Here is a 144,179-nt window from a genome sequence, read left to right as displayed (position 1 = left end):
TCTACTAATAATACTAATTATATTATGTTATTAAATCATATGACATAAAAATATATAAATTACCCACTCTTATATCAGTTAAAAATTTTAGAAATATTCAATATTTTATTGATAAAATAAAATAAAATAAATTATTATTTCTTGCCTTTCGTTAATTCAACAGAACATATTTCTTATATAAATTATTTTATGGTATTAATTATTTATTACATATATATAAAATTATTATCATACAAATTAAAATTTATAAAATGACAATTAAATATTATAAATAAAATATTAAAAAGTTTTCAAAGTACAAAAATAATTCTCACTATTAAACGTTTAAAAAAATAAAAATAAAAATATACATCTGCAATTATTTAAACATTTCGTGATATTATCATGACCGTGCTAGTTCATTGGTTAACATCACAGCAGTTACTTGTATAAATAGGCCAGAAAACTCATTACTTATCTGGATAAATCGGAATCATATCATTATATATTGTTTGAACAAGCTAACCGATTGGCAAGACGACAAAATATTTCGGGTAGAGGGAACTTTACACGAGAAGTAGATGACTGTTTTGGGCAGGCCACTTGGTTGGGTGTGTTGTAATTTAAAATTTAATGACCATGAATTATTGCGTTAATAATAAGTCAACCATATTTTGTACTAAAAATAAATTGTGTTTTAAAATAAAAAAAACTTAATAATAGAATAGAACATTAAATATATATTTATATGATCATTAGGTACTAGAATTTTAAATTACCTAATATAATCCATCTGCTTTAAAATAAAATATTTAATGTTTCGCAACAAAAATTAATTTCACAACATTTCATATTTTTATTTTTACTTCCATAAAATCTTCCTTATTTAAATACATTAATACAAAAGTAGAAAATATAAACTTTGTGTTCTCAAGCTAAATTATCTAACTAACTACGTAACTGTAAGTAACAATATACATAAATAGAAATAAAATATTAATAGCATTTAATTCTAAGTATTTAATAAATGAGTAAATGCAATTATTTTGAAATGATAAGTCTTCAAAACATAAAATTATCTAATGCAGTTAATTAAATTAGAACTTAAAATATCATCTACTAATAGTTAATATCAACCGTAGAATACATCATTAAAAAAAAAAATTTATTAATAACAAAAAGTGTATAATTGTTTCATGAATCACAAAAATATTTTTCTGCTATATTGACTGATTTGTTACCTTATACTATATATATGTCGTAGGCCATATGGATAATTAATTTTTTTGCGAAAAGACTAGGCTCTTTGCAATGCGGTAGCCTGTTTTCGAACAACGTATTATTTTTCAAAACAGCCTGCTATTTTTCAGGCTCATTGTATACAGACTAACAGCAGTTAGGCCTTTAAAAAATTACAATAATTTTTGGTAATAATTATTTGACTGTTGTATTACTAATTTTATTTTATATTACTAATCATATTATGTAAAATGTAAATTGAACTATTATATTATTGTATTATAGGTACATTATTTTCTTTTTGTTTATAACTTTGCCAATATTATATTTTGAGTGTCTAATAGTCTACAATCTACTTTTGGAATATTGAATAAAATATAACTAACAACTTCAATTATAACTAATTTCTTATCGCTATTTCTGTATCATTTTTTCTGCCATCAATATTCCAAAATTCGATCATGGACTATTAGACATTCAAAATATAATATTGGCAAAATTATAAACAAAAAGAAAATAATGTACTTATAATATAATAATATAATAGTTCAGTTTACATTTTACACATAGTTAGTAATATAAAATAAAGTTAGTAATACAATAGTCAAATGGTCATTACCATAAAATTATTGTAATTTTTAAAAGGTCTAACTGCTGTTAGTCTGTATGCAATGAGCCTAAAAAACAGCAGGCTGTTTGGAAAAATAATAAGTAGTCCGTAAACGGGCTACCCTATTGCAAAGAGCCTAGTCTTTTCGCAAAAAAACTAATTATTCATATGGCCTACGACATATATATATATATATATATATATATCACAAGCAACTATGTCGCATAAATATAATAATTTTTAGAATTTAAAACTAAGTTAAGAAAATATTTTTTACGATACATAATCACGTATTTAAAATTTAATATATGAGAAGACGGAAAGGAGTTTAAGAACAGCAATTATATTTTGATTCGGTGTTTAAAAAAAAAACAATTTTTACAAGTGAACTGTGTATGTACATTAGCATATGATATACGTTGGAAGTTATCATTATATTACAATATTGTAATTAAGTTTAAATATGACTAGACTACGACTCGTATTTCAATTATTTTTATCACACGCGAGGTAGTGTGTGTTTGTGTGTGTATGTGTTAACACGTTTACAAGTATTATTGTTAGTATACGTTACAGCTTACAAGGAAAGTAATGTATCTATCGTATACACAAAAAAGTATAACGTGTTGAACGTTTGTGCATGTATTTTAATAGAAACAAAGGTACGAATTTATTACTTTATGACACTGAAAACTATACATAACGGAAAGTCACAAAACTATAAAAAGTATCCCTTTTACAGACTTCTGCCTATTTAATGAAAATAGTATACATATTTTCGTCATATAGACGCAAAATTTTATTTTTATTGTTAAAAATTTCGGTCACTTGTATTTACTCGATACAAAATTGTTCAGTGTATTTACAAATGTGGAAGGATGCTAGAGTTTTTACACCGAATAATTTCAACTCAAATAACAGTTTATGCGAAACAGATGGTACAATTGCGAAAAAACTCAGATCATGACCGATTTTTAATAAGAACGATGAAAGATTGATTTGTATATTTTTAACGTAGATAATGCTGACAGTTTATTTCTGATTATAATGTTTCCTCAATTAAAAATTAACCTTGTAACTGACCATGTCATCGCTCGTCGCGTTGTGTCAACCGGCAACGTTTTTATAATAAATACGTCTATTTGAGTTTGAACTAAGATTTTTGTCCGTTATCAATTTGTTGGAATGACATATTACTGTCTTCATTTGTAATATAACGAGTCCATTATAGAAATATCAAAACATCCATCATTATGATCGTATTGTCCATTCGAGAAAATGTGTATCCAGTATATACAGGTGCGTCCATTAAGACAGGTTTCACTGTGATACCGAATTATTTTTAAATTGTTGATACTGCTTTATTTTAATATTTAGGTTGTTTTTTTTTTAACTGAGAACAAATTATTAAAATTGTTATTATCTTCTGAAACAATTACCTATTATTCATATATTATCAAGTACATACGCAATTATTCATATTTTTCTTTTCCATCATGTTCTAATATACGATATGAAAAATAAATTAACATATAAATATACTTAAATACAATGTTCTAATAATGAAGTTTTTTTTTTTTTTAATGATACAATTAATCTATTCACTATAACAATTCGTAAAATGGATTATGAATGAAAATAACCTATCAGATCATACAGTATTTAAACAAACAAACATTTATTTTTTTTCAAAAAAACTTTTTCTATTTTCTGTTTTTGTTTTCGATATACGTATACCTATACATATAAATACTATTTGTTTATATTTTAACATATGTGCTACAATTTTGGAATAACTATAGTCCTAACACTCAGAAAAAACTTTGTTACTATTATTGAAAAACGGCTATAAGTTTATTGAAAAACTAATACAATTTTGAACTTGCAAAGTCTTGTAATACATATGATTTTTTTATTTAATGGAATCATTGCAATTAATATTTTTAAATATGAATACAATAATAATTTGAATTTATTTAATATTTCCTAACAATTGTATATTTTAATAAAATTAATTTATGCTTTTTTTAATTAAATAATAAATGACATAGTATAACTCAATCAAGCCGATTACTTTTTATTGAAGCAATACACATTTTATAAATGTATTAATAAAATATAGGAATATGTCTTTACTATATTAAATTATTATAATACGTAGTGTATGTTGTAATCAGATTTCATTAGTATATGAAAACTCGTCGGTTGGTCGGTCGATGTATTTGGCCCAAAGGACTTCGTCGATCGAACGGACATGATTTGAATACGCAGGGCTCATATGCATTTAGCGAATATCGTCGGACAATAATATCCGCGCGTCTGTGTGCAGTGTATACTATATTATACATAAATGTGTATTTTGCTTTTTTTTCGTTTTTGGTACGTGAACGTAAACCGATATGGAATTTGTAATGAATCCTACTCCACATGTATCCATATAGTGTGTCGGCTGGTGATGATGGTGGTGGTAGTGGTGGAGTAGTGCAAAAGAAGTGCAAAATTGGAATGTTAAGTGACTGAAAAAAAATGAACAAAATAAAAACGGTCTAAATAATAACAAAGCAATAAAAGGAGAACACGAACTAGAAGTTGTTTTTTTCCCGCTTTATACTTTTCCTACGGTTGTTATTATTATTATTATTATTATTATTATTATTATTATTGTTATTATTACAAGGGCATATCGTTCCCGCAGAGAGAAAATTTAATTTTCTTATACTATATGGGTTACCGTGTGCGTACGGTTTATGAATAACAAAACGAAACACAAACTGAAAATCACAGAATTATAATACATCATGGTTTTCTTTACGGTTCATCATTAGCGTAATATTGTTATCGGATCTGGGGCTTGATTTTCTTCCACTGACGACGCGACAACATTACCACTGCCACCACCGAAACCGGAACTGTTTCAAGTGCCGATTATTGTAATGACGTGTGCGTAATATTACACCTGTTAGTTGTTTCGAATAACGTATATATAGGTATCTAAGTGTATAATTTACGACGCTTAGTTAAGTCGATAATTGAATCGATTGAAAATAAATGAAACTTGTTCTTTACTTTTATCAATTAAGTCATTTTTATTCAATAATTATAATTTTCAAAATATAATAACACACTCAACAAGAAATATAATATTTTGACGGTTAAAAATATTGTTTAACTGTATTGTTGTTCAAATTTACAATTTAGCTACAAAGTTTAATATTTGTTTATTCATGAGACATTTAAGAGTACTTAGCGATTTACTTAAAATCAAATAACTGATAGTAAATAATTCGAGTCTAGAATATGAAGGAAAAAGCGTCATCGTTTGATATTATATAAAATGAGACAATTTGTTTAGTCTACGATAATCGTCCCTGATATTGTTTCCCACGCATGTTTGCTATAGACGCTTATTACTATTGGATCGTAAATAACACGGCAAAATCATGATGGTACACGAAACGAGCATACTTATTATTTTCTAGATAAGAATAATTTTTTTTTTCTATCATTATACATTATTTACAACAAATGTGTTAATAACATAATACAATGTTAGATTCAAGTATAATAATACGTACATCCGAATGAAAAATAAAAATTACTTAAATGGGATAGTATCTTTGAGTCGAACTAACCGTATTTTTATGTCAATCAATATGCTAGTCGTGACTCGCAGCACATAAATAATCGAATGGGCGATTACGGTTCAGTAAGATTTGTTTGTTTTTTGGTTATGCGCATAACATAAGCAGGTACGTAGAACGGAATGTTTTAAGTGATCAAAGGGCGTGTGATATGTATACAGCCGCTGTGGCAAAACGAGTAATCCATCCATTTAAAAGTCGTTCGAGTTTCTTACTGTGTAAGATTTCAATTTGTTTTTCATCCAATGTCAAAACATCGTCAAACGTTCGAAATTCTGCAACGGATGACAAGACGATTGCGGTTCATTTAATTGACAAACAACTAATTAACATTGGTTTTTATACGATTCTGTATTGGCATATAAAAACTTTAACTTAAGAGGTAAATAATTCAAGAGAAACAATTTATCATAAATAATTATGAAAAAAAAATACACTAAGCAGTATAAAAATTTAAATATATCAAATTATCAAGAAATACCTTATATATTTAGAAAATAGTAGGAAGTAAGCTGATGTAAAATATACAAAATATATATTTTAGAATATAATTCAAAACAACGTGATGTTTTTTTTTTTTAATTATTATTATTAATTATTCAAAATATGTACCAATATTGATAAAACAAAAATTAAATTAAATTAAATATGCAAAATATTATACAAAATTACAAAAAAACTAAACGCTATGATCTTAGTACGATTAGTAAGTACCTACGTATGTATTACGTATGGTAGTTATAGATTATAATTAAAAATAAATAAATTTTTATACGCTCTAAATTTTAACGAGTATTTAATATTTATATCATCCTTTATAATAGTATAAGTCAGTATTCCAACACAATTTTTAAACTAAAAGTACCAATATGAAGATAAGAGAGTTTTATTTGATTTTTTTTTGATTTTTCTTTCATACGCCATTTTCTTATTATACATTATAGAAAATGGTTTTGACGATGAATTAAAGATTTATATGACTTTAATTCAAAACCAATGTTTGAACAAGGATTGTAAAGGAAAAAAATCTCTATTTATCTAATATGTACGTATATAATATGTACATATTTTATTATATAAGTATTAAATCAAATAGTCACAACTAACTTAAGAAGACATCTAAAAAACTCGTTATTATATTTTTTTTTTTATGATTTAACTATAGATTACTGTTGAAATAATTAAATAATTATATTTTAAAAATACTTATCATATTTTAAATGATTTATAATAATATAGTTAATTTTAGTCAAACACAAAACTAAGATAAATACAATAAACATATAACAAGTCTATAAATAATGAACATTCGTCGATTATAGAAAATGTTGAACAAATTATAGTTCACCATTTTTTTAAACATATGTTTCAATAATGATGACGTACATAGACGATTTTATGTATTCATTCGTTATGTTTAAATTAAATATGTTTTCGTCCAATATAATAACTGTTCTTACTGTTTACAACACTTGGGAATATATTTACTATTGTAATATACTACACCATCACTTGTACAATTGTTTTAAACTAGGCAACGTCATTCAACTTCCCCAGACATGAAAAAATAAATAAAAATCATTGTTCAAAATTGTATGTTATGCTAATATATAAATCGATGTCATTCGTATATTTAAAATCATTGGTACTTAGACAACATAACAAGTTTTTTTTTACCACAAGTACGTTTATATTGTTATTTTTAAATAGTAAAATAAATCTTAAACTTTTTTTTAAATCTAAAAGCTATATAAATTTCATTATTTCTTTGTGTACCATTATTATTATTATTATTATTTGTTTATATATTAAGTAAGCATTAATTAGAAAGCCTGCAGTAGTATAGTACATTAAATTACATTAATAATACATATTAAATTATAAAAACAGTTACATATATAATTATAATATTATGTATTTATGTCTCTTGCATTTGTAAGTCTTGATGATCAATTTAGTTTAAATGAAGACAAAATGTATTGTAATAGTTAATTTTTATATATTATTTATGTTATTTATTTGCTTTTACACGGTTTTTTTTTTTATATATTTATATTCAAATTTTAATTTTTCTTTCTGTCTTTTGTGTAATGATTTTATAACTTGATATATAAATGAAGAATAAATATACTTATGGTATAAATATTCGTTTATATTCACTTATGAAAATATTAAATTTATTATATTTTAGCCGACATAAAATTAGTATAATAACTATTTTTTGAATATAAAACAATTATGCATATCAAAGGGTTTTTTAAGATAAAAATAAGTTGTTAATGTGTTTAAATACTTAGTTTCAATAATTTCAAATGAGCAATGTTTATGGATATACAGGTATAATGGCTTTAAAATAAAATATCACTTAAATTGTAGTTCTAATACATAACTTAACACAATATTATTTTGTAATAAATTAACTTTTATTGTTTTCCATTAATCACCTATTCAAATTTCGATCTATCTACAATATATCTTACTTTCTTTATTTTTTATCAAATATTCAATTTATATTACTTCTGTATATTCTTTTTTTTTTTCATTTAAAACTTGAATACATTATAAGATTCAAAAGCTGAAAAAGGTTAATGCATAATGATTTGAACATAAAAAAGATATTGAACTTAAATTAATTAACTGTTCACAAACCATTTTCGTAGTATAAATTCTGCAGAGATATTCAATTTCAGATGCAATTCCAAATTAAGAACGTGGTACTGAAGAATCGATTGTCATTTGTGGTAAACCCAAAATCGTCAAGCATTTTATTCTGCCTGATTACTATTTGTGGTGACATTCTCTTCATCGTAACAGTTATACATGATATACTATAAGCGTTAATGAAACTTCAACTGAAAATCCGACTATGATACTTGTCAATTAAAATTTATAAACCTGACACTTATAATATTTATTACTTATTTCGTATATAATGTTCAAATAAATAAGTTATTGTAGCATAAGTCTTAATTTAAAACCCTTATTATTTTAAACACTGTTCAAGTCTAAAGTATTTGTATAAATGTATACACTTTTTGATTTCAGTCATTGCAATAATATTATGTAGAATAACATTACAAATAATTATAATATAATAGATATTGATATATATTTAAAATAATAAATTCATCATATTTTCTACCAGTATTGTAGTATTTATTTAATAATATAAATTAGAGCAATAGTCGATGGTTAATAAATCCAGAACTTTAACAATAATTGATGTAATAATATATTAATACAATTATTTAATAATTAATTTTAATAGTATCTTATACGTCAGATTAATAAAATAATATATGTGTATAAAATTAAACGTAATAAAAATGTATTTATTTTAGTTGCCAATTTAATTTGAATCATAAAATAAAACACAACTTTTTTTTTTAGAATTATAATGACACAAGCCTTCAAGTTCTATTCTGTAATTTCTATATTACTTGTAAGTATTATTTACTTTTTTTTCTTATCATATTAATTAATAACCAAACAAAAACTTATAGTTTTTGCAGTTGACAGATTCTACTACTCAAAACTATCCTGATAAAAGTGGTGAGAATTATTATTTTTAACATTTAAATAGATAAATTAATATTTTATTATTTTAAGAGCTCTATTTGAAACTTTTCATGAAACAAACATTTATAATTAGCAAAATTAACTAAATTACATTTGAATATTGTTTAAGTAATAATTAATAACTATTAGTATTAAGATATTTAAATTTAATAGAATATTAAGTATATAAATCAATTGTTAAAATGAATGCCTAAACTATTATTATGATAATGGCTTACAACTGGTGAAATCCAACTATTTACCGTTAAATTCGAACACTAATAGTAGTTCACGGAAAATGACCGTAGTACTTCAAATGTAGGTATTTCGACTATTACCATATTATACACCAAGGGTATACATTCATACAAGTGTATAATTTAAATTTCAAACCCAGTGAATTTTATCAATAAATATGTGAAATGTTCGATCGATATTTGTTTATGTTTGATGTAGGGCGATTGGATTAAATATTTTCCATGGCAGAAAAAGTCAATATTTGTTTGCGATGTAACTGAATTGATACGAAACAGCGTAAGAAAATTTAATTTCCCTATTTCATAAACGAGGCCGTGATACAGTCTGTAAATGACGTGTAATCCTATACTGAGTCGAATTACTCCGCGAAAAGGTTCAAAACTACATAATTATAGTTGAATAAGTAAACTTTGTTTTATATTATACGTTTTTTTTTAATTTCTATAAATTATCGTTATTACTATTATATACCTGTATATCATAGATGTTAAAATACGTACATTGATTTCCATGGAACTAATCCATGTATCACTCTTTCCGATTCATTCTCTGCAGTGAGTATTTGAGGTAGTCACAATTTAAAAAAGTTATATACTCGTAGTTTATTGAAAGTAAGTAAAAGAGGAAACTGACTATAACATTTAAGTATCTCTTACACACTCAACAAAAAAGTCTTCTACGATTTTGTACAGAGGATAATAAAAAATATTATTACATTCATTTTTAATTCCAGTTGATACAGTAATAGCTTTTTATATTTTATCAAAATTAATATCGTACTATATAAGTAAACACAGAAACTTATTAAAAATTCAAAGAAAAAAGTAAATGGAATGTGGCCAAGGCATCGTTAATAAGTAATTACTAATGATAGTTTTAATATGATTTTCCAAATTTATATGCAATAATTATATGTACTTTTCGTTTTGAAAAAATCTCTATGATTTAAAACTCAAAATTATTAAAAATACAAAATATTTTAATTATATATGATTTGAATTATAAAATATATAATAAAAATATTTAGTGACAGTTTAAATAAATTTGTTTTTATTTTAAATAATCCAATGTTAAGCTTATTGTGATATCAGACTTCAATAAATTATTTTAATATAAATTGTAAACTATATTATGTTAAATTATCATATTTATGAGAATAATTGTATGATACTAGTTCATGTTTTTAAAGATACAAATTCAAAAGATCAAAGCGGAGGTGAAGAAAAAGCAACTCTTTTCAAAAATATAGATAAAGTGATAGAAAGTAGGCCTATACAAATGGTAAAAAAGCTATCAAATATTGCAAGTGAACAATTCAATTCATTTTCAAAGGAATTCCATAATACATTAAATAAAGATTCAAAAAAACAAGTAAACGGTAAAAACCATGAGTAAAACCTATAATTTTTATTATATTATACTATTTTAATTTATTTTTTATTAATAATATAAATGTATACTTATGATCCTAAAAAAACAGACTGCTTCTAATAATTTTTTATATAATATATCAATTTCGCAAATCTAAAATTAATTTTATAAAATATGTGATTTAAAATATTTAATAATAACGCCTTGAGAAAATAAAATATTTATTCAATATTATTTAATGTTTTTCAAAAATTAGATGAAAATTCTATTATTCCAAATGCAGTTGGAAATAATTTGATTTTACCTGCTAAGGCCATAGCCCAAACTAGCTTCAAAACAATTGGAAAACCTATTGAAGAAATGTTTTCGAATATAAAAAAAACGTATGATGATGAATTAGCAAAATCAAATCGTGAGTATACTTACATTTACAACGCATAATATAAACATTTTTCGTTCAGATTGCACTCATTAAATTTTCGAGGAAATTAATTGGTTGTAACGTAATCTTCAAAATGCTTAATACTTAAATTATCCAAAAAAATTCAATATTTATAAAAACACAGAATGCATCGTTATTTTTGATTTATTATGCTTTTTATTAAAATATTAAAATGTAATATAATATTATAATATTTCAGATATTGACAAAATTAGCTTTTTATCAAAAAAATATTTTCACTTTTAATAAAAAATCAAAGTTCTTATTAAACGTCAATTTAAGTATATTAAAATATAAAATTAAACGATATTTTAGAAGATGAAGGTTATGTTCCAATAATTGGAGCTTTTACTAAAAATGCGAACAAACCAGTTGCTATCATTAAGGCCTCGAAAGTTGTTGTAGAAAATGCAATTGGAGGCATATTTAGAAGTGTATCATCGATTTGGAATTTCGGTAAAAAAAACACAGGTATTAAAAATATACAAAAATAATATAAAGTAACGAATTATAAGTATATTTCAACTATTTTAAGAAATATAATTTACTTATATTTAAATATCTGAAAAACATAAATAAATATTAAATTTTTATGTATATATAATAACTATATTATTTGAAAAAATAGACACAAATAATATAATCAAGATCATTATTACAATTTTAATGTATAACTCATACTTAATATTCTTTAAAATTATATTTTATTTATATATAGTATTCAATTTAAATGAAACGTCTAAATACATTTTAGTGAATAATATAATCAAAATACAAATCACTAATTATCAATTAAATGATTTAGTACTTATTGAATATATTAAATCAAATATAATAATTTTTTCAAAAATATCTAATTCGGTTTATTAAGAAAAGATATATTTACAAACTGCTCTTTTTTCAATGCATTATTTATTTATACATATCAATATATTTAATAATATTTTAGAGAAATCTGTATTTTTTTCATGTATGGTCAAAACGCTAGCTGAGGAATCTATAAAGACCACTAATGAAGATATAAAAATTAAGTAAATTATTATTGTTAATTTAATTAAAATAAATCGATATAGTTATGATTTGAATATTTTAATGAATAATATAACTCAATAACTATTAAAACATTAAAAAGTGCGGAACATAGATTAATAAAAACACACACACACGCACACAAAATATATTATGTTAAAATAATATTATTATTTTATATTTTTTAATACAAATTATACTATTAAGTTACTATACTCACAGTCTGATTTCTTTTTATTTGTCAATGAACAAGATTTGTATTAAATAAGTAACCCTAATAATTGTATTGTTGCCAATAAATAATTATTAAATTTACAACGCTAAATTATTTGTTTTTATATAAATTATATCAGAAATTAATCTTTTATTCCATTTCCTATATTATAATATTATATTTTCATTTTTTAAAAATCAATAAAATTGTTGATTGCTTTTATTCGTGAAAACAATATGACTATGTCATTTCAATCAAAACATAAAACAGTATTCCCTTAGAAACTAACTTTATTTTTATCATAATATTATAAATGATACATATAATTCGAATATTTTGTCTTCATTAACATCGTATGAAGATTTATTTTACCTCTAATTACTGAGAAAAAAGTATCTATCCAGATCGTTAAAAACAAGGCGTGTTTTCAAAATGTATTGAAAAAATTCAAAAAGTGAACATTTAGAATCTTATTTAGCTAAAAAAAAAAAATAAAAAAAATTGAAAATGTACTTACTTAATATCAAATAAAATACTTGCTATGGAATTAAAAACTTTCTGTTAAATTGATTTTGTATTTCAATGGATTGACATCTTATTTTTACAAGTATCATTATTCACAATATTAAGTTTATTTATATATTTACCAAATAATTCTAAATTATATTGATTACATTAATCATGTTTTAAGACTATGTTGTAATTAGTTTTTATAATGATATAATATGCATAAAAAGATAAATAATAATTGATAATTTTTTAATATTTATATATATATATATATGTGTGTGTGTGTGTGCATATGTGTGATGTACGCGTGTGCACGTGTTTTATAAGTATATTTCATAGTTTAGAGAAAATCATTTTACAAAATAAGATTGGTTTTAATTCTCAATTAATTAAATGTCAAGGTTATTATAGAGAGGTAAATTAAAGGCTGAGTGTGAAGCATTTGTTATTTTACCGAGTGTTATATTCGAAAATACTTGAATTTTAAAAATATTTTATTTTCAGTCAATCCCAATACTTGTATGATCTGTATGACTTCACTGGTTTTAATAGTGTATTATAGACAATCAATTTAATTTGTAGGCTAAAAAATATATTTTTGCGAGTAATATTATTGATGCACGTGGCAAGCGTTAAGGATTAATGGTTTTAACTTAGTGGTTTTACTCCCGGTCAATCTGTTATTAAAGTAAAAACTGAAATACTTAACCAAATCAAGTGAAGGAATAGTTAAATTATTATTTAATATCATATTTCGACAGAATCATGTTTTAAAATCAAAGTCGTAAAGATAAATTTAAAATGGTTTAATTAGATTTTCCAAAATTGTATCGTTCAGGTAATTAATATTAATAGGGTTTAAAATAATAATCTGAGATAATTAAACTGAAACATCACGTATTTATAACAAGATTTTATACTATAAATAAAGGTATTTTGTGTTAAATACTGATAATTAAATATAGAACTGTACAAACAAAAGTATACGCCTTTGAAGTACTACAGTATTAATTATAGTTATGACTGAGGTTGATGATTCAAACGAATTAAAAATTATTGATCTGTAAGATATGACTTAATTTAGGATCCAGGATTTTCCAAAAATTGTCTAAGCATTAATTTTAGATTGAGCTGTAAAATAATTGGTGGTGGCCGATTGGTGACATTTGTAAGAAGACTGTAGAATATTGTACAATGAACATTATTAAAACTAGTACTAACAGATATATAGTAATTATTTAAGTTAAGGTTATTAAAAGCTTTATATAAAAATTATATAGAACTTTAAAATGTTTGTATATAATTGTAGTTAACAAGATAGTTTCTAAATCAGAAGGCACATATTATTAAAGGGTATTCGCGTGCATTTGAGCAGACAGGCGAGTGGTGATCATCGCTGTACCAGATACTCAGTAGATGCATATAACAAAAATAAGATTTAAAATGACCATCCTTATAAAAGTTATAATACCAACTAACGATTTTAGGTTTATAAGGTTCCTGTATTTTGTTTTAGTATGTTATAATGATTTTAGTAGAACAAATTCTTCCAAATATCGATTACTCTAAGTCAAAGAAAAAAGGGAAATGACTCACGTGACTCGTCTTCTATAATAAGCAGTATGTCAAGTTAGTTTTAAGTTCACATTTAATTAAAGTTATTGGTAAAGATGGAGTAAGTGATAAATAACTAAACAAGTTGATTTATCCACTCTTAATTTTAAAAATAAAAAAATTAGTAAAATTACATGGAATTTAACACATTCTCTCTTAATATTAAACAAAAAATCTGTATAGTTTAGTGCTCGAGGTTTGAATTTCAGATAGTTAGAAATTGACTGACCATAGAAATCATCGGTACCAATCTAATTAACTAATTATAAACATATAGCAGTGAAGTATTTCATGCCACAAACAGTGATAGTTGGAGATTGTTTTAAAGGTTATGTGAGCTGGTGGTCTGTATCAGTTCTTAAAATAAATTAAATATATTTTCATTAAAAATAAAAATATCTAAGCATAGATGTAATAGTTATCCACGCGTTTAAACATTAAAATGTGTTAAAATTAAAAACTCCACATAATATGCATATGAAATATTAAAATATACTATATACACTATACAGTAAATTATTAAAAACATTTGCTATGTAATATTTTACACTAATAGAATAAAAATATGAAATACTTAAAGTTCTATAAAAATATTAAATATAAGATCTATTTTAAGATATTCTTCGAAATGTAAAACATTTTAATAATTATACGTTTCAAAAATTGCATGACAGGTGCATTAATAACTATAATGTAAAAACTTTATTTATATAATTGATCCATTTTTTTTTTTGCAATAATATTAAACTTTAAAAATTCACTGTTCAAAATTCAAAACTAAAATAAATAATGCTAATTTTTAAAATAATAATATTAGGTATGTAAAATTCAACAAGTATACATTTTAAAATAGTTAAATGTTAAAAAAAAAAGAAAATATTTTAGATTCATTAAATTTAACAATATAGGTAACCTATATTAGATGGGCGTAGAAATATATTTATTGACATTAACTGTAAAAATAATATTTTAATTAACATAATACAACAAATAACAATACAAATATACCTATTTTACCATTTTAATTTTTATTATCGTAATTTTACTCTTAGCCTAAAAGTTTTCTTGAATTCAATAAATACTAATTTATCTTAATTAGAAAAAAAATTTAATATTTATTATCGTTATGAACATTCTATTTAAATATTAACGCATTCATATGTATTTTCATTGAACACAATTCCGTAGAATATTAGTTATTCGATTAAATTGAATAATATATTATATTATTTTCACTACAAAATTTATTGCATAATATTACCAATTTTACTTGAAAATAAAATAAAAGCATTTGTACGCTATTATTGATTGAATATTTGAGCATGTTATATCAATTATTGTTAACTGATTGATTACATTGTATTTGATTGATTAATAGCAATTGCTTATTGTTTCAGATATAAAAGTTAATATTTTCACACTGTTGAACTTATTGCCTTATGTATTCTTTTAAGTATTATTAGATTTAAATAAAAATGTACACAAATAATAAATAACTATCCAATTTAGATGCCACGAAAAACGACCACAGAAGCTATTATTGCTAAAAATATATACTTAATAATCATAAATTAAATGTAAATAATACAGCTGTAAATATATGTGATATATTTTATGTAAAATATTGATTGAATTATTATATAATAATTTTAAAGTTAACTTAAAAATATTTATTATATTTACAATACAAATAAAAATCTTAAGCAATTATTTATTTTTATAAATAATAGATTTAATACAATGTGTATATTTAAGCAAGCAAGCTAAGAGACAGCAAATTATGTTTTAAATACATTGTTTAAAAACCTGTAAATAGCTAAAAATTATAATGCTATTAAATTAATATTGCAATATGTTAAGTTTTACTTTTAAATCTTGGCAATCATTACTTTATACTGACAAAAATACTTGTAATCAACCTGAAATATGTATTTTAAATACAAATAATATTACAACAAATTATATATTTATCAATCTATATGTTTTATAAAGATGAAATTAATCAATCCACTACCGCAATTGATCATTTAAGTAGGAGTAACCATAAAACACTAACAAAAACAATTATTACCGTCTTTAAAATAATCTTAAAAGGGAATCAACTCAAAAATCATAATAGTTTTATAAAACTAAAATAAGCATTCATGATACTACAAGATAATAATGTAATATAAAAATAATTCATAGCACTAAAAATGTATTATTTTTATTTTAGTAGATACTTTTACTATTTTCTAACACTATATTATACTATACGCTATTTTAATATTACTTCATAATAAATGTGTGTGTATGTATAATATACATTGTATATGTATTTTATCTTTTTATGCTATTGGTTTGTCTGAATATATTTGAATATTATAAAAATAAAATAATATTAATTAATTAAAAAAATAATAATAAATAACTGCAATCAAGACATTGCAATAAGGAAACGCATCTCTAGTGCACAAGATAAAGTTTTATTTAAACCGAATTTTATATTGTGCACCATCAATAAAATAAAATCGATTAAAATCATATTTAATACTAATAATGTAGGGAAATTTCAGTTTATTATAATATTCCGTAAACTAAATTAAAATACTTCTCAAATCAAATCATTTTAAGCTCTCTACACTATAGTTAAATATTAATATGTATTATATTATTCTATTTATTTAATTTATGTTCTCTCCATCTTGAATACCTTTAAACTTTTTTTTATATACATCAAAAAGTTGAAATTGAAGTTGAGTTATAGAATAAACTCAAAAATAATAGAAAATTAAAATAAACTTCAATACAAAAATATTTAAGTTAATAAGATAAAATTAAGTTAAATATATTTTACTCGTGTTAATTCACTTTGTTAAATTTTTTTCAAAAAAAAAAAAATAATTTAATAAAGTATTAAAATCAATATTTATATTTACGTATACATTAACAGTTTTAACTACTTGTAAAATTTTAGAATGTTTTAATAATTACTCTTTATTATTTAGCTTTAAAATATATCTAATAAACATTAAAAAAATAACGTCTAATAGAATCAATTTTATTAGGTTATTATTTTATTATACTAAAAATTTTGGTTATTTACCCATTTTTATCAATTTATTTTAATTTACAACTCCAATTTCTCAACTATAGCCTGAAATAATATTTATATTTAAATTCTCGAAAAAATATACTATATAATATTGGTTATAATAAGAACATAAATTAAGTCGACTTAGTTTTGAAATTAGAAATTCGTATTATAATACAAACAATAAAGAATATTTGCATAAGTGAATATGAAATTAGTCATTTTAAATAACAATATTTAGATTTAAGTTTAATTTACAACATAACTTATATTAAACTTATTTATAGTATACACAATACATTTTTGAAAAATAAAATATTCAAAAATATAATACATACTCGTACATTTCACCGATGGTAAACAAATACATTTATTCACATCAATCAATATTATATAGAAAATCATGTCAATTTATAAAATATATTATGCATGTAATGTAATATGTGAATTTTTAACAGAATTTCAAAATGCCAGAGTAAAACATCAACAATAATATTTGAACAAGTTCAGAGATACGTTTCCTCGCCTTACGCTTCCACCTCTATAACTTGGAATTCCGGAATAAAAGTACGAGTCCATTGTTTGTGATATTTTTTATACTATTTCGACGTTTGTACTGCTAACTGAGCATTTTAATATAAAATAAACATTTTTAAAACGACGGCTAATAAAATAAATTCTTTAATTACGTTAGAATTTGAGTCATGGAAACATCTGGACTATTTCGATAGCTCAGAAAAAGTGTGAACTTTCTACAAAACCGTTCATACAATTGCTGATAAATTAGCTTAAATTACGTAATTAAAAATTTCATCAAAATCCAATGAAATATTATAATGATTAATGGGAAAAATAAATTCAATACATAGATGAGCTGCATTCGAGTTGAATTTTTATAAAATAATAAAATTCCTGCATTAATTGTATCTCAAATTTATCAATTATTAAAATTTAATAAAATGAGATATTATACGAATGGAAAAATATTTAAAATGTTAAAAATAAATTATCATAGATAGTTCTAAATCTGTTTAAAATGGGAAAGAAAATGTTAGTGTAGTAATTACCAATAAAATCCAAAATCTAATATTATACTCTCTGTAATCAACTTTTTATGTTTGGGTTTTCATATTTTGATTATTCTCGTACATATAACTCAGATATAAAACTAAAATTTAAAAAGCTTAAGAAATTTTAAAACATAAATAATATAATTTATCATTATTATTTATCACCTCAAATTAAAATATAATAAATCTAACGTATATTTTTTTCTAGTTTACAATCAAACAGGAAAGCAACAATTAGATTTTTAAATTAAAAAACAATCTTTAAATCCTGAACTATTAAAAAAAAAAAATCGAAAAAATAAACTATAGATTTAGTAACTTTTAACGGTTCATAAAGCTAGTGATTTCATAGATAATCAATGGACGAAATAAAGAATCATGAAACCGATAATAAGAATATATTTTATACATACTCGTAACTGTAAATTATTTTGAAACTGCAATTCTTTTATAAATTATAATATCAAATTGAATATACATTTATTGAAAACAATAATAACTTGGTATTTATATTATATTATAGTTGTGCATAAAATGCGCAATTAGTTTCTAGGATGTTTTGTGTAATTTTTTTTACTGATTCTTAAAACATTCCTTATTTTAGTGAAAAATAGCAAGATTAAGATTATTGGTCAACACCTTGTTGCTATTTTTAAAAAATTTAAAATTTTCAAAAAGTTATTTCAGACAGACTCACTTAAAATTATTTGAAGTTTGAATTACATGAACTCTTATATAAATTATTTTTTAAGTAAAAATATTAAAAATATAAAATATGAAGTATAAATTAAAATACATAACACAACAAAATAGTAAAAATATATTAATTATTCAACAATATACAATTAATTCAATGGAATGATAAATCGTGATATATAACTATTCTAAATGTATTTTTGAATGACTATAAAAGAATTTTATTTTTCACATGAACTCATATAATAGGACATACTCGTATATAAACAATATACTTGACTTCGAAAAACCATCAGTACAGAAGAAAGATTAGGCTTATTGGCTAAGGTAAGTACTGATAAATAACTATAACGACAATATTAAAATTACGAATATTTTATTTAACAGTATGTCATATAGTTTTTTTATATGACAAATTAACTTTTGATTAATTATAATTAAAAGAGAAAAATACTTAGTTCGTTGATATTGTGATTGTGGAAGAGATATCATTTCAAATACGGTCAATCTGCTGTTCTCTGCGGAATAAACAGTTGCACTCGTACATTCACTAAGTATTGGAATATTCTTGGCTTACGGCTAACGATGGAGATGAGACATATGATTGTTGCTGTTGTATAGAAGATTTTGGTTGGATAGAACAGAGACAAGGAGTTTTAGAAAACGATTGTTGGTTACGTCTTATTTTTACAGATAAAACCAAATTACTTAGTGCAAGTTTTATTTGGGATTGCTCCAATTTGGGCAACTGATTCGTAATTTTTGACATGCTTAAAAAAGACAATTCAGTATCATCAAGATTTTCTAAAACACTAGTTGGCTTCAATACGGTTTGGTGTGCTTTCTTATACTCGTATTGACGTTTTCTTAAACCAAACTTTCTTTTAATATTTCAACCAATAATTGTCCTGCTAGAATGTGTGAACTTTCAGAAATAAAAACCATCCCCCCACGTGTGAGATTAATAACGTGACCTGATATGTGTAACGTGACTTTTTTGTGGTCCTAACACATTTTAATGCACTATCCACACTTTTTCCGTGAACCGTGAGGTACCATGGTAGCACGTAACGTAACGTGACGATAGTATGTAAGCAACTTTAATAATTATCTAATGATATTGATTTAAATTTACCAATAATCAAAATTATTTTAAATTATCACCTGCTAATATACTGATAATCGTAGCTAGAAATATTAAAGAAGTAAATTTTTGTTGATTATAAATCACAGTTATATAATTTTGTTTACCATGCGTTTAAAATTATATTTATATTTATATAATTTGTATTAGCTATTTAATGATTAATGTTATCTTTAAATAAAACACTACATTTTCGAATATAAATTATTTGGTAAATAGAGTTTTCCCGTCAACAAAAAATAGCAATAATTAGTTTTTAAGTACTTAGTGAACCCAAATCTAATAATAGGTATTTTATTCGTTGCATCAAAAACATTTACCAGTGATATTTTTAATGAAAACAAAAAAATTTTCATAATGTTAATTTTAAAAGTATATATTATCTTTTTAATTTAGCTGAAAACATGGAAAATAACGATTCTGTTACCTCAGGTTAATTTATAAAAATAATTATAAATAATTCACCAAATATAGTTTTAAAAATATTTACTGTGTGAAGCGTAATCATGAATAGATATGATCATCTAATTTCATAATTGTTATTGTATTTTTTGTCAATCAATAAAACATTATATTTTAATTTTGAATTATTAATTATTTTATTTTACGCATAAGAAATATCTAATGTACAGCCAGTCAACCCTAATGAGAAGTGTATGTGGCTATAGTTTTTTCAGTATAATATAATATCATATCACGTTCTATTTTATCAACATAATTATTTTTTTGGATTTTCTAATATATTATGTAATTTGTAATGTTCATTAAACGTTACATTTTAATTTTTACCAATTCCATATTTCAAAATAACATACATTTTTCGAATTATCGATTTTATACTACAGATAAATAGGTATAATTAAAATTTATTAATGTATACTGGGCCTTTTTGATTCAACAAATAATAGTTAACGATTATAAGAAAATGTCAATGGGTTTTTCGTTTTCACTTTCTAACTGCTTCACACGCAACATATTAAATTATTTGTGTCAAACAGGTCAAATTTTGTGTTTTAATCTATAATATTATGGTAAATCGACCGACTATCAAACTTAAGGCTAAATATTATTGTCTAGGACACATTTTAGACTTGTATAGATGTTTTGAGCATTTTAATTTATGATATTTCATAATTATAACTTATAAGTTATAATTAATTTATAAATTAAAACATCTATAAAAGCTTATGGGTTTCCCAAGATAAATTCTTACATTTATGTTTGATAATAGGTCAATTTGCACTAAAACTAGACTCACTGCGACGTCATATTTTATGTCGTATCCAAAAATTGAACTCAACGGAGCTTTAAAAAATTCCTGGAAGAACAGTTAATAAATGATACCATGATAACAAAGACCTGTCAGAATACGATAAAAGGCACAAGCGTCACGACTGACAACGTAGCTATAAACCGGGCACAATAGTAAAATCAACAACACAAAATTGAATTTACTGAACACAAATTCAGAAAAAAAAAAAACGAATAGTGCATTGACATATTTTTATCCGATACTTATAGATATTCTTACCATTTTCAGTATATCGTCTATCAACTCAATAGCTTATCTATTTTGAATGTTGATATTAACCTAGAATGACCATACGCCCTGTTTTATATAGGATTGTCCTTTATTTCAACTCTGTATCCTATTATCCTGACAATCTTCTTTCAGGACATTTTTTGTCCCATATTTTCAAGTCTGTCCTGTATTAATCACGTGTTTTTGCCTTACTGTCATAATTTATAACTTTTGAAATTGAATTTATAAAAAAAATCGTTTTTTTTACGGTATTTTTATATCACATTATTGAATAGAATAATATATAAGATTCTATACTTTTCAGTAGTATTTTTGGATTCTTGTTTTTACCATAATTATTGCTGAATCACATTGTTGTCGACGACGTACATCGTACATATAATTTATTATAATTACCAACCAGCGCGATCAGCCGCAACCTACTCTTTATAAAATATTTATTATTATAATTAATATTTTATTATTTATAAATAAATATTTTATTACTTTAAGTATAGCCCAATAATAATAGCTCCGTGACGAGCATAAGCGTCGTCTTATCACACATAGGTATTTTGAAATATTTGAATTATATTAGTACCGTTTATACAATATACATTTTTTTTTTTTTTTAAGTAAAATACATGATTGAAGGAAATTTTTAAAAGTATTAGTTTAATTTAATCATTTTATTTTATGTTTTTCAAAATAATGTTTTTATATGTATAAATTTTAATTTTTAATAATTTAAAATATTGTGATTATTATTTTTGTCCTGTTTTTTATTTTTTTAAATATGATAACTCTATATTAACCTCTTGTAATTTAAGATCCTATCATTTTCGTTTAACTACATACTATAGTTGATATAGGTACTCTCAAGTATCAGTACCTATTTATAAAAACTACAAGTTCAACCAAAATATTCGTTGAACAAATATAAATATTCTACACGAAATTATAGTTTTTGGAGTTTGATCAATAATAATTCTATTTTGGTAAAAGTGTAGACTTAGGTGTATTTTTAAGCAACAAATAATATATTTCTTGAAAAAAATATTGCAGAAATTTAATGTTGAATACAATTGCAACTGTAAGCAAAATCTGATTACAATTTATTGGTATGCACTATGTGTACGTTTTACACATAGACAAGTAGACATTTTAAAATCTTGATTTTATGAAGAAATATCAACTTAGAACACTAAAAAAATGGTTTGAATTCGGATCGTTTTAAAAACTGTTATAATAACCAGACGACTATGTGCCATTCTAAAATCTGAAATATTCTCTAAGGGCCGATCGAGTTAGAAACTGTTTTGTCTGGTATTGGCTTACTAACAGTAGTTATTTTATACCGAACAATACTAGCAAATTCCAGAAAATGCACGTATACAGATATTTATGGGCTAATTTTGAGAAAATATTTTCGGATTGATACAAACAATTTACAATAGTAAGTTCAGACAACGATAACAATAATATTATTATGACCATAACATGACAATATACATGGTCGGTAAAGGTACTACCTTTACTAAATAGACTAAAGATCAATGTGTAAAATTTGTCAGTATATTTAACATTTTAAATATTTCATACCAATAATAACTATTTTCACTGTAACAAATTACATTTAACCGTTGAATTAATCGTGTAATACATCAATATAAAAAAAGGTTCATAATTTTTATACATTATTCCATTATTGTATATTATTTGGGTAATTTTCAAAAAAAAATTGAAAAATAAAAATCAATGCGAAAAAAAAACTATACCAGTAAAATTATTTTTAAAGTAAACATTATATACATCAAAGAAATGTAAAATTATTTACATAATACATAATTATACCTAATTAAATTAAAAACTTCAAAATTCAAATTAATATAATTGATTGTATTTTTGTTGTAAACCAAATTAAGTTTTTCTTAGGTTACTCACTGGAAGCTGTGAAATTCATGTGTTTAGTAATTAATATTATGTTACCAAGTATATGATTATATACACTCATATTATAACTACTTTTTGTAATCTATCTATCTAAATCAAATCTAATTGAATACAATAATATTACGTGGGTACATGAATAATTATTTATTGATTATTAGATGGTAAAAAGAAAACATTCCAAGATCAGTAATAAATGTTATAAATAATATTTTTAATTTAGTGTACTAATAGTTTAAGCTATAAAATTTGAAACTAAGCCATTCTACAAACGTAATTAAAAATATTAAATAACAATACATATATTTCGCAGACAATAAGTCTGTTACTACTAGATAAACATTTGACTAACGTAAATCAAAATCAAACCAATATCATTATATATACCAATATATACAATATATTAGTAAACATAAATAATAAATTTAAAATAACTAATAAGAGCAAAAAAAAACAAGCATTATTTTAAAACAATAAGCTTTACTTAAAAATTGCAGCTACATAAATTACGTAAAGTGTATCCAAATTTAATAATTTTTGAAACAATGTCTGAAATCCTAAACGAAAATAATATTGTTTGTTTTTCCATACAAAACTTTAAAATTAAATCATATTAAACACATTTCGGTATAAAATTATAGCGATTTAATGCCCTCTTTCTATCAAAAGGATTGAATCTGTTTCAAGTACGTCGACAAATAATGATCATTTTCTGAAGTTTTTAATCCAAAATACGTCTTGAAACGAAATTCATTAACAAATATTGGCTAGTTTCGAAGAAGTTATCAAGTATAGCAATGCACACTTGATATACACAATGCGTGATTTCAGTCGTGTTTAAAAATGGAAGAACTTTTGTAAAGACTTATGGTAGAAAATCGAACCATCTGACGTAATTATTTTATTCTGTCAGATGTACAAATCATCGTGAAGTTTTCAATTACATTCGTCTCACGGGCTGGATGATTTCAATTTGGTCGAATTTTGAATCAACAATCACAAAATACCTTGTGAGATAACTCTTCGATGAATCTACAAAAAACCAGGATAAGAACGAATTTTTAACAGTTCAACGATTACAATGAAATCGAAAATTCTAACTATACATTAAATGTATTAATTTTAAAGTTATCACTGGGATCACAAACAATATAAACAATTATAATTCATTATTTGTTTCATTTAAATTAAAATGTATCCCATTACACAAAACATGCAAACTGATCGATATAATAGCAATATTTTAAAAGTTAGTGCTTAAAATATTCACATATCTAAGACGGTATTAAAAAATGAATAATATATTAGCTATTAGATTTACTGTGTTTACTTTTAGAAAAAGACAACGTTTATGTGCCAAGATTAAATACTAAAATAATAATTAACATACACATAACAATACAACGATAACAAAAATATTTCTACTTGATAATCATTCAAATTTTAAAAAAGAAATGTTAAAAATTTTACGTAGTTAAGAAGTCACTGTAATAAAAAATCTCGTCGTTTAACTAAAAAAAAAATAAAAACAATAAGTAAGTACTATTTAAAATTATTATATTGATTAAATTCTATCACTTAGCATAATTATGTACACTCGTCTACTAATTAATTATATAATAATAATTATAATTTAATAAGTAATAAATTAGAACACATTTTTATATCCAATAAGAGATGTATATATTTTTTTAGTAGTTGAAAACATTTCTAAGTGATAAACTTGTGTTTTTTTTTATTACAATACGAGTTTATTTAAAATGTTATTTTTCATACATTTTATTGGCTTTTTAAATTCTGTCACTTATAAGTGCTTACCTGTTTAGTTTTCAGATATGCGTGTATAATATGTCACATACACGTGTTTTCTTTAATAACTATCTGCTAATACAATTATTTTCCAATAATATTAATGCCAATTTATTTTTTAGTGAAATAATTTCAGGTAAAACAAGAAATATTTTTTGTAAAAAAAATTATAAAATTATCGTTAATAATCAATCAAAATAACTCAAATAAGTATACTCTATTTATTAAAATAAATAAGTAAAATAATGAATAATTAAATGTATTACATACTAAATAACTTTTTATAAATTATCGATTAAAGATAAAATTTTCTCGCCAAAATAATTAGTAAAAAATAAATAATAAAGGCAGTTATTTAAAATAAAATAAAATATTTTTGATAATATATTTCATTAATTTTTATTGCATTTGAAGTGCATTTGTGTGTATGTGAATAAAAATAATATGTGATTAGTAAGATAACTCTATGAAATCAACGTTATTTACATTATCTATTTTTCATATCTGACCTAAACGAAAATTTAACTATTTGCTATAGTATATAAATACCAACATATGCACAACTTATATATCTTCCATTTAAAATACAAATTTTCTTAGAAAGAAAATGGAAAGTATCAATAAATATATCGAAAGGGAAGCTAATCAAGTGATGAAAGAGCTTGGTCCGTTCGATAGGAAGTATAACCGTTAAATCTAAATCTATAAATTCCATTTGAGTAAAAATGTTACACATTCAGCAGTGATTGATGAACAATAACATTAGCACTTCACAAAATTTAAATATTATACGCTGTTTATGTTTTTTTTACTGTAGTCATCGAATTAAAATATTCATCATAGGAAAAACGATAAAAATATAATAGCTTTTTTTCGCAGAAATCGAAAGTACTACTACAGGAATATTTAAAAACGACATAACTATGTCATCCAAATCAAATACATACGGCCTAACTAGCCTAAATATTGAATAGTTTCTTTAGGAAGACAAACGTTAATGTACTAAATAACAATAATTACCAAAAAAAAAATATATATATTTATATAAAACTGTTAGTTTATTATACTATGATTATTACGATGAATGTGACTCGACAAATCGATTTATCTTATAGCTAAAACGTAATTTTTTGACCAATCATTTACATAAAGGTTATTATTGTAAAATCATGAAAGACCCCCATAAGTATAGTTTTGAATACTGTTGTACTAAGTTTAATTTTTTTTTGATTGAACTTTTTCAATCTTGCTCAACACTTGTGACTTTTTTAAGTGTCATCACTGGGTGGCTGCTTTTATCAAGCCTATTCATGTATTATATTATCTTAGCTAATACTCTTATTGTACCCATGAGGTACAGATTGTGTATATAATAAAAAAAAAAAAAAAATTGTGACTAGTATAAAAAAATCATAGAATGATAAATTGTATAACACACTTATATTCTATGTATTAAAATTTTAAATTTAGAATAAAAATTAAAATATGTATGTTCAAATGAATAATCATTAACTTAAAGTTATAAACTATAAGTTTGTTATCATCAAAAATTTCAATGTACATATGTTATATTCTTATATATCTGATGGTTTATTAATAAAAACATAATATTTACACATTATATGCTTTTTGTATTTAAGCAAAGTGATTGTTACACCAGAAAATTGAAAATGTCATAGAAATGGATTTTTAAAAGTGTTTTTAAGTACGTCATTTACACAGATAACATTTGTGACATTTTTCTTATTAAATTAAAGACATCAACATTTAACTTCATTTTTATTAATTTATCCATTTTCATCAACTAATTGTATTTTAAATTATACTTTTAATTAAATCAAAAATGTTTTTATCATATTTAATGAATGTAATTTATAACTACTATATGCGTATAATAATAAACAAACCAAGAACTATTTAAATAAAACAAAAATAATGATTTAAAAAAAAAATAATAGAATTTAATAAAATTAAAATTGAATCCTTGATATAAAATTTTGAATTTGATTTATGTCATAACAAAATAGAACCGAATCTAAACCATAGAAAATATATTAAACACAAAAAAATAATTTTTCAGAAATAAAAATCAGAAACACATAAAACGCATCGAAATGTAATTTACAATCGAATGATTCATAATAAAAGATTATGCAATACTATACCTTTAATACAGTATGATATATACGTCATAATAAAACTATTCAATTTCTTTTTTAATTTAATAATATGAGCATAATACTTTCTATTGTGTGGTTTTAAATAATTTAAGGTAAATAAATAATCAAGAAGCCATAAAAATGAATTTCAATTATAATAAGAAACAACATTAATGCGTCCAAAGCAATACTAAAAAAATTTGAAATATATTTTTAAAAGCCAGCCAACTTACTAATGACAAAATCGTTATTAAAAACAACATTAGTTTTGCAAAATATATTTTATTACTAAGCTTTGCTACAACACGCGTAGGATTAATAATAACGAAAAATAAATGATGAATTTTAAGTAAGTAAGTATATGAGATCCTACTATAGTACGAAACACATAAAACAGATATTACATATCTCAAAAATTATCATATTGAAGACTATTAATTATAATATAACAATATTGATAGATAATATTATATTAGAAACCATTTTTAATTAAATGACAAATCATGTATTGGTTTTTTTTATACCTATAACATAAAAACATATTACAAAATATTCTATACACGTTTTATTTTGCATGAACTGATCATCGTCACGAATTTACCTGCGAGACTACAACAACAATATAGAAGATGTAATCTGAGTAAATTCATAAGCCCTTCTATAGTTCAATCCTACTCTCGTAACCCAAAACATGGTTTTGACCCGATGACCGGTTATATTCGTAAACCAGAAATTTCCAAACAAACTTTACCTGTAACTATAATATAACTTTCTTCCACTTAAAATCATCACTAGCTTTTCAAACCCAAAAATCATCTTTCTAAAAAATCTATTCTACAATGTCGCCGCATATTTTAAAAATAACTTTTACATCGCATTTTCATGTAGACTGAAATTTGATGGTATGTCTTGATCAATTAACAATACAATAACACGCTACTTAGAACATATCCAACGAATAAATTCATTAAAACTAACTACTCGCTTTTAAACTCTTATCTTATATATAATATATATTCTATATATACTACTTGCTGTCTTAATAATAATATGTTTAAATTGACCTCCGTGAAAAATTAAAAAAAAAAAACCCTTACTTACTCTTGACCGACAGTAACGTAATTAATTTTTGAACTTGACAATATCATTCCAACACAGAACCAATGAAAAAAATAATGATAGAATCACGACTAACTTAACAATCTTCAAGACTTTAAACAAAACCTGCAAATCTCTTACATGGCCAGCCATGGATACAAATTAAATGAGTGGACTAGAGACAGTAAATCATTTTTAATACTACAGTATAATATTATAACATTAAAAATATATTACATTTTAATGTTATATTAAATTATCGATAAATATTATTGTAATGATGAACCTCCAAAAAATATATATCGTATTTTAATTGTTCGCATAAATATACTGGTTATAATTCAAATATCCCTAAGTTTAGATATACAATATTACGGCACTTACGAAATTTAACAGATTTTACTTAAGTTATGATTCCTGTGCGGGTAGGTTCTATAAGAATGAAATAGGTACAGATTAAGAACTCACGTCCTGTTTCTGTCGCTTATTATAACATGTGACATTTTATGAATTTTTTTTTTATCTGTATATAATGTAGGTTACCGTTACATACTGCAGATGAATTATATAAAACACAATTTTTAGAATAAATTTAAATATATTATCTCATAAATTAACATATTAATCCCTATAGCTATAAAAACAAATACATGCTATACAAATATCCGGTAAAATGGCGTTTTAACTTTCACTCCGACCAAGCCTAAAAGTCATGCCCTCTTACAGGATATTCAAAAGCTTGTATATTATTCTATAGTTTATAGATTTTCTATAAGACTTTCGAAGCGTCCAATGACATTTGTACTTATTTTCACTAATAAACGTTATAAAAATGTTTTTAAAGTAAAAATAAATGTCTATCACATAAATTTTCTTCCGTAATATTATACATCCCACAAAACGATTTATATTAATACGATAAAATATTAGATATTTGCGTAACCGTTTGTTTATCAAAATTACCATTACTTTTAAATTTAAAATTTTTTAAATGATTAATTCGTAACAAATTAAGTTCTCAGATGTCTCAAGTGTATTCTAATATAGTCTCTTTACATAAAAATATTAAATATTAATAGGAATGTCATATCTGCTGTCAGGAGTCAGTGCTTCAAGATTCATCGCCGTGACACCCGCAATGGACACGCTATTATGATTTTCAGATGGAAATAAATTATTAACATTAATTTAAACATAAAGCAAATAATAATTTCACCAACAAAAATCGTATTTAACATCATAAAAGTCATATTATTACAAATTATATAATATAATACAATATAATATCAAAATAAACCTCGTGGTTCAATTCCTAGCACAGCAGTTCTTGGATGTACACGTGTAAGACCACGTTGTTTGTGAAAGTTGTTGTGTCAATTTGCTATTAATAGCTTTATATAAGTAATATAATATCCGTCTGAATGAAATATTAATGTAATACACGAGTCCATAAAATATTCCATGAACGCGTCGAATCTTAATCAAATTTGTTGCGACAGTAATAGTTAACAAAATAATAGCCACGTAAAAAATAAACAAAAATCAACATCATAGGAATTGTCACGGAGCGTGTAAAAAATCCTCTCTCCTTTCCCCCTTTTGGTAAACACGATTTGGTATGTGCACAAGAGTAATGAAAATTAAATTACCATAATGTAACCAACCACCTATTTAATAACCAGTGTTTTTCCACGGTGAACAAAATAATATATTATATTGTATTTACGGTTACGACCGAACAATATTATTATGATAATATTATTTGTTGTATAAAACATCAAATGAATCACAAAATAAAAATTAATCAGATTTTGTTTTTGGCCTCGTGCAGTTGTACCTAATTTTTTTTTAAATTTTTAATGTTTGCACGCTCTATTAACAAATAATTAATTGAATATGAATGTTTCATAAATATGATTTGACCGTTTGATAAGATAAAAAAATTGTGGTTATGTCATTATTTATGATATTAAATTATGGTAAAATATCAACAATATAATCTAATGTCTACAGGTGTATCAAATAAAAGCATCAATATAATATGACATTGTCTTTAGTATAATACACAATCTTTGTCGGAAGAGATATGAATCACGTCGATAAGAAATGTATTTATTCAGTCGTATATAATACCGTATTTTTCGCATGAATATCATATTATTATTATAATAACGTGAAATCCAATCACGGACACAAATAACTCAGTTTCCTTCTATCGTCATCGTCGTCGCCCACACATTAAAACGAAACGAAAAAGTTTTACCTGAATACACGTGTCTTTTATGACTTTATAGGTAGACCGCAAAAGTCACAAGAGGAATCAAAAATAACATCGAATTATAATCAATAAAATACGCATACACCGACGCAATCATTTTTAGCTGAAAAACGGAAGCTTTTTAAAAATCATTAAAAAACATCATCGTACTTTTCGCGTTCAAAATTATAATATTACGACATATAACATTATTATACATCATATATAAATATACAATGATACATATTATATACGACGAGAGAATACATAAATATATGAGTATATATGTATGTATGTACCTACATGTACATGTGTGCACACTTGACAAAGTGCTTGAAGATATTGGCAGCGTAATATTTATTTAGCCCGTACGAACAGAAACACCATTATAAATTATTACAATTTCCAAGTTATTCGCGCAGTTAATTATACAACTATTACAATATTATGATCGTAAGCGCCAGCTGTGTTTAGATGCCGCTTCAATTTTATTCCACATCGGTCTACGTGTAAAGATACCTGTTTAATATTGTTGTGCGAGATATTTGTAGCTCAGGTCCGTTTTGAACAATACGAGGTACCTTATATGTACATAGAAAACACACTACAGTGCGCCGATTTAAATTTTGAAACAACAATGTACAGGCAGAACGACAAAATAATAATAGTAATATTTTTTGTCTTAATATAAATTATACACTTATATCTTAAGCACTATTTTTAAGTAGGTGCATACCTTCTTCACTTACTCTCAACCACCCCCGTTCAATCCCAAATCGCTCACACAAACACGACACTGAGATAATTAATAAACAAACATTTTGAAACGTATATACACCTTAAGTCTATGTTTATTATGTGAACTTGTAACAAATTTACAGATTTGTATTTGTGTTATGAATTTTACATTATACTGCAAAGTGAGTACGTCACTTAATCAGTATATGTGGTGTATATATTATAATATAAATTACTAATTATTTAATATATAAAATTAATGTATTACATGTGTATAAAATAATAATAAATATTATTATTTTTTATTTTGTTTTTATAAATTTGTCAAGTACGCAAAATTTAAATACATTATTGAATGTTATTAGGTTCTATTATAAAAAAAGTATGATAAAGCAATAGCATTTTGCGTCAATAAAATCGTTTTTTGTGTAGATAAGTGATATACTAAATGAGTAACCGTCAGTTTTAAATTTTCCATAATTTTCCTATCGCATCTACTAATGAACTTTGATGTTACAGTTACTGAGAATTGATGACTGTAATAATATAATATACAATTTATAAAACGATGTATACTATATTATTAAGCATCATATGAGGGAGCCGTTATAGTATTATTTTATGTCAAATATTATGTATAGTGGGTAATTTTTCAAAATGAAAAATGCTAAGGGGTCGGAAAAACAATGGTTTTTTGTACATTTCACAACCATGTAAAATTAATTAACCACACACGTACGAATACTAAATAATGAACTTACATAACACCTAACTGTAGGAAATAAAAATAATTTATAATATATTAGTCGATATTTGTGTTAAAATTATTTTTTACATTAAACAAGAAAAAGAACAAAAATATTACATAAAAATCGTTTACCGACAGTGTCAATATCGAAAGACCTACAATTGCTGCGCAGTGCTCGTATCTGGAATCAATCACTGAAATAATATTAATATTTTAAACAATACTCCGATATACTGGTGATTAAAAAAAAACATAATTGTTTCAAGGTATTATAATATTTATTTTTTTTTTCAAAGACGTTCGGTAATTAATACTACTTTCATTGATAGTTTATTTGTTCATTACACACTCATATAGAATCAAATGTAGTACATCGTCGCTCATTGTATTTGTTTGTAACGTACATTTTTTGTACACCATGTTGAATTATTTTTTTGTCTATTTCTCAAACAAAAATTTTCTCCCGATATATTTCAAGCATTATATGATATGATATACATAGATTTTTTAGCGTACGTTACTCTTATGCTGATGGTTGTTTAAATCTCGGACCACTCCACTGCAGTGAGAAAACGCCTTTTTTTTTTATTATCATTTTTTGTTCTTGAGTGATGGTAAGGTGGGATCAAGGATGGTTATAGAAACGCATAAGTATACTTATACGTAATATATCGTTTATATAGAAAAGCGATCAGCAGTCCACATGCTGACTTATATCGTATGCCCGCAAGTATACTCGCGTCCCGATTTCATACACTTTCCATACACCCTGGGGACAACTATAAAATAAATGCATACTAGTGTGTGCGCGCGCAAGCATTTTATATAATATATACCAATGCCACAAGTGAGAACAACGCGATACGCCCACGTTTACATGGTGAACTGGCTTATGGTGCATAGAGTAGGTGTATATATATATATATATACTGAGTGATTCTCCAAACATGTTAACTCATTTTTAAACAATTATAAAATATCGTATTTCTGAAATTTTTCAATACCTATACTTAAAAGACAAATTTTCAAATTCTTGAATTTTTTATACTGCTTAAGAAATGGCCAGTAAAGATATAAACTTTTATTTTTCAAATGAAAATCACTTTTTCTGCTGTAAATTATTAAACTGAGCATTTTTCTGAAAATGTTAGGCGTATCAATATTACAATTGGAACTAGTAATTTTTTAGATATTTCAATTGGTGTATTAAGAATAATGCATCCATAATAATGGTTTTGGAAGATTTTTAATTATTAATATTGATAAAATAAATTATTACCATTTTTTTTTTTTTTAATATTCCAAGTACGTATAGTAAATAATATAGATATAATATTATAGTTAAACCATTTTTAAGGACAATTATCTTTAATATAACCATTTTATTAACTAAAAATCTACTTATTCAAATTTAAATTATATTGTACATCAAAGTTTTAAAAATAATGATTCACTATATTTTTTACTAAAAAAGAAGAGAAGAGTTCTTATTTAAAAAACAAAATTTTGTATCGTCATAAGATACTCCATAAGTATTAAGCAATATTAAAAATCTCAATAATTTAAAATTATGGTCTTTATACATATTTTAAAGTTGGAATAAATTCATTATTAAATAAAAAAATAGGGGTTAGCGTACTTGGTGAATCACACTGTATAGTACTCTCATATACATAGACAGAGTTTACGAAATGAATAATCATTCGCTAGCGGTTAATCTTTACTTCTAATTAAGTACCGGTCGCAATGGCCGCGAGCAACGCTCGCCGACTCCACACAATACAATACTTATATATAGAGCGCAATGATAAAAAAGGAATAAAGCATAGTCCCAGAGGAATCACGCTGTATAACGGCGGTAGAACTCGACGATCCGTAGCGAACGTCTTCTTAGCGCGTGTATATCGTCGACTATGCGCGTGCGATTATGCTATGCATGTAACGATTACCCTTAGTGCGGATAAACGACAGAAGAAAATAAAACAAAAACCAATATTTATGTTATAAACGTAAAATGCTAAACATAACTCTAATAAGTTTTATTTTGTAATATATGTATTACAATTTACAAATTATAATAGATTCACAAATTTCTACAAATTGTATTGTTAACATTCAAAAGTATTGATAAATAATTTACTGAAAACATAACGATACTATTATAATTATTGTAAAACACATCTATACCAATAGACATGTAAAATAGATTAAGTTTATCTATACTACATAAATAAGCTGTCTCTCTTTTTTTTTTAATCAAATAACTAAAACAACACACATAATTTACTCTTGTATAATTTAGTAATTAAATTAACGTTTCAGGTATCAAGTGGTTTGAAGAACATTATAATATATATAAATATAAATAGAGGGAGGACAATTTACTAACTAGGACGAATACCTACTATATATAGATGCACAAGATTTCTTTACATTATTCAAACTTCTCATATTAATTAATAATGAATAAACAGTGAATTTTTTTTTTACTATAAATTTAAACAATGTGTATACTATATACATGTACAATAAGAATATGGAATAATAATTAATGATATTGGTTGTATAATTATATTTAATGTAAATTAAACGATCGCAGCAGTGCAAATAAATTGATGCGATTGATTTATAGATTTTATTGAAGATTAATTAGAAGAGTTATAAACTGGAATATTAGATTAATTCTATACATAGAAATCACATTACATTTTGTACGACAACTGTACTATTTAATACTATGACAAAGAAACCGCTACTGCAACACTATATTGAGTATACCTATTACATATAATATTTTGTACATATGGAATTGAAAATAAAATATTATATACGTATTTAATGGGTAGTCTGTATACAATTTACAGACTGTAGACGGTTTGTGCAACAATAGTTCAGATTAAAAATCACATTTTCAACTCTTATTCGGATTGTTAAATCGCATCGTTTGACCTGTACTCGAGAATTTGGATTTATTTCTAAAAAGGTCTAGCGTTGTATAAAAAATAACAAAAAAAAAAAAAAAAAAAAACGTGATCCGAAATCCAACTCACTTATTGCACTTGTCGACCGCAGTTGTTTTAGAACTACGAGTAGTCGGACGATTAAATTGTTTTGCATTGTTTACGTACGAGTGGGTACACACACGCGCGTACGTGCTCGAGCACTCAACCAAAACGTTTAAAACAATCAATACAACTCCATATAATATAAATAATATCATATACAATACATAGACGTTATAAAATTACTAGATAATTTTGAATTAGACTGATACTGTTAGTTATACACGCTAAACCGTAAATGCATGCCATCGGCGTTTGACCGGATAGATGTCATAATAATACCTTACATAATGTTATGTATATTATATAACTTAACAATTATTTGAAGAATAGAAATCTGCACAAGTTTTCGCGTCTGCAGTGAATGACCGTAACGCCAAGAAGTTTATTCACATCTCTTGGTGGATAACAGCGTTTCGATTCACCCTATCAGCAGAATCTCGTTATTATATGATAATATTCTATTTCCCTACCTATTGAAGTATTAATATAATTCACGCACACAATTAGTTTTGTACGTTTATTTCGTTGCCGAAATCATTTGTATCTTTCGATCGTCGCATGATCTTGGCTATAAGGCTTCTAACTGTAGGATTTGTGTAATGACTGTCGCTTGACAATGAATTCGTTGTGACAATAAGAGGATTCAACTCAGATTGGTACATTAAGCTCTTCGAGCTACATATATACGGTTGTTATTTCAGGGCTTTGACTACATTCCTATATTTACAAACCTATATAAAAACACGTCATTGTCAATTAAATTATATAATATGCCTACACAGTACAAATTTCACAGTCAGTTATTTATAATGGACTATGGTCGCGTGGACGAAACTGTATAACTGTTACATATAATTATGCAATATGCATCTATTTACATATTTTACGTATTTAATGCGTATTATACATATGTGCAATAATTTATTTTTAAGTATAAGTCAATGACAACGCCACGACGCGTCATTTTATGCTTAGCAGGTCTCCGACATTTGAATACCTAGTCTTATATTCTACAGTATAATATTCAAATACGTATTACAATAATAAATTATATATAAAATATATGCATGTATTTTGAACAGACAAATACACTTTAAAAGTAGTCAATTAAAACTATGAAAAAAATAAAAAAATTGTGATTTTCTTCATTATACATATAGTATATTTTGAATATATATCTCATCATTGAGTAAGTCACTGTTATAATTAATGTGTTAATTTTAAAATCAAAGAGAAACAATTGTATGTTTACAAAAAAAAAAATTTTGAACAAATGAGAGAACTATATCAGCATCTTTTATTTCTTAGGGTAGCTCATATAATATTATATTAGTATTAATATTTTCTTAGTTTCGGTAGATTGATCTCATTTTTATTTCCATACAAAATACATTTTTTTTTTTTAATATTTAAGAAACAAAATAATTTGTAAATAATCTATCTAAAAAACAATAACCTAAATATGTTGTGATCATTTCAACAATCTACATTTTATTATTTTTGAATATTATGACAAAAAAATAAAATCTATTTTTTTGAGAACTGTCCAACTTCTTAAACAATCGAGATAAAAGGTCCTAAAAGTTTCATACGTATTTAAATAAGTTATAAAATATCTTTAAAAATAGAGGCTCAGAATTTTTTTTTTTTTGTATACCTAATGATTTATCATTGAATTCAGATTTTAAATTTAACACATCCATACTTAACGACAAGGTACACAGTACACTCAAAGAGCCAAACTTATCATACAATCAAGTGACTCCACTTTTTAATTTTTCCACCCCTCCTTGCTACTTCCAGCTATAAAATAAAAAATAAAATTATTAGCTGGAACAAATTGTTTACCCGTATCACTCTATGTAATATTAAATATTTGAAAATTTTTTTTCCTCTAAAACTCAACGACGAACACAAAAAAGCACATAGTCATCATTGTAAAATCAAACATTCCTCACTGCAGCGCTGAGAATCAAAAAATTCAACTATCGTATACATACTATACATCACACAAAACTGTTCCGATACAAACTAATATAATATATTAAAATCGTTCAGTATGTTATATTATTTTAATACTTTTAGTCGGATCACTTACCCGTTGCAGTGGTGTATATTTATATACATGTATCATATTCAACGTAATAATATTGTTTCGGTCGAGTGGTCTCGTCGTCAAAGGATTGTGTACGAAAGTGTGTGTTCATGTATTTATGTAGGTATGTGTACCGGTGAATACGCGTATATATTATTATTATCGATGTACGGTCTCATGATGTATCGCGTTCGATGATTGATGCGTTTTACCCCAATTCGAATTCACCATCATTAAAAATGTTAATAATAATATAATATATCGACAACCATGACTGCGCGCTTTGATTTTCATAGTAAATGTACCTATATCTATAATAATATTACCCGTATACCTGTATATGTATTGAGTAGTTTAGTATATATACATGCGCAATGTTTTACATAATACTTAAAAAAAAAAAAAAAATAGTTAAAATATTTTTTTAACACCGATTAATTTTCAAATGCATAAACAAAATGTTAGCAACCTTGGTATAATTATACACAATATTCGATATATACTATATATTATTATAATTTAATATATGGTAGTAATAGATAATGTTCAAAAGTTTTGTTTATATTCATATTTAATATATATCATGATATAGTTTTTGCTCTGTTGATGTGTTTTTTACGCGTATTTTAATGATAAATATATATATATATATATACGTCCAACTCGTATTGAATTTCTCATTTTATGAAATATTACGCGTACGCGTTCAACATACGTCAAAAGGCATAAATCTATCGGTTATTATTTTTTATCCGTTCACGTCATTTAAAACCTCTCCCCACCACAATCACTCTCCCGAGTGACTCACCTCCCTTCAATTCACAACCTCCGGACATATATAAGTAAGCCGGCGGCCGGTGGTGCATTTGTGTTAGCGAGATATAACGCGAGAAAAAAAACACTCGGACAAAATCCCTAAGGAAATTAATACAATGCAAAAATATTCCCAGATGAAAATAGAAAACGTAATAAATGGAAAAAGTACAAAAAGATTTTTGGTTCGCAATTTATACGCCGCATGCGAGAATATGCACCACCTGCAACGGACATTTTGTACATATAATATGTACGTATGCGACTATACAGACGTTCAACTAAGAAATCTATACATAAAAACAGCAATATATGATAGTGAGATGATACCGAAGGATGCGATGAAAAATAAATTTACCCACGTAGTAGTAGTGAAAAATAATTCGTAATAATTATTATTTGAATTTAGTTAATTGGATTAAATGCATTTAACAATTTAATAATTTCAATTTCCATACTGAATACACTATTACGTCTGACTTTTTTTTTACCCTACATTCTAAATATTCCAAACGGGTCGTTTTTATTATTTTTTGACTAATGGTATTGCGTGCAATACTATACGTAAATAAATTATTCACAATATATAGTGAAAATTTTATATTATTGTAAATAACGTCCCTCGTAAAATGGATACATTCGCAATAGTGAAAACTTTAAATAATGTCCAAAATAAACATGTAATATAATTGTCATATATTTTATTTTTAAGCCACCTAACCACCTGAGACTTCATTTTAAGTTCAGATTTTTTAACTTGAAAACAATTATTGTCAATTTATTTATTATTTTGACGCATTTCAATAATAAAATATTATAATAAGACAGCCTCCCGAATATGCAATTTAGCTACACTTCATACTGTCGTGTAAGCGTAATAAAATTAATTGCGCTTCTCAAAAGAAATATTACATAGTTATTTGAGTTGTACGGATAATTAAAAAAACACAGTATAGTGGTTCTTTTATCTAATGATATCAATAATTACAAATATTAATAGTTCTGTAAAACAATGTCTTAAAAAAGCTAATTAGATTGAGAAAAAACTCGTCCATGAGAACGGACGACAGACGGTATACTCGTTATAATAACCTCCACAACAGTACACACTGCCTCCCGCTATTTATGGTTCATTGTAAATTACATTACGATAATAATGCATGTATTATGATCGCCATCTGAATAATCGAGCAATGCGTATACGGTTTATATTATAAATGTCTCGCCGTGTAATAAATTATAGCGACAATGACGTGTGTGTGTCAGCCGTACAAGTACCTAGTGGCGTAGTATGGTTGGGCGCTGCGCGTTCCGCCGATGAGGCGGAGGCAAAACGCAGCAAATGGAGAAGCACCGGCAAATTAGATTATAGGTTACCACCTCTACCCAGTGACCGGTGTTTAAACGATCTTACGAAGCACAGTAATGGTTTTCGTTTTTTTGTTATTTCGTTTTTTTTTCTCCGAACATTGTTTGTATTGTGCGCGAAAAATTATCTTTATCATAAACCTACGCGTATAGTACAAAATATAATATTCGAATTGCGTGCCAGTTGCGAAATTGGTGTAAATTTGTTTCGAACGTTTTGTGCGATTAATGAGTTGAACGGCCGTAAAGAAATACGATATGTATAAACATAAGACTAACATATATAATAATAACACAGTTGTAAACAATAGCTACTGTAATTTTATTATTTTTACTATTTTTATTTTATTACATAAATACGATTTATATAGTGCTCGTCAAGACTGCTTGTTATTGAAAATAATTCCAATTGCCGCGAGCTTAAATCTTGTGCACATTAATGTCGCTTGTGACGTATGATATCGTTTTAAAATGACACGCAGGTGCATAAGTGTTATTTAAGTATTTTAGTTGATTGAGTGAAATCGGTCGCGTCCACTTGTTAAAAAAAAAAAACCTATTGCCGCTACCGAGTGGGGGAGTATACATAATGGCTCGCTGCCGAGCAATATCATCACGCTTAATGTGCTTTTGTATGTACATTATATTATTAAAACGACAGCGCGATGATGATAATAATAATGCTGTTGTTATTATTATTGTTATACGTTATTACTATTGTTATTTACCATAGGGCTTAGCGATAGCATATACATATAGTGGACACACGGTGCCTGCGTTATTGCAGCGTGGCACCATATAATATATAAGTACTTATACAGTATACGCCATACGGCATACGTATATTATGACGATATTTGCTGATGTGTGCATTTTTTTCTCTGATTTTTCGCCATCGTGGATTTTCGACGCATATACGCATATATTCTTGCACGGGCCAGACGTCATAATATAGAAATATACATACATCCTTCGCCGATTGTATGAAATATGTGTCTCGTGTGTTATATATTATATTTCAATATTCATATTATTGTCAATGGTAAATATATAGATATGTATATTATTATTATTATTATTATAGTTATCGTCGTCAACAATTTTCTGTCACAATAATGTTGATTCACCATTATTCACATACGGAACCGATTCTCGTGCGAGACGATATCTTTTATTATACGAATAAAATGAATATGCCGGTTTATATTATGCGAATTTTCATAGCTTCTAATGCAATTTAATTTTAAGTTTATTATGGTTTCTAAGTTGTGTTGAGTTTCTTTAAATATTGATTATTTTTTAAGTCTATAACCACAAATATGACGATACCCCAATGCAGTATATTATATTCGACGAAGACGTCATCATATTAAATATTACTGTATGACTATACTTCTGTTGGATAAAAATGTTTAATATTTATAAAATTATTATAGTGTAAAACTTCAGAAGAGATTATCTGAAAATCACTGTATTGGTACACAATTATAATTTACGAGTCTTCAATTTAATTTCAATGAATAATTATTATTAATGGGTTAGACTCAATTGAAATATTACGTATATATATATTAGTTTTTCTTTGTCAAATACATAACATTTAGAACCAGGTTTTATAATTAATACTCTTTTTTTTTTATTTGACTCCACTCCAAAAAATCTCTTACAACTATTCTTCAGCAATTTTACTGTGGTAGTGATGTTGTTAATTTAAGTATTCATTTCAAAATAATGAGTTTATACTTAAGCAACTTAATTCAACAATAGAAGGAACAATTACATACAATTATCTCCGACATTATAAAAACGAGTAAATTCTAAAGATATGTCTAGTCTCTCTCTCTGGTTTTGCAAAGCTGTTGCACATGTAACTACTAATTATTCATAGTTACGTCTGAACGATCGAACGACGCAAAAAAAGTAGACAAAACTGTCGGTAGCAATAGACCAAGAAAAATACCAATGAAAAGTATCTCCATTTGTCGACCAATGTAAAATACATGATTAAAATATAATTCAAATAAATATCACGAAGGAAAAATACATGAAGTCAATTTACTCTTGTATTTAAGCTAACAACATAAAATAATCGGAACTGCTGATCCATATCGGTTAAGTTATGTCAAAAATGGAAAATCTGTAACATGTGAAAAATTAAAATATTTACCACATTATATATTATTTTCAATATATATATATAGAATAATGAAACCACGACGTAAAATAATATGTTTTCAAAACCATCTTTTATAAAATTTTATTAAATTATAGGTCTTGATGAAAACGTAAATTATATACGCTGAAATTGAATGTAAAACAATGAAATGATTAATATTTCAAAATAAATACTATATCATTTTTATATAGTAAAATATTTGTATAATACATTTATCATTTAATGTCATGTAGAAAAAATCAGGTCATTTTTAGCGCGTGACGTAAGGCCATCATTGTTGTATATGCTTTTAGTGAGACAGAGACTGCACAATATGCAGATATTATGTCGTATAAGCAACGGTATACTGATTAAAATAGATTTCGTAATTTTGTAAACATACGATTCACGTATCTCACCTGTTAGTTGTTAGTTGTTTCACATTAATTTAGACTAGCAGTTCTCAATTTTTCTTGTTTGCGGAGCCCTCGTGTTCCTAAAAAAATTATACGGAACCCAAAAATCAGGCATGTTAATATGAGGAGTTTACATCAATTAGTCGTCTAAAATTGATTGTTTAGTAAATTTTTCGAAGTATATTTTCATTGTAAGACATGAATATTGGTTTAAGAACACATTATATAGAGGTACAAATGGACAATAACCATTATTATACATTTTGTGATAATAAGTTTAATAAAAGCGTGTACAAATAATTTAAACCGTCTGAAAGTGGTCCAATATTGTATCGGAGCAGAAATCTCTAGAAAACGGAAAAATATGACACCACCAAAATACAATATGTAAAACATTTAATAATAGAACATTAATTGATGAATATTATATCAGGAATAGCTCATAACTTATAATACTATTCACAAATATTATTTTTTATAATATATATTTTCACACATATCACTACATATTCTTTTAAGAAAAATTACGACAAAATATACACATTGTTTTGAAAACGACTAATTTTCTAAATGACTAATTTTTCAAACAACCAATTTTACCACAACCAAATTCATACAACCCCAATTAAATTGACTGTATCCCAATTTGAAACAACAAAATTTCATAAGAAGTTATATAAATTATAAATGTTTTGCTTTTTAATTTTTTTTTTCAATAAAATACATATATATATATATATATATATATATAATATTTTATTTACTTATATTTAAAAGGAAAAAACATATTATTTTAGTAATTTATACATTTTAATAATTAATGAATTTAATGTAATTCGTGATTTTGGCTTTTTTCATTGATTATTATTTTTATATTTGGCTTAATATATTAGAGTTTGATATCCATGTTTATTTAAGTATTTAATTTATGGTCTAGACTCTAAAAATAATTTTTGAGTGGTTGAAAACAAACGTTGATCACACGTTGTTGATGTCGAGCAACATATAATCTAATATATTATATAAATATGAGTTGAATGTCATATAATGGAAATAATTTTTTTTTAAGATATAATAATAAAACAATAATAACATAATAATTGAGTATTTTACATTTTCTCATAAATGTGATTAATTTAACGGTAGTACTAAGTTAATAACATTGAGTGGTTGGATTTTCGGTTAAATCTGAAATTTGTGAACATAAAAATATACAAATCCATTTCTTAGTGCATAAATGCATTAAATCTCCTACGCTAAAAACGGATCAGTCATAGGATTAACTGTCGTGTACAACGTTTCGTTGAGAGAGAGGTAAATTACGCTACCACCCTTCTACTCGCAAGCACATCGTAAACGTCCGTAGAGATCGTTTAAAATTTGTCGCGGAAATTCGTGTAAGTATATCCTTGTGTTATTCTACTTTTTTTTTTCTTTTATCCCGTCGAAACAATCCGTATTTATTACGTTATTTATTTACTTTCAATCGATACCGGATTTTACACAGCTCTTTTTCCGTAATCCTATCGACACTTACACAATAACACACACGCACTCTCGCCGATGGTGCTCGTATAGTGTGTATACGATTTGCACGCTTGTAATCCGAAAGTCATCCGATAGTGACGATTCACACGATTCAGAAGATACTACACTAGGTTTTTGTTATTTTTTCGATTCTTCCGTTTAAGAGCAGAAAGAACCAGATCAAATATTATATTAGGGACCATGCGTGTATCTAGAATTTTATTTCAAGGGAGGGGGGATGATCAAAATTTATAAACATAGCCATACAATATAATAAAAAAATTATAGTTAATAAATCATAAAATAACATCTAACACAATGTATATTAGGTACTAAATATCTATACTAAATGAGTTGTAAATGCCTAGCCTAGCTTGTCAACTATTGGCAAACATTACTAAAATCATATCATCTATTATAAAATGATTCCTTATTTATAAGAATATTTATTAAAATAAATATTAAACCAACAAGACGATTCTCGACAGTTAAGTTTCTCAAATATGTTTTTAACATTCACGTTGTTGAAAAACTACGTTCAGCAGACGCAGTTGACGCGGGAAGTATGGCAAGTATTTTCAGCAGTTGTTTGAGATTAGGATACAATGTTTTATCACATGAAAGTAAAGCGTTTATGGAGGTAGACGGTAATTATGATAGTTTTACTAAGGTCTATTTAGAAATTTATAAGTCGTACTCAATCTTAACTGAATCTTTAAAACTTGGCAAATCATTTATGTAAGGATCATTGCTTCATGAATGAATAAAAACGATTTATTTATATAAAGATAATACAAAATATACTACAAAGAAATAATAGTTTATTTTTGAGGCATAAAACAATCATTTAAAAATGATATTAAATCATCTAAATGAGGGATAAAAATAGTTCCCAGATAATATTTTTTAGTGGAATAATGTGAAATATTTGAACGATTTCTTTGATTAACATATAATTGTGGTTTCTTTTTATTGACATTTAATAATATTGCACTCATTTTTGATTCTTTGTAAATATGACCAAATATTATATCTGAGTAATTTTCTTTCATTTTTTTGAAAAATAATTAATGTATTGTGGCAAATTATAAATATATCTTAATAACTTAATTAAAATATTAACTGCTACAGTAAATTCAATAAAATTAAAATTACATATGCAGTTTAATATACTTTTAGTTCTAGTTTAGTTAAATCAGGTTCACGTTTTAGTTTGTAATTTTTCCAATGCAGTAACAATGGGCTCCAAAAATACTTTGAAATACAAAATGGATTCATGACGTAAAACTCATCTTATTTCACATAATGATTTTAATTTTGTAGTTCAAACATAAGGTTTTATTTCCAATACTTTATGTTTAAGAATAGTAGTTCGTTTAGCCAAGTAATTAAAAAATGAACAATCAGATATCAGTTTAAAAGCATTTCTAATATCTTGTATTTTTGCTACAATTGACAAACAAAGATTTAATGAATGAAAAATGTAATAGGTATACAATGGTTTTCAGATATTTTTCTTTGATTATAGCTTACACTCCACGAAAGCTATTCCAGCCGCAGCTATATTGTATCCTTGCTCACATATTTTTTTTTAAATCAAATCCAAGTTTTTCTAATGTATTTCGTAATGTAGTAGCCAGATCTAAATCAATAAAATCATCAACTAGAACAAATATAAAAAAAATCTTCACTGATTTTCATTAAAAATTTATCAAAATATCATATACTTTTAAGATAAAAACTGTTTTATTTGAATAATGTCTGTAATTTAATTTGTAAAAACTGAAAAATTCTGATTTAGAAATTAAATTAAATTTACTAAGTAAGATTAGATAAATTCTTCAAATATTGTGATTATTTAATTTTTTATATAGAATTGATAAACAATTCTCTGAAATTGAAAGTCTCAAGATGTTATTTTAAAATAACATCACCATTATTGGCATGGTACCATAAAAGACTACGAAAATTACCATAACTTTTTTTCGGTTCATATATTATTATATGTCCCCAATCCTCGTGTCCTTGTAAAGCTATTTGTTGTTTTCTACAAAGCCTTATGATCTGAATAATTGGTTTCAATTTCGCTCGATTAACTGATATATCTTTGTTTCGTTTTGTTTCAATCTGTATTATAATATTACCTTTTTTTAATTCAAAATAAACATTATATTTTCAAAACTTTAAAAAGCATATTGATGATAATTAGTTTACTTGTAATTTATAAATGTATCAAGAACATTTTTTAAGTTACTGTGAATTATTATTTTATTAAAATTATTAAGAACTTATAAATTAAAATATATAAATACATAGTAGATAATAACATAAAATGTAAGTAAAACATCATTATTGAGTGTCCAATACTATTTATTGACTTTAATAGATATTGCATAGGTACTATAAGCTAATTAAACTTTATTAATATTTAATCATGGATAATATTGCACAATCAAAATCAATTATAGGTATAGAGTGTATTTTATTGACTTTCCTTCACAAATCGAATGATAAGTTTGTTCATTATTGTTTAAAAATTTAAAATAATTTTGAATTAAAAATAGTTTTCATTTATTATAATAATAAATATATAAAATATATAATATGAAAAATAATGATAAAAATAAATTAAAGACATTGATAGACTGTACCTACATTATAGGTACACAATATAATATTTATTCATAAAATTATTTTCAAAAAAGCATGCAACTATGCTTCTTTGCTTCTCGAGGATCGTTATCGATAAGTTTATAATTATTAATTAGTGTCTATGATTCCCAGTATTTGTTTTCCCGTGACAAAGTTTTGTCCATGGTCGATAATACAAACTAACAAAATAAAGATACATATTTAAAATTAATACAAAGTAATTTAAAACTATTACAACGATTTTCATAGACCATAGAAATCATTTTTAGATTTCCTTAAATTTTTAGAAGAAGAGGAATACAGCTCACTCAGCTCCCTCTTCATAAATACTGATAGAAACTGAAATTATCATTTTGAATGTAGTCTCCTACAATGAAACGTTTAATATTAATACTTGATCATAAATAATATTATCTATAACAATTATATTTTCCATATAGAAAAGTTTGTTGTTTTTTTTTAATTCAAAAATTAAATTCTATATTATTATTAAACATAATTAATGACCCACAAAATAAATGTTTCTTTCCTCGAACTAATAGCTAGCAAAGTTTTATGTTAACTCGTTTAAATATCGGACTATTAGTTGTATTCGTATATATTGTCTGTAATTAATGTGTGTGTGTACGTATTATATATAGAAACTAATCATAGTTTTTCAATTATTTTAGTTTTCACTAAAATAATTATGATTAATTTTATCTATCATTTAAACATACTTTATAGTTCATTAATTTAAATTAAATTAAAAGTTAATATTTTTGAAAAGTTATTATATTAGTAGGTACTTTGAAAGCAAACTGAAAATAGTTTTTTTTCATAAATCTAGAACCAAAAGCTATTAGATTAATTATTTTTTTAATATCCACTTTTTTAATACACATTTAATACACATAACAAGTTTATTAATCAATACGCTATAATCCAAGCTCATAACTAACTATCTAGTCCCATTATTAATATTAATATATTATACAGGACTAATAGGTGCCAAATCGATATATAATATTTACATGATAAAATAAATTAAAGATAACCAAAAATAACCATTTCATATTATATTTATTTAATTAACTTCATAAATATAATATTAAAGTACATTTACCAACAAAATAAATAAATTTAATAATCTGCATGATAAAGGTAATCAAAAAATAACAAAAGTGAAAAATCCCTATTATATTTTTATACCATTAACATTCATTATTCCATTAGTTATTATGATCTCATATTAAATCGAAATATATTAATAGGTTAAATTGCGATGACTACGTCCACCCGTCCTTCTAAAAGCTTATTTTTAAGAGTTTAAACTATTTAACTATGGAGATACAAATATCAAATAACTTTAAAATAACTAAAAAAAATACTTTTATTTAGAAAATAAAAAATTCATATTATCAGCAAATAAAACATAAAAATAAAATAAGATGGTTAGGAAGACATTAAAGAATGTTCGGAATAATATTTCGTTGGAACATAACTACCAAACAACTACCTATATATTAGTTCCTAACGCAGTACTATTTTAACCTAATACCTGTTTGAGTATATATTTGTGTAGACCACAATGAGCTGTATCCTGCGTGGTAAAATATAATAATAAAATAAAATTTTAATATAAACTGTACCTAGCAAACTTTATACTAAATAGATCATTTAATTTATGAAATCTTATTATCTTCTCGTGAATGCACGGTAAGAAAACTACGTTGGATTCGTCATAAAAACAAGTATAATAAAATATTTATACATTATACCCGTGCATTTCACCTTTAAAAAAAATGTAATTTACACGATAAGTGTAAAAATATTACAATAATAAAGATAAAAACTTCCAATGGCTATGCTTCCAAAGACAAATTATTTGAATAAAAAAATGAAATAATAATAGTATATGGTTATATTTACATCACGCAATAAAATATGATGTTATAAATTATAATACATATTCCGATATTTGTATCAATTAAAAGTTGTTACATATTATCGGAATATACAATAAGATCATACCAATATTATACTTTTCAAAATGAAAACCCATTGCAGGTTCAATTATTTTGAGTGTAATATATATATATATATATATGTGTGTGTGTGTGTGTGTGTGTGTGTGTGTGTGTGTGTGCGGGATGCGAAAATCTGTATAAAATTAATTTAAAAATGCTAAAAATCATCAAAACGTACTTACATTTAAAATATTTCAACATAATACGATTTTATGAAAAAAAGAATGTACAAGTATAATTTATTTGAAATAATGTATAGGTACAATTGTTTGAAGTACAATCATTGTATAGCAGTAGGTTGAAGTATAGGTATGAGATAAGTGTTTTTTATTTTATTTTAAATTTTCGCTTTATTTCTTCCGATGTTCTATACGAAGTCAATGTACATAACAATCACGTGGGCTGTCATGGAATGAAAAAATGTATATACATTTTGCCAATTTCTATATATACAGTATACACCCCTAGAAATATGCAAAAAATGCATGTTTAAATACAGGGACGATCTCAGAAAAATCGTGGGGGTATTATGCCACTGCGAATACATTATGTATTATAAGTTGCAATATATACGTCAGATTTAAAAAAAACACAAAATTATATTATTTCCTTTTGTGTCATAAGTATATGAGTCATTAAAGCTTTATAAAATGTACTTAACCAATGTAATTTTTTTCAAAATGGACATTATATTTTAGGAAAATATAACAATATGTACCATATCATAAAATTTATGTTGATTATATTGAGAAATACATTCGTAGAAATTAATAATAATAATAATAGTAAAAGCAAAAATCAATATAAAAGCTATACTTTGTAGCGTAATACTAAAAATCAGAAAAACCAAACTGCGCAAATTCATGATAATTGTTGTTAGAGCTTTTATTTTATGATACCCGCATGAATACAACAGCGTTTCTACTTAGCACTGTTGTTGCAGTAGAAATAATCGTAAATTGTAGTATTCTTTACTTTTTGTGCTTATATAGTGATATAAACAATATTATGTACTGGAAATTGTTTTTTTTTTTTAATTGTCGAGTGGTGAGTTTGTAATTACTAATTACCTACCATATTGGTTCAGTAGTTGTATTAATTTTTTTTTTTTTTTTATCGAAATAATTATGAATAGGACGATCCACACAAACCGTCTGCTGATTTATAACATGCTCTAGCCTAATATACCGGTGATTCTAGAAATCTGCACTTATACATATCATATTATACATACAACGATGCGAACGGATCTAACGTTATGTAAAGCGCGTCGCAACTATTGCTCACGTACACGTAAGCGCGTAAATATGTATACAATACCTATTACCTAACACACACACAAACACAAGTCCCCGGTTAATACACGCAATCTGATTAACCCGCTCGAATCTGTATATATATATATAATATGTATACCTATATATTTGATTTATCATGGTACGTGACGGGAGACGCGATATACAAAATATATATTATTCCGCTACGCCGAACACCACGCCATACCCTTTACCGGACACAGGCGAAATACATGCGTTTGCAGGCCACTCGCTGCTGCAGCCGCATATGTACAGTGTATAATAATAATAATAATAATATATTGTAAAATATTGTAAGCTCGCGAGATCGACGTGATTTATGCGGGCGCCAAACGGTGGCTCTCACATCATCATTTAATATTTATATTAGTAAATATATAAAAAAAAAAAAAAAAAACAATAATAATAATGATAACGAAAAAACTGCAAATGTATGCGAGGCATATTACATTATTTAGATGTATAGGTAATATCGTCTATGTATGTATATAAATAAATATATTATGCATGGTATTTTTTCGTCTAAATATTTTATGATATATTGGTATAATATGTATCCGAAATAACTCACTGAGCTTTAGTTCTTGCAGTGCGGTGGCATGCATATAACATGCAATTCACAAGTATTGCTCAAACACTTGCAGCCTGATAGTTAATCCACTCATTGTACAGGTTTTTGCTCAATTCGAATAAATTTTATTTTATTCAAGAAATTTATACAAACCTACTGTAACGCCGAAATCTTACAATTATTGTGTTAGAGTAATATACATAACGTGATAATTACGTGTGAATGTAATTTATTCCCTTTGCTACTCTAATGCATTAATCGCATATCGAAACCTTTTATTTTGCTACAGGGCATAAAATGCATAGCAATTTAAGAAATATTGCTGTAAATCCCGAGTCAAAGTGGTTTCTTCTAACATCTATAAACCACAAACGCAGCGCTTCTAGATATCTAGTGAACTCTAGAATTTACGATTGAAAGGATGTGCACAATATAGATCTTTTAGGTTGAAGTACATTATTTCGGCCAATAATGACTCAAAATAAAATTATATAAAGATTTAAATATTGATAAAACTATGAAACTATAACCATGAAAGTCAAGAAATATATTGTTAAATATTAAATATACTAAAAAAATGTATAAAATGTATCTTCTACCGACTCTAGTAATTTTGAATGAAACTCCTCATTAGGTTACAAAATGAATGTGCTAAATTTGAATTTAATTCCTCTGTGTATACGAAAAAACGATTCTCAGTAAAGAAAACAGATAGATCAGCACCTATTTATAAAGATAGTTTATATTATACTTATATTATTAATAATGTTTCTTTAATTCAATGGGTTAAAATTTTTCCAAATTATGATTTATGTGCTGCCTACTTCTAACTTATAAGTAATTATTACAATGTACTGTTTTAGAGTGTGAATAGATTAGTGTTATGTCTAACTTTATGATAGATTTTATAAATCATAGACGTATGTAGATTATAGTCTAAATATTTTGAAAATAAAAATGATTACATGTCTTTGTATATGTTCATGTGTGATAAATCTACATCGACTTTTTTTAGTGGAGATCTATTTATTTTTTTATTTATGAATATTTTTTATGCAAAAAGCATAAAAATATTCGTAGTCCCGTACATTTGCAGTTAACTACTTACGTTTCATCATTCCTCAGTTTCCTTGTCGTTGTCATTCGTCCTTTTTTACTCGAATTATTTAACCACTGCTATCGCTTAAAATAATATTATAATATCTTGTAATGATTATATTCTGTACATATAAAAGTTCATCAAATTTTATGTTACAAAACTTTTAAGGATTGCTTATATAATCAAAATATAACTCACACCATTTTCATATAAAACGAAATTTGAATAATCCAGTGACATATATATTATATAAATTGACGCATTGTCATATTATACTTATAATTCTGAATATTTGATTTAAACTCAAATTGTCTTTTGCGACCTTTATTCACGAAACAAATTTCGTTTATCGATAGATTTTCCTACCTCACTACTTAACACCATGATAACTCTAATACAAATTTGGTACAGCTTTATTCTAGTTTTTACAGTATTATGAATTATAGTAATACAAATTAGTTTGATTTTTACTCTAATGGATCTGCATAATATTTTAACGTTTTGATGTTTTTAAGAAAAAAATTATATGGTAAACAAAATTATGTATTAATTTTTAAAGGGTATTTGTATAGAAATTTTAACATATTACTAATACCCAAGAGTATATATTAAACAATACACTGTTATCGTTTAATAAATAATGCAAAATAGTGATATTTATTTAAAATAAAACAACAAAATAATCACAATAACTGATGAACTGTATGCAAACATAAAATATAAAGAATAGGTACAATATAACATTTCTTTTAACGTTTGCAAAAAACCATAATTGGGTCGAAAAACATATTTTAAATATCATCATAAATCCATGATATACTCGTACCAAAAAGAATTTGCTTAGTATATAATTTTTTGTACGATTAAAGCAATTCATAAACGCAAAAGCGAAAGTGAATCAGACTCGATAACATTACACGCGTCATAACTAAAATACATACTTCTAAGACCCCATATATTTTACTTATGTAGTCAGTGGCGTAGCCAGGGGGGGGGGGGGGGTTTTAGGTTTTGTAACTCCCCATTGCTTTTTATTTAATTACTCAGTAAACATATTTTGAATGACCTTTTTCTTTTTTTTTGCTATACCACCCTTGATATATACCTAAACCTTAAATCTTTCCCATTCAAAAATTCTAACTATACCACTTTAGGTAGTTATATGGTATTGAGAACTGTATATAATATTATTAATATTATTTTTTGTTTGAATAGTAGGGTCTTTTTTATGGACTTCCGTGTAACTATTTTTTTTTTTATTATTAAAAATACTATCAAAAATTTAATTAAATTTCGAAATATTGTATAAGTTCTGAAAAAATGATCTAAGAATCTACCTATGATTCGGTCATTCAGAGATTCAGGGATTCGGTGTATTTTTTTTTTTTTTACTTAAATTTAAATTATTTTTCATGGAAATGAGATTTGCAGTAAGATTATTGTTATACTTATTCAACACTTTCGTATTGTCTTTGTTGATTTGAATTTATAATTTTGCTTAAATGTTATTTCATTCTTTTTTACATCTGACTAAAGCTTCCTCGTGGTACAGCTTAATATTATTTGTTTATTGTCATTGGACATAAATATATTTTTACTGTATATGTTTTTTCGATGACAACTATTAATATTGACATAAATATAAACTATAATATATATAATAATACTTGCAATTTTTATTTATTATTATTATTTATTTATTTATTTTTTTTTTTTTTTTTTATAGCTTTCAGTACTAAATACTATTATAGCTTGACAATAAAATAAACATATACCTAGGTAGATAATATTATATAGTAACTTACAAATATCTTACATGATAGCAAATACAAAATAACAAGATTAGATTGTTTGCACGATAAAAAAAATATATAAATATAATATAATAAATAATAAATGAAAATATCAAAACTAGAGATATACGATAATGTAAAACCTTGGTTAGAGGAGAAATTAATGGATCAATTAAATAATTTAAATTAGAAGTAAACTGCGAATTGAGACAATTTCTAGGGAAGAATTTTCAATAGTAATAGCTTAAGTATAGGATGTAGTTCGAAAAGAGCATAAGCTTCTTGATCCTTGTTTGACAGAGCCTTTGGAGATGTTTTATGAATTTGGTTTCTGTATGGAAGAGGAATGGTTTCTTGTTGTGAGACAATTTGAAATGTTTATACGCCAGCGTAGCCTTTAAAATTGGCGGTATGTGCAGCACATAATGTGCTCCGGAGTATAGAGCGCACTTAGCTGGTAATTCACGTGACTTAACGCAATCTATAGTGAAACGATCTTAACCACATTTGGCGCAGCGAAGCGTGTGTAAACAATGTCCAAACGTATACCCGTATGACTCTAGCACCGCTTGCATTGTGGATAAAGTTGAGCTTTTCTTGGTCTAAGTCTTTCGATAGTTACTTTAAATTTTCAAATGCAGTAGTTTTATCAATTTAAGAATGCTCTTATTAAATTCTACTTTAACAAGCTTAATAGTAAAAAGTGACATTGGCTGATAGTTGGTCCTACTTATAATATTAGTAATATTACTAACTCTAAGAACGGATAAATCTAATTCCGTTAGGGACATTTCAATATCTTCTAATGCAATGGAATGATAAATGTAGTGAATTATCGCTACAATTGGACGCAAAAATCGCGGTGCAAATGTGTGGTAAAATAACGCAGTCACTTTGAAATAATCCAAAATTTATATAATATGATATTTGGAGCTCGGACTTCGGAGTTAAAATTTTTAGGAAGGTTTTTTGTCAAAGATGAGGTGAACCCATATTCATCTGATCCTACGATAAGGATAAATCACTTTTTACACCCTTTAGGTTAGAAATATTTTTGATAAATATTGGAAGTGACTTACAAGTATCCTCATATAGAGACAGTTAAACCGTCAATCAAAGATATTGGGTCGACCGTGATCTCAACTTGAATAGTTACTAGAAATAGAAACAGAAAAGGATTGAAGACTTCGTTTGGTAAAGCTGATTAATATTTATTTGGACTTTGGAGATACGGAGATTTTGGATTTTTTTTTCTCATTGAATTAGAGCGACAATGAAGATAGATTTTGTTTAGATTACTTCAAGACGTTTGGTTTTTATATAAACATAAAAACATTAACTTTTAATGAGTCAATAATATTTAAAGATAGGGAATTTTTTTCATTCATGCTACCAATTATTAGTTATTACTAGAAATTAGTATTTCATTAAATATTTGATATAGTAAACAGTAATAAACGTTTTCGTTATTTTTGGTTCACACTATTGAAATTTTATAAGTTGTTAAAGGAAATAAAATTTAACTCGTTCAACAAAAAAAATAAAACAATTTAAAAAAAATTCTACTATTAAATGGTTAAAAAAAGCGACGCTGTACGGGACAGCTATATCAAGTTAATATATCAGAAAAATTGTTTATATACCAAATCTAAAAACCAAAATTATTATTTATCTATGTACATTACATTAAATGAGTGTGTGTGTGTGTGTGTGTGTGTGTGTGTTCATAGAAACCAAAATCATAGAAATAACGACAACGAGTAACGAGTAATGTACACAGTTAGAAATCTGTACTTAGTTGAAAAAACCAAAATGTAAAATATATGAATTGGGGTGTTAAAATGATAAGTGTGCTTAGAATAAAATATACAAACTTTAACACTGGACGTTTAATCAAAACCGCATTTGGTACAAGCATTATAGTATCTCTGAATATTTAAATTGTTCGCGCAAGTTATCGGGTGCTATGAAATTAGAAATAGATATTATAGCCCTAATCGCGATTCCTCTTCTCTGGGATCAGCGGCCCTACAATACAATATTTAAGTTCAATTGCCTTATGTTAATCTCCGAGTGCCAGGTCAACGGCCTTCAGAATAAGATACCTATACGGAGATATAAAAGGCCGTAAAGATTAACTACAATATTTATTGCCCTACTTTGCCTAATATAGGGTCGATGGCCACTATATCGAGCAATATTTTCGGCGATGTCAGAGTCACCTGAAAACAGAAAGACATTTCTCCGTGCGACGCTTTTTAGTCAACAATTTGTCGGCATGTTGCCGCTACAAACTCGGTTCGTATTTTGTATTACGTATAACTATGTGATCGCGTTAAGTTCGGTTTTTGCCAATCCGGGTTCTTGTGTGGGTGCCTATAACTTATAACGTCCTACACCGTCTCGTGTTCCAAGTCATATACATACATATATATATATATATATATATATATATATATATTATATATTATATATATTATATATTATATATAAATATATATATTTTATGAGCTTTCACTAATAGCAACGAATAATTATTATTTTAACCGTCGCTTGATGTGAAATCAAAACCAAGCTTCTCCTAGCTCAAAATCAACACACAATTGTGCATAAAATGTACACCAATCCGTGTAAAATCAAATACGTTTTCTAGTAGCTGTGTAGCATACTAAATACTATATTCGATAATATTGTAAATCGTAACGATAATAATCTGACCGCAAAACGAATTTCGTCGAAATATATATCAGATTTGAATCTGAATATTATATGACTATAGCCTGTGGGTGTATCATAACATGATAACATTTTTGAAATTGTATTATGTCGTATAGTGGAAACCGTGCCGTGTATAATAGATGCAGAATCGGCGGCAACTATAATCGATCAGATTTTTAGGACTGGAATGTGCGGATGGTCCACGAATGAATTTGATTTTGTGATGGCGGTGACGACGATTCTCGGTGGGAGGCCTTTTACGCCGAAAATTTGGCAACCATCGGGTGATGCGACGTACGTCCCGGCATTTGAATATATATCGCATTCCGTTACAAAAATATATGATAATATATATAATATATATATATACGGCTGCTTTTCTATCATCACCCCCTTTGGGGCAAAGTGCGAAAGACGTGCTTACGTTGCGGTCGCCGGCGCGCTCGACGAGTGATTTATGACCTCATCCGTCGTCGTCGAAACCGCCACCGCCACCGTCGTCGCCACCCTTTCAGCGCAACGTGTCGAGCCTCCACGCCCGTCTCGGGATTATAATAATAACAATATAATATATCGTATATAAATTTCACCTCTCGCAATTCGACTTTCGGCGAGCTGTCAACCTGTCCTCCGTTCGTCGCACGTAGGCTATAATAATATATATATATTTTTTATACGATATAGGTATAGAACCTGAGCAGGCGCCTTCCTAATAATACGGCGGTGGAGTAAACTGATGCGGATTAAAACGTTAACGCACAGATATTAAATATTATATATTACAATGTAAGACTTCTATTTGACGAATTGTTCCGTTTGACGAAATACTTTTGTAAGCCATACCAAATTACAGACCAAAGTCGTATAACTCTATAATTAACGAAGCTCAACAAAATACAATATTTTTTATTGTTGTTAACGATTGAACGATATACGCTTTGCAATACAAGAGTTTTACTGACTATACTTATGCAGTAACCGATTTCCAGACATATAGTTATGAAATAATGATAAGATGAGATAATATCATACGTGAGTAGAGAAATTCTGTGTAATAATAATAATAATAAAAAAATCTTGACGGGACTATAATTAATAGGCATGCACAAGTGACACTATTTCACACAGCTTGCCGGCTGTGCACCACATGTGGGCTAAACTTCATTCGAGTAAATAATTTTAATGAGTTGACCGCAAAATATTAACCCTAAAAATAAAATATTATGAACTATATGAGAACCGTTTGTTAGTTTTCTTTCCACCGCACAATATAAGAGGAAAAAATACAGTTATCTTGTTTTAATAAGAGAAATATAATTTTATTGAATTTTATAAAATATTGCTGTCTTGTTGGAAGTCTCCTAAATAAAAAAAAAATCATCAGTTTTTGATGGGTTGTTGGAGTGTAGGGTAAAATATTGTCTCTTAAAGCCTATAGACTATATATAATATTATATATGGACGTTTGTGGAGAACTTAGGCTGTGTGTGTGCTTTGCAACATTAAAATCGAATAACGATTCGGTCAAAACCAATATCGCTTTTATTTTTTCATGCTTTCTTCCGATACTTCTTAGTTTTCAATAGTTTTTTTTTACCACGTGCTTAAAAAACCTTTGCGAAGTAAAATAATCTAAAAAGTACCAACTGTAGACTCAATTTACAATCGATAGTCATATAATAAGCTTGTAGATAGTAAGACTGTACTTGACATTTTTGAATCTAACGTTCTGCTCGAAAAAATATACACAGAAAATAAAAATCATAAGAAAAACACAGTAGCAACATTCTCCTATGACAAACCGAGCAGCTGGCAATTTTTAACTCAGCTCATTCCTCTCATCACTCGTCATAAATTAAAATTGGTATTAAATAGTTATCATAGTTAATCGTACAAACTGTTAAACGATGATGAGTCAAAAATTTAAAATTTAGTAAGAAAGTATGATTAAGGTTGTATATTTTTTATAGATTGTATCTACTTAATATTCGATGAACAATTCTAAATAATATAATATAATATATAAATTAAATTAAATGCAATGAATACTATTTAGTTTTCTACAAAGCGTATTACGATATGCAAGCAAGCTTTTTAATAATATTAATAGTGATATTTAACTATTACTGACCAGTAAAAATGAAGATAATTTTAAAATAACTATATTTTACATTATTATAGATACTATACATATATATTAATCGTTATTAAAGCTCTAACAGAGATATGGTATCATTATTAAACGTAAATAGTATGTAGATTTTGATTTTACTGACCAAATTATTTTCTTAAATTATTCTTATTACCAAATTTAATACGTTATTTTCTAAAACAAGTAAATATTTAAGATTAAGTGGAATACATCTTTAAAAACGATAAATCAATGTCTCCACTCGATATTTTTTACAATTTGTACATTTTATGATTTTTCAGTTTTTCTCTCCTTAAGTTTGTTAACGAAATGTCATACCTTTTTTCCTAATGAGTCACTAACATGGATCAATAGATCCGCGCTAACATTACTTTATTCAAGCCCATCTACAATATCGTTTATTGAAAATTAAAAATTAAAAATACTATTTAGCTATATTTAACTGTAACTTTACCGGAGAAACTTACAAATATTTTCTATCAATATTTTAAACATAAAAGAACTAAATATATACTTACATCAAGATTCTGAATTAATAATGACATAAAAATAAAAGAAACAACTTTGCTAACTTAAAAGTAAAAAACATTAATGCACGATTTTCAATTAATTTTGAGTATAATAGTTGTCAGTAATTAAATTGAATAATTAAAAAAAAACCTAAATGTTAAATTCATACACAGGACTCGATTAATTGATTTAGTTATAGCACTAATTAATATTATCCTTTTTAAAAATGAACAATAGATAAAAATGTCTTTAAGAAATACTGTTTTATACTATTTTGTAATCTGTATCATAAAATAATTAAAACTTGATTCGTAGAAATAAGAATATTGTTAATTAAAATTTTCTGTTTGAAAGTAATAAGTATGTAGATGTTTTACTGACGTTCATAGAAATTTATATACTGAGAAAATGCCTACCAGATTAAATTTACAATCTATATAAATGTGCCGACAATAGAAGAGAACCACCACATGATCGAATTCGTCACAAAGGGGAAGATATTAAATAAAGTTAGTGTTTGCTCAATCGCTATATTTAATAATATTTTTTTGATTTTAAATTTTATTTTCAAATAATTACCATATAAATAACACTTTTTATGCAATCTACCTATTATGTCATCTACGTACGATCGTAAAACGATATAATGATCTACATAATACATTTTTTTAACTGTTTCAATATTTCTCCTTCGCCTCTATCAATCTTTATCCACGACGCTTTAACAAAGAGAAGAACGATAAATATTTTGGTGTCTCGAACCGATCGCAAACCTGACGATCGAAAATATTTTCCTAAATATATGCCCCCTAACTCAAGCTGTTGTTTGCAGTTTGACCCCCCAATTATGCGCATTTCTTTTTTAAAATCTCATTTAAATTGTTATTCAATTATTTGTTACACACAACTACACATTATACACTGTACACACTTCGTCAAAATTACCTGGTGATAGATTTTTCATCGTTCTTATCATCGTTTATTATTGTTTGAGCTTCAAGCACGTGCCGAATATTGTCTGTTACAAATAAAAACATTCGCACGTGGTAAACGCAGCGAAAGAATCATAATAATAATATTGTACTGTTATAATGTACCTACGTACACCGTACGAGAAACTGTAAATAATTACGAATTATATTATTTTATTACATTGTTTTAATCGGTCAGACAGGAAGTCGATTACGGATGTTTTCACACCGCGGTGGCTGCAGAGCACATTAATCAATAGCTATTACTTTAATCATAGTTATACACAGGGTGAGTTGCAGTTACAGGTTTGTGTAAGACTTATGGAAAGGCTAAAAAATACAGTGGCCCACCCTGTACGCAGATTTTATTACACTAGGTCCGGGTACATAAGATTATATTACAGTTCTCATATAATATAGGTATTAAATGCCTGTACAAACATACAGCGTATGTATAGTCACACCTACTATAAAGGTATAGTACATGCACGATTATTATAAAACGCATCGTCGTCGTGTGGTAATATTTTTTATTACTATCACATGAACTACGAAATTCCTGAGACATCACATTAGCATTTGTACGAACGCGTATTATATCACACATGCATATATTGGGCGGGATACCAAAACCGGCAAAACGTTCGATATTCAAAGTTGAATTATAAAGTAAAAAAATAAATAAAAAAAAGATTAAAAATTAATTATTAGTGTGTTAAATGATGAATTATATAAACATTCCACTTATTTGAAAAAAAATTAATATTTTTTTCTCAATATAATAGCCACATCTAATAATCTTTCTTTTAAGTTCTTCGACATTTCGAGATTTTTTTATCTCAAAAGCACGTTGTTAACCACTCCATTATGACATGTATTTACTCAATATTGTTATGCCCTTGAACCAATATTATTTAGTCAGCATTCTCATCAAAAGCCACACTATCGAGAAAATCTATTTTTAAATCGACCATTACTCTATCCCTTTATATTATTATTAATATTATTTCAAGTAATAGGTACCAATATGTCAGGTGTATTCCGTGTACCTACATTGTTATTTGTTATGGCATAGCTTTAAACTAACGATTGAGAAAGGTACTTTTAATATTGCGATTGAAAAAGCTTAATTTATTTTTTCCCCAACGTCGCCATGTTTAATCGTTTTTATCGAACCATTGCGTACAATATTTTATACCTATAATGGCATCGGGCTACTGGTCTATATAGCTAACAAACATTTTAATTAATTAAAATTCAATTTTTTATTAAAATATTTAAAATATGTTGACTTATGGAATACGGGAATTGACATGTAGATAACTTTGTTATAACTTATCATATTTTATTAACTCATTATTTAAAAACCCATATTTTTTTTAAAAATATTTTAATTATTAAAATTTATGACAACAATTCAATCGTTTGATATCCGCAAACGGATATAAAATTATTTTAAAAATAAAAAACTAGACTGTACGCCTACAATTTTAGTTTACTCAATTATATATAATTCTACTTTGAATGTACACGTCTATCATAAATAGTTCCTAAAGCTACGCATCGCTATGAACCACGTGGAAAAACGTAATTAAAAACAAAGTACTCAGTGTTGATGGTCGGATTAGGAGAGATAATATTTACTATAGTAATTTATAATAATATTTCCGTATTGTTGTTTATTCCACAACATAAGTATAATATTTTAATAATACAGCGGACAAGAATAATTAATACATTAATATTTATCGAAAACATAGTAATGTGAATTGATTTGGTCTTTTAAATATAACTTTATTTAAAATATATACATAAAACTCACTTCCACCTAAAATTCAACTAAATTTCTATTCATGATGTATGTGACTACACATAGTTTAGCCGTTTTGCGGGTGTGTGTAAGTTATGACTTTAATAATTTACTGTAAAGTAATGATCGAATTTAAAAAGTAAGTTCCACGCACGTTTATCGATATTTCTATTCAAAAACAATATTGACTATCAATAGCTTATACGTTTTTGGAAATTCAAAACGCAATAAAAATTTGTTTAAAATTACCACTCACTAGTCACTATGTATTTCCGAAGGTGCAATAAAAAAATTTTCATAGAAAAAAAAATAAACAATACCTTACAACACATTATGAACAATATAGAAACGCAAACACACATTAAAATTACCGGAATAATAATGAAACATAATATTTTATACTGTTGGATAAATTTATAGATTTAAAGCAAAATATTTGTCAAAATTATCATTAAATTATACCTACGTATAATACCTATATCATGTTTAAAATATTTTAATATTCAAACTTAAACGGCTAACAATGAGCAGTTCGATTTTCGTTTTTTTTTTTAAATTTTAAACTCTGCAGCGGTGTAAAACGTCGCGAAAACGCATGCGTATATATTATATGTATTATGATATTGTTGTACCCAGGTTTAATATCACCATCAAATATTTATAAGCCGTACATAAAATGTTTGGTTTTTTTTTTCGCCCGCAAAATGTTTACGGACGCGTGATAGAAATACTACATATATATTTTGTTTTTATCCAGCGCAGTGTACATAATATATATATTATATAACATGTTATATAATATATATATATACGCGTTCCGACACTAAATTAAATTTTCCTGTTTTTTTCGTACTGAGTTTACGCGTATGTTCATAAAAATGTCGTATACCTTTCGGACGCCGTCGGGGCGGTAAAGCGCGCTATATCCATAGATTAGATACGTACATAGGTAAGGTATATAATAAATGTTATATCGGAGACGAACCAAACAGGAATGAACGACGCGGTTTATTTCTTCATTCGTTTTACAAATCTCCACGTCTCACTCACGACATCTACTAAAACAATAACGGCACCTCGATATAACAGTTTATATTGAAAACGGGACCGGAGCGCACCCTCCCCTTTATATTAATAATATTAAGTAGGTAGGCACTCATCCCTACAAATAACACAATAACTACAAGGGACGACGTCGTCAACAATAATCCATATAATCACTGTGTGTATATAAATACCTAGTTGGAATCTACACCGTATTTTTGCAATTATTTCGATTGTATGATATCTGGACAACGCGAACGGCAGCGGGGCTTAAATTAAAAACAATCCGCAGCATTTGTACAGACGACGACAACAACGATCTCGTGAGCGTATAATATAAAAGCACTTACCCTATAATTAAACGGCGTGTTTAATCCCTTTTAAATAACGTATAATTTTACCGTCATCGTCCTTCCCCGGTCGTACATCGTCAACCAGGTGGTAATTACGATGTAACTTCACTTCCCTTCCACATCACCTCGCCATTGCGACATCGGCCAACGACAACTGTACAAGTATTAACGGTCACTTCACGCGCGTTACACATATATAAGGGTTATAACAGTCATCGTCGCACGGATTTAATTCGAAAAGAGTGCGCCCAAAAATAATATGATAAAAATTGTTACATTTATTTTTGCGTACCTATAAACATATATTTTATTTAATGTGTGTACACGTTTATACAATGATAGGAGAAAAATGCAAAAATGTTCATAAATAAGTAGTCATTACATACTGTAGTTATCATATAAAATCGATATTTCTAAAAAAATGTCTTTATGTACCCTCTAAAATCAAAATTAGATATTTTTGCGCATAAAAAATATAATCATGATCGCTAAGAAATTTACTACAACAATACTGTAGTACATACCGACAATAGCATAACCTCACTAGTTCGCGCTAATGTCTGAATAAAAAATACTGGGGCACAAAGAAAAAAGTTATGCGAAAGTTATGGTAAATAAAAACAAATGAAAAAAAACCTCATAAAATATCGATCAGACGCATGTCGCGGCACATCTCTTTCACGCGTACCTGTGTTGTATTACACGTGCAAAATCGAAAAATATGCTCAAGTGCCAAAAAATCGGCTTGTTTAAACGAATCGGTGAAATATGTAGGTTCACATTCGACGATTTTAATACGTAATCGGCTACATTTTCGCTCTCCCTTGCCATACGCATGCATAATATGTACATGGTATATATGTATGCACTCATAAAATATTTAAATGACTTATAAGTCAGCTTCGTGGAAATCCTCCGAGGCGTCGCACTTTTACGGCAATTGAATTGCCCGTCCGTTCTGTGTTGATATGTGTACGAAAAAAAACGCGATAGATCGCGATTTTCTCGTTTCGAAATAAAAGATTACGCGATTTATTATACCGGTGTCTAAATAACAGGCATGTTTTACACGGTGCGAAATAAAGTAGCTTCACAAGTTCCAACAGCGTGTACAGTAGTTACTCTATAATATACATTATGTACTTCAGTGACGAATCTATAAGAGACTCGACCAGAGAGGAAGTAAACATTGTTTAATACAATGTCTTTGATACTTAGGGTTGCCTATCTGCGCAAAAATTAATTACTTTGATTTTTTCTTAGCAGTAATATTAATTTTTAATTATACTTGAACAGTTTTGTTATTATTATTATCAATAGGCACATGAAAATAGATCTAACTCCAAAACGAAAGAAGAGACAATCCATTCATTAAATGTATAAGCCGATGATATTACCTACATTATTATATAGTATCGTTCTGGACAACATGAAATGGCCAATAAAGTTATATCATATTACATAAATACTGAAAACACAGATAATAAAAATATACTTAACTGTACGATAGCGTGTATTTTTGTAGAATTTAAGTAACCGCGGTAATATAAGCGATCGGTAGTAATTAAAATATGCCGATTACTAACGGCGAGGATCATTGGTTAATGCGCTTTTAACACGTAATATAAGTTACATTATAATAGGTTATATAGTATAGCCTATAAGGTAATTGTTCAGTATACGTGACTTTATTCTTTGATCTTGAAACTTTTAAATTATATTAAGTTATAATAAATACATACTTATTACTTACATACATTATGCAAAATATATTGCATAATATAGTAGGTACTAATATATGACATATGCACGAGAAATGGACTTAAATAATCGGTGAATATTTAAAAAAGCCATAGCTGCAGAATCTTAGTATAAAAGTACTGATTTAATAATACACTTAGTTGTGAAAACAGGATATTAAAAAATATATCTTATAACACAATATTGTACATGATGTATCCGTTAACTTATAAAATAATACTAAATGTTAAAATAATAAATTATATAATACTTAATACAAATATATGATTTTATAAAAATCAGATCTTGGGTTGAGCAGTTGTAGAAATAAAATAATTACGCCTCCATGAGTAGAGATTTGACAGTTTTAGATGTAGACGGGTCGTTTAGATGGGCTGTCGTATACCTGTCCAGGGAAAACAAACAAACGGTTATAAATAGTAATCACTTAACCGTGAGGTGTGAGGTATAAAGCCTCGATTCCAGTTTCTAGTACATTTTACATCTCATTACCTCAGCGCGTTCAACAGATTTTCAGTCTGAAACTCTTCCGGTTGATCTTTGAGCAACCGTACACAACCTTTAATGTCTATGTTGGAAGTTTTGACGAACGCGCCGTTAGGGTGCACATGATCGTACAGTATGATGAGGCCAACTAATACACGAAGCATGAAAAGGTGAGTTTCTTGTTTTCTGAACTGAACCGTTCTGTAAAACACACACAATTTTTATAACAACACGTTGCAATTATAATTAAACGCTGTTGAGAAAGTTAATATGACTCACGGTGTTTCCAGCATGCGTATGCACACCTTTACCATGGTACTCAACATATCGATGGCATAATCAACGAGTCGTTTATCCTGAAAATAAAAAGAAAAAAATTTCAACTGTTAACGTGCGGAATAAATATTTTATTGGAATGGTTATGGCTAGAATGACAAACAATCGAAACGAATTACAAAAAAAGTTTAGAAAAACTAACAAATTTCTTTCAACGAAAAAAAAAGAAATATATATATAGACATTTATTCATAAATCTTTGCAGTATTAGATAATAAAATAATTATTAGTAGTATGTATTATTCTATAAGTTATCCCGTTGACACTGCATTGTAAAACCGTTAAAATATTTATACTGAATAATGCTAACGCCTGCATAATATAGTAACAGTTAAGTAGTTACTCTGTTCAAAAATTGTGAAGTGACATTTGACAGCGTTCTCAACATTGGCGTTGCTTCTGCATAGAACAACGACACTTTGTTGGCCACATTCAGGTTGCTGTTAGAATCTTCATCTTGGTCCGCAAACGAATGCACTGATGCGCCTTCACGCATCAACACTCGTCTATAATAGCTAAAGTCATTTTGAATTGCTGGAGTTCGCATCTGAAATTTGAAAACAATAAGGTTACTCAACCAACTTTTAATAAAGTTTTATGATGAAATACTGCCAACGACAGTACACCTTGTATTCATCGAACTTTAACACAAACTCAATGATCTCAGAAAACTGTTTGACTAAAGCTTGTTGATTTTCTAAATGTAAAGATGGGGTTATATCATCTGAACATATTTCAGTCAGGATTTGAGGTACAACGAAAGCTAGAAAACCAAATAAATATTATATTATTAAATATATCGCTAAATAATAAAAATAATTCTAATGGCAATTTATGATAATGGTGATTGGTATTTATTATATACGTTTATTAGTGCCAACTATCAATTATTATTAATATTTATTATGGTTAACTAAAAACAAATTATAACTTCATTTTTAGTTTATAGAGTTCAAATAAATTAATATATAAAAACTAACCTATTTTTTTGAGAGAAAAAATAGAACCGTCTCAAAGTGCGGATTCGGGGCATCAACGCTTCCCAAGTCAATGCATTTTGTTCGGCACTTGGGTTATTAATTGCTGCTCGTATGTATTGGTCAGCGCCCGAATAATGTTTAAGATCGGAAAGCACGTCAGAGGCCTCGGTAAGCACGATCTGAACCTCGTCAAATAGTTGCATTTCACTTTCAGTAGGTTGAGCATCTAGATATTTAAATTAAATAAAACATTAATTTATTCTAATTTATAAATGTCATCGGTCAAAGTTTATCACGTAATTAATGCGATATTAATAATAATAAAACATTAGTAATCGTTTATTAGACATAATGCAGACATAACATATAATATAAAGCAAAGTCTATAAAAATAAAGCATATCTATGTAATAAATATTAGCAACAATTGTTCGATACTCATAAATTACAATAGTATAATAATTACTATATTAACATATGTTTAAAAAAAAAAAAATACCATCTAACTGAATCACTTAATGAGTCATATTATCATAATAAAGAAAGTCGGTAATACGTATAACGTCATCCAATAGTTTTAATGAAATTATTTTTGCTGAATGATGTTATTAAATTATACACTTTAAAGCCAAGGTGCCAAAAAACAAATTAATAAATGTAATGTTTTTTTTTTTTTTTTTTTTTTTTTTTTTATGAAACGAATAAAAATATTCAAAATTTACGTAAAAAATTAATTTTAACTTTTTTTTTATTATTATATTTTTATATTACACACAGTTGTGTTTAAAAGAATGCTTCATTATAAAATAATGAGAATATATTGTATAAGAAAGCTAATCAAGAAATCCCTAAAATGCTCTAAGTACCTAAGATTACACTCAACTAAACTGTATTTATGATAAGGTTATTTTTAGTTACTTTATATAATACCTATTACAAAATTAATAGTTAAAAAAGATAAATACATACGTATATATTGCGCACACGCTCTATTTTTACATTACTACACCCTATAGAAAGTTATATATCAGTTACTAAGTGGAAGAGGTTTTAAAAAGCATTATGCGAATAACAACTTATTAAATTTTAATTAAATTATTATTTTACAATCATTGATACTTGATATTAGTAAATACATTAATTTTCAGAAACAAATTTACATAACTTGTAAAAGTATTTGTTCAATATTTCTTCTTTCTATAGGTCTTTGAATAATGTCTCTCAAATAAGTTAGTTTAGGTTATAAAATATTGAATCATTGCCTCATATGATTTGAAAAAAATTAATACAGGTTTCAACATTTAAAAAGTAAGTATAAACATCATAGAAACATATTTATAATATGCCAATAATACCTGACAATTTTTATACGATTATTTATAACTATTTTTATATAGGCTAGATCTACTAGAGCACATATCTAATTTTAATGACTAAACAAATTACAACAGTTTTCTAATAACTCACAAAAAATTATATTCTTTAGTATTTATTTGTTTCAGCTTAAAAATCAAATAGACCGTTCTTTTCTCTAAGTCTTGATTAAATAATTAAGTGAATAGGAAAAAACATTTGTTAATATATGCAGAGAATTTAAATAAAGTTTGTAACAACTCCTTTAAGAGGTACCTAATGAAAGTCCATTTCGAACATTTTATTTGATGTCAAAACTTTACGTTTTACAGTATTTAAAAGTTTAAATTATTTAAACACTTCAACAGTTCAACTACTTTTTAATTTGATTTTTAGTAATAATGAAGCATTAGAGAACTAATTAATTATGTATTTTTAAGTACAAATAGTTCTAATTAAAAAATCATTAAAAAAGAAATGATAATTTAAAAAGCCAAAAAAAAAATTATTTAGATAATATAAATTATAAATTTTAAAATTATATAGACACCTTGTAAAAACGTCAAATTATACACACTATGTACTAACACAATGTTCCATAGATAATACAATAATACCAATAAATTATTATAATATTCCAATCAATATCTACCACGCTGTTGAATAAAGATAAACTTATTAGTTAGGTATTACCCTCGAATTAATTTTTCTTTTCATTTTGAATTGATTAACCACATGATGCAAAAGACGTATTGGAAAAGTAAAATCATAAAACACATTAAAAATTAGGCATAGCATTTTTTCCATCAGATTTATAACAACTTTTCTATTTGTTTAAATAAACGACATGACATGACATTGTTCTTTGCCATCGTATTATAAATATTTTTTATAAAAAACAATACTTATCGTCATAACATACCTTCAAAAATTTTAAATTCAAAGATTTTATTTTTCCAAGACATTTTTTAGAGTCATTCCAATATATTTTAGTTAACTTATGATTTTTTTTTTCCGAATGTCAGAATGGATACAGCGGATCGATACATAGCAATTAAATGTTTTGTAAGATTAAAAATCATTATTATTAATTACTACACAGCTGGTTTTCAACAAAAAACGTTTAAATCATAAAAATTTAAAAAATATATAATTATATAAGTAATATACTTACTTTCAAAATCTAAAAAAATGTCGTATTTTTGTTGAGCAGAACAGCAACTATTCTCGTCTCGAGCTAAAAGGCTCAATAGTTTTCCCATTATTGTAGACCGACAGCAGCAAGCTAAGTTCATCAACAGTTCCAGTACTAGTCAAATACTCTGCGAAAACATTTTTATTATATTGTTAGTAAAGTTTTTCAGCTCTGAACTATTCTTAGAGAAAAAAAAAAACAAACTCGTATTCGGAATTCGACGAACCGATAAACATCTTGTTAAAAGGAAGCCGAGATTTTTGGGAAACAGAGTAGAAGAAACTGTTTACAAACAAAAGTTATCGTAAATCATGGCTGGAATAGATTATTTAAACGAGACGACGTTCTATAGTATGATTCTTTTATGTACAGTACATAAGTCATAAGTATTTTTTACAAGTATTTCTCATTGACAAAAACCATACCCATGACGAGATGGTAGATGCAAAGAAAAGTGCAAAATGATTTTTTTTTCTTTAATTTAAATTTTGATTTAGGCACTTATAGTATGCTATATATTTAAAAGTTAAATTTTCAAACAAAATTAGATGCACACAGAAAATATTAAGTAAACCCGTTAATATGATTTATATAGTATATGAATTAATTATTTTAAAAATGTAATATCAATAATAAACATTAAACATATCATTTACTACTATATTATATAATATATACAATAAACAATATACTACATGTAGTATATATGTGTAGAATGTGAGTGTGTGTATATAACATACATTAAGCCTATATATATTAATACCAACAAAAAAAATAATTACTCCAACATTTTATGACTTGTTAGGAAAAAAGTTTAATTGGTTTCCGTTTAATTTTAGAATGATACTCAATTTAAATTAACAAAATTTCAAAAATCGATTTGCATACAAGAACGTCAAATAAAAGTTATTATTTACGATTCAATTTGATTTGTTCAAAATCGATCACATTACCAATATTGAATATTTATTATACAAACACAATAAGTCTCGTTTAATTATAATTCACCGCCGTCGGGTTGAAATTAAAGTTTTTATCTCGCTGACAAAAACAAATCTTGCAGCAGATATGGAGTTAAGTACCTCCTATCGTATATATATATATATGTATGTATCTTGAAAATATATATAAATGATAAACATTATATATACGTTACGTGTGCGCGGCATATGTATATTGTATACCGTATAGAAATTCTTAGTGTCAGAGTACAATATTGGAAATAATAAACCCCGAAGCTTTAAACAAAGTACCCAGGTTTTATTACCCAAAAGCTCAATTACGGAGAGACAACTTTTCGTCAAATAAATTTCTATAAACCGAACGCGGTGTAGGCAAATCTTGCGGGATATACACCACACATCGCACATATACAGATATAGCACAAGAAATATACTCATAATACATTCAACAAAATTTTTTACAACGACTCCAAATAACAAAAAAAAAAAAACATTTAACTATGCCATGTTACACAACTTAAAACAACGGCGTAATCATGTGGCGTGTGTACGTACATACGTGCAATTCGCCTGAACTATAACCAAGTTATATCTCGACCGAATAGCTCACACGGTAATATAAATATAAATACACGCGGTATATAACACATGGGCTTATACGTATATTATATTATCATAATATTATGTTATTTTTTATATATTAGATATTTTTGAATAAACAAAGTAATTTTCGTACCACATATCGACCGCAAAATCAATATTGTATGTATATATCTACCTGGTGGCTGAAAGTATCAGTATAAACTTCACTATACATTCTTATGGTAAATTGAATACAACGTAAATATACAATAAATTTTACTTATTTATAATAAACATGTTATTTTATACCAATATGATTACACTATTGAATTACGCATGATATAATAACTGTTAAAAAGATGTCTGCTTCATTGCTTCATATTTATTTTCTCTCTTGGACCCACGTGCAGCATAGTAAATTTTCATTCAACAAATCTAATTGTGTATTATTAACTTTAATATTAGTTTAGATTATCTTAAAATCAAACTTAAAATATGTAATATTATCTAGGATACCTAATACGCTTTAACAGATATTTTAATTTAAATATGAGTTATCATTATGTAAAATTTTACAGTTTTAAAATGTATACTACACATAATTTGCTTAAATTAAAATATTACTTAAGAATTGACTTAAATAATATTTTAACTTAATTTTTGATTATAGATCAATTCACTAGAAAATAAAAAAAAATGTATCTACTAAATACAAATATTTATTATACTGTGCGTTAGTTAACGAGAAAACAGATGGTGCGCTGGCATTATCTTAAATTAATAAATACAAATTATAAAGAATATTTTAATTAGTAGAATTGTTGTACTATTTACTATTTAACAACAATGAAATGATCACATCCAATATTGTTTTCTTCGGAAAGCGTAATGTTATGTTTGATTAATATTTTCAATCTATTCAAAAAAATGTTTCTATTTATTTTTTTTTTTTTTTTTTGAATATTTTATTGATAAAAATATTGCGAAAATAGAAAACAATATTATCGTTTACATTTTAATGCACATGCAAAGAAAACTAACATGACCTTTTTTTTTTTTTTATAATTATTATTTTATTTATTGCAAACAAAATATGTTTAATGTAAAATTATTAAACATAATAAAAAACACATCACTATCTACTGTTAATCTATGCATACTAATGGAATATATTAACTGATATTATCACTAATACTGGAAAATCTGCAATTGATGTTAACATATTGTCAATGTTTTTTTTTTTTTTTTTTTGTGAAATTACTCGATAGCTAGAAATGACACGTATAAACAAATATAAAAACGATTATCAATATTAGTATTAGTAACAAATTAAATCATTATGTAATCTTTTTTTATAGAATTTAATTGAATCAATCAATATGTCAATAGTGTTATTATTATCTCATCGTATATTAGAATAACATTATTATAATTAAGTTTTACTCTGAAAAAAATAAATAATATTCTATTTACTAAAATTAAAAAACAAAAAAGCGGGCAAATGGGTACCGCTTTGTTGTACATTAGGGGACGGGGTGAACCTCGGACTAGGGTAGATTAAATTTGAATCCAATGATGGGAATCATTGTATTCAAAAAACGATTCTGAACGAAGATGATTTGTCAGTCTAGGATATATTATATTTAAATATTGTCATATATTCTATTTTAAAACAAATATTTTATTTTTCAATTAGGAACAAATGCAAAAGTCATAGTTAATAAATTTTTCCAAAAACATTGCATGTAGTTATCATAATTCATAATACCTTAATATATTATCATAGGATATACCTGGTATACCAAAAGAATGATTGTAGATATCTTATTACACAAAAATAAATACCATAATATCACAGAACAATATAATATATCTAGTTCGTAACCACAATAATCACCTCGTATAATACGGGCATGGACCAATTGCGCCTAAAACAAAATTTTTATACTTGGGTCAATATACCAATTGCGCTGCATATATTTTACGGTTAGTGTACCAATTGCGCTCTTTATATTTTACGGTCAATATACCAATTGCGCTTGAATTTAAATTATATTATTCTAAATTGCCATGCTCAAATTATTATTTGAAAAATTATTATTATTGTTAAAACATGCAAAATACAAATATTATGATTACCATAAACTCAAAATCCTATTACTTTATGTCTTATGTTTTAATATATTTTTTAACAGTGTATTATTATATATATTAATGTAGGGAATTTTATGAAACGTTATTATTATTACGCACATATTTTGATTACGGAAGTACGCATTTGAGTGATGGACGAAAACAAGTTTTCATTATCATCGGATATATTTTATCAGCCTAATTGTTTCGTTGCACACAATATACTGTAGATAGAAGAACACATTGGTGATACCCATTATAAATATAAATCATATTGATAGGTACCCAATACTTATGTCTTGTTAATCGTTTAGTATAAGTTTTAGTTGTTTGACGTTACAATATGGATCGTTTTACAAAAGCTTTTAGTGAAAAAGGTAAACCGTTATTAGTTCTTGACGAGTTTAAGTTCCGAAAATGTACTATTTCCAAAAATGGAATAAAATGGAGATGTACAATTAAATCGTGTACTTCGAATTTTTTATGTGATGTGAGTGAAACGGTGCTTTTAAAATCGAATTTTGATCATAACCACGAAGTAAGTTCAAATATTAATAGACAAATTGTTGCTAATTCATTAAAAAGAAAAGCAACAGACCAAGTTACAACACGACCACTAAAACTAATTCGGAATGAAGTGCAATCAAGTGCGTTAGATTTAACATTAAACGATGTGCATTCTATACGACGAAGCGTTTATCGTACTCGTAGAAAAACGCTACCACCTTTACCGAAAAATGTAACCGAAGTGCATACAGCTTTAAATAATTTGGATACAAATACATACAAGAGTGAGAATTTATTGCTTATAAACGACAATATGTTGAATATAATATGTTTTTCTACCAAATCAAACTTAGAATTTTTATGTACTTGTGACAAAATATTTGTTGATGGAACATTCGAATTTTGTTCTAAATATTTTTACCAACTTTTTACAATACATGGTTTGAAAAATGGGCACTATATTCCACTTATATTTTCTTTACTGCCAAATAAATTACCAAGTACATATGAATATTTATTTCGAGTTTTAATTAGTAAATGTGCAACATTCAATATTGATTTAAATCCAAAAACAGTCGTTGCCGATTTCGAACAAGGTATACATTTTGCAGTAAAACAAGTCTGGCCTTCAATACTTTTAGTAGGGTGTCGATTTCATTTATCACAAGCTTGGTGGAGGAATATTCAAAGTTGTGGACTGCAAACAGAGTATAAAAATCCTAATTCTGAAGTAGGAAAATGGCTTCATTTAGTTTTTGGTTTATCACTTTTTTCACACGAAGAAGTGGAGGATGTGTTTGTAGAAGAACTAATGACGATTCAACCAATTAATTCAAATCTAACTAAATTTACTAATTATCTCGTTGAAAACTATATATCATCTAATTCTACATTTCCTCCAAAACTGTGGGCGTCCAATTCAATAAGCTGTGAACGTACAACTAATGCATGTGAAGCTTTTCACGCTTCATTTTCTACAAATTTTTATTCTCCCCATCCAAATATTTTTGTCTTTTTAAAAGTTATTATTGAAACGCAGACTAGCACGTACATTGCAATAAATAGTATAGAACAGGAAAAATATATTTCTAATAGAGCATATTTAAAAAAAAAAATAACAATTAATTCTTATATCGATAAATACAAATCTGGCGAAATTTGTAGAAACGAATTTTTAAAAATTGTGTGTTATCATTATTGTAAAAACGTTTAAATGTGAATTATAATATTATTATGTACCTATTAATTTAATTTTGAATAATTGACAATCAAACTTGTGACCAGTTAGTGTACCCACCTATTAATTTATTTGTGTTATATATATATTTTTTTAAATCATAATGTTATTATTATACCTCGTTGTGACCAAATTCATTATTTTAACGTAATTACAAACTTGTGACCGATTATAGTGTACCTATTAATTTATTTGTATTAAGTTTTCATTAACTTAACTGTATAAAGCCTATACGTTTCACCGACTTGGAAGACTTTTACTTTTAACTCGCAAAAAAAATCGGTTATTAACTAACTAATAAGTTTTCCTTAGGTAATGTAAAATATATTGAGCGCAATTGGTACATCGACCCTAGAATGTTTAGAGCGCAATTGGTATATCGACCCTAAAATGTTTAGAGCGCAATTGGTATATCGACCCTAAAATGTTTAGAGCGCAATTGGTATATGAAAAGGTAATTTTAAGCGCAATTGGTAAACTCCCGTATAATACATATAGGTATATACATTTTATTATTTTACTGTAGGATTATAATATATATTATTACTTACAATCAATGTGAAAATTTAAAATTATTTTAAAATTTCCATGGTTTATGTTTTAATTGCTTGAATACACCAAAATTTAATTCTTTTATAATTATTGTAAGCTAAATTTATAGAAAATCTTGTATTAAATTTTCAACTCTTAGCTACTTATACAAAAGTTTTTATGAATTATACCTACAAAATAATTTGCAAATATTCATGGTTTTGACGAATTTTTGTCAATATTTGAACTTTAAATGCAAATTAAAAAAAATTATGCCGATGTATTCTTAAAATTTTTTGATCACTATAACAATAACTTATGAGAAACTTTGTGTTAAATTTTTAAGTATTTTGATTGGGCCAAAAAATTTTATCGACACTTCAAAAAAAAAATTTCAGAAAAATTTAAAATTTCAGTTGTCTATAAATAGCTAAAAAAAAGTCAAAATATTTTGAAAATCACGTAAAGAAAATGCCAATCTAAATAACTGGTAAAATTTTCAAGTATCTATGGTTTATACTTTTTGAATATTACAAATATTTAAAATCGTTTGAGGATAAATCGTTATCGTTACGCTATTTCGTAAAAATTTAAAATTCTAACGCACTTGAAACTTTTTCTATAATTATGCTTCGAGTTTTTACTATAGCTGCTTGAAGGAAAACATAAAACAAAAATTTTTATGATTTTTCAACTTCAAAATTATTTACAAATTTTCGCGTTTTCGATAGATTTCGTAAATATTTGAACTATACTCGTAAACGTTTATAAAAAAAAATTGTGACTTACGATTTTTACTTTTTTTTAGCTACAATAAGAACAACTCATAAGAAACCTTGTATTAAATTTTCAAAATTTTTTAGTCATCCAACATTTTTTTATCGACACTTCAAAAAAAATTCTCATAAAAATCGATAATTTCAGTGGTCTATAAATAACTAAAAAAAAGTCAAAATATTTTGAAAATTAAACTGTATATAGATAATACTAACATAAACATTTGGTAAAAATTTCAAGTATTTACAGTGATTAGTTTTTGAATTATAACCATATAAAAAAATCGATTTGGTCGAAAACTGGTTTTGCGTAAAAATTCCCATTTTTCCGTCATTTTTTTTTTTTTTGTTTTTCTCGATTTTTTTTAAAATTGTTGGAAAATGTTTACTTTTTATCTCTATAATGCACCAAGGATATTCACTTTGCTATCGAAAACCACCCCCGAAGTTTGAAATTGAAGCATTATTTCGACTACTTATGCTGTACACAGACACGAAAAAAAAAACACACACACATCATTGTAAAATCAATACATTCATCACTCCGTTCAGAATCTAAAAACTAATTATTTCAAAATAGTTAAAAAAAAAAATTAAAATCTATGATATTACCCACATATTATGTAACAATCAATCTAAATTATTGTTTAGCTAAATGCAAAACATTATCATCTTTATTTATCGTATTAAAAATAGAAAATTTAATAATAAATATAACATGATATATTCGAAAATATAATGTATGTATAAGTACATAACATTTAAGTAAATTTAGTGAAGCTCATCACCGATATTATTATTAAGTATTTATATTTATACTATTTATTCATAAATAAATAACTATACTTAATTTAATGTAAATATTATTAAAATATAATGTAATACAAAATAGAAAAAAATAGGGTACCTACAGGTTAGTAACTAACCTATATAGAAAAATAACAGATCATAAATATAATGTCTAAATCTACAATAAATAAATAATATATTTTAAATACATATAAATTTAAGTTTAAAAATAAATCATTATTAAACATTAAAACTTTATAATTGAAACTTGATAAACTCGATTAAATTGCATATTTATTACTACTAGTTAAAAAAAAAAAAATGAATATGTTTCATAACAAACTTAGAAAAATTTAATTATGCTATAAAATCTTTTAAATGTGTGATACATTTTTAACTAATATCTTATATTATATGTATCTTATAGTGCGATTACATTTAATAAAAAAATAAATAAACCATTATTACTTTTTTTACACAACAATATGATATATAATTAATACAATTAATTATAATTTCTTTCCTTTACTCTTCTATACAAATTATAAATTAATAGTGCTAAAACATTTCAAAATACTATCCAATTTTACCTGTATTTATCATAAGATATCATTATTCCTTAAAACCTTCTTTGGGATTAAGTGAAACACAATACCATAGGAAGAACATTATATCTTATTCAATAATATCGTAGATTAAATATATATCATCTATGGTATAGTGTTAGTATGCTATGTATATACTAGTACAGAATAGATATATTCTAACCTTTAAGAATATAACTAACCACTAGGTACCCATAATACTTATCTAAATAAATTACCATTTTTTTTTTCTTATTCAACCATTACTTGCAACCTAATGTTTTCCTAAACTCATCTCGCATTTTAATATTTACTCATCGATTATTACTGTAGACCAAACACATTTTTAAGACAAGACGGTTATTTCCATTGCATTCTGATATTGTGTTAAATTATTTATTTTCGAATTTATGATGTACATGCATTGTTTACATAAATGGTGCAACCTGACAAACACGTGACGACACCTGTCCGACATCTGTGAAATATATTTTCATCTGTTATTGATAATAATATTATATGCACACCTCTAGAGTTCCAGATTATTATTATTTTTTTTTACGTTTATTATTGTTATTATATAATTTAAACATAAAATATTCGTCCATCGATTGGAATTATATAAGTATATAACCTTATCAGTCGATTTCATTTGCTACATGCCTACACACGAGAACGACAACGCTGTCAAAATACATCACATAAAATAATATTTAGTGTTATCGTTTTCAATACTTATTCTACGTATAAGCTCCCTCTCTTTCTACAATTGATGATTGAAAGCAATTTCCGGCCATTTTATATGTACAGCACAATAAAATGTTAATAAATTGTTATGAATTACAACACTGATATAAAATAAGCTACTCTTGTTATTATTTGTAAATTTTCCCACACGTGTAGAAACAACAAGAGGGGAGAATGCTGAGGTACTCTAATTTAATAATTGTCATTGTGGGATGCGATTTGTATTAACAGCTAATGAGCTCATCGTCAGAAAATCCCTACAAATTGATTAATTGATTATTCAACACAATTTTTTTTAATTTATTCATTATAAAAAAATAAAAAAATTAAAAATTATTGTAAAAATTTGTATGAATACCTTGAAAATAAAAATTCAATTCAAAGTGAATAATTTAAATTAATACTTATTTTGAATAAACATAGTGATAAATTCAAAAATATATAATAAACACTCTACAATAAAAATATATAACAGTATATAATATAGTACTTAAGAGTATTTATACAATATTGAGTATTTAAATATTTTACATAAACGTATCCACTAAAAAAATCTTAAGACCAATACTGACATTAATACAATTAATGTAGATATTTTTTCACAATTAGATCTCCTTGCTTCATTACATCAAGGTGATAAGTTAGTTGTAAATACAATTTTGTTTACACAAAAATTATCTAAATTAGAATGATTTAATCATTTGTCTGTAGCAAATCTTACCTTTACATCGTTTTCAACAAAAGTCATGTTTATTCTGAACTAGCAACAAACGATGGTCAAATAAACCATATTTAGTTTATATATTTCTAGCAAAAATATTAAATAATAAATCTTTGAATCATAATAATCATAAATAAATACATTTTTAACGTTGCTTAAAAATAAAAATAATATAATATATAAACAATAAATATATATTTTATTTTTTAAAACTGTTATTTGCATTTTCCTAACTCACAAATCAGTTATATTTATATAATATGTTATTTTAATTCTCTTTATCACTACATATATTGTAATCAATAGTATTTTTTACTATAAATAATAAATAAAAATACTGACATTTTCAACAAAACTTAAAATTTTTACAAGGATAGTATCATGTGTATATAAGTACACAATATTATATATATATACATAGTAAGTATTACATTACTGGTACTCGAATCAAGTTTTATTGCAAATAATAAATCTACAAAATATATTTCATCAACCAATACTTTTCACATATCACATACTTTAATTTTTCAACTCTAAATTTTATAGTATCTAATTATCTAATAATTTGATTAATTTTAATTGTTAATCTGACATGTAAATAATTCTATTTTATATACCTATTGGCTATTAATGATAATTTTCGAATGTTTACAAAAATTACAATATTTAAAAATATAAATAAGTTCAGTTTGTTTAATAGAATAATTTGAACATTTAAGCTTTAAACAGATGATTAAAATAATTCGTTGAAAACTTTTATAAGTACAAATCACGGCAAAGTATATTACTGGATCTTTTAAACATAATATATAGCAACCCTGATTAAATGAGATCGTTTGATCTCGTCCTTTATTTTCTTTGCAAGAAATTCCAGATGTTCGTTCTCCGTAATACTCCATTTAGCTGTACATAAACCATTATTTTTTCTAATGCCAAAATTTTCAAAGCCTATTCATTGAGCTTTCTTTTTCAATTTTTTTTTTTTCAATCAATCAATAAAATGCATTGATTTCATTCCAAGACATTTATAAATAATATAATACACATATGATTAGTATATATTTTAGGTAGGTTTATTATTATATTATCAGACAAAAAATAAATAAATAATCATATCACATCGATAATAATTAAATTCATATTACAACAATATACAGAGGGAGATCAATATTAAGATAAGTTTTGTTTGAACGTAACAAATAAATAATTTTTCTTTCTAAAACTAAAAAAAAATAATAAAAATAAATTGCTTATAGCAAAATAATGAGAATTTGTTGTTAACAATCCATGAACGAAAAATCAATTGTTTCATACCATCCTTAAAATAGATCACAATAATACATAAAAGAAACGCTAGTCTAAACATCAGTAGAAAACTTACTATAACATATTTAGTGATTGGATAAAATATTGAAATATAATTTGATATGCATTAGTTTTAATATGAATAACTATGAAGATTTTTCCAGTGAAATATTCCGTTTACAAGGTTTTTGATTTTTATTCTCAAAAATAAAATTTATTAAAACTCACAACGAATTTCTTTGATACAAACTTGAATTATCATAACAAATTAGTTTAGACAGCTGTCTCAAAAGTTAACCAATGAATGATTGAAAACACGTTAGCTAAATTTAATATTTTTTCTAAATTATATTATTTTATTTTTCTTAATTTTAAAATAAAATAGGTATTATTAATTATTATGTGTATTTAATAAAAACAAACTTTTAAACAGTTAAATTAAAAAAAAAAATGTTTATTTAAATTAAACTTAACTAATACAACATTAATAATTCATATCAAGTTTTTTTTATTATTTTATGATTGCAGCTTACTATGATATAATTTTTTTTTTGATTTTAAGTATAAAAGATTTCAAAATAATATCCATCAAACTCATACACTATGATAATCCATCAGATTATATAGTAAAATAAACGACTGAGTATAACTACGATTCCAATATTTGATTCGATTTAAATGGTAAATGATAGTATATATACGTAATTTCCATGCATACTGCACGCTCGTAAATATATATGTATAATTGGCAATTGACTATTTCCATTTTCAGATTATAATACTAAATATTGAATTATTGAATAAAGCTTTACAAATTATATACTAGGTAGGTACCTATATATACACTTATGGAAGAAAAAATGGAAATGCAGACTCTCCTGTGTTAACGGTTCGTACAAAGAAAAAATAAAATATAATTTTATATGCATTATAGTGAGAGGTGTCATTTATTTAGTACCTCAATTTTCGTAAAAAATAATATGAATTAATTACATGTATGCAAAAAATCAACTTAAGACAAGAATATTAAAATTACTTTGCTATTTATAATTATTTAAATCATTTTTTTAATTGTGATAACTGATAATAATAAATGTACGTGTTATTATATATTTAATCTATTACTTATATTTAAATTCATTCCAACATATTTATTGGGGAAACTTTTGAATTATTACAACTTTGTAAAAGACTTTGACTAATTCTGATTATTTTCAATATCTATACCTAAGACTTTAAAAAACGAGCACATGACATAGTACAAGTAACTTTATAAAGTACTTAACTAAATACTTCAAGGCTTAAGTATAACTAAAGTCACCAACTTTTAATTACTTATATTTTATATGATTGTGTAAGTTATTTATCACATTTGAATATTTAAAGCGTTTTAATTGAAATTTGAGTAATTTTAAAATTATTTAAAACTAAAATATGTAATTATTTTTTTACTATTGAATACATACATATTGATACTTTTCCCTCTAATTTTTACTTCAAGACTGCTATAATTTCTCTAAAACTATAGTTTAGAAGCACATATAACGGTTAACCAGATACCTTGTCTATGATACTGTATGTATATCAAATATAGACTATTTAATTGTTTAAGTGTATAGTACATATAATTTGACTTAAGAATTATGAACTTATTATTTTTTTATGATTTACTAACGTTTTACGAAGTGCATAATCCTATAGTCCTAGTATAAAAAATGTATCCAATATGTTTGTATTTTGAAACAAAGAAAATAAAGAAATTTTCCCTAAATACAATTTTCCGGTATGTTTATGTGATTCAAGTCCTATGATTTTATAAAAATCATGATGTACATGGTAAGTGGCGTAGCCGAGATTTCTGAAGGGAGGCAAAACAAAAAAAAACATTCAAAAACACATAGTTTTGCTGTTAAGTACCTACCTATATAATTTTTTTTTAAACATATCTAAAATTAAGATGCCAAAAGGAACATGTCTATTATTTTTGATTTAATTAAATCTAGTTTCACGGTTTTAAACTTATAAGTTATAACTGCATTCTATTCTTCATAATTTCATATTGTTCTATGCCTACGGTCTTTATCTACAATGTTGATACCACATAATACTGATAAAATAATATTTTTTAAAAATTAAACAAAACCAATACAACCAAAAAATGATTAATACTTTTCTATGTAAAATAATATGGACAATGGAGAACCATATCTCCCTTAATCCTCTCCCCCGCCATTGTTACACCATTTCACACGGCTATAGTTTCTATACATAATACGTATTACTAATACGGTATTACACACATCACCGAGTATAATATTTTAAATCATCTGTTTGATAAAATAATAAATATATCATAAATATATATGTGTATGTTAAATGATTTCTATTAAAAAGTAATATAATTTGGTATAATTGTACCGATATCAAGCACATGCATTGTACGTCTATGTGGCCCTTTAAAAAAATTATTTAATTTAAGCCAAACCTAACTGATGATCGACGGATCAATGAATTCATCAAACACAATTTTTTTGATATGCCATAACTACTTATTTCTTTAGTAACAAACTAACAATATATGTGACGAGAATTTCCAACTTCCAAATTCTATAGATTAGGCAACGTCAAGAACATCTAGCAACTTCAATTTATACAGTACCGTTATCCATATTATCCATATTTTCATAACACTGTTCATATATAAATATAATACATATTATTTATAGTATCTAATGCGGGCACCAAGTATTTATGTATCTCCGGAAATCCGGTCCAAAAACTAAACGGTAATTAACGTTTTAATATATTTAAATATTAAAATATTCGATATCACGTTCACGATATCCGATTATAATAATATATTAATATACATATATATAATAAATGTATATATTTATATTCACTATTTTATTGCGGTATAAATTTTTAATAACCGTTTGACACAATTTCATCCACAATTTGACCTTGACAGAAACAACTATTTCGATGTGAATAATATAATATGTACCTATACAAGTTCGCTCACGAGTAGAATTTAAAGTTTAAACCTTCTAAGGAATACCTGACATACGGTTTTTGACAGACACACTTGAAACGCACTGTATGCGGACATAAGATGCTCGAAGTGTCTCAAATAGTTGCAGACTTTCAAAAACAACACAATTAATTAGTTTAAATGTTTTTGAAATTAATAACAATATAAAATTACATATAAGAATAATTCATACTTTTTACATTACTTTTCACACAATTTTCAACAATTTTTTTTTTTTATTTAATGTTCTGAAAATAAAAATAAAGTATCTACCTTTCAAGGGAATATAAATTTCAATCCGGAAAAAATGTTAATTCTTAGAAACAATACTTTCTAATAATTTTCACTACATTATAACATTTTAATCAAAATGGGAATTTATAACCAATATTTGAAACATTAATATACTTAATGTTACTTGATATTTACTTAAAGTATACCCTTAAGTAAAATGTTTTATGTACTAATAAGAGCCAATTAAAATTGCACTTTCAACTATATATATTTTACATTTTTAATATATATTTTAATTTGAAATGTATTGAAGTCACTTTAGGACACACCTACACAATTTCATTTTCTACAATATTAATAAAATTATAATATATTACATAAAAATAAAATAAATAAATAAAATATTATGTTTTTAGAATTTTATAGAAAAGTACAAGTTTTCATATGTTAAATTGAATAATAATTTCTTAAATTTCCTAAACTCAAAGTGGTTAATAAAATGAGATTAAATTTCGAAATAAGTTTTAAGCTTGTTATTTATTTAATCGACACTAAGGCTTTTCTGAGCGGGTTTTGTCATGAATACAGAACTTAAATTAATGTCAAAACACGCGGACGGTTTTCGCGGTTAGGGTGAGCGCAAACTGTAACTTATTATAATAGTATAATAGTATATACAACATGTACCATGTAGGTACCTACATCAAATCATACACATTAACACGGTCGATGTTAAAATGCAATCATGTAATTCAAGCGTTTATCATTCAGACCATAATATACTACTACTACTACTACTACTATTATTATTATGTATTACTCATAAGTCATAACTCATAGGTCATACTGACATCATACACCCGACGGTCGACGACGGTACATTTCGAAATTTCCTATTCGTGAAAATTATCAAAATTATATTTCTATAGTCTATAAGATACATACGATTTAATAATAATTTAATTTTCTAAATACTATCAGTTACCTCTCGTAAAAGTTTCCCGAAGAGGATATCGAATTCATTTTTTACCAAGAATGTTCTAACATTTAAAAATAAATGTAAAAATTGTGCATATCGGATACCTAATAATATTATATCATACCTATTACACGAAATTTATAATTATATATATATTTCAATATACAGTACAATTGGCAATACACATAGATACAAAAAACTTAAAACATAAAAATCTTCGAACCAAAAATTATTATTCAATTAGTATTTTAGATATTATTATTGTACAGTAACAAATAGGCACCAAATTTTCGAATGAAATAATGGACTATATTCATGGTTTTTATTATTCTAATTTGTTATTATTTTTTTCACCATTAATTCATATAATTAAATAAATTACATTTATCAAACACTACTAAAACACAAAGGAACGTTAAAAATAAAAACAAAATATAATCACAAACAAAAAAAAAACCATGTATTTTATCAAACACCTACTAAGTTTACAGATCAATTTTAATGTTATAAATGCCAAACATATTGACTATGCTTCTTAGCTAGACCTACATTTTTCTCTACCACCAATTATACCCTTCCTCTATCATAGACCGTAATAATAATAATAATATAACTATGACACACAACAAACATATTTTTCGTTTCGCTCGCCGACCAAGAAGAAACCTTATAAAGGCGCTTCCGGTGTCTAACCATCGTCGTGGTCACCACCTGTTGTTAAAACGAATAAAGTAATCGCAACAACAACGCATAATACAAACATATTATTTTAAACGATTATCGTGTAATGATAATAAACTATATTATTTTTATTATCGCAACAGACGTACATAATCATCGTATTACAGCGTGTTGCAGTATACAGTTTGCTATAACCGTATCTGTAACCATTACGAACTCATTAATAGCATTATTGAGACAATAATAACATAATATTATATTATATTGTCGTCGTCGCAGAGTTTCCAACCAAAAATAAAAATAAAATGTAGTCTTCTAAGGAAAACCGTAACAATATACAGAATACACTTGTATAATCCGGATCCTACCTAAAGGCAGACAGACATGTTGGCTGATTTTTTTATAGGCCGTGGTGAAGGTGATAAGAAGACATTATTCAAAATAAAGTAAAATGACCCACTTCCCGATTACTATTTATATGGACCCCAGGTATATTACAATTCCATTTAAAATTTCCCTCCCTCAATATCTATGGATCCTAATTATCGATCCATAGAAATCGAAGGCGTTACAAATCATGTCTTCAAAGCCATTGCACGGACTTTGATGAATTTCTCTACTAATGAACAATAATGATAGGCGATAGCAAGTTTTCAGTTCCACAAATCACAATTCGTTTTAAATCAAGTGTCGAAATAAACTATCGGTCACTCCCCAAACACTAAAATAAATCATTTTTTTAATATTGATCTAATTTAGATCAAATGAAATTAAAAAGAAAAAATGTTTGTAACTGCATCATGTAAAAAATATTAAAATATATTCAACGTGTTACCAACATTGAGTTGCTTTCTTATTGAGTAGGTTAGTCACAAAGACACAAGTGCAAAACACACAACACGAAACACTATTAAGAATCCTTTATATATTAGTAAAATACAATATTAAATTTACTTAATACACAGATAATAAGTCCCTCATTTAAAAAAAAAATCTGTCTGTACACATTTAACAGTATCGGCTCGCGTTTACTGATTAGCCAACCTATATTATAAATTATAATAGCGTCGGAGTCTCCGAATTCCGAAATCAAAAGTCACTTTGCTAGTCTATCGGATGAGCGCGCGGCACGGAATGTTGATAACAATAAATACAATAATAACTGATTTATTATTTACCTCGGTCCGGCTCCGGTAGCATCAACAAAACGATTCAGGTCGGTCGGACTTCTCTATCCTCTTATCGTATACTTTAATAATCCGCGATTATTAATAACTAACGTTTTTTGAGGCCGTTTTCCTTACACCCGTTAACAGTAACAAACACGTTATCACATCAACAAAACGCGACACGGACTGTGGTTGCGCGTCACGGTACGCATATTTGTTTCGATTTCAGTTGCGAACCGTTTTTACCGTACGGACGACTCGGCAGTGTCGTACATCGGTTTGCCGTCCTCTCGTCAACGGTGTGGAGGGGTTACTGTGGCGGTGTGTATCGTCGGTGGTGGTGGGAGTTTATGGTATACGGGGGTTACCGGTTCCACGGTAATACCCTCTCCCAGACGCGACGGCCAGAACCGGATTGTTATTATTATTATTATTATTATTATTTACGTGATCGTTGCCAAGACGCTCCTCATAAAGACACTACTATAGTCTATAATATAAACAACACCACGTAACACCGCGGTTGCGCATCGTACGATTCGTACGCCCGTCACCGATGGTCCGTAAGCTGTAATCATTTTTCGGCCGCCACTGCGTCACACTAGCTGGAGGCCACGAATTTATTTCACTTAGACAATAATATCGTTAAGCATAGGCATCGGGTTCGAAATATTTTCCATCTCTAACACAATAACAGTAATAATGAATAACGAGTTAAGTGCGCGTCGGGGCCCAGGCCCGGATTGGGCCTGCGAGCTACCGAGGAAATCTCGGCGATCCGGTTATGAGCGTTTTGATCGTTAATTTTATTTTTTATGTTAATGATAAATCGATACGGACATGAGTTGAAAATAAAATTGAGCCGAATTATTAAACCGTACAACAGACAAATGTATAGCTGTAATCTAACGTTATAAATCCTAAAACTCGGCAGGCCGATACCTAACCTATTCGGCGCTGTCGGGGCCGACGTGATATTTTCGAAACGCATAAGTAGGTAGGTACTGTATTATAGTATTATACAGGCTATACAGTGTACGCATTACAGTCTATAACTTGTCTACACATGGGTATTACTCGAAGACGTCTTGTTATTATTCAAATAATCGAAACGACGAAATGCATTATATTATATTGTTAACATAATATTATGATATGACGTATATATCCTTATTTATAACATTGTTTTATTATACTGTTGTTTAAATATATTTAGTTATTGTCTGAAGGAATTATTATTTTCATATTTTATACAATACCTATCGATAAAGAGAAATACAAAGGAAATTGTTGTTTTATGCTTACACCGCGGGAAGGGGGGATGAAGGTCGGAATTATTGTTTTTATATAATTTCGGTATTTTGCCACCGGTTTTGTAAGTTTTGTTCGATAAGCCGTCATGATTTTCTTCATAGCCCGTGACAATCCCAGGTGATGTAAAAGTAAGTATTTGTATTTGTATAATATACGATTATTCGACAATATGCTTTTACGTGTAAAAACCGACAACAGTGAATTAAAAAAATATTCCTTTATGTAATGAGTGAAATGTAATGTTTGGATACATTTAGAATTATAGAAATAATTTAATATTTGTTTACGAACTGTTTATTGACTCGATGATAGTCGATACATTCAGCTATTATTATATAGTAATTAATAACGTACATAATAATATATTACATTGGCATATTTAGAGGGTTCGTGTTCCAGAGATTAACCTTCCCTCTCCGAACCGATATAAAAGGATCACTACAACGTTGAGATGAATTATTTACCAATTATTAATTTTCGACAACTGGAATATTACTTTAGTAATACAATATTACATAAATATAATTTAAATTATTTATTTATCCTTATAGTATGTATACACTTTATAGAATAAATAAATTAACTAAATATTTAGTATACATCTATAAAATTAATGATTCTGGTAATCATTCTTAACCCTTTTATAAACGCACATCAGAGCAGAAAATTACCAATCATGTAAAAATAATACTGATTTCACGCTGGCTTACACGCGTAGCTAAGACTAGACAAAAAGTTGAAGTGAGATTTTTTTCTATGATGCGTGCACAATAAATTTTAAAAGTTAAATTATTTTCAAAATCTTTTTAAACATTCATTATTTTTATTATTAGATATCTAAATAATACACAAAAATACCAAACATTGGATATTTTTATTGCAAACGATAAAAGTTTACATATTATAGGTTTTGTTATGAATTTTTACAATATTTTAACATTAAATTCATCAATTTTTATGAAAAAATGTATATTTTAATCTTACTTGATAACACTAAAACACATAATAGGCAAGAATATTAGAATCACATTAAGAATATAGTCAAATCGACGATTTATAACAGTTCACCAGTTACGTATACATTTTTCTCGGTAAATTACAGGAATAACAATATACGTCAATTATACATCTATCTCTGTAGTTCGATTCTTTCATTAGGTCTAAAAAATATGAATAGAAATGTTAATTTTCATTAAGATAATAAAATTATAAATCATTTAGGTATGTTATACATTTTAATAAGTTAGATATTATTATTTTTGAACTTTTTTTCCAAAAATCTAGGAATGATGCACTGATATATTAAACATTTTACTAAAGATATTTATACAATACTATTTATCTTATTTAGATACAAAAATGTTAAAATATATATAATTTAAATACCGATAATTTACATATTATTTGTTTTGATTTATAAACTATAGAGTCAACTATAATGAAAGGTGGCTGGCTTGTGGCTGCTTTAACTTTCAATACCATTAATTAGTTTAAAAAAAACAGTTTAAAATCATAATTTGATAAAATGTAACAGCTGACATAACAATACTGATAATAATAGGTAAAATATACGCGTCAACACTTATTAATTTACGTAGTCTTTGATGTATAATTTTTAAAGTGGAAAGTTTTACTTGTAAACCTTAGAAACTTATCAATCTTATATCTTTGGAACTATATTAAAATTTAAAAAGGCTAATTTTTAAGCAGATTTGATTTTTTTATATAATTAATTTCATCTACATCACGCGACGTGACCCACTATATAGACGTATACAGTAAAACTTCCTCATTATTACGAAGTCTTATTGGAAACAAAACTAAAAAATCGTATATTTTAGAAAAAATTTTCAAATAGAAACACACGCATTTGGTTCTAATTTAGTTGAAATTCTCATAGAAATTTCATAAAACTGACAATTTTAAATTGTATAACAAATATCATGAAAAAAAATAACGAATTTGGAAGTTTCACTACAGCTATACAACTATCACGGCAATAATAATTTGTTACATTAATGGTATAAAAAATATAATATAACACTCATAAAATCATAATTTAATTTAACTTTTTCAGAATGTTATAAGTACACGAGTATTAATTTATTCTACTTTATGTGTTTTGATATTAATTACTATACATTCACATTAATCTACATACATCGTTTTATTCATAATTAATAACAATTAAGACTTTACACTCTAGTATTATGCTTAGAAAATAACCATTCTATCATACATGAAAATATTCTTTCATTTATTATTAATTATTGAAAGTTAGAATGTTAATAATATGTTAATCTAAACGAGTTATTTAGTTCGAAATTCAAAAGACCAAAAACTGTGATGAATCATTTGTTTGTAAAAAAAACAATGAGAAGTACCTGTGCACTTTATTCTCATAAATATAAAGGACTAAATAAAATACAAATTACATCATGGTGTTTATAATTGTTGATAGCACCACACCCATATAGTATAATAATGACCGTATGACCATTTTATATGCCGTATGTTAATATAAATTTTATTTGATATAATTCACATAGAATCATACAAATTACATTGTTTGTATTTAAAAATTACACACATGATAATAAATAGATTAAAATATTATATCATATTATAATGTATTATGCCCTCCCGTATACTTTTAAACAAATTATAATTAAAAATATTTTTTTACACCAATAATATTTAAAAAAAAAAAAAAAAACTTACTGGACTTGATTTATCTTTAACAATATTATATTGTCTTTGTAAAACCATCTATTATATTATATATATAGTTTTATTACATCGGTTTCGCCGGTACCAAAATTTAATAAGATATCCCACACTTCTCATTTAATTTCAGACAAAAAATAGTCATTACAAAATTTAAAAAATAATATTATATTGATTAATACAATATTATTTTTTAAATCTTAAACAATTTTTAACTTCAAAAAATAAGCTTAATAAACCTTTAATAGAAATTTACCATTTTAATACATTTTTAACTTGCGTAAATTATTGTTTTATACTTATTAATATTAAAACATAAAATAAATATTCAAAAATAATAATAATATATTATAATAAATAATATAAATAAAAAGTATCTTATCGGTGAGATATTAAAAAGATATTGTCGTGTTTGATTAATAGATATTTTAAATCTTAAACAAAATTTGAATATTTGAATATTATATTAAACACTCTTCGATCCCGAAAACTTAAAATACAAACATAAGTAAAAATAAATTATGTAATACTCAACCTTAAAACTTATTGTAAAAAATAAGATAAATAAAAAAATTAATCGTGTGCGGCACCAATTTAATTTAAAATACAAAACATACCTGCTCAAAACATAATGAGATACATAAACTAAATACTACATATCAATAAATCTAAAGCACATCAATGATTTAAATTTAGGCAAAATTAGAAAAATTATTTTACTGTATATAGTGTATAGTAGCTTTATTGTCTACCCCGAAATTGAATAGATCACTATGCATAATAAATAGGTTTAATTTGAATTCAATGATAAATTACTGAATACAAAAAGTGATTCTGAGCGGAGATGATGTAGTGAGGCTAACCTATGGTTAAATAATTTTCGGGACGTAATTTGTTGGAAATTCTCGGGAATAGTAGAGAATATCGGAACACTGTATTAACCATTATGTTAATTAATGGCATATTTAAATTAGGTTTTGAATCGTTTAATAGAATACAATACACAGTTAAAATTAAAATTAGTGGAAAAAAAAAAAATGAAAAATGAAGTATACAACTAAAAAAAAAGTGTATTATGCGTTTGTACACAGAACATTTTATTTAGAACATTTGTATGTACAAATATTTAATATTTACAATAAAAAAACTTAAATTATAAAATTCAAATTAAATAATATTAAATAAAATATGATATTTTGAATGTTAAATGGTATTTTACAAAAATGTTCTTAACAATATGATAAATATTTGGTAACATTGTATTATTTCTCTCAATTATTTTATTTATTAATTTACGGGTCTAAGTCAAAAAAATTACAAAACATAAATTATATATCATGGTATTTAATGTAAATAGTTTTTAGAAATGATCTATATTTTTTTATGCATGCTTACATTATAATTTTATAATTGCATGTAGGTATGTCAATGATTTTTACCTTGATAAAATAAATATTTGTATATACATTCCACAAGACCCGTTCTCTATTATCAGCTTTTATATTATATTATAAATTTAAACAAAGTCTATAATCAATCATCAAATCATTTTTGTTTTAAAAAATAATGTCATGTTCTTTATTAGTTTTATGATTAATGATAATGAGAAAAATGAAATAATAATTCACTCATGAAGTTTAAAGTTTTGATTAAAGACCAAAATATTATTACATTGTATTATGCAGTATTAGTTTGGTTTAACAGTCATTATCTTATTATAAATAATATAAACAAATGACCATTTTTTCAAAATTCAATAAAATTGTTTGCAAATTATTGCTAACGAGTTATTTAAAAATTCTTACATATATATGTATTATATAATGGTTTTCTTTTGTACAATTTTTACTTCCTTAAAAATTCAAAATAAAAATGTATACAAATAGATATAAAAAATATTTTTCAAAAAAAAAATTTATTCTTCAAATAATAAGCAAACAAAAAAAAAATATCTATCTCGTTTCATAGATAATAAAATTATCAATACAAGACCCGTTGAGCTTAGAATAAAAACTTGTGTATGTGTTTACGGACACGTTTAATTATATTACCGTCATGAAACGAAACTGTTAATAATTTTGACGTAATACACACGATGACTGCGTGTCCAACAGGGTATCTCCAGAGATAAGACCCCTTAAAGACAATTAGTTATTATTATATTGTGTTTAAGATTTCGAAACACGTTCGTCTCAACAGACATTTCCTTGTATCAGTAGCTTTTCCACGCCTTACTACGTTAAACCCCATCTTAATTTTCACCCCCTTTGTCACACGACTTAGGAGAAGGAATACGAATAATACGATCATTATTACAGTTATTGCATTAACATTCAGATTCAAAATTGAATACATTATATTGAACATGTGTTATGTAATAAATGAGATTATTTGATAATAGCTTGGTAACACTTATTTTAATGATAATTTCGAAATTCTGTACAGTATTTTCCCGAGAATACCCTCTTTCATTTCGCGTGTATCTATTAATTTTCAATTATTACATATCTACGTTCTAACAAAAAATATAATAAAAATTGTAGAATACTATAACACGGATTACTGCAGTAGTCATTAGCAATATTTTATTAAGGTTTTTTAATGCAAAACAAACATTTGGACAATTCAAAAACTATCAATTATTATACTCACTTCAATAATAAATAAAAAAAACATAAAATACTTAGTTATATTATAGTCTTAACTAAAATTATAATAAAAATAGTACATAATTACATCAGTGGACTCATCATCATAAATCAATTAAATTGTTTAATTAAAGTTTTAATTTAAACGCCTTGATATAGTATTGTGAAATTAATATAAATTATTATTTTGAAAATTATAAATGAATGATTGTTTCAGCATTTTCTAAAAAATATTATATACTGGATAATATATTTAACCAACTAATCTCATACAATTTTTAGACAAATGTTCTAAATCGTATATATATATAAAGGTATTTGTTAAATGTAGTATATATACAAGGTGATTCGCGATCACTTTCTTGTTTGAAATCCACTCAACAAAGCAACTGTTACACTTAAACAGTGTTCCTATGGTGAGTTCAAAAACTGGTGATCTAAATTTATTTTAAAGGTTAGTTTAGTGCCAATCCTACTGTGAACGAACGAGGAGCATGTGTTTGCCATAAAGTCCTACTTTTCGTATCTTCCTCCGGCCGTTGGGTTGTCATAACTTAGCGTGCATTCAGAAAACAATTTAATATTGCGCCTGCAGGCCGTGTGCCTGATCAGAAATCGATTTTTTTGTGAATGGACACGCTTACAGATATTGGTAGTGTGAAAAAAAATGGACCTTCCAGAATAGTCAGGACACTTGAAAACATCGAAGGATAAGGGTGACGATTTTGAAATCCCCAAGACAATCTGTACGCAAATATTTGCCTACCTTAGGAATTTCTCACTCCACAGCGAGACGAATTCTTCGAGAAGTACTCAATTTTCATCTATACAAATTAGCAATGGTGCAACATGATTATATTGCGTGAAAAAAATACATAAGAAACATTTTTCTAAAACCAATTCATCTCTCTTACAGGCAATCTGCAGTAATTAGTGCATTCACTAGATTTAGGCTGATTTAGCCCCTCATATCATTTTTTTTTTTTTTTTTTGTAAGGATACCTTAAATCTTTAGTTTACACGGATCGATGGATCGTTGCTATTACCGACATAGGCACATATTTACTGGAAAAAGTGAACGGTAATTTTAAATTTTAGCTATCTCAATGAATTTAAGAAGACAATAGCCATCTTCAAGATTTTGTTTTTAAAACCTATTAAAATAAAATTTTAAATGTACTCTTGTACCAAGAAAAAGAAATTAAATAGATATTACCAAAATTGTATGTGTCATGATTTTTTTAAATAAGGAAGTGACTGTAAATCACTCTGTATTATATCATACTTGTATAAAATTACATTTTTACAATATTAATTTTTACTTTTTTTCAGATTCTAAAATTTTAGAAACTTATAATACTTCATGTAACAACTACAACTACAGTTGTATTTGAAATTATTTCTATTATTTCTTTATTCAAATTTATTGTTTTTACAGCATATTCAAACCGTTTCTATATAGTTACCAAAAGCTACTATGTTTATCATCTCACAATCGACATTATAAAAAATGTAGTGTTACGCGTTATATACATATAACATCTATAAAGCTTATATAAATTATAAAACATCGCAAAATCACATATTATAATATTTTGATTTAAAAATGTAAAACTAATAATACAAATTAAGAACTATATTTAAAAAAAAAAAAAAAAACGTAACAATGAGATATTTATACTAAAGTTTTGAAATGTATATACATTTGTATTTTGTTAAAAGTTTGTGTATAAACGAAAAATTTAGATTATTTTAAATTTCAAATACATTGCCGAAAATGTTTCAATTATACTACTTTGTAATAAATATATACAATACATACTATTATTATTATATTAATAAGTCTTTTATAGAATACTGCAATAAATAAATATGACATACTAAGTGATTTTTTTTAACTTAAAATATATTATTTTATCAGCTTAGTAAATTCTTATAATATTTAAAATTTAAAGTATTAATTATAATATATATTACTTTTCTTAAAAAAAATACAAATTTTTAACCAAATAAGTTACTTCAATTAATTTTAGATAGTTTTTATATCCAACAACTCTTACGGCATATTTTCAAATTTATATATTATTTAAAATAAATTATTAGCTCTTTTTTGAAGTCTAAACGATTTTAGTAAGTGATCTGCCACCTCCTTAGATTACTATATTCTTACTATAAAACTACATAATATAAAAAAAATGATGAAAAAAGCTTCGTTTCTAATAATAAAATTAAAATTGTTTACGCAGCATTCTAATAACGGACACACATCATATATTTGTCGAACCTGAATGGAATAAATAAAGATAACAATTTAATCATAAAAAATTTCGTAAACTAATTATGCGTCTCAGGTAAATATACAGTTAAGTGTTTTAAAACCCAAAATTAACTATCTAAAAAGTACGTTCTGATATTCTATGGTTCATACTTTATTTTTCGGATTATTATAGCCTTTCGAAAAATGTTTAATAATATACTGAAAAAATATTTAAGGTATATACAAGTATACACAAGTTCAAGTGTATTTTTATAAAGAGTACAATCGTTTTAATTCTCAGTTCTCACAGTAAAAATTGAATAAACAAATTAATAAAATAATAAAAACAAACTTCTAATCACAATAACATGTTATTTGCAGTGAATGAACAATGATCAATTTAAACGCATTTGAATGCATGTAAAATAGGTAATAGTACGTTGTACGTTGTCTGTTCAACCACAACTGTTAATAAATAATAATCTTTAGTTAAACTCTCTTTGTTATATATCACAACTCATACTTAATATATTGTCATATTTTTACACTCAGTCATGAAATTAGTCACACGCAATATTCTAACAGCTATCAACTGAATATTTATACAAAATATTATATTATATTATTAATATCAGTATAAGTATAGCATTGATAATTTTACCATATACCAATTAGTTTTGCAACGTCAGACTTTACAAAACCTTGCACAGAATTGATCATATTAGGTTGATATATTTTTGTCCTGGTGATAATCGATTAATCGATTTTCGAAATATCATGACGAAATATTTTGGTTACAATAACACAAGATAAAAAAAATTTACATATTATACCCAAATCGTATACTATATTAATTTCGTATAAAATATAATGACGCAACTTATATGTTTTATACAAAGGTACTTAAATTAATTTATATAAAAAAGTAATAAATATTTTATTATATTATAAACCAATTAATTAATTATTGAAATAAACACCTTATACGTATTTATTAACTTGGCGTCTATAACAATTAACAACCATTTAAATTTGTTATTGTGGATTATATTATTTAATTGTTTATAGTAATAAACTAATAACTAATTAATAATATATTAGAGTTGATATAAAATAATTATAAAGAGCTAAACAAAGAATATACCTTAAATTTTAAAATATAATCGAAGGCAATTTATCTAATGCAATGGGCAAGTTGTAAATACTTTGATATTATGACAACCACAAATTTATAATACAATTGCATTAAAATTTTAATTTATATAATTTTATGTATTATTGTGTTATGTCTATTATTTATTTATATATTTAACAACTAGTTAGAAGTGGTAAGTTACTTTAGTTTTAAACAGTTCAAGAGTAGCGTAAGTACTGTTTTATTTCGATAAACAGCACTACAATAGTTTCCATTGCTAATAGTTCTATTTTTTTCTAAGCTATGATAAATAAAATACTTTCTAAATTTTAAACAAATTTAGAATGTAAGTATTATCTTATTCGTATTTTAAAAACATTAATTGCGTTTTTGTGGGCACTTACAAATTTTATAAGCTGTATTCCAGATATCCCTTTCTATAATCAAGGCCTGAGGTCTAAAGATATTATTTGTAAGCTAAAAATATAGAGTGTATCATGACAGCGGTTTCAAAACTTTTACGACTACGACACCCTTACGAAATAGTTTGTGTTTTGCGTAACCTTATTGTCTTTAATTCCAACTCGACTCCAATTTTCCTAAAAAGAAAAAAAAGAAAAACCTATACTCTAAAAAAATGTTTTAACGAGTTATAATAAGAAATAATTTTCTTAATAATCACATACGTCTGACGGAGCCCTAGAAATTATCCCACGAAACCCTGAAGTTTCGCGGAACACACTTTGGGATATGCTGTATTTATTCGTATTATATAAGAGTGTAAATACACTCGGTGTATTGCAGATAAATATTAAAGTAATATAAACAATTGTATCTAAATAGTAGGTATATCCTATACGTCATAATATATGGGAGAACGATTAAAATTTAAAATATTATAAGAAAAACAACATGTTATATGAAAAAAGATCATTAAAAACCAATTAAAAAAAAATTAAAAGGAAGATTATTTCTATAATTTTTTTTTATACATAAATTACTAATAATTGTGACTTAATGTTTCGAAAGTCAATTGAGTTATTTTGAAAACAATGTTATTTTTTAAAAGCGGATTTTAAATTGATTAATATTATTTATCAGAGAATTACGTTACATCATACATCATTGTGCTAAATAAAAAATAAAACACTTACTAGTATAAATTAATATTTTTATGATAATTGTTACATGTTTCCGTTCCAAACCATATTGAACACTTTAATATTAAAAATATTTTAAGTGACAACAATTTATAATTTTTTTCTAACATTTTGTATATTTTATGCAATAGACACATTTAGAAAGAAGAATATCTAATAAAAAAATAACAAATTCACAAACTTTCCAAGTTTGAAACTATGCATAAAAATACAACTGATATATTATCATGAATAAGATAAAATACTCCCGGGAAATCGATTTAGCTGTAGGCAATATAGAAAATTGGAATCCAAAGGCCACAACATGTTAAAATAAATTTGACGCAAGAAAAATTACGAATAACAATGGATAAGAATTGATAAAAATTAAAAACGCTTATATGCCTAAAAATATTATTTGAATTGTTAATCATAATGATCCTCAACTTAGATGAAAATTGATTTAAATCTAAAAACATATTATGTATATTAATATAAAACGCAAATACTTGTATTTTTGATTCTGAAAATAATATTATATAGACCGAACATTATTATTGGTACAAATAAGAAGAACACTTGTATCAGTTGTATCACCAAAATTTTACTAAATCCTTCCAAATAAAGTTTTTATTAAATTAGCTCTAGGTAAGTATAATTTTTTTACCTTTCTGAAATTAAAAAAAAAAAAAATTATTTAATTTTATAATATAGGCCAGTACATGCAGTATTTCTGAAAGGCGGTATCAATATGGTCAGCAAAAATAATGATTTCCATGGATAATATGGCTAAAACACTAGGCCGTGTAATATTCTACGACAGCTACCAATGTGTGTTTGTTTTTTCTTTTCTAACTGTTTATTTTACTTCGTTTGCAATAAACAGATTTTAAATGTAAATTATGAAAATAATAATTTGTGTTTATAAATGTTGATAACTATAGTTTGAATTTGAGAGTGAGGTTATTTTATTTTTATTACTGTTATAGCAAATTTAAGTCTTCTAGAAATAGACTTAAATTTACATCTACATGTATTCGCATTATTTATTGTACTTGATTAAGAGAACAATATGTTAAAAAATAAACCAATAACAAACTTACAATTTATTCAGAGTTGAGTGTAAAAGTTAATATTAATAACATTATATTTTAATTCGAAAGGTGTTAATAAATAATAAGAAAATTTCATAATAACATAACTTAATACTAATGATGTGTTATCAAATAATATTTTACTACACCTCGGGGGGTAACTTACCTATTACAAATGTATAAACATAAAATAAATATTATCATACTGATTTTATAAGAACGTCATTAGTCATTACTCATCAAATTTTTATTTCATTCTGGTATTTTTTCTGATTCAATCATCAATAATATTAAGACATAAACAATGTTTTTCAATCAATGTGGTAACTCGAGAATAAATTTATTGAACACATGTCGGTCAAGCTGTAATTCATCAGTTATATATTTTTGCACATTAATTGCATATCAAACAGAAATATACGCCCCAAACCCCATAATCAGTACCTACGTATGTATGTAATACAAACTCGCAAGATTGTATAATTTGTGGATTTTTGAAATCCAAACGACATTTTAATGATTTTGTTTGTGTTTTTAATAACAACACGAGAATCATCGTTCTTATAGGATTATATGATTCATGGAATCTCCGTAGTCTCCTACTATAGGTTTGAACTTTTAAAATCAACTCAGTCGTTTGCACAATAATACTATGCTCTCCTCTGTATTATATAATATGGTTATAGACATAAATAATATGCATTCATAACTTAAAGGTTTTCCTATTTACATTTTTATCATTTTCATTTCTTTTTTTTTAGTTCTGCTTTATTTATAAATTAAAATATAATATAAGTACACCCACAAGAACGCTTTCAACTAATTATAGAATATGATATCAACTTATCTTCTTGAGTGAAACACGCTGTAATTAAAATACCTAAAATTAAAATAATAAACTTACGAATTAACAACAGTTTAAATTTACAAGTGTCATGATTTCTCCGATGATGCTGAGCAATAAGTAAAAGATTAAAATATTCGAAATTGGTATGTATTTATATTTATCCATTACCGTATTAACTTATATTATTATACTATTATAAACTACACTTCTGCGTGAAAAGTAATATTCAAGGAATCGTTTCATTTAAATTTACAATATAATATTTTACCATAATATTATACCATTTTATCAATAGCTAAATTTTAGTATAAAAATCGCATATATTATTGTATATTGCTATCAATTTGCATATTTTACTGTTGTTAAAATTTCAGACTTCTCATAGTAAGCACACACAATATTCATACAGGTAGTTTGTATTTTAAACGAATATTTAAAATTATGATAGAAGTTAGTTATATTTCATTCACATGAAACCTTAAATTTTAAAAATCCAAAGAAATTATAATAAAAATTATTTGATTTTTGTAGCAAAAATTTAACACAAGATTTCTATAAATAGTTGACATTGTAACCAAAAAATGTAAAAATTATACAAACACTGTTTTATATGTAGACATTTTAAATAAAAATTTAGAAGTTATCAAATATTTAAATTTAAGCAAAATAAATATATTTAATTTAATTTATTGTAATTTAAAAATATTATTCATGGGTAATTAAGCTGTTAACGTATATAATCATATTTTAAACACACGATGCGATTTTTCGGTAAAAATTAATTTATTGTATTACTAAAAGTAAAATTAATTATTTTAATTATAATATTTTAAATATATCATAAAATATACTAGTAATAATATATAGGCTAAATGCTGACCGACTGTCTTTTCTCAAAATTGTTTTTCGTATACAATGATTTATAATTGAATTTCTTTTTAATATATTATGTATAAATGTAACAATTATTTACTTTTTAAATCTTAATAACAAGATACACTCAATACCTTATTTACTACAAGGCAGTTAACTACGTTTTTTAATAACAACAATTAAATTATTACTCCAGATTTTGGATAAATCGTTAATGAGTTATAAGAATTTAAATAGTTTAAATTTTATCAAAAACTGGTTCTGTAAAAAATATCTTTTATTTTTTTAATGTTTTTTCTTATTATTTTGAAAATTACTGGGAATTTTGCAAAACATCAACTAGATCAAATTTTTTACCAAAAAACACCCTTAAAGTTAACTAACAAAGAATTTTGTCTTCTAAAAACGTGTAAAACAGAATGGGGAAAAAACATGCCATTGTAAAACCAAAACATTTATCGCAAACCGAGATGTGTGTAAATTAGACTTTTATTTTCTCCATACACAGAATTTGATATTTCTTTGTAATGCATTTTTCTGACTTAATAAATATTACGCTTTTCAGACCCTTCACTTTAAATATAAACAAGGAACGTTTAATTGTGTCACTATAATTTATTAAAACGCATTCATCTTCACTTAATAATTAATATTGTTATTATTGTCTGAGATATTTTTGTTTTTTTATAATAATTGAATATTTTATGTAAATTAAAAAGAAAGTCAGTAAATTCCTACTATTAAAATTTAAAGTATCGCCTTTTATGAAAATTAAGTACCTATAAGTATTAAATTTAAAAAAATTTCAATGCAGCACTTAGCTTAGAAAAATGTTTAAAAGTTGAAGCGTTTAGCAGCAGATTGAATCGATGTCATGAGCTTACGGAGTATTAAAATATACTACAAATTAACCGATCCTGTCTCATCGACAAAACATAAATTCTATTTAATTTAACAAAGTAAATTTAAAGTTACCAACTTATATATACGAATAACATTGTTAGTTGTTACACTTTTGTGCAAATTTATGAACAGTAATTAACATTGTTACGAAGAACTTAGAAGTAAAATTACTTTATATGCGTATATAATATATATCTATCCTCCATTTATTCAGACAATATTGCTGCTTTTCAAACTCTGCTTAATAAAATGTGTACTCATAGATATAATTATTAGACATAATATATGTGTATTTATGTGTGTGTGTGTGAAATAAACTTCACATCAATACGAATTTTAAGAACAATTCTATACTTCAGTACAACTTTTCTACACACTTATATTTATATGTATATTTGCATAACAATTTGTCATGCAGTCATACACGTATATATACTATTATACCTAATTTACTAGCGGACAGTTAAATTACCTCCATCGCGGTCCCTCTGCAACACTACAGGTATACAGCACGACCGGATGATGAATAATATATTTTTTTTAATTACACGCTCCTGACTGGTATTATTTCGAGTACGTGTGTTTTTTGCACAGGTGTTTGTTTTGCGACGCAATCCAAACAAATCCGAACTCGGTTCCTTGTTATTGTTTCGTTGAAACAAAATGTCATAACTTCTTGTTGAAGTCTAAGACTTTTAATAGTTCACTTTCATAATGTTTCTTTCCCCACAGCCAGTACCGGACGACGCCGCACAACGTCTACAGTAATGCTGTAAAAATCACCCTGTGAAAAATGTCAAAAATCCGCTGCACGGATGTAATCACGTCATGCCGTTTGATCATCATCGTTGCGTTGATTGGTTCGTATAACAACTGCAACTACTGTCGGGCGGCGCAATTGGTGACCGCTGCGGACTACCTACCATACGTACGACAAGACGACTTCCGACCGCGCGGTGGCGTCGACGACTTCCGGCCGGATAGACTTCATTATGGCGACAGCTTCGCAATCCAAGCCGCGGACGACGGAAACAGGACGCACGTGCAACAATTACTGCGCCGTACTTCGGACATCACATCTAAGTTTCTACCGTTCATTACTTCAGCCGATGGGCACACACAATGCTATAAGCACACAGCCGTGTATCTGACGCAACTCAACAACTTCCAGCTTTGGGCGACAAAAAGTGAGCAACAACGCACTAAAATAAACTAAGACCTAAAAAACTATTATGAATATAAATAATAATACACGCAACTATATTATATTATATTTACTGTTGCTTAAACGATAATAATAAATTATATATTTACGTCTATGCGATATACCTATATAATTGTACACTATACAGTATATTATAATAAGACAAGGCATTCAAAACGGTCATATATATGACGATATGTAAAAATTGAGTTACTATCTCGCTCATATACGAAGATATTATATTCTAGTAGAGAGAGCTTCAAAAGCAAAGCCCCCTCACTCAAATAAAAAAACGCATTAACGTTCTATTAATTATTATTTTAAAACATAAAATATTAGAATGATTTTTTATGTAACTTTAAAACTAACTTGATTATGTTGTTATTTATTTTTAAAGTTAATAATTATTATTTTTAGTTTGAATCATCTCATCTTGGTAATATAAACATTTTAAATATTATAAAAGACGTATACAATAAAAACTAAAAACACATCATTGATTTTTGCTGTAAGAGAAATAAAACTATTTAATAACATAACTATGAATAGTTAATTATATAATATATAAATAAGTTATGTGTATAATAGTATTTTATGGCATAATAATTAATAGGTAACGAAGAAGAAAACAAATATATAAAACGTAGTTAATGGGTATTATTATGTAACTTATGTAAATGAAAGTATCTTTAAAAAAAAAGACACCACTAAAAAAAATTTAAATATTTACCAAAGCTCGCGCTTTGAATTCGTCAAATATACTTAGTTTTTAAGCATAGAATTTTTAAAAAAAAAATCTAACGGGATAAAATATATAATATGTAAGAACTTAAGACTATATATTATAGAATACTGCATGAAAATTTAACAAATACACAAACAAATATAATCTTTTGTGACATGTCATAAGTTTAACATAAATATTATTATTTATTTTGAAAATGTTGAAAACATTAACAACGACAACAAATTTATAATTGCACTCACTCAATAACATGAAAAGCTATAAGAAAAATGTTACAAGTTCTACATTTAAAAGATGTAAAGGAAAATTTAAATGTTTATTTAAAATTTTAAATTTTAAAATAAATATAAAATAACTTAATTTATTTTCAACTCCGAAATTCCTTATCATGTATTATATTATTAATATCATGTCTTAAAAGTAAAAATTATAGACTTATTTAAAAAAAAACCGTGGTTATTAATCGAGTATTGTATTTATTTATCTATCGTAATTTTTTCGATGTTCATAAAAATTTAAAAAATTTAATAATATCTTCTTTTTAGCAGACATTATTATTTAGTAAGTATTAAATGTTTTGTTAAAACGAGAATTTCGTAAATTTTACCATTTATCCATTAGTTTTTGTGAAAAAAATCTAAAATACACTTAACAGAATAGATTTGTTAGTAAACTAATAAAGGATTATCAACATTTTTATCTTAGATAAAAACTTACTCATATGCACTTTGCGAAATTGATAATATAGATATCATTATTATTGATTATGATGATGCTCTTGCCTTATCAAAAACTTTCCAATGTGAAACTGCATAATATCTATAAGTTAAATCCTATATCTATACACTAGAAAAACTTTTTACGTCACATAACTTATGATTTATACGAAGCCGATGTAGAATAATAGTGACAGTTATATACTCATAATTTTGCATATTATCACTAAATGAACAGCAATGTTCAGTATTCACTTATTTCACTGGTCAAGATAACATTTTCAAAATAAATTATTTTAAACATACAAAAAATTTTTCGGGAACACTAAACACGTGAATGAAATCATTATAATTGTAACTTATAGATAATATCATAAAATGGTAGCGTCTAAATAAGAGTATCGCGGTGAACAGCTATATACAGTTTTTCAGATTTTTGCATTGGCGTTGTCGCCAAGGTTAGGGTATAATAATAATCGGTATTATTATTTATTAATTTTTAATAATATTGTCTATTTCTATAGATCCTCTATTCTCGATAAACTATAATCGAAGTGTAAAAAATAAATACAAACATCGTTAATTGGTGGTCGTGGGAGGACATGTTTGTACCATTACAGTGCGAATAAATTACAGGCTCGAGTTTTTCATTATTTTTGACTTTTCAACTTTGCGATTCTAGTGGTTCCAGCGACCGTTGTATTGTCATTCTGCAACAGTACAACACGTTATATTGTTTCAACGTTTAATACGTCATAGCAGTTCCGTTTACCAATGACTAATGACATTTGACCATCTTAGCGACCACTTCGTCAATCATACTTCCGGTTTTCTGTTCATTAGTGGTGTAGTAGTACTCTAGTACAATATTACACTTTGAAAAATTCAACTATGTTCGTCATACCAGTAAAATAATTACCAGGTCGATATAAAAATAATATTGACCTACAATGTCAGTCAACGAATTAATGAATAACAATTATAGAATGATTTTTCGTAACTCCCTAATACATAAGTATATAATTAAATGCTTTTTTGTTTTGGAAGTAACCTCTTCTAATTTTTTTTCTATAAATAATGTTTTTTATAAATATAATATGTATTACACAAATAAATAATTTTTTTTTCCTTATTATTATTATATTCTGTAATATTAAATCAAAGTGTAAAATTAAATATCAGACGTTTAGACAATAGTATACACAATTAAAAATCACAAAATTACGTCGAGTAAAAATATGATACAATGTACTTTAAAATTTTAAATCAATGTAGAAAGTTAAAAGATAAACATTATTATCATTTTTGATAATATTGAAAAAGATAGTAAACTACATTTAAAGTTAAAACCAATAAATCTCACATAAGTCATAAACTCATAACTCATAACACTGAGCACCACAGGTTACTTACGTATGTTAAGGAAACGTTGTACCCGCGCATATGTTGTCTCAATCTTACAAACACATATCATATTAAAATATACGTTCAGCAATTTCAATTTTGTATGTTGAGCTAAAATATTTAAGTAAAATGACCTTTTATCAAACTTAAATATAAGAAAATTATCTTTGTCCTCTAGTTAGTTTATTACAATATTTTAATTTTTAAATGAATTATGAGCATTTTTAAGTATGATTATTTTACATACTCTTTAATCATAACTCGCCCAACAATTCAAATACCGTAAAAATCCGACAAGACAACACAGATAATGTTCTTACCTTTAAGTTTAATAATAAGTAATTTCACTCTAATATTTGAACTCAACACACAAAATTGGAATTGCTTAACATATTATATTTTGATATATTATGCGTTAGCCGTCTAAAGTGACAACACATGCGGGCAGGGCCATAGCAATGGACGCAATTTTTAAGAGAACGCAGAAATGAAAATTTAATATTTTATGTTAATAATTTCAATATATATTTTTATTATTTTTTATAAATTCAATATAATTTAGACTCATTTACACTTAACAAATATTAATAGTTGACGGAAAATAATTTCCAATAATAACATTTTCATATAAAACCAATAATACAATCATTTATATACAGGGCATTCTTATTACAATGTATAGATCATAAGAGCGCATTTTAAAGTTTCGCACCCGGCGCAATATTTTATTGCTACAGCCCCACATGCAATTACGACGTCCTCTTATTTTAATACTGGTAATTAGATACCGTTGACCGTTGTTACTCGTACGCAAATTCCCACCGGTATTTTAAAACTTTCTGATAATATATTCTACAGAAAACTTCTGTAAATTGATCAAAACATTTTAAAATTACCAGGAAGATGTAAACAATTAAATACCACATAATATACTTCATATGGCTAGAAATTATAACATAGATAGACTGGACAAGCTTCAACGGAGAATTTTTCTCCTTCAAAAGTATCATGTATTATATTATACTATTACTATATTAATATTTTTACGATTCCGAGTATATAGTCATAAATTTCCGATGAGGACATATTATAGGTATATATTGAGGTGTTATACCTACATAAAAAAATCGCTATGGTAACGTAATAATAAAATTGGCAGTTGTCGAGTTACAAAATATTATTTAATTCCACGCGAGTAAAAAAAAAAGGCTCCGGGGGGATGATATATCGCCCTCATCACCAGCATAAACGCAACACCAGACCTACCATAAATAGATTACATTCTGTTTGCAAAAATAATATTTCTTTACCTACATATAACTACGCAATAGAAGATGACATCATGTCGATATTGACTTTCTGTATTTTATGATCATTGATCTTACTGCAAGAAAATAACATATTATAAACTCATCGTCTTATAAGTAAATCATGGAATAATGAATAAAACCAAATTGTTTCAATATAATATTCTAGTACACGTGGCTGTATGTATGTTAAACGTATACGAAAATATAATAACGTTTGCATTAGAATAAAAATAGTACAAATTGTAACCGGTAATCCATTTAATAAACTGCATAATATTTGAGAGTATTGTGTATACTTTAATATGCGACCGTCAACCGTATAGAATAAAGTGTCACGAATCACGACCGATAATTTTTATTGCGCAACAAAAAATTATGAAACACTAGAAATAGTATAAAATATAAATTATAATTTATAAGACATGAAGCATTACTCACTTATATTTGCGGATTTATATAGATAAACTTCGTAATTTTTTTTATTCACATTTACGACGGTACCTATTCCTACAATATTTAAATGATTGCGTTATTGACCTATATACCGTGTTTACTATTTGCTTTTAGTGTTTGACGCGTCTGCCAAATTTATACCGACTGGTTGGTTTGACGGATCTGCGTACAATCTTGGAAACTTTGATGAATGTATTAATGTCGAAGTATTTGAACGGGATGATTATATCCAAGGAAAATATTGTTTGGTAGAAATCGAAATAAATCCCATAGCTCATTCCAAATTTAAATCATGTAAACACGTTTTAAATGAATCCTCCTGGGATACACTTCAGGTAAGTCGATATATCAAATATTTATTTTTTTCTTGGATAAGAGGTAAAAGCGTAAATGCCTCTTCGAAATAATAATACAATTACACATTGAACAATGAATTTGTTGAGTTTTAATAGTACGCCTACTAACAATAAATAATACGATTTTTTTTAGTACAATACATTCAGCTTTCAATCTGTCAAACGAATTATTATAACACCCTTTTCACATGAATTGTATTTAGGAATTGGCATTCGATCCGAACAAAAGTATGCGAAACAGAATTTACATAGCATACTGTATACCACACACGTGCAATAGTGGAGACGTATCGAAACACATGGAAGGTATCCTGCGGGAAATCCCTCAGAAAAAAATAACGACCAGTGTAGGGGCCATCAAGTGTCAGACGAATATTGCATTACCGTGGACCTGGGGAGATTATACATTTTTGTACGTATTATAAAAAAATATCACATAAATAATAATTATTTATGAAATATTTTTTTTTATTATTATTATAATATTGTATTTTTAATTCGATGCGAGCTCTCACAAACGAGCAGTTGCTATAGGATATCTAACAGGATGCGATCATCGAATTCATAGTTTTTTTTTTTTTTACATAATACTCGTATAAGCATATTTATCGGTAAAACGACATTTTTTCTCTCTTAAATGACATACGTATACTACTCGTATACGTGTATAATCACTATCTCTTTTTTTTATGTCAATCACAAGTGGTAATTTTCTGCCTCTGTTTACTCGGAGCTATATTATAGGAAGTTGTGTTCTACTTGCAATCAATATAATACGAATTCTAATAACAGATTTGAATATTTCGTAAAGTTTACTTAAGATCTACTTTTACTGCATTTTTTATGTAATCTCAAATCATATTAAAATAAATAGAACACATTGAACTTTTAAGCTTGAAATATTTTATTTATTGGTAATCTTGAGAAAGAAAAACGAAAATGTGGTATGTAAGTCAATTCCAGTTAAACTTCAAAACAAATTTAAATCTGTTTTCAAAATATTTATCTTTTATTTGATTTATCGGTGAAATCAAAATAAAATATACGTTTAAGTATATTCTTAGGTAATATAAGAATATTATAAGTGTGATCGACATGTGACGGAAAATCATCACTTCCTATCCTCTTAACTATCTTTACCTAACATATACGGTTACACTGAATTAACTGCTAGTTTTCCGTTACGTTCTACAAAACCGCGAACATGCAATTTATTGTTATTACAGGCTCTACAGAAACGATAAAACGCTAATAAATTAACGTCGTGGTATATATATATATATACTTTTCTTGTTCGTAGCTGATATACCTACATCTTTCGAGATATAAAAAAAAATATGCAAAGTCGTTAATTTTCGGACTTTATTAATCGTGTTAAAATAAATATTAATGGCTGTTAAGTACGTTAGCTTAGCTTAATCTTTTTTAACTACGTAGCTAACTAAACAGAAAAAAACTCACAGTCTCAACAATTAATAACGTTAAACAGGATCGTGCGATTTTGTGCGCCCGCTATACAATAATAACACGCTAGTACGGAACATAATTTTATTTCGGGTTATTTTAAAACATTCAAATATCCTCTGATCGGTTGGTAAATTATACGCAATCGTTTTTAGCTTGATATGCATTAACGCACATGTCAATTTTGAATTTATTATTTACAAGCATAGATAATACTCTACAGGGGGATTATTCGTGAAAATCTAATATGGAACAGATATAATTCCAAATTAATTTTATATGTGTAAATAAAATAATAATATGTCCAATTATGGTGCGGGATTAGTTGATGATTAAAATACGATTTGAATACAAAAATATTTTACTTTAATTTTATAAAGATTGTTTATATGTTCAGGTCAATAATTGGATTATCGTTAATTATCATTGGTGTGAGTACCTATTATGACTTATTTACTTCAATGTCTTCATTCGAACATTTTCAGTTTTCTGGTAAGTCCCTCTAAATAATATTTTCATAAACCAAATATGCTAAATTGTTAACTATATTACAGAAAAATCGAAAAAACATCTCATACTTCAGTCATTTTCACTATCGAAAAACATTCGCAAGTTACTTACCTTCCCAAAGACTTCAGACAACCTAGAATGCATTCATGGACTGAAATTTATATCGATGTGTTTTATTATTGTAGGACATCGTTTTATGTTCACTTTAGGCTCCCCAATAATGAACACTAATTTTATTGAATTTGTAAGTAAACTATTTATAATTATTAACCATCGAATAATTATATTTCTCATACATTTTGCATCTGTTACCGTTCTCTTTACATAGCTATATCATTTATATTATATACTATATTAATAAATAATGGTAATTGATAACGATCTAATCAAAAATCTCTTACTTCTTAAACTTTTCTATAATGGTACACTTATGCCACCTTCAAAATTTTAAATACACGGTAATCTAATGATCATTGATCATTTAAATACCTACAAATACAGTAAAAACTAGAAGTTAAATAAACACTGCATAAATTACAAGGTGTATCAAAGCGAATATTAGAATCTCATAGTTTTAATAATTTTTATAAAGAAATGTGTATACGTAAAAAAAATATTAGTTTAATTAGTATTCAATGAATGATTAGCAATGAGTATATCATTTTAATATCTATCATAAACGTTCGTGTTTTTGTCATTTATGTGAATAATTTATGATTATTTTTGTGTTTTTTTTTCTAATATCTTGATGTTTGAGAATTAAAGAGTGAATAACTATTTTTTTTTAATATAGAAAAAATATATTGAAATAAATTTCAAGAAAATATGATGTATACTGTATACTTAAAATATTTAGGTACCAATATATTCCTGCGAATAACTAAAAATAATAACATTAATATTTGATACAATGCATAGGTACAATTCACTGAAATTAATAACAATTTAACAAACTACACTTATTTTAGTTCCATATATAGATATTTTCTTATGGATATAACATTATAATTTAAACATCTATGAATCACGAGAGGTGCCATGAAAAAATAAATATTATGTAAAACTAAAACATGATTTTTGCCTTTTGGTTTAGTTTTATAGCAAAATCGAAGCCATGGTCATACTTAACGGACCCATACTAGTGGATACATTTTTCATAATAAGTGGCTTCCTTGCATGTTACTTACTACTGGAACACATCCAAAAAAACCCAAAAGCATTTCTAATACCACTATTTTACATACACCGTTACGTGAGGTAATAACAATAATTATCATTATCAATATCTTAAGAAATAATCTATAAAATTTGTTAATATCTAAGCAAAATAAATTATTATTTGCTTGATAGGTTGACACCGGTTTACGCAATAGTGATTGGATTTTACTGTACGATTTTTATAAAAATAGGAACTGGACCTCTGTGGAACGAGAGAATTGGCTCGGAAGTAGAAAGGTGCCACGAAAGCTGGTGGACCAACATACTCTACATAAACAACTATATCGAACCAGAAAAATTGGTCAGTGAATAAAAAAGTAAAATTGTGAGTTTTGTGGGTAACCATTGTGGAGATTTAGGCACATTTTAAAGAATAGAAGATTGAATATTTTTTTAATTTAAACAGGTAAAAATATACACATAACCTAGCCCCTCTAATACTTTTAATATCTGAGTAAAATATTTTAATTTTCTCGAACAACTATGGGTCGACCAATGATAAAACCATTAACTTTGAAAACAAAATAAAGTAAAATAACAATTTCAAATAAATAATACAACTATATATAATAATTTCAATATTACATTATTTATTATTGAACAAAAATATTTTTCGAACGGGGTAAATTTTTTCTGGGGGCTTTGAAAATTATTTGAATGGGAACATTAAGTAACCCCTTCCTTCCTATTACTACCTACAATACCTATAAATTATTATGATTTATACATCTTATTAATTATAATGTACATCATATTATTATACGCAATAAAATATTAATTTTTACCTCTGCCACCACACAGTGCATGATACAGTCTTGGTACATTGCATGTGATACGCACTTGTTCCTGACAGCCCCAATCATCGTCAGTCTGTTATACCACAAACCGAAAATCGGAAACTCAGTACTAGCACTAATATTGGCCGCGTCAATTTCCACGACTTTCTTCGTCACGTATTTGGGAAAATTGGATGCCTTCCTGTTGGTGCACATTAAGACATTACGAAATCCCATCGCCAATAAAACATTCCGCAGCCTCTACATACCAACTCACACGAGAGCAACGCCGTACTACGTCGGTATGATGACGGGCTTAGTGAGGCACAAGATGAAAAACTCGTCCTACAAAATCAACAAAGTACGTACCTGTTTATCGTGATAACGTATATTATTTGCAGACAAGAGAAACATAGGTACTTTTAGGCCCTAAATCATATATACAGATTAAGTTTAAATTTAAAGGGTATTAAAATAATTTATGATACACGGATTTATACACCCCCCTCGTGGTCTTAAAATGAATAACATAACAATAATGTAAATTTTTTATACAGATTTAACAAAATAAATAAAACAAAACTTAAATTAATCACACTTGTACAAGTGAATAACTATAGAAGTAACTATAATATAATATATTATGTATTTAAAATATTTAAAAATAGTTATAATACTAAATAATTACTAATTAATATTAATCAAGACTTAATTTTTTAAATAACACTGAAATGTTTTGCAATTTAATTTTCTCACCTACTTTATTAGTATAGTATCTCTCAATTCTAAAGGTAGACAGCTTAGTGAACTTTTCTTGGCACCATATTGGTAAGTACTCAGTTTTTCAGTCTACGCATAGCTTAGAAGACGCGTTCACATGTTGAAGAAAAATTGGAATCGGAATTCTTGCTTGTATCATAAATGATTAACAAATAAACCGATCGACTTCACAATAACACGTATTTTTATCAACGTTGTAAAAAATATTTTTAAAAGGTATTTGAAATGATACTCAATTTATTTTTCCCTAAAATATTTCAAATTTAAAATAATTTTGAAGGTTTTTTTTAACTAACGTAACACAGTGTGCTGCTATACAACTATATATAATAATTAGTATTTGTTAATTTAACACGTTGATGGACAGTTGCCGATAGTAATATTAAATGTTGATGTCAGGGGTCGTTTTTAAATATTACTGCTAAAGCAGTAATATAAAAACCGTCCAAAAAGTGTCATTACTGTTATAGCAGTGATATTTTCAATGGTCTTTTATGAGATAGGAAGTTTTACTGACCCCGGACATCTCATCGGGCCATCGGGCACTCTATTTTTAGCTTCTTTATACACGTATTTTCCATTTTTATTCTTTATCTGATAAGTTATAATTTATATTTCGATAACATTTATACATAATATATATAGTTAATGTTGTTATTATATTATTTGTAAATAATTAACATATTTAAAATTTATAAATGTAATACTGCTATAGCAGTAATTTTTAAATTGAAAATGTGATGTCGGAGGTCAGTACTGCTATAGCAGTACTAAAAATATTACTACTATAGTAGTAATGAAAAGTGAAGTTTTATGGATGGTCTTGTTGAAAAAAAATAAAATATTGCACTTTAGAAACATAATATTATATCCTCCTATGTCATAAAGAATTCAATAGTCAAAAAATTATTTGAATACTTTTACTCAAATACTTCACAACACTGACTTGTAACTATTGGTATGATTTATATAACTTTACTTATTTAAGGTTAATGATAATAGTGTAACACGTTTTATTTGTACTGTTTATCCATCAGTACGTAGTATGGTCGAGTTGGATCGTTTCGATAGTCCTCATGTTCGGCACGCTGTTCTCGGCGTGGTGGTTCTACAAGCCTAACTACAAATACGACGCTTTTGTTGCCGCTCTGTACGGCGCACTGTACCGAATCACTTGGGCAGCGGGTGTTAGTTGGACAATCATCGCGGTGTCTACCGGTAACGGAGGTAAAAACAATCGATACAAACGATGTTACCCCACAAAATGAGAATCTATTTTCACAGTAGATCGTGGACTATTAGCTCGTTCTAAATATTGCAGTCGCATTTTTAATTTTAATGCAAATTATATGGCGCAAATATGTTTTTTCATTCGTAAACTACGTCTAGAGAACTATTAAAAAAAACCGTTATTTTCCTTCCATTTATCTCAATAAAGACTAAAAATATAATTGTATACAATATTGGCACGGTTAAAAATATTGATTTAGCTGCATATGATTAAAAAACGTATAACTAAAATTTAGTCACTAAGTAACTAGTAAAACTACCTATGAATGTATGATTAATTCCCGCATAAAGTCTAAATACGGATAACTTTATTTGTTTGCAATTCATTCATTTTTTTTCCGGTAAATAATTGTCATACCTTTGACAATAATTTTTCTATTTTTTATTCTTTGACTTTTATGACTAATATAATATGAATCACTTTGCATGTTTTTTTTTTTAAATGTCCTGGGACAAAATTTACACAGAGCAATGTTGTGACTGTGACCTTTTTTCGAAACGCAATTTACTTACTCCGAGACTATCATAACAGCAACCGTAAACATTAATAAATATTTGTTTTCAAATATTTTTGCATATAATTCAGGTTTTATCGAACCTATCTTGTGCTGGAAACCGGTGATAACACTGAGCCGATTGACGTACTGTGCATTTTTGTGTCATGGTGGACTGCAGTTGTACTCAGTGGGCTCCATTCGAACACCGTTTCACACATCCTACTATAACCTGGTAATTATTATTAATTACAATATAATATCTTCAATGTAATAATGTTACAAAACTCACATTTAAATTATTAATATTATGTCGTCCTTAAAGGTGTGGTTATCATTCGGAGATATCACCCTATCGTTCCTGGCGGCTTTCTGTTTGACACTACTCTACGAGTCGCCCATAATCGGATTGGGAAAAATTTTCTTCAATCCAGGTTTATTTACAGACACAATTAATATAGATTATATTAAAATAACATACGTTTAAAAAGTTTAAGATTACCGCCATGGTTTGGATTTTTAATTTCAGGTAACAAATCTTGTTATGTAAACAATATAACAACAGAGAAATGTAATCTAAACGCAAAACCAGAAAAATTTCAACAGATAACAGCTCCATAGTCCAGCTTCAATATAAATATTTAAGATTTTAACTTAAGTGTCTGTACTTTAACAGTTCCTACAAGTTTTCAATTTATATTGTTTTATTTTTAATTGTAATATACTATTTTTTTATATTTTTTAATCAATTACACGACTATGGTTTTGACTTATTATAGAAACTAAAATTAAGTTAATTAAACTCAGAACAATCAAAAATATTAACGTTTTTATCTTAATTTACAATTTACTATAAATTAGTTTGTAAGAATTGTTTAACTAAACTCACAATAGAAATACTTACGATTAAATAAGTACATACAATTTAAATATATAGAATTATCATTCTTGTACTAACCAAGAGCGTTTTATTTTTTATGCTAAACACATATTTGTCTATAACTTACCTAATACCTATTGTTCAAAATAATAAAGAGTTTTTTTTTTTCATTAGTCTATTTATATAAATTAAATTTACTAGTATATTTAATCTGTTATATACTACTACATTAGGTATCTAAGACAGGTAATGTAAAGTATCAACAAATCATAATATTTAAATAATATATTACATATTAAATTATCTTAATAAGTTTATCTTTGAAACAGTCTTTTTAAGTAGCAATAACAATATTAATTTACCACAAAAAAAGAGTTTACTACTTTGATCAATAATAAAGTTTCCACTTAAATGTGCAGTCGATTAAAAACTAGTCTAAAGATTATTTATTTTACTAAATTAAATGAGGGGTAAATAGATATTATTCAGACCTAAAGTAAACATAATTTATATTGGTTAATAATAATAAACCACTATTAAAATAAGCCTATTAGTTCTTACAACTTATAACTCACTTTAAATTTGAATAGTTCTATTTGGTTTTACAATATTTAAGTTAATGTTGACTTTTTTTTATAAAATTTTAAATAAAATTAATTTACTAGCAGCCACCTACTTTATTTATAGATGATTTTTAGATTTATCACAATCATTATAATAATTGATATATCAAGTATAAATTGATTACTTTAACCCTGAAATACAAAATGTTTGTTTATAATTCTTAAAATCTAAGTTAGTCAAGCTATTTAACCATTTTAACAGTTTAACCACTAATTGAATTCATTGTTCAAAAATAAGCAAGATTTTAAATAGTCAGGAAGCATTAAGGCAGCGGTTCCCAAACTGTGCTCCGCGGAGTCCTTGGGGCTCCGCAATGGTTTCCCAAGGGCTCCGTTCATTATTGTCTGTATGTATACAGTTCGTGTTAATTATGCTTCATAGAACACAGGCAAATGCAAATGAACGTTAAATATTTCTTGGGGCTCCACGAGAAACTTCTTAAAAAAAGACTCCGAGGCTGAAAGTTTGGGAACCTCTGCATTAAGGGGAGAGATTATATAAAAGGAGGACCAACACAAGAAAATCTATACAATTAAAAACTGTAATTGTTTATCTAAGTGTATTGTATATTTTAAGTAAACCAAATTCATGGTAGGTACAATGAAAAAAAAATAACTTACAAAAGTCAACTTATTATAAAGCTATCAAATTTTAAGTGATCTTGAGTAAAAAAAAAATTACAAATTAGATGATTAAAAACAAAAAAATCATTAGGATTTCTGTAAAATACTAACAGAAAATATTGAAGTTTTATAGGGAACAATAATAATTGGGGCATACTAAAGTTCATATTATATGGAACCTGTATCATCGTTGTTTAAAATGTTTAACTTAGGAATGTGACGTACGACGCTGTCTTGGTGAGTAGCTCCTTGAACGTGACCGTGATGGTGGTGCACGACGTTTAGGAGATCGCGATCGTGATCTAAAATACAATTTAAACAGTTATATATCATAATAAAAATAGATACTAAAGCCATATCCATTTCCAACTGGGGAATATTAATTAAACTTACTTATTACAGCTCCTATTAAAAAACATGTCATAGGTAATTGTTTAAAAAAAAAAAAAACAAAACAAAAAACTAAATACCTTTTAACTTACAACTCTCAATTTTCAATGAAAGAATAAATAATACCATATGTTGTTTAGATGGAGAGTGTGAGTGGAGATGTTAAAACAGCCAAGAAAGCATACGAGTGCTTGTGAAGAGTTGATCGTAGGGTAGAGGCGTTGGAAGAATATTGTAGAATAGTGTAGAATAGGCTGTTTCCGCCCGCATGATGTTAAAAACACGTTACGGTATTTCAATTCAGTAGAATTGGTGGAGCGAAGTACGAAAATTGTTGGTCAAGTCATATTGTCAGTGTGAGGTTTTTTTTATAAGATGGGATGATAAATTTTTTTAGTATGGGCGATAACCAATGATCCTTTTCCTGTAAATTATCCCAAAAATAAAAAAGATCCAATTAAAGCCCAATTAGAAAAAAAAAACAAATAAACAAAAAAATTATTTTCCTAAGAAGTAGACCTCAAAATAAAAAACTTACCAGAACAAGGTATGACAAGGAAATAAATGAAAAAATATATTTGCAAATAACCAATGAAATAAAAAAGGCAAACCCAATCAGCAAAAATATATTATAAATGATCAACAGAAATTCAAAATATACTGAATTATTTGCTAGAAGAAAAAGTTAGTTAATTTATTAATGTTTAAAAAATTATCTAAAAAGTATACTGAACCCAATGTTTAAACAAAAATTAAATTAAAACATGAATTCAAAGTTAATCATTAAATGAAGAACTAATTAATAAAATGTTACCTGTCGTTATACCTATCATTGTAGCGTGGAGGACCTCTGTTGTATCCACCACCTCCTCCACCACCACCTCTGCGATCACCTCCTCCACCACCACCACGACCATCACGTCCACCACGAGGTCTGTTGCTAGACATTTCTACACGTACACGAACTCCACAAATTCGGCTAAAAAGAATGAATTTATTGTTTTAAGTATTTGAAACAATTTTATTCATATTATGTTTACTAACGTTCCATCAAGTCCTCTAACTGCATCTTCAGCATCTCTAGGATCCTCAAATTCAACAAAGGCAAAACCAGGTGGATTTCTAGCAATCCAAGTATTTTTTAATGGACCATATTTTGTGAATGATGCTTCAATTTCATGTTTAGTACCATTTTGGCCCAAATTACCAATATACACTTTGCACGATTGATCCCAGTCACGATGAGACATGTTGCTTTAAGTCTTGACTAAAAAACAAAATAAAAAAGTTATTTTAAAATTAACTTACTCATAAATATTAAATACTAAATAGAAAAAATATAAAACAAGTACCTATAAATATAATAATTAATAAAAAATACATCATAATAGATAACCTTGAATGGAAATCATAAAAAATCCTAATATATACTACTGACTATAAAAATTTCGTTAAAAATGAACACTTAAATTCAATTCTTATTAACCATATGAAAAATTTAACTTGAAAACTATAAACCCAATTTTCAATACATAAAATATTACCGATGAATAATATATAATAGACAAACAAAGTATAATTATTATTTATAACCACAAAATACAACATATTATCAATTTGTAAATTAAAAAATTAGAATTATATAGATTTTTAAATATTTAAGGGATATTATGGATACCAGTTAATTATAATGCAAACCCCTGAAATAACACCAATAATAAACAAAAATTATGACACAGTAATTTCAATACTAAATTATTAAAAGCTAAGACACTCAAAGAATAATATTTTCTAATAATCACTTTATTTCCTTTTCTTTTATTTTCAGTTAAAAAATGTAAATTTCAATTGCCTAACAAAAACTGAAATAAAGCAAAACTTTAACCTTGGAAACGTTTTACATAAGTATTATTTAAGCAATATTAGTTTCTTATAATGTCCTGAAAGGATAATAATAAATACATAATTATTTAAAAATAAAAAAATAAATAAAATGTCAAAATGATGAGTCATTAACTCATTATCCATACACAAATAATAGCATTTAGTACTAACTTTAAATAAATATTTACAAATGCTATTTCTATAATGTATAATAAGAAGACAACACAATCTTAATATAATTTTACATAATAAAATGTTTAATATTTTAAAGTAAATTGATACTTATACCTAGATAAATTTTTAGTTTATTGTTTTAATTAAAAGATTACTTACTTCAAATTGTAAAAAATGCATTATCTAATAAAATATTCCACATTTAGAAACAAACTTATTTATATAATACAATTCATTATTAAATATTATAAAATATTTTATCTACAAATGAAATAACTTTTTATTAAGTATTTATTAAATCAATAAACCATTTTTATTCTTAAATAGAATTGAGTCTTTAAATTGATTTTAAGTCAGTTATGAAAGTGATACATAATTAGAAATTTTAAATACTAAGATTTTGATCATTATGATTATTATTAAAGTATCAATGTAAATTAATAAAAAAACTGAATGTAAATATCATTAAGAAATATTTATTTTTAATTATATTACTGTTCATTGACATTAGTTGGTACTATAAATTATTTCCATCATATATCCCAATAAGTATTGCATTAATTTATAAAAATATATGTATGTAATTAGTTAGGAGTTTGTGTCCATAAATTAAAACTATGTAGTAAGAAATGTTTGCTGACATATTTAATAAATTAGGTAATCATGATCCACAAAATAGGAGCAATAAAATACCTACATTATTAGTCTCGAACATTAAGAAAATATTTTATGAAATTACTAATTGCAGAAGTCAAAAAACTATTATTAAATGTTATGAAACAATATGATATCCCACATTGCTTTCAATAAAAAAATAAGGGAAAATGGCAGATTATTTACTGAGTGAGGCTTAAACCATTAGACGCGGAAGATCACAACAAAAATATATCGATATTATATTAATTAGTAATTAATAATTACTAATAAGGTATTTAAAAAAAACCTCCGCTTGCTAAAGCGATGAAATAAAATCAGGGCGAAAAAAAATGACTACTCTGCAAAGGAAAATGTAGCGATGGTGGCGTTAACCAATTCAACCCTTTGTCGACAACTGAGGTCAATTTACCGACTACGATTCTTAATAAAAATTAGTTTTAACATCGTTATTAATTATTGGTATATATTAGTTGTACTTGCGTACGTTTTCAATGATTAATATTATTAATACTCACATTCGAAAATGAAATGGCGAATAGTGTGGGTGGCGTACACTTGCTGGTGCTTCTGCTACGGCAACAAAAATAAAAATAAGAAATCGTGAAAACTTGAAGATTTAAAAAACCGGTAATTCTACGTTATAAAATGACATTAAGTAAACCTGATGTGATATTGTTGTCAACGTGGACTACGAGAGGTAAAATCCAAAAAGAAGAACTAATTACTTAAGACAAAACGGCAAAACGCAAAGGCAGCGGCCGAATCGTTAACAGCTAGACGGAGTGGAGGACCCCGTTTGCTATAGCTTGTAGTTGTCGAAGGTGCTGCAATTGTAGGAACGACGATAATATGTAAACAAAATGGATGACGGACCCGGACGCGACGGTGCAACGTTGCCAGTATCAATGTTGTACGATATGGAAACAAAACGACCGGCGTTTTCGGCAACGTTGCGCAAAACATTTCAAAATAATAACAACTACCTGTTGGTTATCTGGTTATTTATTTAATATTAATTACTATTTAGTATTTACTATTTAATTATTTACTATTTAGTATTAACGTTGAGTAAATTATAATATAGTTATTATTTACCAACGACCGTGAATCGTGATTCACATATCAGTATATCAGATAAACTTATTAAATAAAAGATACTATTACTACATAGTAGATAATAGTTATTACTGTTAGTACTTTACATATTATTTATTAGTTTATTAGACAATCAGCTTTGTCAATGACGCCATTATGCGAATATTTAATGATAAATTAGTGAATTCGATTAATAAACTCTAATTCATATTTATTATGTTATGTAACGAAACACAAGAATACAGTTTTTGTCGCCTGTCTAATACTATTACTGAATAAAAAAAAAAAAAAAAATGTATAATATGTTAATAAAAATGTAATATTCGTGTTTGGTAAACGGTGGTGTAATTTGCATATAAATGTTTAGTAAGTACTTTATATTATGTACCATAAACAAACTCCCAATGAATTACCATATTATTGAAACATAGAATACAGATTAATCGCTAAACTGATTACCACTGAATATATAATATAGCCAATCTGATTTTATGTACTCTGTCTATCTCTTACAATAACTAGTCATGACTTGCCGTCTATCCAAGCCGTTTAGTAGCATACCTGAACCCAAAAGATGGCCTCTACTAGGCCACACACATTTGTTCATCCCAAAAATTGGTAGGTATTACTTAAATTGGCTTATTAGTTTCCATATTAATTAAATATTATTTAAATAAAAAAGGTCCTTACAACTCTTTACGCTTGACAGAAGCTATGGGTGACATAGAATGTATGTTGGGCCCAGTGTTTAAACTGATCTTAAGTGGCAAGACAATGATTGTTGTTACAAGAGTAGAAGATGCCAAAACTATGTTTGCCCATGAAGGCAAACACCCAGCAAGACCCATATTTCCGGCTTTAAACCTACTCAGAAAAAAACCATTTGGCACTGGAGGATTAGTATCTGAGTAAGAATAATATATCATTATAAAAAATTTAAATACATAATTTAATATCATTTTTAAATTACCAACTGTTACTGAAACCTTTGCTTATAAAATATTGAAGTTGATTTGATTTTTTTTCTTCAGTTGTGCTCTGTGATTATTTTCCTTTAGTGGTATTAATAGAACATTTATTAAATAAATAATTGATTTTTTAGAACTATATGACTTATAAGCTATAACTTATAAAAATATGCAAACATGATATTAAATGCCTACTTAAGATTATAACATAATAATAAAATTAATTAATTTTAAAAGTTTATGATGAAAAAAAATATTGCATACCTTTATTATAGTTTTTGTATCAATTCTCTTGACACTAAAGCTTACAATTAAAGTTCAACTAGTTCAAGGTGAGTTACAAAAATGTAAACAATTTATTACTAAATATTTTAAGTATATTCGTTACGTACATAAGATAGTATTTGATTACAATAACATTTTAAATGGCAGACACAACAAAAATACCTACTGCTAGACTAATATTAAATATTGTGACTAAATACTGTAGGAAAATTTTAAATTGCAAATAAATATATTATAAATTTATCTGTTTTAAAAAATATTTCATAATATAATTATTTATTGTTGGATTAACAATTAATAATCTAATTTTAGGAACGGTGTAGAATGGTATAGACTGAGAAAAGCTATTGCTCCTTTAATGACAAAAAATATTTATGAAAGTTACATTCCTCAGCATAAAGAAGCAGCATTAGATTTCGTTGAATATATAAAATTGTACCGAAATAAAGACAAATGTTTGAAAGATATGTTTTATCACTTGACTAAATTTGCCATTGACGGTAATAATTAACAACGCTTAAATTACATTTGTATTATGATTACTTTTAATGAATGTTTTTCTTCCATCCAGCAATTTCTATAGTCTCGCCTGGATTAAGAATAAAATGCTTAAATACTACCATGTCTGAATCTATTTTGGAAGCCGGAAATAAATTCATGAATGGATTGTACAACTCTCTCAAAGAACCACCTATATGGCAATTTTATAAAACAAATGCCTATAAAAGTCTAGAAAGCTCACATTCCACGTGTATGAAGTAATTACCACTATAATATATCACATTTAATAGTAGTTAATATTAATTAGAATTTTCAGTTTTATTGATGAGTACCTGAAACAGGCACATGAACACAATGCTCTAGTTAATGCTATTAATACAAATACAAATTTATCAAATACTGATAAAAATTTACTTGTATTAGAAATATTTTTTGGAGGGATTGATGCTGTTAGTATTTATTAATGTTTGCAATTTTAACATAAAAATAATATTATTTAATTTTTAATATAGACTGCTACTACTTTAGCAATGACATTGTATTATATTTCTCAAAATGAAAGTATACAAAAAGCTTGTCAAAAGGATGTTCAACAAGGTACAAAAGCATATCTAACAGCTTGCATAAAAGAAACACTTCGACTCTCCCCTACTGCAGGTGCAAATGCCAGATATCTTCCAAAAACCAGTGTCATTGGCGGTTATGAAATTCCAGCAAATGTAAATCCAAATTTATATAATTTTAAATATAATGCAATGGTAGTTTAAATTAATCTTATATGCTAGACATTGGTGATGGCGTTTAATTCTTTAACTTCGATAAAAGAAGTATACTTTAAAAATCCATTAGAGTATCAGCCCAGCCGATGGCTAAGAAATTTTAACAACCAAAAGTTTGATCCATACGCTTCGTTACCTTTTGGACATGGACCTAGAATGTGTCCAGGAAGACATGTTGCTATGCAAGAAATGACAATACTCCTGTCTGAAGTAAAATACAAATACTAACCAACAAATAAAATATTAATAAAATATTACATATTGTTTTCAGTTAATTAAAAACTTTAAAATCAGTATACCAACCGAACATTCAAAAAAAATTGGCATGGTCTATCGCATGAACAGAATACCAGATGGTCGCATAGATTTAATATTTCACAATAGATAAACACATTTTTTTTTTCCAAAACATTATTTATTTTTTTGTTAGTTTTTTTTTAAAAAAATTTTCTCTAAACAATCTTCAACTTTTGTGAAATAAAAATGTATCACTAAATATATATATAAAGCATGTGCTACTAAATAGTTTAATATATCTTTATCTTATATACAAATATAATTACATAATGTATATCTATATTTTTTGATATCATATAATGAAAATAAGAGTTTTTATTTTAATATTATATATAAACAACATTATATACAAAAATATACAATATCCACATGTATCATATTTAAACACCACGTAACATACAAATATTTATGTGTGTGTGTGTGTATATATATATACACACACACACACACATATACAATTGTAAGACAACATAAGATGCGTGTAAATAAGATAAACAATTCGTCGCTTTGTTTCTTAACAAATAACATGACAAAAAAAAAAAATTTAACAAATAAAAATAAATAATAGTGTTTCATTTTACAATACTTTTTATCTAATTAGCTTATATTTACAATTTCATTTGTATTTCTTTTCATTACTTTTCAATTTTATAATTATATAATATTAAAATGACAGATGAGATCAATGTAAGAACAATATCTTGTCACATTTTATAATAAGAAATATTTAGGTACATAATAATAATAATAATAATAATAATAATAATAATAGTAATAATATAATAATACAATTTTTTTTTTATACATAAAATTTACTACTACTTGCCAGTTTAAATTTTATTCTAGACAACGCAATAAGAGTGTATATTTAAGAGTACTAGCTATTTCGAGCATACATAAAATCATTATATGTTGCTCTAAATTCATAATTGACTTAAAACAATGATTAAAAAAATAACTCACTATTTTATTTGTATGCAAAAAGAATTTATGTATTTGAACAAGGAAATATCCATAATGATAATAAATAATAATCATGTTTGGTGTTGCATAAAACCATTTAAACAACCTCCAATTGAATTGAAAGAAAATAAATATGAACGTCACATATTAAATGTGGAGTTAAAAGTATATTGAAATACCATAGACAAATTAACAGAAAATATTGCTTGCAATAAATGGCCCAAAAGTTCTAAAGGGAAAACTAATAAAATACCAAAAATACTAAGAATAATAAATATATAAAACTATATAATAATAAAACCAATTGTTAACAATTATGATAATGGGTGTGCGAACATGTCTAAATTATTAAAATCAAACTACAAATGTAACAAAAAAAAAAAATAATAAATTTTCATTTCACAATAATTGCACTTGGATTTATTGGGACAACAAGATTAATGTTTTTATAATTAATAAGTGGCGTCATTTTTACTTTTAATCTATAATACAAATTATAAGAGGAAATAAAAAAAAATATTTTTATTTTTAAGGTTATAGACCACTGAGATGTGAAATCGTTATTAGTAAATAAAAATTCATTTTGAAAAAAAAAAAATAACAAACAAAAAAAAAAAAGAAAATATAAAGTATGTATATTGAATACTTGTTTGAAAAAGGTCTGAATAATTTATCAACTAACTAAACATAATAAAAAAGAAAAATTAATTAAAAAAATTGTTTATTTAATAATTAAAAATTCTCTTCTTTTTTTTTTCTTATGATAATATGATAAATCAAATTGATTTAAAATTAATTAATAAATAAATATAAGTTAAGAACCACTCATACCATTTTAACAGTGATATATCAAATCTAAGTAACATTGATAACTGATTGAATTATATCCAAGGAGGATGCCTATTCATGGGATCATGTACATTTAAATACCCTGGTGGTGGGAAGCCTGATAGTCCTTGGTGCAACATCATTGGATGTCTCTGTAAGAACTGTGAATAAATATCTGAAGGATTGGGTGGATTATATGCTTCTAATGGTGGAGGAGCATAGCCCGATGGAGGCCTCGCAAAAGCAAATGCTGGATTTCTTTCTTCTGATTGTGCTGCTGCTGCTGCTGCAGCAGCTTGGTCTGCAAAATAGCCAGTTGATCGTATTTCATTTAGATAATCTTGGTAGCCATCCTTGATAGCTGGATTGAAGTTGAATGGTCCACTTGATATGGGTGGTTTCACAAGGGGTGGATAATGATGTGGATAGGGAGGGTCAGAACGTGGTGGTTCCACAGTACGAGGGGGTTCTACTACTGCTTGTGCTGTTGTCACTGCCATTGTAGATTGTGGTGATGGCAATTGTGCAGCTGCCGCAGCAGCAGCAGCAGCAGCAGCAGCAGCTTTCTTCTTTTTACTTATTTTTTTGGCTGGCTTAGGAGGTAACTGTTCCATCATTAAAGATCTATTCATTTCCATTTTTGATTTTGTCATTTCAGCCACAGATGAATTTGGAGAATAAGCTGGTTGATTAGCTTTCATCATGTCTGCCATAGCAGTATTTACATAAGTCGGTTGATTTGCTTTGATCATCTCAGCCATAGTTGAACTCGAATAAGTAGGTTGACTGATTTCCATTTTATTTTTCATAATTTCTGCTACAGATGGTCCAGGATATGTTGATTGATTGAAACGATAACCCATGTTTTCTGGTATAATATTTGGTAATGGACGACCAGTTGTAAAATCAATATTTTGTGACTTACCAGGCATCATATCTTGAATTGGGTGTGGATATGATTTGCTATGTAGCACAGGATAATTGTAAGGCCGTAAATTGATTTGATCTGGGTATTGTTCGTAAGGATTGTTATAATTAAGTCTTGGTTGGGAATTTGATTGCTTAAAATTAGGAGGAGGTATAAATTGTCCAGATGATGTTCGACTTGCATAATTTAATGGAGCGGTAGTATAACCTACAGCATCTTTAGGAGGATTTGAATAGTTCAAAGGAGTTGAAGTATAGTGTGGTGTTGGTGCTGATACAAAAGTCTGACTAGGAGCTGTGTAGTTGAACAATGAATTTGGAACAGTTTTCTGTTCACTTTCACAACGGTCACGAGCCATTTGTAAATAGTTAAGACTATTTTGATAGGTTACAGGTACTGGTGGATGTTGGTGTTCCATATTTTGCTGGTAAGGTGGAAGTGCTTGATCGTTACGTGGATAGCTGCTCATTTGATAGTTTAGTTCAGAATTGAAGTTTGAATTAGGCATCTGTCCTGGAGTAGGTACAAATACTCTTTCTTGTTCTTTGCTAGCATCAGTTGGAGTGAACGCCATCTCTTGAGGTCTTTCACATTCGTTGTACACGCGTTTTTTTACTGGGAATATATTTTGAGTTTTAACAGGTACTGTAGCTGCTGTTGGTTGTTGTTGTTGTTGAGGATATAATTCAGTATACGTATTTTGAGGTGAACTTTGTTGTGATCCAATGTACTGGGAGTAAACATTTTGATTTTGCTGATAATCATCTGCTAAATTTGCAACATTTTCTTTTGGACTATTGACTACATTATGGGGACTATAATAAGGGCTATTACTTGAATCTTGAGGACTTAATATTAAATGATGAGGACTCTCTTTAGGACTATTAACAACATTATTATGTGGGCTACAACTAGCATCATGAGGACTTCCGACAAAATTACCGGGACTATCACTAGGCAAGTCACAAGGACTGGTAAAAGTTTGATGTGGACTTTGTCCATGTGGACTTGCTGTCATTACACTAGAAGGATTTCTAGGACTACAGCTACTACTCTTATCTGAATTTGGCCTAGCAAAAGCGTCTTGATAGAAACCAACCTTAATTGGAGCATGAGGAATGTTTAAAACATTTTGATAAGGTTTTAATTGTTGAGGAGAATTTCCAGATTGTGGTGATAAGTATGGTTCATCTAAACTAGGCCGTGGAGAATTCCAAGAATCATTTTGGGAAGACTGTTCAGAAACACTACTACCTGTACTTGTCTTTCTCTGTCGTTTAGGAGCTGGCTTATCTGGTGAAATTAACGGCACAGATATGGTTGTTTTCTTGATATCCATAGTAGACAAATTTTCTTTTTTATCTGTATCTTTTAAAGTATAATCATAAGGCACCATATCATTCATAGCATAAGCAGTGTACATCGGAGATGTCTCAATAGTTTCTTGTTTGCGTTTTGGGGTCGGTTGTGTCTTTGGAGCTCCAAATGCTTTGAACCAGGCACTGAGGTTTGGTGTTGCTTTTTCAGGCTTTTCTTCTGATAATTCTGTTTTGACCTCTTCTTTTTTTATGACATTCAAATTATCAACAGGACATTTTTCAGGTTCTGTCTCAGTCTTTTCTAGATCCTTATCTTCACTAGGTCTCTTTGAAGAAAATCCCATGAGGTCAGTGTTCAATACTGTGCCTAAACTAAGAGTTGGTGCTGTATCTAAATCAGCTTTAATCAATTTTTGTTTGGCAGTAGTTTGGCTATCATCAGATTTGTTTGATATTAAGTTACCTTTACTTTTACCGGGCTGTAAACGATCAATTGTTCTTTGTACTTCACGCTTTCTTTTTAAAGGCAATACAATAGATTCTTTTGTTGGTCTTTTTTTTTCCTAAAGTAAAAACACATTAATTTATTAATATTTACATAATAAAATAATTTATTTTAATAAATAACATACTTTGAAAGGCAAACGTGGTTTATCAAGCTTATGAGCTTGACGGTACTCTGCATCTAAACGAGATGTGACCTCAGCGTCATCCAACACTGAACCAGCTAAAGTGGCCATCGGTGAATTACTTGCTGATGAAAAGCTTGGTGTATCATCTAACCATTTATTTATATCCTACAAACATAATTAATCAATTATAATTTAAATAATTGTTGTAAACATTTTTTTAATTTACCCTTAATGTCTGCTCAGTAACTTCTTCGAGTGCTTGTACTTCTATTGCACTCGTATTTTTTATAATTGTACTTTTCTTTATTTTAGGTGATTCTTTTGTTGCTTTTTTTTTTGATTCTAGTTTGGAATCTAAACTGCAAGAATCATCATCAGTTTGATTGATTCCATTTTCAAATTTACTGTAATATAAAAAACAACATATAAGTTGTAAACATAAGTTATTTAAAGATTTTTGTATGAATTTTTACCTTGAGTCTAAACACTCTCGTAACTTCTCTTCATTTTCTTTATCAGTATTGTTACAAGATTCTTTACTACTTGTACTTCTCTGTCGGTTTCTACCTTTCCTTGACCTCATGGTTCCGTTTTCATACCTCTTAAGATATGCCATTTCATCATCAGATCCTTCAGACATCTCCCAGTCTAAATATTTGTGAACCCCCATGTTGAAAACTCTTTGTAAATTTCCACACATAACTGTATATTCTAAAATGTAAACACCAACATAAAATCTAAAAATAGTTAGATAATTGTTTTAATATTTTACCATTTGTAGATCCATTGTACTGTTTACAATTTGCAATAATTAATTGAAAATCATGTTTGAAGTGACTCAATGTTTCATATAACCCATCATTAAGCTTATCCTCCATTTGTTGAAGATCCATTGGAGTTTTCACTACCCTGTAATAACTTGGAGCTATTTCTTCATCAACTGGTTCAAGAAATGGCCAAGCATCTTCATGATCTTTTAATTTGTTCAAAATTTTGTACATGCCTATTTGCAAATCCTCAGCAGTAGATTTAAACCTAAGAAGAAAGTTAAATAATAAAATAAAATATTGTTTTACATCAGATTATTATTTTAAATAAACTTACCCAGCTTTAGATGTAGTTTTAGATAAGGGTTTTTTTTGTGAACCTTCAATAACAATTTGACCAGTAGCTGAAGCCAATGAATTATTTGTTTGACGGCCTGCCACCTTAGAACTACTTGAAGAATAGCCATGACTTTCAGCTTCACTATCTGATAGTCCATCTTCTTTCACTTTAGGTTTTTTTTCTTGATGTTTTTTTCGATTTTCTTTTTTTTTAATTTTTTCTTCATGCTCGCGACATAAATCTTCATACTTTTTTCTTTCTTCTTTTTGCTGTTTAAGTTTTTCCAGTCTAGTAGATTGCCTACGTGGTTGCATTTCTAACATACGTTTCCTTTGCAATCTCTCTTTTTCTTCAAATAAACGAGGAATTTCAGGTAAAAAGTCTTCAGTGATTACTTGATGAAGAGCTTGAACATCTCTATTTTCTGAATCCTCCGTTTTTAAAGCTAATCTTTCCCAATCGCTTTCTGTAAAGCAAACTACCTGCCATTTTCCAGAACCTAAATCTAATTCATCTTCTGTATCAGAACAAATAGGAGGTTCAAATTTCTTTTTACGTCCCCGTTTTTTCTTTTTCTATAAAAAAAAAAATAAATAAATAAATAGTATTGTATAAAGTTTTAAATAATAAATAATAATAATTAAAATTATAATTTCTTACTTTTTTGGGAACTACTTTTTCATAATCTTCCCTGTACAAACGGGTACCATAAAAGTACCAATAAGCTGATTTATTTTCATCATACCCAAGAGGATGCACTCTTAAACTATCCGAATCAAGATTCTTAAGTGATTCCATGACATCATCAGCATCCAATCTGAAATCGCACAATGCGTGGAGTATTTCCACTTTTGTTCGAAGAGGCAAAAATTGGAAGTCAATATCTGTATTGAAGGGGTTCTGGAAATTGTACTCCTGAATAAATATTTATTATGTTAACTTCAAATAATGTTTTTTTTTTGTTTTGAATTTTTACATTTAATACACTAACCTTGCATTTTTCTCTAAATAGTCTTCGTAAAAACATTTGATAGTTAAAAGTAGATATACTATTATTACCAAAACAGCCAGATAACAATCTAGCAATGAGCTCCTGTAGCAATGAGTTGCCATTGTCCTCAGTTCCATCTGTCAATAAAGCTGCTTCTAAATCCTATAAAATTATTAACAATTAAAATTGTAAGCTAAAATTTAGTTTATTTTACTTACTTCTATGTCAAAGTCAAGAAGATCAAAGGACACACGGAACAAAGAACAGAAGTGAGCAATACTCGGAACTTCCCACCATGAATGAATATCTGAAATCAAAGAAAAAGTTTATACAATCAATAAAAGTTGTACTTTTTGCGAAATCTTATGTTTATATAATGATGACCCACAGTAAAAAAAAAAAATAAATAAAAAATAAATTACAATAATTATGTTAGTTGCGTATTTATCTTGTTACAAGTAGTCATGATATACTGAGTATAAAAATTAAAAATATTTAAAAAAAGATAATAGAAAACATACTTATAGTACCTATATTAACTATATATTAGTAATCACAGATTGAATTAAGTTGGCTATTTTAATACTTGTTGCAGAAAAAAGAAATTTAGTAAATGAGGTCGTGAATTACAAATATTTTGTCATTTGGAATTTCCTCAAATACCGTAAATAATAATTAATAAGGTCATTGACAAAATAACAGATAAATCATTTATCAACAAAACAGCGATGTATAAAATTAGAATATTCTTATAAAACATTATTAAATTCAAAAATTTTATTATATAACTATATGACAATTAAATTTAAATAGTAAAATACATTAATTGCTCCGCTCAGAATTTAAAACTAATATCAAAATAACACTCAGAATTCAGAAATGTTATTTTTATTAGTCCATCATAATAATAAAGTGTTTCCTAAACTAATTTAATCCAAGGTTGAAGCCAACTATTCGAAATCCGGGGTTGTTACACGAATGGTTGAAGTAATTGAAAAAAAAATATAGATTTTTGATGCAGTAGGTACCTATTAAATTAAATTTAATAAAGTTAAATAATATTATGAATTATACAGTTATTGAATCAGTAAAAACTAACACAAAAACAATTCAACTAATAATGAAAATATTGATTTATGATGAACTAGGAACATAATAATGTACATTACAAATCCGTAATATATTTATGACGCGAGGTGTTGCGTGATGCCAGTTTATGTTTTATATAGGTGATAGTATGAGACTTTAAAATCAAGTTAATTTTGTTGGAGATACACTCAGTATAATACTATATAATTTATAAACAATAATTAAAAACTAATATTATAAAACACAATAACCAGCTGCTCATAATATGGGTTCCCGAAAAGTAATGAGTAAATAATAAATTGGTAGCTAAAAAGTACTAATAAGTAATAACCAATGTTAAATAACATAAATATGATATAACAATATTACCTACATAATTAATTAAACATATTAATTTTAACTTCATAAATAATAACGGATAAAATTATAAATCGTTACAATAAAATGAATGATTAATACTTTAAAAAATATTTAATATTAAATAATAATTTAATTGTAAGCAGGTACTATTCTACACTAAAACACGACAGGATATAGATAAAAAGTAAATATTTATCAACTTTTAATTCAAATAATAAATCCAATTCAATTAATTAGATAATAATTTGGGTTATAAAAGAACTATCAATAAACATATCGTAAAATATAAAAGTAAGTACTTATGTGTATAATATTAAGATACAAAAATATCAGTAAATATACTTTTAATAGAAATGAGTGTAATACATACTAAATACTTAAGTTTTATTAATATACAAAATAATATTATAATAATTAATCATCAAACACAAATCAATATGAAATATTCAAAATATTAGTGAAAATAAATATAAATATAAATTATAGAATGATATCATTAAATCAAAAATTACATAATTGAAAAAATATTGGTCAATTGTTATCGAAATAATTCAAATAAATTTTAATAACATTAAAAAAACCAAAATTCAATATTTAAATTGGAAAAATGAAATTCAAAAATGATACGAGATTAAAATTACTTAGTTATATATATAATATACATGATCATGAGCGAGACCTTGAATATACTAGAATATAAGAGAGGGGATCCCAATACAACCAAATTTTATACTGTTAGTATAATAAAAATCTTATATTCAAATCTAATTATTTAGTCCTATTATACTGCAATATAGAAGAATTTACAAAACCACCCAATATTTATTGATTTTTTTAATTAGGAATTTGTTATTATAAAAACAAATGTGATATTTTTCAAACAATGAGTGTGAATAAAAATATTCTATACAAATATTTCAGACAATAATCTAAAATTCTATTAAAACTCATATTTTAGTTTTAAAACTTGTTATTAGTTTTTCTGTATTATGTACCGTTTGCCTTTTAAGCGTAATCATATTTATGATGACAATAAATAAAATTAAAATAATGTTTTAATGTAATTCAATTTTTTTTTTTTTGTTTCACGAATACTATAGACTTTTTATATATCAAGTTAGATATAATAAATAAAATCATTTTAAAATAAAGAAATACTGAAAATTTAACAAATAATAAACAATTATGTTAACAATATAGTTTAAAATTTTTGTAACTTTTTTGGTAAGCTCAAAACTTTCTTTGAAACGTATATAAAAAAAAATTAAATACAATTAACTCGTAATATATGGATAACAACTAACAAGTAACAACTACATTATAAATAAAAAAACAAAATAATACACTTTTTAGTAGATCTTAATAGGCCTGGTTACTAACTCGACATATAGTTAATAAATTATGTATTTATATATAATAATTTTTTATTCATATTCACTTGACAAAATGTGACTGGTATTCAATTTTGATTTATGTCTATCGTTTCATCTAATTTTTACTTTTGAGTATCTACTTATTATTGTGTATAAGTGACAAGTCATAAAATAAATAATATGACAATTTCTAAGAGATTGATTCACAACAGCGAATAACACATTTGGTACACTTATTCAATATTCATCAACTAACTAATAATAATATTTATTAGATTTAAAATAAAATATGTAAAAAAGGCGGAAAGTGATTCTGCTTTAAAGCAGGCGTTGAGTGCACTTCGTAAGTAAGTTACAGTAGTCATGTATAAGAAAAACGATTCTGAGCGAAGAAGGCCTGTCAGTCTACATTCCTGAGTAGGTATTGGTATTTTGTAACGTATTTTTGTTATTATTAAAATATTCTTCTTGATAACAACGAAATTTTTCAAAATTTTAAAAAAGTACTTATAAAAAAAAAAATCGTAACTGTAATCTTTAATATTTTTAGTTTTAAAAATAACTTATAATGTTATGAGAAACTCTGTAATAAATTTTAGAGCTTAGTGACCAAGTGACATTATAAACATTTATGAAAAAAAATCAATTTTAGTCAAAAACTAGTTTTACGTCATAATTCCCGCTATTCTTATTTTTTTTATTCCGATTATCTTGAAAAATACTAAAAATTTTTACTTGATTTGCTTTTAACACAAAAACCACTCTCAAAGTTTAAAATCTAAGCACTTTAACTTATCTAAAGGGTTATAAAAGACCAAAACCACACATCGTTGCAAAAAAACAATATGTTCATCGCTTCGCTCAGAATGTAATACAATATATATCTTTACAAGGAATATACGTACCTAATCAATATAGATGAACTTAAGTATTATAAGTTGGTACTGTTGGTAGTATATACTAGTATCGCAGAACTTTATAACAAAATAGTTAGCTATAGTAGCTATACATTTACTCAAGTAAAGTACTGTAAATTATATATATATATATATATATATATATAGTTTATGCAAACAGATATAAAACGAAAACAATACATTTATTAAAATTCATACACCATTAAAATAGGTAAGAATAATTTATGATGATGAATTAATTGAATTTCATTAATATTCAGTTAGGTAATATACAACTCGGTATGACTAGTTTTAAAAAGAAATAAATTTAACCATTATTAATAAGTAAAGAAAAAGATCTGGAAAATAATAATTGTAAGTATAATAAAACTAGATTATAAAATACAGTCGTTTTTACTAAAGTATAATAGCCAATACCTAAATACAATTTAAAAGTAATAAATAGTATTTCACAACAAGGTATGTATTATAACACATTACATGTTTTATTCTTTAAAATAGTAATTACAAAATTAAAAGCATACACATTTACAAACAACGTATATTATGTAATCTAAAAATATATATATAAACGAATTTATTATATTTTTTTAATTTAACTTGATATGTTATATCGAATTTTAAATGACAAAATAACAAATTAAATATAATATATACAATATGCACTATATATATATATATATATTATATGTGATCCATTAATTAATCGGAAAAACTAAATCATATTATTATTACTATTAGCATTTTTTATAAATTCTACAATAGTTTAAAAAAATAGCATTAGCCCGTTTTATTTTACCTTTTTAGTTTTTTATAGAATTGGAACTAAAAATGTGATATCTAAGTTAATTTCATACAATTTAAAAAATATATATATATTTGATTAATAATGTGGGTAATGTGGGTAACTAATTATTTAATAATTATTTTTTCAACAAATAATCCAAATTCATGATCATCGAATTATCAAATCATATAAATTATATAAATTATATATATATCATCTAACTACAATAAATACTAAATAATTATAAATAATTTAAACAATATACATTTATGCGCAATACGTAAGGTATGTTAAATTTTGAAGATTTTGTGCCTATTTTTTTTTTTAGATTTTTAGTGATTTCTATATAGAGGTATTATCTTAAGTTATTAATGCATTAATGGTAAAGCCGTTTTTATTTTATTCAGAGCATAAATTCCCAACTCTAAAATTAATAAACCTCTTGACTCTCAGAGATATTTAAACTACATGGTATGTTATTATACAAAAATAATTAAAATAGGTTAAGTTAAATAAAATATAATATAAATACGGCCATTTTCAATGGCAAAAGCTAAATTAATTTCCTATTCACAAGAAATTTTTTTTTTTTTAAATATGAAAAGAATGTTCTAAAAAATGTCTTATACAGATAATAAATAAATCTTGTACACAAATATTAATGTTATAAATATATGTACGAAAATAAATCAGCATTGCAAAATGTGAAGCAATAAAAATTATATTTAACTATAAATATGAATTTACACAATTATATAAAAAAAAAACCGTTTATAAGTTACATTTCGGTATAGTATAGACTATATATGCATAGAAGCTATAACTCTTGTCTACTATTATCAAGTGTACCTCTTTATTAAGTAATGAATGTATTTAATATAAATTAAATAATATATTGCATACAAAAAGTGTTATTAGGTAACTTAAAAGTCAATATAAACGTACCGTAAGAATAATGAGAATAGTTTCGTATTATAATATATAAATATAGTACTATACAAGTATAGTTTAAAATTAATTTTTAGGCAACACTTTATTTTTAAATTCTTGTAAAATAACCTTGTAAGGAACTTTGTTGATTTCAAATATTAGGTGTTTTTAAACATTTTAATAAGAAAATTGCTAAAACATTTTCGTGGTTTTAACGGATTTTTGAACCTAATACTTCATAAAAAAATATCTAAATATACGTAAGTATATAATAAGTGTTTTAAATATTTTTTTTAATTTCTGTAAAATCAACTTTATTGAATCTACTAATACAATTAATGTTCAAGCCTCTTTGCCCATTAAAAATATAATATGATACATATATCGAAAAAAAATTTCAAAAATTTGCAATATTCATAAATGTCACAAAAAAGTCAAAATATTATCAAATGTATATCATGTCTAGAAAATGTTGATTTTCATTTTGGTGAAAAATTCAAGTTAATATAATTAAATTAATTTTTTAATTACAAATACTTTTCGAAAGGTTCTAAAAATGATTTTATTTTTGACTCCCCAAAGTACTATGTTAGATTTTCAACCGAAAACCACTCTCAAAGTTAACGATTGAAGCATTTTTACTTCACTAAATGGGGATAAGACATGAAAAAATATCATTTTAAAATCTATACACTCATTGCTTTACTCAGAAACTAAAAATAATACTTAATGAATTCTGGGGTAGTAATATTTAAAAAACTATACACTTAAATAAAAAAGTACACCTACATATTATAATAAAATTTGAAAATTTTGTATTACGTCGTAATTAAATAAACTACTTATAAATAAATAACTTTTTCGGTGACTTGAATGTAAAAAATCTCCAAAAGTTTCAAGTAGAATCACTAGATAAAAAATGTTAAGTTTGAACGACACTTTAGACAGCTATAGATAATTCATAATATATTTCCTAAGTAAAAAATCACATAGTGCTACCGAAGAACACAAAAACTTTAAAATATTAAAAAAATCTTAATAAGCGCAGTTTTAAATGAAGTAAGATAAGAATTTTTAATCGATTCAGATTATTTATAAAAAATACATTCATAATAAGTAATAATAACTCAACATTATTCTACGCGAGGTTAGGTAAGGCAATCATGACAATTTTTATTTTTTCAGTCAATCACATATGTGAATAAATATTTTACAACTATTTTTCACGTTTTTAAATACAACCCAATCAAAAAGTAACTCCAAAAATTCAGCAACTAATACCAGAAAACAAGCCGCCTGTATGTTAAAAAGAAAGTAATTATTAATTATTAAGTATTGTTCTAGTTTATTATGTATACCTACACGCTAATATTTATTAAGTATCACGTAAATAACATGGTACCAACTATTGAACTATATATCACAATAAAATCTACTAATCAATTTCTAGATTTTTGATAATAAATTATACAGGAAAAATTTGAACGTGAAAAAACGCTTTGAAAATTAGAGCTAAAGAAAAAAATCAAAAACGATTTTTACAATGATTCAAATTTAGAAAATATTTTTCCTCCAAGTTTTTTCTTCTATATAATTAATTTACAGCGCACAACAATAATTATTTTAAACACAGAACAGCAAAATTTCTTCACAGTGAGAATTTTAATCTTTTATCGGATCATTGAGTTTACCAGACACAGGTACGTAAACCAAACCAATGTATTTTTTAAACGGACAAAGCACGTGGAACAACTTACATGTCTGTACGAGCACTGATGATATCTGCCGTCAGAAGCCGCTATGCCGACTGCTGGGCATAACGAAATGTGCGTGTGCGTGCGAGAGCAATCACCTCCCTCTTTTTCTTTACTTTTTTTACCATCTAACAGCTACCGATTGCTTTATACTTATAAAGTTATTACTTAAAAAAACGTGGTGTCTAACTCTGCTATTCGATGTTCAATGTGATAACAGATAAGTGAATATTTATTATTAACTACCAATAAAAATTAATAATATTAATAATATTATTATTTTTATTATTAAATTCATTGTGAATAATGATCAGTTATTGGAAATCAGTTTAAAGTTTAAACTGCATATTAAAATGTATAATGAATTTATCGTGTTATAAACGCACAAAATTATTATTTTACTTAAGTGGTATATATAAACCAATAAACTCAATAGATTAACAACTCGTTGATTAATAATTTAATTATATACCCATTATACCTAATACTACCAATACAATTATGCACAAAATATGGCCTCTAAAGCTCTATCTAAAACACTGTACTAGCGATATAACGACGACCCCACGTCATGAAGTTCACGAGGATTTGGAATATTTACCCTAAATTAATTAGAACCCAAAGAAAAAAAAAATATTGAATGATTAACTATTAAGTACTATATATTTTAATTTATAATAAAATTGTATTCAATCGTAATTGATATTAATAAATACTTATCTTAAATTTAATACTACTCTTGGATTTCAATGAAAGTAAAAATAAGGATTTCAACTTTCAAGTATATCTATGTTATGTTTTGCAATAGTTACAATAACAAAAAAACATTTTTTACAGCACTATAAAACTATAACAATAAACTGTATTTAATATATGCCCTCACTACATTAATACATCTACCTACGCGTATTTCTACATTTTTCTAAGAACCATTTTGAAGCCCTTTTTTATTTTTTTATTGAGACCCCGAATTTTGCGTCACAACAGACATAAAGTATACGAGAAAAAAAACGAAATTTAAAAACTGAGAAACATTATTTATATATATATATTTATTACTTTCGTTTTATGTATTATTTCAATTCATTTAAAAAAAAATATATTTAATTAAAATCTTATAAATCTATTAAAAATAAAACTTTTTATGATTTAGTTTTTGTAACGTTTATAATACTACGATAATTACGGTTTTTGGTAAAAGATATATTAATAGTTATAACTGCAGTTTCAAAACCTATACTTTATTCACTTCTATGAGCCTCGATGACCGACTTGTGCGCAGAAGCGTGGCTTTACTACACAGCAGGCGTACAGATAGTTGACTCGGTGGGGTTGATAAACGGGTGTTGTCTGACCGCCGCCGGACGAAAATTGGTCGCCACCGAAGTTCCCTTAACGTTCAAAACAGAGTACAGCAGAGAAATATGGTCTTAGGTCATTACTCATTAATCACATAAATTTAAAACTGTACCTATGCAAGTATTTTTAATAAATATAAATTAATTAAATATTTATTATATTTACACAAAAATATATTCCTATTTTAGGCATTCGTATTGTACATTATTTTTTTTAAATTTAAATGGATATCCTCAGGGATAGCTAAATAAAAAAGACAACAAATACTATTAGGAATTTAAAAACTTTTGAAAACTATTAAGTTTTAAGTATACTTACAAGATCATAACTTAAACTATTTATATTTTGTATATAATTTAAGGAGTATTTTGTAGAAATAATACATTTCTTTTATTAAATAAGAACTACTTTTTGTATTGTTAATTGTTAATTGTGTAGATAATTTTTTTTGAGACTTGACATTTTTAATTCAACATTTAAACGAATATTTTCTAAGTCAATAAACTTATTGTACTAAGAATAATATTCCTTAGAAACGATTTTAAATAAAATATGAAATTATAATAAATAATGTTGATTAATAATTACCATTATTTTAATTTATCATAGCCCTCGTGGCCCTATATCTCAAAAAAAAAATTGTTATAAGCATAGGTATAATATAGTTAAATATCAGAAACTACCTTTATTTTTTTTTTTATCTATATTTATATTTTATACACATCATAATCTATAAAAAATAATTTTAAAACAATTTAAGTTAAAAAGGGTATAGTAATATAAATATGCATCACTACAGAATAATTTAAGAGTTTAACTGTATAAAAAAAATTAAATAATTTAAAATATGATCATTATGCTATATAGTGTTCTGCGTTATTAAAATTAGAATTTTAATAAAAGCAAAAATAGGGTTTAACATGGTTGGTGAATTTCACCTAGCAAACGTAAACAATTCAACTAAATATTGCATGTTTTCACTGTACGATTAATTTTGGTATTTGCTTGAATGAAATAATAATACTTAATAATTAATAATAATAAATGTTAGGTATTATTATAAATTGTTTGATAGGTACATGGAATACTTGAACCAAGCCCCTTTATACTAGGTATCATACTATTATACCTACATAATACTACATTTTATGAATTTTAGATAGAAGATGAGAATCAAGGAGTTCTATTCAAAAACACTGTTACTTTTTTAAAATTTTTATGTGAACAAAACTTAAATTTTATTTTACAAGATTTTTTAAGTACCTATCCTGATTTTTTATAATATTTACTATGGACTCCTACTCATTATTTAACCAAATTAAAGACGTTAATAAAAATTTTAAGGAAAGTTAAAAAAAACATTAATCTACATACAGCCACATTGAATATAGATATTAATAAAAAATTAAATATAAATATATAAATCCATGCATTCTTTCATACCTAAGTAAAATATTTAATAAATAATATGTACACTATACAAATAACGCGTAAATAAAAAGTAATAACTTATAATATAAAAATATGATAAATTTAAGTAGCTGGTAAATATGATTTGTAAATAATGGAAAATCAGTGAATCATTAGCGTCCATAAATATATTACTCTGTATATTATATTAATCGTTTTAATATTAAAATAATAAAAATAAAGTAATATAAAATTAGGTAGATTACCTATATGACACTAAATAGATTTTCAAAAATCGACCTTCAAACTTTGTTGAAAATATTATAATAGTAAGTAATAGAAGTATTGATTGTTTATCGGATGATTAGTAATTATACTTAAAATAAAAATAAGCAATGGGTATCACACATGACACTTATTATTTATGCATTATAAATTACTATTGAACACATTTTAAAAATAAAACCAATATGTGCAGCTGTGATAGTTATGACTTCTTTTCACGAAAAAATATATATAAAATGAAGAAATATTATGAAAATAAATTAATATACTTGTAAAAACCATTTACTTTCACAAAAAGTAGAAAAAACAATTAAAATAAGTAATTATTATATTAAAATTATACATTTAATTAAAAAAAAAAAATAAAAAATAAACGGTAAACATATAGGGCAAGTTCAGAACAGAATTTATTACGATTGTGTAATAGGAACAAAATGTAATAGAAACTTAAGTAATTGATTTTAAAATGTATATGGGTTACTTGTTCTTTAATAATAGTATATAGTGTCGCGCTGGAAGTAAAAAGTTCAATATCAATTATGTTACGTTCAGTGCGACAAAGGTTTTAACCTTTATAATAGTATGCAGCAAAATAATTAACAATATTTTTTATAAAAAATGTTTAATTTCGTATGATTGCCTAGGATAGTCATACCTATGCCTATATCATACATTAAATTGCGACCATACGTCCAAGCTGTATAACAGAAGCAGATCTAGCACGCACGACATCAAGTAGGCGTGGTCGTTATTTGTTATATAGTGAATTTATAAAAAAAACTAAATACAATATTATGTTGAATTATTGTTGTAAAAGTGAATGTATTAAATTATTGTATAATTCAATAAAAAAAAATAAAAATAAAAATAAATAATTTAAACGCAATGAAATACTATCGCTCGTTGCAATACTAAATGTAATATGTATTTAAAACATTAAAACAGTTTAATATAATCACGCCGAATCTAATAGATCAGTTAAACCTAAAGCGAAACATTACACGAAAGTAATTTTACCGGATTAGTTTAAATAATAATTATTATCCGAAAAAGATAATGACAAGATAATACCACCTGCGCAGTGCGCGAGAACGTGAAATTATGTGTATTAAGTAAAAGTAGTAAATCATTGTATTTTACCAACACCTTGGAAGATAAAAATATACATTTCACGTACTCAACCTATACGCATTTTTAAAAAGGTTAACAATGAACAGAATCAAAATGCATATGTACGCTCCAACGCACGTGGAATACTGTTTGCCGTTTGGTTTTTCCGACATGTAATGCTAATTTCTCGAAAACGTTGGACTATAGCAAGTAATATTTCCGCGATTGTACTGAAATAACGTAATGTCATCCAATATAATAATATATTAAGCTAATATCACTTCATTTTTCACTAAACTCGACCAACGCCACAGCGCGGCAGTAGTAGATAAAAATGAGAGCGACTAATAGCAATAATTAATAGATAATAAGTAATGTACTATGAAAATTTGCACAGTAAAACGTTTTACTGCTACTATTAATGCACATGTAAGGACATTTGACCCGAATCTTCAACTACCACAGTTACGTCAATAACAGAGAAACCAGTGTAAATTTTCTCGAACGGAGAATGGTGGACATGAACTAGACTAACTGCTCTTCTCCTATTTCATCGTAAAAAAAAGAAGAGCAAAAATATCAAGCAATTTTATTTTCGAAACTGACCCTACGACACCGCGAACACGGGACAGACAGACACAAAACGGCGTACGGTTAGCGTTTAAATAACCCAAATAAAGCAAAATGCTGAATTATACTACCACGAAACTATATAGAGACCAATGATTTCGAAACGAGATCGTCTTACGCGACAACAACCACATATCATAACACGCGAAGTTATACGGGGCGATTATATTATACACCGTACGTGCAATGAAATAAAAACGCCTACATTATTACAAGAGATTACTTGATATCTATAACAAAATAAAAAAAAAAAAAAGGAAAATAACTAATAAGTACCTAATCATTTTAAAGGGACCATGTTCACACATATGACTTGGACACGTGTTATAAATGAGTAGGGGGATAGTCTTGATTTTATGGTAAAACCGAAACGAAAATTTCAATACGTTTTCATATAAAAATGAAAGAGGATAACAACACGAAACAGTGAAAAAAAGATACCGATAGCAATAAAAAAAAGTGGTCTATCTCGAGAAGAACGAACAAATCCCTCATCATATTTTTCGAAAACTTATAAATTCTATAACACTAGTACCGAAGTGTAAAAAAAAGCAATTTTGTTTTCCGACACGTGAAACGGAACCGGCACGATGAACCGCACGAACGTACGTCGTACTCGTACGAGTCGTACGCACTGCGCGCCGAATGAGAGACCTGACGACGATTATGACGTTATCCGCCGTAGATCTCGACTTACTCAGCTGTGGGCAGGCGGCAGAGGCAGAGGCGGGGGATCGGTGGCGGCGTTGTTGTTTGCAACGGGCGCGCGCTCAGTGGGCCCCAAACCAAGCGACGGCGCGCGCGGCGGCCAAGTGCGCCACACGACGTAACTACAGCGGCGACGGCGGCAACACGCCAACCGACGGAGAACGCCGCCGACGTGCCCCAAAAAAAACGTGTCTGTTATTAACTCACTAGCGAACGGCCCCGTTGGATTTAAAAAAAAAATACACTGTGGTAAGTGACTAAAAAACCGTACACCGATCATTCACCACGTGAAAAAAAGGTCGTGGGCCGTAGCCGTGAGAAAAAAAAATATAAAAATTTGGAAAATATAAAAAAAAAGTCTACAAATCCGACACCTCGACGGTAGGTTTATCCCGTTCGAAGCGAGTCATAATCCCTGATGATGCTTACCATCCATTTAGACAAGTTGCTTTCAAATCGTTGGACTGTCCCCGATGATCGACTGTTGTAATGTGCGCGGCGAAAATTCCATTTGCCACGAGAACGAACGATACAATAACACAAGTGAACGCGATCACCGTCAAATGCGGACTGGTGAGTGGAGAGGGAACGCCGAACGGAACGACGTACGAGTGTGCGTCAATGTGCAAGTGTGTGTGTTCACCTCTTAGTCTATCACTGATGGTGGGGACGATGGCTGTGATGACGACCGACCGCAGCCGAATAGTTCGTTGCCGCCACCACCGTGAACACTACGGCACTGCCGCCGGATGTATGGAAAGTCGCTCGCGCCATCGATGTCGCGTCGTAAAAATATCGATACATTAATAACATGTTTTACAATATTGTCGCTAACATCGTCAAAACTAATTAATTTCGTTGAGGCCGCTAGCATTCCAAAAAATGTGTGTGTGTGTATGCAGGACGCACAGTATCAGTAATACCTATTTTTGGAGAACAAAATAAAATAATCTAATTTCCCGGTCGCGACAAGCGCCGTTGGCCGGACGTGTCTGTGCCTTCAGATCACCCGATAATAAAATGTATCATTATAAATCGTTTACAACATTTACGTTGTGTTTCAGTACTTTACTGGCTGCGTCGCACACCACCACTTTCTACCAGTCAATTCGAGTAATTCGACAACCAACACAATATGTACATAGACAAATGAACATATCGATGTTTGCGCGCTGATACAATCGAAACCGGCGGCGGCGAACCACATACAGCCGCGGCGCGCAATCGGTCGGTCGACGGGCGACAGCAGTGCCACACCGCCGACGAGTTAGCTTGTAGGTCTGTAGTTGGCGTGGCTCGGTCCGGTTCTAGTATGACACAAATCGACCGAAAGCGGATTGTCAGCCCCCGTGACGTACGTCGTACCGTATGCGTATTTTGATTGTTAACGTTTCAAAACGTAAAATCACAACCTACGTATACATGGTAAACAACAAATAATAATGTATTATTTTATCTTCTTAACATATAGCGAAAAAATAATATAATTTTTTATATTTAAATAATATACACGTAATATATTATAATTACAATAACTACTCAATAGCTACTTTACTCACCAATTCAAAATCTACTGAACGTTATAATATGCTATAGAAAGACTCGTGGTTGATAAATTATTATAATTGATTTATTTAT

General features: G+C 26.3%; 6 protein-coding genes across 17 annotated transcripts; 3 read left to right on the top strand and 3 right to left on the bottom strand.

Annotated features, from left to right (window-relative positions):
* Positions 1 to 7,265: 7,265 nt before the first annotated feature.
* LOC112599355 lies at positions 7,266 to 12,161 on the top strand. Its single transcript, XM_025346229.1, has 7 exons — positions 7,266 to 7,281; positions 8,860 to 8,911; positions 8,973 to 9,021; positions 10,475 to 10,663; positions 10,913 to 11,068; positions 11,414 to 11,569; positions 12,048 to 12,161. Exons 2-7 carry the CDS (start codon positions 8,867 to 8,869, stop codon positions 12,131 to 12,133), a joined length of 681 nt encoding a protein of 226 aa, XP_025202014.1. The 5' UTR covers positions 7,266 to 7,281; positions 8,860 to 8,866; the 3' UTR covers positions 12,134 to 12,161.
* Positions 12,162 to 65,173: 53,012 nt separating this feature from the next.
* LOC112599378 (protein FAM49B) lies at positions 65,174 to 86,526 on the bottom strand. Its single transcript, XM_025346261.1, has 8 exons — positions 86,257 to 86,526; positions 69,256 to 69,403; positions 66,734 to 66,955; positions 66,376 to 66,515; positions 66,093 to 66,296; positions 65,693 to 65,769; positions 65,420 to 65,614; positions 65,174 to 65,312 (listed from the first exon to the last, which is right to left on the bottom strand). Exons 2-8 carry the CDS (start codon positions 69,374 to 69,376, stop codon positions 65,243 to 65,245), a joined length of 1,029 nt encoding a protein of 342 aa, XP_025202046.1. The 5' UTR covers positions 69,377 to 69,403; positions 86,257 to 86,526; the 3' UTR covers positions 65,174 to 65,242.
* A 1,075-nt stretch (positions 86,527 to 87,601) lies between these two features.
* On the top strand, positions 87,602 to 114,575 carry LOC112599363 (nose resistant to fluoxetine protein 6-like). The gene is made up of 13 exons (XM_025346241.1): positions 87,602 to 87,689; positions 101,917 to 102,371; positions 107,131 to 107,351; positions 107,576 to 107,784; positions 109,234 to 109,328; positions 109,391 to 109,590; positions 110,440 to 110,603; positions 110,697 to 110,865; positions 111,366 to 111,701; positions 113,158 to 113,347; positions 113,997 to 114,139; positions 114,230 to 114,338; positions 114,434 to 114,575. The coding sequence occupies exons 2-13, from the start codon at positions 101,978 to 101,980 to the stop codon at positions 114,523 to 114,525; spliced, it is 2,322 nt and encodes a 773-aa protein (XP_025202026.1). The 5' UTR covers positions 87,602 to 87,689; positions 101,917 to 101,977; the 3' UTR covers positions 114,526 to 114,575.
* A 1,589-nt stretch (positions 114,576 to 116,164) lies between these two features.
* Positions 116,165 to 119,980, bottom strand: LOC112599298 (RNA-binding protein 1-like). Of its 6 annotated transcripts, none has more exons than XM_025346126.1 (5): positions 119,798 to 119,979; positions 119,652 to 119,706; positions 117,466 to 117,688; positions 117,236 to 117,400; positions 116,165 to 116,333 (listed from the first exon to the last, which is right to left on the bottom strand). In XM_025346126.1, the coding sequence occupies exons 3-5, from the start codon at positions 117,669 to 117,671 to the stop codon at positions 116,240 to 116,242; spliced, it is 465 nt and encodes a 154-aa protein (XP_025201911.1). In that variant the 5' UTR covers positions 117,672 to 117,688; positions 119,652 to 119,706; positions 119,798 to 119,979; the 3' UTR covers positions 116,165 to 116,239. The 6 variants fall into 6 exon arrangements, 3 of the variants coding, with proteins under 3 accessions (XP_025201911.1, XP_025201912.1, XP_025201913.1); XM_025346127.1 differs by having other exon boundaries at positions 119,652 to 119,703; XR_003114933.1 differs by adding an exon at positions 116,502 to 116,845 and having other exon boundaries at positions 116,241 to 116,333; positions 119,652 to 119,980.
* Positions 119,981 to 120,334: 354 nt separating this feature from the next.
* Positions 120,335 to 123,201, top strand: LOC112599307 (probable cytochrome P450 49a1). 7 transcript variants are annotated; one of them, XM_025346144.1, is made up of 9 exons: positions 120,335 to 120,597; positions 120,754 to 120,849; positions 120,941 to 121,139; positions 121,797 to 121,984; positions 122,056 to 122,242; positions 122,293 to 122,434; positions 122,498 to 122,704; positions 122,771 to 122,974; positions 123,036 to 123,201. In XM_025346144.1, exons 1-9 carry the CDS (start codon positions 120,591 to 120,593, stop codon positions 123,150 to 123,152), a joined length of 1,347 nt encoding a protein of 448 aa, XP_025201929.1. In that variant the 5' UTR covers positions 120,335 to 120,590; the 3' UTR covers positions 123,153 to 123,201. The 7 variants fall into 7 exon arrangements, with proteins under 7 accessions (XP_025201929.1, XP_025201925.1, XP_025201932.1 ...); XM_025346140.1 differs by having other exon boundaries at positions 120,337 to 120,597; positions 120,914 to 121,139; XM_025346143.1 differs by having other exon boundaries at positions 120,338 to 120,597; positions 120,663 to 120,849; positions 120,914 to 121,139.
* Positions 123,202 to 124,770: 1,569 nt separating this feature from the next.
* LOC112599280 (bromodomain-containing protein 4-like) lies at positions 124,771 to 143,176 on the bottom strand. Its single transcript, XM_025346095.1, has 10 exons — positions 142,971 to 143,176; positions 130,048 to 130,136; positions 129,830 to 129,991; positions 129,499 to 129,753; positions 128,836 to 129,413; positions 128,504 to 128,766; positions 128,205 to 128,442; positions 127,958 to 128,135; positions 127,732 to 127,896; positions 124,771 to 127,662 (listed from the first exon to the last, which is right to left on the bottom strand). The coding sequence occupies exons 1-10, from the start codon at positions 142,975 to 142,977 to the stop codon at positions 124,906 to 124,908; spliced, it is 4,692 nt and encodes a 1,563-aa protein (XP_025201880.1). The 5' UTR covers positions 142,978 to 143,176; the 3' UTR covers positions 124,771 to 124,905.
* Positions 143,177 to 144,179: the final 1,003 nt, after the last annotated feature.

Source organism: Melanaphis sacchari, unplaced genomic scaffold (genome assembly GCF_002803265.2).
Source record: "Melanaphis sacchari strain LSU unplaced genomic scaffold, SCAv2.0 Contig50_pilon_pilon, whole genome shotgun sequence".
Classification (NCBI taxonomy): Eukaryota; Metazoa; Arthropoda; class Insecta; order Hemiptera; family Aphididae; genus Melanaphis; species Melanaphis sacchari.
This window is presented reverse-complemented; position numbering and strand designations above follow the sequence as displayed.

Excerpts from the sequence above, each read along its gene's own strand:
- LOC112599363 (XM_025346241.1), top strand. The coding sequence starts at position 101,978 with ATGTCAAAAATCCGCTGCACGGATGTAATCACGTCATGCCGTTTGATC. Across the intron at positions 109,591-110,439 it reads ACACTAATTTTATTGAATTT|TTTTATAGCAAAATCGAAGC; the intron begins GTAAGTAAACTA and ends CTTTTGGTTTAG. Across the intron at positions 110,604-110,696 it reads TACATACACCGTTACGTGAG|GTTGACACCGGTTTACGCAA; the intron begins GTAATAACAATA and ends TTTGCTTGATAG.
- LOC112599298 (XM_025346126.1), bottom strand. The coding sequence starts at position 117,671 with ATGTCTCATCGTGACTGGGATCAATCGTGCAAAGTGTATATTGGTAAT. Across the intron at positions 117,401-117,465 it reads GTTAGAGGACTTGATGGAAC|CCGAATTTGTGGAGTTCGTG; the intron begins GTTAGTAAACAT and ends CATTCTTTTTAG. Across the intron at positions 116,334-117,235 it reads AATGATAGGTATAACGACAG|ATCACGATCGCGATCTCCTA; the intron begins GTAACATTTTAT and ends ATTGTATTTTAG.
- LOC112599355 (XM_025346229.1), top strand. The coding sequence starts at position 8,867 with ATGACACAAGCCTTCAAGTTCTATTCTGTAATTTCTATATTACTT. Across the intron at positions 11,069-11,413 it reads TGAATTAGCAAAATCAAATC|AAGATGAAGGTTATGTTCCA; the intron begins GTGAGTATACTT and ends ACGATATTTTAG. Across the intron at positions 11,570-12,047 it reads TTTCGGTAAAAAAAACACAG|AGAAATCTGTATTTTTTTCA; the intron begins GTATTAAAAATA and ends ATAATATTTTAG.
- LOC112599307 (XM_025346140.1), top strand. Across the intron at positions 122,705-122,770 it reads GTTATGAAATTCCAGCAAAT|ACATTGGTGATGGCGTTTAA; the intron begins GTAAATCCAAAT and ends CTTATATGCTAG. Across the intron at positions 122,975-123,035 it reads TGACAATACTCCTGTCTGAA|TTAATTAAAAACTTTAAAAT; the intron begins GTAAAATACAAA and ends TATTGTTTTCAG.
- LOC112599378 (XM_025346261.1), bottom strand. The coding sequence starts at position 69,376 with ATGAACTTAGCTTGCTGCTGTCGGTCTACAATAATGGGAAAACTATTG. Across the intron at positions 66,516-66,733 it reads CTATTTTTTCTCTCAAAAAA|TAGCTTTCGTTGTACCTCAA; the intron begins ATAGGTTAGTTT and ends TATTTGGTTTTC. Across the intron at positions 65,770-66,092 it reads CTTCACAATTTTTGAACAGA|GATAAACGACTCGTTGATTA; the intron begins GTAACTACTTAA and ends TTTTATTTTCAG.
- LOC112599280 (XM_025346095.1), bottom strand. Across the intron at positions 129,414-129,498 it reads AAAAAGTAGTTCCCAAAAAA|AAAAAGAAAAAACGGGGACG; the intron begins GTAAGAAATTAT and ends TTTTTTTTATAG. Across the intron at positions 128,443-128,503 it reads GTACAATGGATCTACAAATG|AATATACAGTTATGTGTGGA; the intron begins GTAAAATATTAA and ends TTTACATTTTAG.